This window comes from Triticum urartu, chromosome 7A (genome assembly GCF_056163025.1).
Source record: "Triticum urartu cultivar PI428250 chromosome 7A, HENAU_Tu73, whole genome shotgun sequence".
NCBI lineage: Eukaryota > Viridiplantae > Streptophyta > Magnoliopsida > Poales > Poaceae > Triticum > Triticum urartu.
The window spans coordinates 49,721,006-49,840,073 of record NC_141879.1 but is presented as its reverse complement, the minus strand read 5'-3'; the positions used below and the strand labels follow the sequence as shown (position 1 = coordinate 49,840,073).

General features: G+C 46.9%; 1 protein-coding gene and 1 long non-coding RNA gene across 2 annotated transcripts; one reads left to right on the top strand and one right to left on the bottom strand.

The window, feature by feature from the left end:
- The first annotated feature begins 31,970 nt into the window (after nucleotides 1-31,970).
- Nucleotides 31,971-35,462, top strand: LOC125520637 (transketolase, chloroplastic). Its single transcript, XM_048685601.2, has 7 exons — nucleotides 31,971-32,524; nucleotides 32,977-33,067; nucleotides 33,156-33,261; nucleotides 33,338-33,620; nucleotides 33,728-33,876; nucleotides 33,971-34,124; nucleotides 34,212-35,462. Exons 1-7 carry the CDS (start codon nucleotides 32,021-32,023, stop codon nucleotides 35,166-35,168), a joined length of 2,244 nt encoding a protein of 747 aa, XP_048541558.2. The 5' UTR covers nucleotides 31,971-32,020; the 3' UTR covers nucleotides 35,169-35,462.
- LOC147957593 (uncharacterized) lies at nucleotides 35,142-88,824 on the bottom strand. The gene is made up of 2 exons (XR_015611444.1): nucleotides 87,049-88,824; nucleotides 35,142-35,392 (listed from the first exon to the last, which is right to left on the bottom strand). It is a non-coding gene; the product is annotated as an uncharacterized LOC147957593 (long non-coding RNA).
- Between the last annotated feature and the right edge of the window lie 30,244 nt (nucleotides 88,825-119,068).

The window sequence follows — 119,068 nt, the reverse complement described above, 5'->3', positions numbered from 1 at the left end:
GTGGGTGAAACATACAAAAAAATTAAAAGAATGAAAATACAAAAAAAAAATTTACTTGCCTCTCATACCTAAGAAGTTTTGATTGGAAAGTTATGCATTGAAGAAGTGAGGGTCGACCTTGAGCACTTGTGTTCATGCTCACGGAAACAATGTAGAATTTTTCATGGAAATTTCTCTGTAAATAATTATCCCCTTATATATATCCATTGTACTTATAAAAATAATGTGCCAAACTTTGGTTTTAGGATGATTAGATTGGTTGTTTACTATGTGCAGAACAAAAACAGAAACTTTGGCTGTAGCGCGTGATTTTACATTTTTTACTGGAAAGTTAAATGGGTCTGAAACTTTTTTCACATTACTTATGTATAAATTTTTCAAATTTTCAAATTTATTTAATAATTTTTGTAGTTACATAAGTTTACTAAACCTTCAGATTTCTACAGACTGTCCTGTTTTAGACAGATTCTGTTTTTCGTGTGTTGTTTGCTTATTTTGATGAATCTATGGGTAGTATCGGGGGGTATGAACCATGGTGAAGTTGGAATGCAGTAGATATAGTTCTAATATTAAATTGGATGAGTTTCCAACAGTACCTAAAAGTAGTGATTTGCTTTATTATACTAACGGATCTCACAAAGTTTTTGTTAAAGTTTTTTGTGGATGAAGTGTTCGAAGAACGAGGAGTTACCGATGTGAGAAGAATAAAGAGAGGCAAGAGCTCAAGCTTGGGGATGCCCAAGGCACCCCATCTTTCTTCTTCAACAATTATCGGTATACCTCGGTTTTTGTTTCGTTCACATGATTTGTGTCCTTTGTGTTTTTTGTTCTTCCTTTATGAACCATGCTAGTATGAGATAGCCCTTCATTTATTTATAGAATGCTTCATGTGCTTCACGTATATCTTTTAAGTATGATCTTATAGAATTGCTCTTTGTGTTTCACTTAAATCTTTTGAGTATGGTTTTATAGAATGCTTCGTGTACTTCACTCATACATTTTGAGCTTGGACATTGGTTAGTTTATATTAATTGTAGAAAGCTCCATGAACTTCACTTATATCTTTTTGAGTATGAATAATACTATCATCTAAGGCGGGTTTGGAAGAGTGTCAACTCTAGGAACTAGTGATCCCGCTATTCCGAATGAGAAGAATTTTGCTTATGTGGAGAGTAGAAAAATTTCTATGCTTGTAGATCATGAAAATAATGCTTTATGCGATGGTTATATTGTTTAAATAATTCATGATGCTACTGAAAATTATTATGAGGGAGGAATGCATGCTTGTAGGAGTGCAATAATATCAAGTTTTTCTCTCTATGTGCTTAAAGTTTTGAAGTATACTTGTTTTTCCTTCCTATGCTAGCTGATTCGTGTTCCCATAAATTGTGTGCTCACAAAATCCCTAGGCATAGGAAGTGGGTTAGGTTTAAATGTGCTAGTCATATTCTTCATGATGCTCTCTTTATGTTCAAGTCTTATCTTTCATGTGAGCATCATTGAAATCATCATGCCTAGCTACAAGGCATTAAAAAAAGCGCTTGTTGGGAGACAACCCAATATTTACCCTTACTGTTTTTGTGTGTTTACATGATTAAGCTACTGTAGTAATCATGTTTTATAGCTTTTGTTTCAATAAAGTGCCAAGTAAGACCTTTGGAAAGACTTGGGTGAAAGTTAATGTGATCTTGCTGTAAAAAACAGAAACTTTACGCTCACGAGATTAGCTGCCATTTTTTACATATGTATGATTTGGTGCTGATTATTTTTGCAGAAGATTAATAGACAAATTCCTAACGTCTACCAATTTATTTCATAATTTTTTGAGTAGCATAAGTATGGTTAGTGTTCAGATCATTACAGACTGTTCTGTTTCTGACAGATTCTGTTTTCATTGCATAGTTTGCTTGTTTTCTAGTTTCTATGACTTATATTCCTCAATATAAATTATAGGAATGATATGGTACAGTAGGCATTGTGTGAGAACAATTACGATCTTTGTCTTTGACAGTACCAAGGTGAATGGTTTACTCTTTATCATACTAACCTATCTCACGAAGTTCCGTTAAGTTTTGTGTGATTGAAGTTTTCAAGCTTTGGGTGCGATATCGATATGAGGAGAATAAGGAGTGGAAAGACCCTAATCTTGGGGATCCCCAAGGCACCCCAAGGTAATATTAAAGGAAGACTCAAGCGCCTAAGCTTGGGGATGCCCCAGAAGGCATCCCCTCTTTCGTCTTCAAAACTATCGGTATACCTTACTCGGAGCTATATTTTATTCGTCACATGATATGTGTTTTGCTTGGAGCGTATTTTCAATTTTACTTGCTGTTTGAATAAAATAATTGGATCTGAAATCTTAAATGAAAAAGAATCCTCCCATGGCTAGTTAATTATTTGACTACTTAGTGTCCTTCACTCATATCTTTTTGGAGTAGTTTGTCATTACTCACGTGGTTCACATATATCCTATGAGTAAATGGTTGAATGAATTGAATATCATAAATCTCAATTTATATACGTTTCATATGCTTATACCATGGGGAGTAATGACTTCATATAGAATAAGTATAGTTAGTAAACTTATTGAAAGTTAGCAAACGTAGAATTGGTCACTTGAACAATTCATGAAAGAATATTGAAGGAAGAGAGATTTCACATATAAATATACTATCTTGGACATCTTTTGTAATTGTGAGCACTCATTAAAATATGACATGCTAAAAGGTTGATGTCAGACAAGAAAGACAACGTAATGGGTTATGGTTTCTTATATCCGAAATAAAATATATTATCTTGGATCATCCAACATGTTGAGCTTGCTTTTCCCCCTCATGCTAGCCAAATTCTTTGCACCAAGTAGAGATACTACTTGTGCTTCCAAACATTCCTTAACCAGTTTTGCCATGAGAGTCCACCATACCTACCTATGGATTGAGTAAGATCCTTCAAGTAAGTTGTCATCGGTGCATGCAATAAAAATTGCCCTCTAAATATGTATGATCTATTAATGTGGAGAAAATAAGCTTTATACGATCTTGTGATGTGGAAGAAATAAAAGCGACGGACTGCATAATAAAGGTCCATATCACAAGTGGCAATATAAAGTGATGTTCTTTTGCATTAAGATTTTGTGCATCCAACTATAAAAACGCATGACAGCCTCTGCTTCCCTCTGCGAAGGGCATATCTTTTAATTTTATCTTGTACCTTATGCAAGAGTCATGGTGATCTTCACCTTTCCTTTTTACATTTTATCCTTTGGCAAGCACATTGTGTTGAAAAGATCCTGATATATATATATATATATATATATATATATATATATATATATATCCAATTGGATGTAAGTTATCATGAACTATTATTGTTGACATTACCCTTGAGGTAAAAGGCTGGGAGGCGAATCTATAAGCCCTTATCTTTGTGTCTGATTAAAACTCTGAATCCATAAATATCACATGAGTGTTAGAAATTGTGAAAGATTAAATGATAGTTGAGTATGTGGAGTTTGCTAAACTAAAGCTCTGACATAGACCCTTCCTGAAAATAAGATGAATTGCAATTGTTTGATGACTGAGAATATAGTTTGTTAGTTTCAAGAAAGTTTATGATCTATACTTTAACATGTGAATAGCTTATTACTTGATCATGAAAAGTTTTATGAAGATGAGCTACTGTTATGATATATAATGATGTTATAAAAAGTAATTGAAACTATCATTGATGAAATTTATGCACTTGCTAGCATTCACACTTCATAAATTATTTCTTTTATCATTTACCTACTCGAGGACGAGTAGGAATTAAGCTTGGGGATGCTGATACGTCTCCAATGGATCTATAATTTATGAAGTATTCATGCTATTATATTATAAACCTTGGATGTTTTATATGCATTTATATGCTATTTTATATGATTTTTGAGACTAACCTATTAACCTAGTGCCCAGTGCCAGTTTCTGTTTTTTCCTTGTTTTTGAGTTTTACAGAAAAGGAATATCAAACGGAGTCCAATTGACGTGCCAATTTTTGATGATTTTTTATGGACCAAAAGAAGACCCCGGAGTAAAAGAGTTGGGCTAGGAGAGTCCCAGGGCGTCCATGAGGGTGGGGGGCGCGCCCACCCCCCCAGGCGTGTGGTCCTGCCTCGTGGACGCTTCGGGCACCTCCTTGACATGAGACCGACGCCAAAAATTCCTATAAATACAGAAACCTCGGAAAATTAACCTAGATCGGGAGTTCCGCCGCCAGAAGCCTCCGTAGCCACCGAAGACCAATCTAGGCCCTCTCTGGCACCCTGCCGGAGGGGGCCGTCATCACCGGAGGGCATGGAGGAGGATCCCAGAAGGACCATATTCACCATGAAGGCCAAGGACGAGAGGGATAACCTCTCCCCATCTAGGGGGAGGCCATGGAGGAGGAAGCACAAGGGGAGAACCTCTCCTCCTCTCTCTCAGTGGCACCGGAGTGCCATCGGAAGGGGAATCGTTGCCGCGGTGATCGTCTTCATCAACATCACCATCATCATCATCACCCTCATCTCTTTTACGCGGTCCACTCTCTCGCACCCCGCTGTAATCCCTACTTGAACATGGTGCTTTATGCCACATATTATGATCCAATGATGTGTTGCCATCCTATGATGTTTTGAGTAGATATCTTTTGTCTTTGGGTTGATTGATGATCTAGACTGGTATGAGTTGTATGGTTTACTTTGATGTTTTCCTATGGTGCCCTCCGTGTCGCGCAAGCGTGAGGGGTTCCGCTGTAGGATGTTGCAATACGTTCATGATTCACTTATGGTGGGTTGGTGAGTGACTGAAACACAAACCTGAGTAAGGGGGTTGTTGCGTATGGGAATAAAAAGGACTTGATGCTTTAATGCTATGGTTGGGTTTTACCTTAATGATCTTTAGTAGTTGCGGATGCTTGGTAGAGTTCCAATCATAAGTGCATATGATCCAAGTAGATAAAGTATGTTAGCGTATGCCTCTCCCTCATATGAAACTACAATAGTGATTACCGGTCTTGTTAACGATTGCCTAGGACAATTCCACACACCGATCCACCATTATTCCACACTCACTATTTATAATATTTAGTAATATATTCTAACTTCATGATAAGAGCACCTACTTTTATATTTTAGCTCTCCGATATCATACAAAGTTATCCTCTTCATACCCACAACCTAGTTTTGTTTCTCGTTGCTAGTTGGAAGCAAACGTTCGGTGTACGTAGAGTCGTATCAGTGACAGATAGGGCTTGAGAGAATATTAATCTTACCTTTAGCTCCTTGTGGGTTCGACACTCCATATTTATCACTTCCACCTTTGGAAATTGCTACGATGATTCCTTGCACTTGGGGATTATCACATACATGTCCCAGTTGGGCCTGGTTGAGGGAAAACGGGCGAAAAAAACAAACATATGCACCTCGTTTGGTTGCCCACATCAAGGCTGCCTGCATTAGGGGATCGGTTTCCACACGGTGTTTCGCGTCCTGCATTGTTTTCAACTGTTTTAGTGTTTCGTTAACTAGATTTTTCCTCTCGGAAAAATGAGAAGAGTGATTCTCTCTGCTTTCATCTGTTTTAGTGTTCTATTAACTACATTTTTCCTCTCGCAAAAAAAATAGATTTTCCATACTCTTGTCTTCATTTTTCCGCAAAAAAATGTGATTTTTTCCCGAAAAGGAGGATAACCCTCGGCCTTTGCATCAAGCGATGCACACAACCATAACAAATCATGAATTATGTTGGACACATCATATTTCAACAAAGCACAAACTAAGCCAAAGTGTCACTGTGAAGAGACATCTATGAAGAAGACAACCTTAATAAAAAGAAACAAACAACATAAACAAGGTGAACATTGACTAGCTGGAAACTATGGACGCATCTTCGGTGGCCGGATTACTCCCTTCTAAGGCAACGGTTGATACCTACTGTGTGTCTACTTCTTCGGTTGGCGGTTGGCCTAGCTTTGCAGTTACTTCATGAGACCAATTGTTTTGAGAAAAATATTGTGCTCTTTCATCGTTGAGGCCTTGAGGGTCTCTATCACCTTATGTAGGGAGAATGTGGATAGGGCAAATTGTTTTGTGTTGCATTCGATTGTGTATTGACGTTCTATGTGAAACCAACACTTGGTGTGTGTATTTCACCAGCATGTAACCCTCTCTCCCTTACATTCCCGTCGTCCGCCTATGGTTCTATATGCCCATCCTTCTTGTAATCTTGACAATTCAAGTCACAACTCAACAAATACACCTTAAGGTGACTACCTTACAAAACTATTAATCATCCTTGATGTGTGATCTGGCAGAAGATGTTCAGCCCTACCAATTCATAGTCTGTTACCAATTATGTACTCTTCCTTTTTTGCGAATATACTCTACTTTCTTAAAGTACAAGTCTACCGAGCAACTGTTGGCTTGTCAATTTCTTGGAGTTTTTCTATTCCACTGGGCAGGCATATAAAGGGGTAGGAATCAATGACCTTTACGTGTGACGACATGAGAACGTGCAAGAGTCACTAACTTAGACCCATCGATAGCCTTGTATGTGTTGGTACAAAGTAGGTTTATGAATTAGCCAACATCTGGTATAAATATGGTTTTTGTTGAGAACCAGACTGTGATTGGATGGTTAAAATAATTATTGAAGTTATCTCAACTTTTGGAAATACTCTAATTATTTTCATACAAAACATTCAAGAGCATCAACGTTTCTATTTTACTAGTGCCAGTCACATGTCTTAAATATGCAGGCCAATATATCTATGCCAATATAAAAAGACCCAAAGGGGCCGATTCAATTAATCTCGGCCATCAAATCATATCAATCTAACGACCTAGACTGCTTCAATGTCTAGCGCTCAACACGTTTAGCGTGCAGTTAATTTCATTCCAAATATAGTGTTAATCACATAATAACACGCAGATACCTACTTAACATCTGCACACACTTAATATACTTCCAAATTAACGTGCATTACACGTACACATTGACTAGTACTTTACAGTGGATCAATTTACAGTGGTTTGTTTTCATATATTGCTTAAATATGTATGGTCACATATACATTATAGTTGTTTGTTTTTATATAAGTTTTTTGTATTTTTGAAGTCATGAAATTTTTCATATTTTTAGATATTTCAAAAATCAAGGAACATAATTTAATGTCATGAACATTTTTCAAAACCATTAGCGTTTCCACAACATTGTGAACATTTTTAAAAAAATCATGATTTTTTTATCACGATTCTTTTAAAATTTATGGAATTTTTTAAAATCCGCAAATATTATTTAAAACTTGTGATTTTTTTCAAAAATCATGACAATTTCAGAACTAATGAACATTTTTTAGAATTCATGAATATGTTATTCATATTTGTGAACAATTATTAACTTTACCAACATTGTTGAAATTCGTCAATATTTTTTTAAAATTTGTAAACACTTATGGAAATTCAAAAAATCCAGAATATTTTTTCAAAAAATTGAACATATGAAAAACAAATGAAATTAAATAACTGACTAAAAATCAGTGAAAATCGCTAACGAATACACACATAGCGCTACATGGGTCGTAGCCCTGCACGTTTGCTCACATATCCTAAATAGTTTTTAAAAATTTGGAAAGTATTTTAATAGACACTAACCATAATTAAAAAATCAACTGAAAACCAATCAAGAAAAAAATTGCCAACACAATACGCACATAGTGCTACATGTGTGGTGTCTTAGTGTGTGTTACTGGCTATAATGTGTGTTACACGTGATACTAGAGTTCTCGGACTGTTGGTTATTATGGTTTGTTATTTTAACTTGATGATACCCTGTGCATTGTTGCGGAATCGGTTGCAGTATATTTCAATGAGTGTGGAATATAAATACTTAAACTAATAACACATGAACTAAAATAAAAAATGCATATGACTTATTATATCTGGTTATGTATAGTTGTAAAATATTTATTGAATATGAGTAGAATAATATAATGATTTTTCATGCTTTGTTGCATGTGGTGGTGGGCCTTTTCCATGCATGACTGCATGTTGGGGTGGGTCTTATCCCCTCCATAATTGTATGACGATGTGGCATGGTTGAATATTGAGATAAATAAGTTAGTGATGATGACTCTTAGGTATATAGGATATAGGATAGGATTTGGTTTTTCTTGTGTTGGGCTAGCCTTTAATTATGCAGTGCATGATGGTGTTTTCTTTTATTGGTACCGGCTTGGCTTGTTGTTTAATGTGGTATTTGTTTTGAAAGGAAGGTGTAATTGTTTGGTGTTTGGCTTTAGTATTATTACACATTTTAGTTTCGGCGGTGGTAAATGGTGCTTATATGAGATTGTTTATAGCCCATAATACCAATCGACCACAATCAAATAACACATACACACACACACACACATGCCCAGAAGTAACACAAGTTGCACCATACAACCGCCGCCAGAGCTCATGAATGAGTCCAAACAACAACGTGCAAAATACCTGCTTATAATTGGGCCCACCAGCGACCCCCAAAGATCCGACGCACCAAGGGCCAACATTCTTAGGGAGCTTAGAATTATAGAAAATATTTTAAAAAAATAAAATTTGTAATGTTTTTTAAAATTATGAACATTAAAAGAAAACCGTGAACATTATTGGTTCATATTTCGTAGTCTTGTCACACCAACTATGTACTCTACTTTTTTCCGAAAATACTCTACTTTTTCTAAAGTACAAGTCACCGAGCAACCATTGGCTCAACCACACAAGCAAGCTATTTTTCTGAGTTCTTTTGTTCCACTAAGCAGCCGGAAAGTGGTAGCAATCCATGACCTTTTAAGCGGGTGGTTTGTCTACGTCCATGTGTCTACAGGTTGGATCCTTTTGATTTACGTTTCTCTTCGTTGACGGCGGTTGATAGTATGATGCTCTGGTCTTTTGGGGCCTTAGCACGGCAATTTCTCGGTTATCCAGTACTACTATAAAGTTTGCCCGGCTCCAGTGAGGAGGGGCGATGATGGCAGCTTGCTTCAGTTCTTTATAGAAGGTTTACTTAAATGTTTTTTTAATACAGTACACTTTATATTTTAGACCGCAAGACATGGTCGACTCATTTCTTTTTCTAACATGTTTCTTGAAATAAAATAAAACGGTAGCGTTTGACCCACACGGGCACACGACGTTCTACCTGCGACATCGATCGCCATTGGCCAAGATGCGAAAAGAATCTGGTGCCATCGGTACCAACTGCCGAGCATATCCGTTTTTCTCCGGAGAAAATCTGCCAAGCAATCGAGCATCGCAGTACCTACCGGAGGTGGTGGTGGTCGGTATGCGCCGCCGCCACCAACCCCCCCGGAGTCGGCCGGGCCGGAAGCGACGACTCACGACTCGTCCGTACGGCTGCTGACTGCTGTTGGTGTTGCTTGTTTTTTTTTCTTGAATATACATGAGCGTGCATATTATATATTAAAAAAGTTGCTGCTGCTCGTAACATGCATCAGATTGCATGTGTTAGGGAACTTGGAGTGGGACCCAACACTTGCAGTCGCCAGTAGGCGATTAACGTGCGCGATAACTATGGTTTAGAGCATCTCCAGCCGCGTTCCCAGAAAGACTTTTCCAGATGATTTTTTCGCGCCGGCGCCGAAAAAACGGCCCAGTCGCGCCTTAGGAGCCCGATTTTCGCCGGCCTGAACCGAAATCAGTGCCGGCGGACCCAGGCTGAACCCGGCGCGCTGGGGGCGCTCGGGGACTCTGGGGCAAGCGGTTTTGGCGCGAAAGAGCCGCAGGCCAGCCGCATCAGCGACACCATCCTCATCTTCTCCCGACGCCTCGGTTTCCCGCGGGGAATCAATGGCAAGGCTGCCGCCGGTCAGCCTTGCCATTGATTCCTCACGGGCGGCGCGCCGACGCCTCCCTTCCCTCGCACGCGTACACACGGGCGCGGTGCGGCTATATAAGCCGGTGGCCTCCCTCACCTCTGGCCACACCAGCCCCAATCGACGAGCTCTTTCTCTCCTGTGCGCCGCCGCCGAGCCTCCCTCTCCCTCTCCCGCACGTACGCCGGCGAGCCCTCCCTCTCCCCTCCCGATGGCCAAGCGTTACCCCGGCGACGAGGCAGCGGCCAACGGCTACGACCGCCACTCGCTCCGCGAACAGGAGTCGTGGCTCGTGTTCCAGGCCAACATCCCGGCGCCGCCGGACATGCGCGCCGGGCCGACAGGGTGGAGGCTCAGCAACGGGGGAGTGCCCATTCCCCCATTGCCCGACACCGTGGCGCGCCAGGGCTACTTCGCCGACGAGGTGGAGATCATGCGCGCCTCCCTCACCGACGAGCAGCGCGCCCTCCCCCAGTACACCGCCGACAACCACGCGGCATGGACGGCGTACTTCGAGCGCCGCCAGCAACAGAGGCTGGCGTCCACCAATGGGGCGCTGGTGGTCGGCGGCACGAAGAACAGCGAGGGGAGCCACCTGTGGTGGGGCGTCCCCGGCCGCACGCTCGAGGGCTTGCTGATGCAACTCGAGGGCGGCAACAACCCGCCGCTGGCCTACCCTCCCCCGGCGAGGGCGGCCGCCCCGTCTCACCGCCGACGCGCCGGGCAATGGATGCCCAGGAGGTTCGGCTCCTCCTCGTCGTCCTCCTCCCACTTCTCTTCCCACTCCTCCGGTTCTCCGGCACTGCTCGGCGTCAAGGTTTGATACGTCTCCGTCGTATCTACTTTTCCAAACACTTTTGCCCTTGTTTTGGACTCTAACTTGCATGATTTAAATGGAACTAACCCGGACTGACGCTGTTTTGAGCAGAATTATCATGGTGTTATTTATGTGCAGAAACAAAAGTTCTCGGAATGACCTGAAACTTCACGGAACAACTTTTCGGAAATAATAAAAAATCCTTGCAAAAGATGAAGGCCAGGGGGCCCACCACCTGTCCACGAGGGTGGGGGCGCGCCCCCTACCTCGTGGGCCTCCTGGAGCTCCTCCGACCTCAACTCCAACTCTGTATATTTGGTTTCGGGGAGAAAAAAATCAAACAGAAGGATTCATCGTGTTTTACGATACGGAGCCGCCACCAAGCCCTAAAACCTCTCGGGAGGGCTGATCTGGAGTCCGTTCGGGGCTCCGGAGAGGGGAATCCGTCGCCATCGTCCTCATCAACCATCCTCCATCACCAATTTCATGATGCTCACCACCGTGCGTGAGTAATTCCATCATAGGCTTGCTAGACGGTGATGGGTTGGATGAGATTTTTCATGTAATCGAGTTAGTTTTGTTAGGGTTTGATCCCTAGTATCCACTATGTTCTAAGATTGATGTTGCTATGACTTTGCTATGCTTAATGCTTGTCACTAGGGCCCGAGTGCCATGATTTCAGATCTGAACCTATTATGTTTTCATCAATATATGAGAGTTCTTGATCCTATCTTGCAAGTCTATAGTCACCTATTATGTGTTATGATCCGTTAACTCCGAAGTGACAATAATCGGGATACTTACCGGTGATGACCATAGTTTGAGGAGTTCATGTATTCACTATGTGCTAATGCTTTGTTCTGGTACTCTATTAAAAGGAGGCCTTAATATCCCTTAGTTTCCATTAGGACCCCGCTGCCACAGGAGGGTAGGACAAAACATGTCATGCAAGTTCTTTTCCATAAGCACGTATGACTATATTCGGAATACATGCCTACATTACATTGATGAATTGGAGCTAGTTCTGTGTCACCCTAGGTTATGACTGTTACATGATGAACCGCATCCGGCATAATTCTCCATTACCGATCCATTGCCTACGAGTTTCCCATATATTGTTCTTCGCTTATTTACTTTTCCGTTGCTATTGCTATTATCAATACAAAATACCAAAAACACTACTTTTGCTACCATTTACTTTTGCTACCGTTACCACTACTATCATATTACTTTGCTACTAAATACTTTGCTGCAGATATTAAGTTTCCATGTGTGCTTGAATTGACAACTCAGCTGCTAATACTTGAGAATATTCTTTGGCTCCCCTTGTGTCGAATCAATAGATTTGGGTTGAATACTCTACCCTCGAAAACTATTACGATCCCCTATACTTGTGGGTTATCAAGACTATTTTCTGGCGCCGTTGCCGGGGAGCATAGCTCTATTCTTTGAGTCACTTGGGATTTATATCTGCTTATCATTACGAAGAACTCGAGAGATCCAAAAACCAAGATTTATCCCTCAACTACGAGGGGAGGTAAGGAACTGCCATCTAGCTCTGCACTTGATTCACCTTCTGTTTTGAGTAAGCTTGCGACACCTAAACCTGCTTCTGCTATTCGTTCTGATATGTCGCATGTTATTGATGATGCCACTTCTGCTATACATGATACTTATGATGAAACTACTTCTATTCTTGATACTACTGTGCCACTTGGTGAATTTCTTGATGAACAACTTGCTAGGTCTAGAGAGAATGAAAATATTGAATCTGATAATACTGATGAAAGTGATGATGAAGACTCACCTGCTATTCCTAAGGGTTATGTTTTTGATAAAGAAGCTTCTTTAGCTATTTTAGCTTGCAAAGATAGATATGAACTCAAGAGGTTATTAGCGAAATGGAATAAGCAATCTCTAAATGCTAGGATGAAAACTGACCCTGCTTTTGCTACTTCACCTATCTGTGTTACTGATAAGGATTATGAATTCTCTGTTGATCCTGATATAATTACTTTGGTTGAATCTGATCCTTTTCATGGCTATGAATCTGAAACTGTTGTGGCACATCTTACTAAATTAAATGATATAGCCACCCTGTTCACTAATGATGAGAGAACTCGCTACTTTTATATCCTTAAAATATTTCTGTTCTCATTAAAGGGTGATGCTAATATATGGTTTAATTCTCTTGATCCTGGTTGTGTGCGTAGTCCCCAGGATATGATTTATTACTTCTCTGCTAAATATTTCCCTGCTCATAAGAAACAAGCTGCTTTAAGGGATATATATAATTTTGTGCAAATTGAAGAAGAGAGTCTCCCACAAGCTTGGGGGAGGCTTCTCCAATTACTTAATGCTTTGCCTGATCATCCTCTTAAGAAAAATGAAATACTTGATATCTTTTACAATGGACTAACCGATGCCTCCAGAGATTACCTGGATAGTTGTGCTGGTTCTGTTTTCAGGGAAAGAACACCGGATGAAGCTGAAATTCTATTGAATAATATGTTGGCAAATGAAAATAATTGGACACTTCCTGAACCAGCTCCTGAGCCTATTCCTAAACCAACTCCAAAGAAGAGGGGTATTCTATTTCTTAGTCCTGAAGATATGCAAGAGGCAAAGAAATCTATGAAAGAAAAAGGTATTAAAGTTGAAGATGTTAAGAATTTACCTCCTATTGAATAAATACACGGTCTTAATTTACCGCATGTTGAAGAAACATATGATCAAAATGCATCTCCTATTGAAGAAGTACATGGTCTTGAAAACCCGACACAGGTAGTAAAGGTAAATTCTCTCTATAGATATGATAAAGCTGAAATCCCATTTACTAAGTTTGCTAGCCCATGTTTAGATGAGTTTGATAAATTTATGGCTAAGCAAGAAGACTTCAATGCTTATTTTGGTAGACAATTGAAATACAATTCAAATATGCTTGGACACTTGGGTGATTATATGGATAATGTTAAAGGTGAACTTAAACTTATTAGTAAACATGCTTCTATGGTTACCACTCAAGTAGAACAAGTACTTAAATCTCGAAATGATTTGCTCAATGAATTGAATAGTAAGGATAATGATAATGTTGTTAGAGTTATGACTAGAGGTGGTAAAATGACTCAGGAACCTCTGTACCCTGAAGGACACCCTAAGAGAATTGAGCAAGATTCTCAGAGAAATAATATAGATGCACCTAGTCCTTCTAAAAGGAAGAAAAAGAAAAATGATAGGACTTTGCATGCTTCTAGTGAACCTATTACTGAAACACCTGAGAATCCAAATGATATTTCTATTTCTGATGCTGAAACACAATCTGGTAATGAACCTGAAACTAGTGATAATGCTAATGATAATGCTCATGTTGATGCCCAACCTAGCAATGATAATGATATAGAAATTGAACCTGTTGTTGATCTTGATAACCCATGATACGTCTCCAACGTATCTATAATTTTTGATTGCTCCATGCTATATTATCTACTATTTTGGGCATTATTGGGCTTTATTATCCACTTTTATATTATTTTCGGGACTAACCTATTAACCGGAGGCCCAGTCCAGAATTGCTGGTTTTTGCCTGTTTTAGGGTTTCGAAGAAAAGGAATATCAAATGGAGTCCAAACGGAATGAAACCTTCGGGAACGTGATTTTCTCAACGAACAAGACCCAGGAGACTTGGACCCTACGTCAAGACACAAAAGAGGAGGCCACGAGGTAGGGGGCGCGCCCACCCCCCCCCCCAGGCGTGCCCTCCACCCTCGTGGGCCCCCTGTTGCTCCACCGACATACTCCTTCCTCCTATATATACCCACGTACCCCCAAACGATCAGATACGGAGCCAAAACTCTAATTCCACTGCCGCAACTTTCTGTATCCACGAGATCCCATCTTGGGGCCTGTTCCGGAGCTCCGCCGGAGGGGGCATCGATCACGGAGGGCTTCTACATCAACACCATAGCCCCTCCGATGAAGTGTGAGTAGTTTACCTCAGACCTACGGGTCCATAGTTAGTAGCTAGATGGCTTCTTCTCTCTTTTTGGATCTCAATACAATATTCTCCCCCTCTCTTATGGAGATCTATTCGATGTAATCTTCTTTTTGCGGTGTGTTTGTCGAGACCGATGAATTGTGGGTTTATGATCAAGTCTATCTATGAACAATATTTGAATCTTCTCTGAATTCTTTTATGTATGATTGGTTATCTTTGCAAGTCTCTTCGAATTATCAGTTTGGTTTGGCCTACTAGATTGATTTTTCTTGCAATGGGAGAAGTGCTTAGCTTTGGGTTCAATCTTGCGGTGTCCTTTCCCAGTGACAGTAGGGGCAGCAAGGCGCGTATTGTATTGTTGCCATCGAGGATAACAAGATGGTGTTTTCATCATATTTCATGAGTTTATCCCTCTACATCATGTCATCTTGCTTAAGGCGTTACTCTGTTTTCATTAACTTAATACTCTAGATGCATGCTGGATAGCGGTCGATGAGTGGAGTAATAGTAGTAGATGCAGGCAGGAGTCGGTCTACTTGTCTCGGACGTGATGCCTATATACATGATCATACCTAGATATTCTCATAACTATGCTCAATTCTGTCAATTGCTCAACAGTAATTTGTTCACCCACCGTAGAATGCTTATGCTCTCGAGAGAAGCCACTAGTGAAACCTATGGCCCCCGGGTCTATCTTTATCATATTAATCTACCAATACTTAGTTATTTCCTTTTGCTTTTACTTTGCTTTTATTTTACTTTGCATCTTTATCATATCTATCAGATCTCACTCTCGTAAGTGGCCATGTAGGGATTGACAACCCCTTAACGCGTTGGTTGCGAGGATTTATTTTTTTTGTGTAGGTACGAGGGACTCGCGCGTAGCCTCCTACTGGATTGATACCTTGGTTCTCAAAAACTGAGGGAAATACTTACGCTACTTTGCTGCATCATCCCTTCCTCTTCGGGGAAAACCAACGCAGTGCTCAAGAGGTAGCAAGAAGGATTTCTGGCGCCGTTGCCGGGGAGGTCTACGCAAAAGTCAACATACCAAGTACCCATCACATACCCTTATCTCCCGCATTACATTATTTGCCATTTGCCTCTCGTTTTCCTCTCCCCCACTTCACCCTTGCTATTTTATTCGCCCTCTCTCTCTATCCTCCTTCTCTTTCCCGTTTGCCTCTTCTTTCCCGCTTGCTTTTTGTTTGCTTGTGTGTTAGTTCGTTTGCTTGTCGTTATGGCTAGTCCCTTATCTTCTCCGTTGACCCCTAAGTTCGAAATCTTTCACTTTAAACAAAGACTAGGAGAAAACTTAAAAGATGCCTGGTTGAGAATAATGGAGTCTTATCATAATTGTACCTCTGAAATAAACCTGAGAATTTTTCTTCGCAATTTTTATGTTGGATTAAATATGTCTCATAGACAACTCTTGGATTGTGTTGCCAAAGGCAATTTTATTGAAATCGATCCCCATATTGCGCTTGAAATTATAGAAGGTATAGTGGGAACACTACCTCAACAAAAGGGGCCTCATCCTACCTAGGAAGAGACACAAATTTTTGAAAAAAATTGTGAAGTTACTAAAATTTTACAGAAGTCTCTTGAACCTCTTAAGAACGTTAGCGGAAATATTCACCGCATGAATATGTTGATTACTCTTTGCAATAAGCGGTTGGATTCTTTAGATCTAAAAATTTCAGAATATGATGGGAAACGTAAAGAACCCCCAGGATTCGAGCTTGCTTCCGCTAAAAAGTTGAAAACCAAAGATGGCAATACCTAGATCTATCCTTGCTTGTTATGCCTAGCTAGGGGCGTTAAACGATAGCGCTTGTTGGGAGGCAACCCAATTTTATTTTTATTACTTGCTTTTTGCTCCTGTTTAGTAATAAATAATTTATCTAGCCTCTGTTTTGGTTGTGTTTTTTGTGTTTAATTAGTGTTTGTGCCAAGTAGAATCGTTGGGAAGACTTGGGGAAAGTCTTGTTAAACTTGCTGTAAAAAACAGAAACTTTAGCACTCACGAGAACTGCTGTCATTTTTATTTGGAAAGTGATATTTAATTAATTCTTTTTGCAGATGATTAATAGATAAATTACTCACGTCCACAAATTTATTTTAGAATTTTTGGGGTTCCAGATCTTCCGCTAGCTACAGATTACTACAGACTGTTCTGTTTTTGACAGATTCTGTTTTTCGTGTGTTGTTTGCTTATTTTGATGAATCTATGGCTAGTAAAATAGTTTATAAACCATAGAGAAGTTGAAATACATTAGGTTTAACACCAATATAAATAAAGAATGAGTTCATTACAATACCTTGAAGTGGTCTTGTTTTCTTTCGCTAACGGAGCTCACGAGATTTTCTACTTTGAGTTTTGTATTGTGAAGTTTTCAAGTTTTGGGTAAAGATTTGATGGATTATGGAACAAGGAGTGGCAAGAGCCTAAGATTGGGGATGCCCATGGCACCCCCAAGATAATCTAAGGACACCTAAAAGTCAAAGATTGGGGATGCCCCGGAAGGCATCCCCTCTTTCGTCTACTTCTATCGGTAACTTTACTTGGAGCTATATTTTTATTCACCACATGATATGTGTTTTGCTTGGAGCGTCTTGTATTATTTGAGTCTTTTCTTTTTAGTTTACCACAATCATCCTTGATGTACACACCTTTTGAGAGAGCCATACATGATTTGGAATTTGTTAGAATACTCTATGTGCTTCCCTTATATCTGTTGAGTTATATAGTTTTGCTCTAGTACTTCACTTATATCTTTTAGAGCACGGTGGTGGATTTGTTTTATAGAAACTATTGATCTCTCATGCTTCATTTAGATTATTTTGAGAGTCTTAATAGCATGGTAATTTTCTTAAAATCTTAATATGCTAGGTATTAAAGATTAGTAAAATTTTCTTATGAGTGATTTGAATACTAAGAGAAGTTTGATGCTTGATGATTGTTTTGAGATATGGAGGTAATAATATCAAAGTAGTGCTAGTTGAGTAGTTGTGAAATTGAGAAATACTTGTGTTGAAGTTTGCAAGTCACGTAGCATGCACGTATGGTAAACGTTATGTAACAAATTTGAAACATGAGGTGTTATTTGATTGTCTTCCTTATGAGTGGCGGTCGGGGACGAGCGATGGTCTTTTCCTACCAATCTATCCTCCTAGGAGCATGCGCGTAGTACCGAGGTTTTTGATGACTTGTAGATTTTTGCAATAAGTATGTGAGTTTTTTATGACTAATGTTGAGTCCATGGATTATACGCACTCTCACCCTTCCATCCTTGCTAGCCTCTTCGGTACCGTGCATTGCCCTTGCTCACATTGAGAGTTGGCGCAAACTTCGCCGGTGCATCCAAACCCCATGATATGATACGCTCTTTCACACATAAACCTCCTTATATCTTCCTCAAAACAGCCACCATACCTACCTATTATGGCATTTCCATAGCCATTCCGAGATATATTGCCATGCAACTTTCCACCATTCCGTTCATCATGACACATTCATCATTGTCATATTGCTTAGCATGATCATGTAGTTGACATAGTATTTGTGGCAAAGCCACCATTCATAATTCTTTCATACATGTCACTCTTGGTCCATTGCATATCCCGGTACACCGCCGGAGGAATTCATATAGAGTCATCTTTTGTTCTAGCATCGAGTTGTAATCATTGAGTTGTAAATAAATAGAAGTGTGATGATCATCATTTTCTAGAGCATTGTCCCAAGTGAGGAATTATTAAAAAAAATGCCATAAAAAAAAGAGAAAGGCCAAATAAAAAATGAGAGAAAAATAGAGAAGGGACAATGTTACTATCCTTTGCCACACTTGTGATTCAAAGTAGCACCATAATATTCATGATAGAGAGTCTCTTGTTTTGTCACTTTCATATACTAGTGGGAATTTTTCATTATAGAAATTGGCTTGTATATTCCAACAATGGGCCTCCTCAAGTGCCCTAGGTCTTCATGAGCAAGCAAGTTGGATGCACACCCACTTAGTTTCTTTTGTTGAGCTTTCATACATTTATAGCTCTAGTGCATCCGTTGCATGGCAATCCCTACTCCTTGCATTAACATCAATCGATGGGCATCTCCATACCCATTGATTAGCCTCGTTGATGTGAGACTTTCTCCTTTTTTGTCTTCTCCACATAACCCCCCTCATTATATTCTATTCCACCCATAGTGCTATGTCCATGGCTCGCGCTCATATATTGCATGAAAGTTTATAGGTTTGAGATTACTAAAGTATGAAACAATTGCTTGGCTTGTCATCGGGGTTGTGCATGATGAGAGCATTCTTGTGTGACGAAAATGGAGCATGACTAAACTATATGATTTTGTGGGGATGAACTTTCTTTGGCCATGTTATTTTGAGAAGACATAATTGCTTAGTTAGTATGCTTGAGTATTATTATTTTTATGTCAATATGAACTTTTGTCTTGAATCTTTCGGATCTGAATATTCATACCACAATTAAGAAGAATTACATCAAAATTATGCCAAGTAGCACTCCGCATCAAAAATTCTATTTTTATCATTTACCTACTCGAGGACGAGCAGGAATTAAGCTTGGGATGCTTGATACGTCTCCAACATATCTATAATTTTTGATTGCTCCATGCTATATTATCTACTGTTTTGCACATTATTGGGCTTTATTATCCACTTTTATATTATTTTTGGGACTAATCTATTAACCGGAGGCCCAACCCAGAATTGCTGTTTTTTGCCTGTTTTAGGGTTTCGAAGAAAAGAAATATCAAACGGAGTCCAAACGGAATGAAACCTTCGGGAACGTGATTTTTTCAACGAACAAGACCCAGGAGACTTGGACCCTACGTCAAGACACAAAAGAGGAGGCCACGAGGTAGGGGGCGCGCCTACCCCCCCCCCCCCCCAGGAGCGCCCTCCACCCTCGTGGGCCCCCTGTTGCTGCATCGACGTACTCCTTCCTCCTATATATACCTACGTACCCCCAAACGATCAGATACGGAGCCAAAACCCTAATTCCACCACCGCAACTTTCTGTATCCACGAGATCCCATATTGGGGCCTGTTCCGGAGCTCCGCCGGAGGGGGCATCGATCACGGAGGGCTTCTACATCAACACCATAGCCCCTCCGATGAAGTGTCAGTAGTTTACCTCAGACCTACGGGTCCATAGTTAGTAGCTAGATGGCTTCTTCTCTCTTTTTGGATCTCAATACAATGTTCTCCCCCTTTCTTGTGGAGATCTATTCGATGTAATCTTCTTTTTGCGGTGTGTTTGTTAAGACCGATGAATTTTGGGTTTATGATCAAGTCTATCTATGAACAATATTTGAATCTTCTCTGAATTCTTTTATGTATGATTGGTTATCTTTGCAAGTCTCTTCGAATTATCAGTTTGGTTTGGCCTACTAGATTGATTTTTCTTGCAATGGGAGAAGTGCTTAGCTTTGGGTTCAATCTTGCGGTGTCCTTTCCCAATGACAGTAGGGGCAGCAAGGAATGTATTGTATTGTTGCCATCGAGGATAAAAAGATGGGGTTTTCATCATATTGCATGAGTTTATCCCTCTACATCATGTCATCTTGCTTAAGGCGTTACTCTGTTTTCATTAACTTAATACTCTAGATGCATGCTGGATAGCGGTCGCTGAGTGGAGTAATAGTAGTAAATGCAGGCAGGAGTCGGTCTACTTGTCTCGGATGTGATGCCTATATACATGATCATACCTAGATATTCTCATAACTATGCTCAATTCTGTCAATTGCTCAACAGTAATTTGTTCACCCACCGTAGAATACTTATGCTCTCGAGAGAAGCCACTAGTGAAACATATGGCCCCCAGGTCTATCTTTATCATATTAATCTACCAATACTTAGTTATTTCCTTTTGCTTTTACTTTGCTTTTATTTTACTTTGCATCTTTATCATGAAAATACCAAAAATATTATCTTATCTATCATATCTATCAGATCTCACTCTCGTAAGTGGCCGTGTAGGGATTGACAACCCCTTAACGCGTTGGTTGCGAGGATTTATTTGTTTTGTGCAGGTACAAGGGACTTGCGCGTAGCCTCCTACTGGATTGATACATTGGTTCTCAAAAACTGAGGAAAATACTTACGCTACTTTGCTGCATCATCCCTTCCTCTTCGGGGAAAACCAACGTAGTGCTCAAGAGGTAGCAACCCACAATCAAAGAATCAACGTTATGATAAGAAAGACTTTGTTGCTAGGAAACATGGTAAAAAAAGAGAACCATGGGTTCAGAAACCCATGCCTTTTCCTTCCAAACCATCCAAGAAAAGGATGATGAGGATTTTGAGCGCTTTGCTGAAATTATTAGACCTATCTTTTTGCGTATGCGGTTAACTGATATGCTTAAAATGAATCCTTATGCTAAGTACATGAAAGATATTGTTACAAATAAAAGAAAGATACCGGAAGCTGAAATTTCCACCATGCTTGCTAATTATACTTTTAAAGGTGGAATACCTAAGAAACTAGGAGATCGAGGAGTACCTACTATACCATGCTCCATTAAAAGAAACTATGTTAAAACTGCCTTTTGTGATCTTGGAGCCGGTGTTAGTGTTATGCATCTCTCTTTATATCGTAGACTTGATTTGAATAAGTTGACACCTACTGAAATATCCTTGCAAATGGCTGATAAATCAACTGCTATACCTGTCGGTATTTGTGAGGATGTGCCTGTTGTAGTTGCAAACGTTACTATTTTAACGGACTTTGTTATTCTTGATATTCCCGAGGACGATAGTATATCTATTATTCTTGGAAGACCCTTCTTGAATACTGCAGGGGCTATTATTGATTGCACTAAAGGCAATGTCACTTTTCATGTTAATGGTAATGAGCATACGGTACACTTTCCGAGGAAACAACCTCAAGTTCATAGTATCAACTCTATTGGAAAAATTCCATCGATTATATTTGGAGGTTTTGAATTTCCTCTTCCTACTGTCAAGAAGAAATATGATATTCTTATTATTGGGGATGTGCATATCCCCATTGAGGTAACATAGTGTTATTCGAAATTTCTCCGGTTCCATGTTATTCGGAATGAGTTCGTTAACAAGACTTGATCAACCTTGTTAGTGGATTCCTTTTGATGATCATGAGATGGATGAAACTAGAAGGCACAACTCTCTGTACCCTCCTTTTACTTTCTGTTATTTATATTAAATAAAATAAAAATAGTATTTTTCTGTTTGTTATCTGATTATCCGTGCAATATAAAAATACCCCGAAAATAAAAGTTATCCAAATGCCCTGAAATTTAAATATGATTTTTTTTTGAAATATTTGAGAATATTTGGCACTAAGAATATAGCAGGGGGTCATCTACCTGGCCACGAGGGTGGAGGGCGCGCCCTACCCCCTGGGCGCGCCCCCTGCCTCGTGGGCCCACGGTGGCCCTCCTCCACTTATCCTTTCACCCATACACTCCTTCTTCCTCACACAAACATGAAAATCCAGTTCATACCCGAGTCCAAGCTCGTTTTGTTGCCATTTTCGATCTCCTTGCTCAAAGCACCTCTCACAAAACTGCTTGGGGGGATTGTTCCTTGGTATGTGACTCCTCCATTGGTCCAATTAGCTTTTGTTCTAGTGCTTTATTCATTGCAAATTTATGTTGCTTAGGTGACCCTGTTCTTGAGCTTGCATGTCAAATTTATATGGTCAAAAGTAGTTTTGATGCATGATATAGGCTCTAGGCACTTGTAGGAGTAGTTGCTATCAATATTATTGAGTTTGGCTTACTTTTATTTTGAAGTTACTAAAAATTTCAGAATTTTTCAGAAAATAATGAAGAGACTTTTGAGTGGCTCATCGAGCCGAAGCTCGAAGGAAAAGGCACAGAAGCCTAAATATAATCTGCCTCGCACCGCGGAGGTTCGGTCGTGTGAATGGCCTTCCGATGATTTGTTGAGAGCTGCCGGGATTTATGAAGATTTTTATGAACTGGCTGAGAATGCAGGCCTCACCGCCTTCCTCCACGACCGACGCGATCAGTATCTCTTACTCACAAATATCTTTGTGCAAAACTTTCATTTCCATTCTAGGAGCTCACCACCTACAATGGAGTTTTATTTATATGATGAGCATAAGGAGATGTCACTTTATGATTTTTGTCGGGTTTTTTTGATCCCTTTTGAGGGTAGCGTAGAGGAACCACATCGAGACGATGTGGATGGGTTTATTGATACCATCACTGTAGGGAAAACGAGGAAGGTTTCCGATGCACGAATCACTAGCATACATTTTCCTGTTTTATGCTACTTTGCAATATTTGTTAGTCGTTGCTTAATTGGTCGTGGAAACTGTGGAAACCTTAGTGTCCCTGATATTATTATTTTGTTCTACGGTTTATTCAGTGATAACTCTGTTAGTATGGGCGGTATTATTGCTAAACGGTTAAGTCTGAACCATATCAAAGTGCCCATCTTTGGAGGCATCTATGCTTCACGCCTAGCTGCACATTTTAACATACCTATTAGGCATTATGAGAAGGAAGAAAAATTACTGCCACATGTTTACTTAGATTATAAGAGTATGGTAGCACACGATTTTATTGTTAAGAATAAGGAAGGAAAGCTTAAATACAAATTGTTCTTTGATAAACATCATCCTAAAACTATTAACCTACCTGCTCCTTCCTTATTTGATTTATCTGCAGGCCAGTACCTTGTTCCGTTAGAGGCTATTCACGCCTATCGGAACCCTACATCAGCCACAGAGCCAGAACCGGAACCACAAGTTGAGCCTCCACGACAGTCTAATTACCAGTGGGATCCGGAGATGATTGCCAACCAGTGGCAATCGGAGTCTTCTTCTTCTCAGTACGACCCCAACTATTATTATGGATATCCGCCAGGCCAACCGTGGCCATAGACCAACTTAGGCCAAAAGCCTAAGCTTTGGAGGAGTACGTATTTCTCACCGACATTACATTTATGTTCACACACTCATTGCTAGATGTCGGTGCTCATACTTTTTCATTATATCATCCATGCTAGTTTATTTTCCTTTTTATGCTTTCTTCTTGTGTGTTTAATAAACCTTAAGAAATACCAAAAAAATTAGTTGTAGCTTTTAATTGGTTTAATTTCCATGCTTGTAGTAGTAACTAAAAATAAAATCCAAAAAGATTTCTTGTTCTTCTTTTGCTTGTTGGGAGCTTTCGCGTGTAAATAGGTTTATTTCTTTATTTTCTTTGGGGGTCGATAGGAGAAGACCATAATTAAATTGTTGAAGTGGCTCTTATATGCATTATTGTTGATCTAACAAAAGAGCCCATATTGCATTGTCTTCTCCTGTTTATTGAATGCTTGCAGATTCCAACTTAGTCCAATGCACGTGCACTATTATTATTATTATTATTATTATTATTATTATTATTATTATTATTATTCACATCATTCGGTCGTGTGCAAGTGAAAGGCAATTATGGCGATATGTGATGGACTGATTGAGATGAGAAAAGCTGGTATGAACTCGACCTCTCTTGTTTTTGTAAATATGATTAGTTCATCGTTCCTGATTAAGACTATTATGGATAAACATGTTTGCAATGACAACTAGAGATCATAGTTTCTTGTGCCATGCTTGATTAGCTAGGAGCTTATAATGGTTTGCCTTGCGTGCCAACATGCTATTAAAATGGTTATGATGTGGTATGATAGGATGGTATCCTCCTCTGAATGATTTAAGTGACTTGACTTGGCGCATTTTCACGCATGTAGTTGAAACAAAATCAACATAGCCTTCACGATATTTATGTTCATGGTGGATTATATCCTACTCATGCTTGCATTCGGTGTTGATTAATTTTAATGCATGTTCATGACTTTTGTCGCTCTCTAGCTGGTCGCTTCCCAGTCTTTTGCTAGCCTTCACCTGTACTAAGAGGGAATACTACTTGTGCATCCAACCCCATAAACTCCAAAGTTATTCCATATGAGTCCACTGTACCTACCTATATACGGTATCTACCTGCCGTTCCAAGTAAATTTGTATGTGCCAAACTCTAAACCTTCAAATAATTATCATGTTTTGTATGCTCGAATAGCTCATGTATCAACTAGGGATGTCTATATCTTCCATGTTAGGCGGGTTATTCTCAAGAGGAATGGACTCCGCTCCTCACTCACGAGAAAGTGGGTGGTCACCGGGATGCCCAGTCCCATGCTTTATGCAAATCAAATCAAAATAATTGCAAACAAAACTCCCCCTGGGACTCTTGTTAGTTGGATGCACTCGTTGTTTCGAGCAAGCCATGGATTGATGCTTATTGGTGGAAGGGGGAGTATAAACTTTACCATTATGTTTGGGAACCGCCTATAATGTGTGTAGCATGGAAGATATTGCCATCTCTTGGTTGTTATGTTGACAATGAAAGTATACCGCTCAAAATATTATTCACCTCTATTTCAAAACCGAGCTCTGGCACCTCTACAAATCACTGCTTCCCTCTGCGAAGGGCCTATCTATTTACTTTCATGTTGAGTCATCATCTTCTTATTAAAAAGCACCAGTTGGAGAGCACCGCTGTTATTTGCATTCATTACTATTAGTTTACATTGAGTATGACTTGACTGGATCTCTTTTACCATGAATTACAATGTCCAGTCAATCCTTGATCTTTAAAGGTGCTCTGCATTTATGTTTTGCGGTCTCAGAAAGGGCTAGCGAGATACCATCTTATTATATCATATTATGATTGCTTTGAGAAAGTGTTGTCATCCGAGATTTATTATTATTGCTCGCTAGTTGATTATGCCATTGATATGAGTAAACATGAGACCTATGCGTTATTGTGAATGTGGTTAGTCATAATCTTTGCTAAAAACTTGAATGCTGGCTTTACATATTTACAACAATAAGAGCAAACAGAGTTTGTAAAAGTTTTTTCTTTATCACTTCTAGTTTATCAACTGAATTGCTTAAGGACAAGTAAAGGTTTAAGCTTGGGGGAGTTGATACGTCTCCGTCGTATCTACTTTTCCAAACACTTTTGCCCTTGTTTTGAACTCTAACTTGCATGATTTGAATAGAACTAACCCGGACTGACGCTGTTTTCAGCAGAATTACCATGGTGTTATTTATGTGCAGAAACAAAAATTCTCGGAATGACCTGAAACTTCACGGAACAACTTTTTGGAAATATTAAAAAATCCTTGCAAAAGATGAAGGCCAGGGGGCCCACCACCTGTCCACGAGGGTGGGGGCGCGCCCCCCTACCTCGTGGGCCTCCTGGAGCTCCTCCGACCTTAACTCCAACTCTATATATTTGGTTTCGGGGAGAAAAAAATCAGAGAGAAGGATTCATCGCGTTTTACGATACGGAGCCGCCGCCAAGCCCTAAAACCTCTCGGGATGGCTGATCTGGAGTCCGTTCGGGGCTCCGGAGAGGGGAATCCGTCGCCATCGTCATCATCAACAATCCTCCATCACCAATTTCATGATGCTCACCGTCGTGCGTGAGTAATTCCATCGTAGACTTGTTGGACGGTGATGGGTTGGATGAGATTTATCATGTAATCGAGTTAGTTTTGTTAGAGTTTGATCCCTAGTATCCACTATGTTCTAAGATTGATGTTGCTATGACTTTGCTTGTACACTGATCAATAACAAAATAAATACGCTGGTACACTGGATATAAAATTTGGCCAAATCAAAACAATATCTGGTTGATATGGAAGCAAATTCTCTAGCTGATGGAAACAAAATGAACTTATCCACATATCCAACATGAATATAGTTTCTATTACACACAAAAATGTTTCCAAAGTGTCTAAAAAACGGTACGACAAGGTTGAAAAAAATGCTTCATTGGAAAATAATTTCTATCATATTATCGGGTAATATGTTTCCGCCACACGATGCTTCCACTGACAAAAAATGACGTTTCTACGCCAACTTTGCGCTAAAGAAAAAAGATGTAAATAAAGCTTTATTTGTTGTTGGAAGCATGTCTAATTTCTGGGAAGCATTAATTTTTATATTTGTTTGTTTGGAAGCAATCACGACTTACCAAAAGAGAAAAAACGAAAATGGAGTGTTTAACGTAATTTCTAGGAATCATTAATTTCTATATTCATTATTTGGTGGAAGCAAATCACGGCTTACTAAAAATAACATCACGTTTTCCTTGATCAATCTGGCGCGTCAAAAGATTTCAATCGTACGGTGGGGGACTTGTCTGATGAAACGCTAGTCATCAGAAGTCTGATTGCTAGTGGTTCCCTTTGGTAAGTCGACGTGTCCAAGTTAGCGAAAAAAGCAACCCCTTCCTCGACTACACAAAGAGGCACGGTGTTATTTATTTTTTTGTGTCTCGCTTTAGGATACTATGCTAACATATTAGAAAAATGATATTCCTTATTATCCATGCATCTAGAAATTGTAATATGCCAGCGTTTTTACTCCGCACAAATTTCTGCAGCAACGCGCGGGGCATTCTCCTAGTTCATAGGATTCGAGATATATGTCATCTCAATTCTATATGTTCCCTATTGTTATGATATTTGCAACTTATGAACCAAATGAGGCCTTAGAGAGCACAATTTTCGGCTAACAATTGTTTTTTTAAGGTAAGGCTAACAATTGGTGGATCAACATGCTTATGACATCCCGAAAAAGGGCCACCACCTCCCTAATGGTGGTCCTCGCTTGGGGAATTTGGAATGAAATGAAAGCCCTTCGCTTTGAATAAAATACATATATAATTCGGCCCCATCAATTGCTCATAAAAAAATATAGTAATGGTTTACATGATGACTCATTTGGCCACTCGCACGCAAGTTAATCGATTGGCAAAACTTTACCCACTTGTATCTGAAAAAGAGACTTTGCTCTTTCTTCTTAGAGGCAAAAAAGCATTACTCTTTTTTTTAGGGGCAAAAAAAAAATTCGCTTGCTAAGGACATGTACCATGCATAACCTTAAGGTGATGTCTCACATACCATGCAGAATCGGATATGACGTAAAGTAGGTTCGGATAGGGAAGCGGGATCCTCTTCAGAAGGCGGGTGATTGAAGAGAAAAAGTGTGATCCGATGACAAAAACTGAAAAGGTTGGAGTGAAAAATAGAAATGCATGTGTACTAGAGTCTTTATCTTTCTATTTCTTAATGAGGCCCATTAGTAATAACTTGCATTGGAGAGAAAAAATTAATATAGATGCCTCAAATTATTTTTTATCATAGGACATATGTATCCATATGCCATCATTATACATGCCCTGAGAAAATGCACAAACGACTTAGCAAACGGGCAAAGCAGATGTCGAACCAGGCTCGGCTTAAAGCCTTTGCTCCCTTACCCGGCCCATGTACGCGCCTCTCGCCGTGCATGGCGCCGCTACTGATCTCGTTCTTAAAGAATCCACCAACCGAAACTGCTCTTGTCCTTTAAAAAAAACAAGAATCCCCACACCAACCAAGAAACTCGGGGCGCATTTCAAAAAAAGAAAAGAAAAACACCGCAAGCTTTTTGGCAAGCAACGAAAACTGATTCCACCACGAGCACTGCAAGCCTTTTAATTAATGCCTTTTTTGACCCGAGATGGCCATTGTTTTTTCATTTTTGTTGACAACAAGTCGAGAAAGCTGCTGCTATTACTGCATGATGATGATGATGATGATGATACCGACCGAAACACCCCCCGCGGTTGCACACGCCAAGCAACGCAAGCAAAGTGCAAAGTGCTACTCGTAGTTACATTTGGTGCACACGTCAGAATCTCATGGTCAGCTGCATGCATGGTCCTCGGGGCAGCAAGTAGCCAGCCAAGGATGAGACTCAACTCAGCCGATGCGCTCACGTACTCCCGTACCCAGATGGCCCGTCGCCTGATTGATCCCTTTGTGCTTTCAAAGGGCGAACTTTGCAAATAGTCAAAGGTTGCCAAGCGTAGCAGCTCCCGTGGAGCCGTGCCGCCGTTGGCCTCTTGAACGCGGCAGTGGCCAGGACACATCATGGATGCGTCATGCTCATGCATATGTATGCTGCAGCTCATTGAAAATTTGAAATGATTCCGTTGTGTATGTACAGTATTTGTCCTCGGAATTTTTTTTTTTGCATAGAGGCCTCGTGTCAAGTCTCGAAAACGTCTTATATTTATTTGCGGAGAGAGTATTTATTTAGCTTAGATTTCTAGCCAATTTCATGCTTGCCTATACGAGTGACAACATTGCCAAGTTTTTTCCCCTTCGGTTGCCAAAGCAAAGAGACACCGGCGTGCTAAAAAGTCGTTGAAGACGAATGTCAAGAAATTAAGTAAATACAGAAGTATTTATGGCACAACCCCACGACTTGCGGTTCATGTTCAACCAACGAGTAAGCAGCATAATACAATAAGACACGCCCAATTGATAAAGGTGATTACACGGGAAATCTCATCGATACGAAAGACTAAGAACTACTCCCTTGTTTGGAATTACTTATTGGAGAAATGAATGTATGTAGACGTATTTAAATTCTTGATACATTCATTTTTATCCATTTCTACGACAAGGTACCTACCAACCGCGTCGCTCCAACTTTCAGTGTTGGCAAAAATGGCATAATGAGAACTTCTCTAAAACCCGTAAAGAATCACAACAACATGAGCATAACAATCTCTGTTACAGTTGTAAAAGGGGTACTAGTATGGTAGCTTGGCTGACTAAAAAACGAGTATGGTGGCTTGGCAACACTCCCAACGAAGACCAAAATTCCGTTAGTGTACAAAAATGGTAAATTGAATTTTAGGCATAGTCAAATCAGACCCGAACTTCACAACAAGGAGAACAAGAGATATATTTGTTCATTATTGGCCAAAAACTTGGATTTTGTAACTGGCATGAGAATGGAGCATGGGCCACTATGAGCCTGGAAGATCCGCGGATGCAAACATATAGATTGCCACTTGTGAGTGAGCCAAGGGGATGTGTGGTGCCATGAGAAGTCTAAAAGAATATCTTGAATTAACGTACCCGCAAAAATATGAAGAATATCCTCGCGCATATATCCCTAGGGGTGCATGGATCCCTTTGTTACTCCCGGTTTTGTATTTTTAACCCTTTTGAACTTTTTTGTCGCTTTTTAACCCCATAAAGATATCTGGACAATATAGCACCAATACACGTGGTGGCGACACTAGAAAATTGCCGAGCCCTTCTCGCCGCACCAATGAAAACCAGTACGGAACGGTCTCGGGTTTAGCTCATGCGCCCCAATGTGGTGACGCTAGGAAACTGTCGAGCCCTTCTCGCCGCGCCAATGGAAACCAGTACGGTGCCATTTCAAGTCACCCACACCCCTACCCCTCTAGACAAAAGGTCATAAAAATCTTGAATTATACACACTTATTTCTTTTTGCAAAAATCACCAAGGAATATTCGCATGCACAGATCCATGCTGCCCGTGGATAACATGTCAATCCATCCTATTATCGCTCTGTTGTTATCCTCGTGTGGCTGGGTTTCACGCGCAAGAATAAATTACCAACGACACACACAGCACCAAAAAAGCACCATGCCGCCGGACCTATGAAGCGTTTCTGACTTGAAATTCTCATGGCATGAAACCCATCGCCGTCGAGGCTGGAATGACTCCAGAAAACAACCGTGACGGCGACGCCCCCAACCTGCGCAAAGGGCCAAGCTTTCGCGACCCAAAAAAAAAACACAAAAGGCCGGGAAAATATCTTTTATAATATCCAGTCGTTTCCTACCCCCTTCCGACGGCCGTGATCTGACCGTCTGGTCCAATCCACGGCTGCCGACGAGCCCCTCATCCACCAACCCACCTCACCACACCTTCCCCCGTGCGCCCGGTCCATAGGTGCACGGTGCACCCAAACCTGATGACGCCCAAAGTAGCCAAAACCCATTGTTCTCTGATGAGCAACAAGGTTAGTTCAGTTATTTGTTTATGTATGTATATATGCCCCGGCTGCTATTTTGTACGGCAAGCATAGTATTAAATCTATACATTTTGTTCACTCACTTTAGTGTGGAGTTCATATTTCCCGCAAAAAAAAGAAAGTTCACATCATTGCATGGACTAAGGGCATCTACAACCGAAATGGGTAAATCTGGCCTCCTGTATCTTCGCGGACACGAGCCGGCCACCCTTCATTTGTCCACACCCGCAATCGCTCAACGAGGGCAGGGATGGCCCAAGCTTCCTCTAACACGAGGGTCTGGTCTTGCCGCTTCGCCAGGATCCGCGCATGGGCATCCTCCTCGGCTTTCTTGTTCCTGGCATGCTGCCACTCCATGATGCGGCACGCCTTCTCCCTGTCATCGAGGGCATGCCGTGCCTCGATCATGGACACTCGTCCGTAGCTTTCACATCCGGGACGTCGCGACCTTGAGCATTGCAGCCATTGTCCTTAGACTCCGAGGTTGACATTTGTGGGGAGAAGGACCACCACGTGGATACGTTGAGCCGGGGCACCGAAACTTTCAGCTGGGGGATCCGCTCAACCGCACTCGCCGGCTGCGGCGATGGAGCAAACTCGGATACAGAATGGCGGTGAAGACACCTGGCTAATGGATCTGCGACGGGATGCGCCCATGTCGGATCCATCCTCCTTGTCCGAGCAAGCGGCAAGCTCCGAGTCGATGGATCCGGACTGATCATACTCAGATCCACCGGTGAAGCCCACCATGGTGGAGCTGAAGGGAGGGGAGGCGACGGGAGGAATGGGAACTGGATTGGAGTGGAGTAGAGCGGTAAGAGTGAGGGCTAGGGTTTGGTCTGGTGCGGGGTATATGTGGATCGTACTGAGTCGTACTTGCCAAACTGGGCTGTCGACATGGTGGACATGTCCAGACGTGTCTGCACGACCTACATCGCGGATGACGTCTCGGCCGTCCGGCTAGACGTTTAGGGAAAGTGGTTCCGGTTGTAGATGCTCTATAAAAGGAGATTATTTAAAATCTATTGTGCTACCAACTTATATTTTTCTACTCATTTTATTCAAATCAACATGACACGTCACACTAATCAGGCTGATTATTAATTTTTTTGAGGGTATCAGGCTGATTATTAATTAACAATAATATCTTGCTTACATCAGCCACCGGCGGCTTAGGATTGAGACTACGGTCCACGGCCCATGCACCAAGTCCACAGAAAACCCCACAGCCATCCTCTCCCTCTACCCCACCCCAACGAGCCCCCCAAAACGCACCTGGAAATCTATACATAACCCCTCGGCCATCCCCCCTACCCCCCGTCCCACCCCACCCCACCCACCTCGCCATCTCCGCCGTCCTCCGCCACACACCGCCATGGCAGCGCACTCCGTCGCCGCCGCGCACGCCACCATCGCGGCCCGCGCGGGCGCCGCCCCCTCCTCCCCGGCGGCGGCCCCGGCCGAGCGCCTGGGCTTCCGCCTCAGCTCGCTCGCCGGCCGCGCCCTCCGCTCGCCGCTCCCGGCGCGCCGGGCCGCGGCGGCCGCCGCCGCCTCCTCCTCCCGCAGGAGCGGCACCCAGAGGGTGCGCGCCTCCGCGGCCGTCGAGACCGTCGAGGCGGCCGCCACGGGCGAGCTGCTCGACAAGTCGGTCAACGCGATCCGGTTCCTGGCCATCGACGCCGTCGAGAAGGCCGTGTCCGGCCACCCCGGCCTGCCCATGGGGTGCGCGCCCATGGGCCACATCCTCTACGACGAGGTCATGCGCTACAACCCCAAGAACCCCTACTGGTTCAACCGCGACCGCTTCGTCCTCTCCGCCGGCCACGGCTGCATGCTCCAGTACGCCCTCCTCCACCTCGCCGGCTACGACGCCGTCAAGGTAACCCTCTCCCCGTCCTCTGCTTCGCCTCGCCGCGGCCCGCGATTCTTGCGTCTGTTATTTTTTTCTCCCTTTCCTGTCCTGTCATCTGTGCCGCCGATTTCTGTTAGTTGGGGCGGCGAAATCGGGAGTAGGTTTGTGCAAAGTTGGATCTTTGTTTGGTGAAACAGTCGAAAGGCCAGATCCTGACTGCTACTATTTTTCTTGGGTCGATCCTGTCATAGTAGAAAACGCCCTACCTTTGTCCAGCTGTCAGAGATCTGTTTCGTTAAATTTATAGTTCCTGTCAAAATTTTGTTGGAAGCTCAGATTGTGCACCTTGGATTCATCACTCATGTTTAGTACAGTAGTTTCTTAAACCTGGAGTAATCTGCTTAGGTGTTTAACATGGCTGATTTACCTCTTATGGCGCCACTGATCTTGTTGTAACCGTGTCCCCTGTTCTGCCGCAGGAAGAGGACCTGAAGCAGTTCAGGCAGTGGGGAAGCTCCACCCCGGGCCACCCCGAGAACTTCGAGACTCCTGGAGTTGAAGTCACCACTGGTCTGTCCATCTCAGCTGAGCTCACAGCAACTCTGACCTGCCATGCCGGAGCATGAGACTAATTTTCCCTTTTGCTTGGCTTATGCAGGACCTCTTGGTCAGGGTATCGCGAATGCCGTCGGGTTGGCGCTTGCTGAGAAGCACCTGGCCGCTCGTTTCAACAAGCCTGACAGTGAAATCGTTGACCACTACACGTAATATTCTGACGTTGTTGTCTTCCGTTTAGTTTGAGTGGTGCAGTGCGTTAACCTGGTATGCAATTTTCTATAGGTACTGTATTGTGGGAGATGGGTGCAACATGGAGGGTATCTTGACTGAAGCTTGCTCCTTGGCTGGGCATTGGGGTCTTGGCAAGCTAATTGTTTTCTATGATGACAACCACATCTCCATTGACGGAGACACAGAGATTGCTTTTACAGAGGATGTGAGTGGCCGCTTTGAGGCTCTTGGGTGGCACACACTCTGGGTTAAGAATGGCAACGATGGTTATGACGAGATCCGTAAAGCCATCCAGGAAGCAAAATCAGTTACCGACAAGCCCACAATGATCAAGGTTACTTTCTTTTATTATCTGATGAAGAATCATCTCTGTTTTGTTGTTGTTGTTGTTGTTGTTGTTGTACAGTTCATCATATTTACCCAAGATTTTGCCCTTTTTAGGTGACTACCACAATCGGTTTTGGATCTCCCAACAAGGCCAACTCATACGCTGTGCACGGAGCTGCATTGGGCACCAGCGAGGTCGAAGCGACCAGGGCAAACCTTGGATGGCCATATGAGCCATTCTTTGTGCCTGAGGATGTCAAGAGGTTTGTCTATTGTGTGTATTGGTTATCTGAATGAGGGTGGTGAACCTGCTTGGTGTCCAGCTTATCATTTCTTTTTGCCTGAACTGTTGTGCAGCCACTGGAGCCGCCATATTCCCCAAGGTGCCGCTCTTGAGGCTGACTGGGATGCTAAGTTTGCACAGTACGAGCAGAAGTACCCAGAAGATGCCGCCACCTTGAAAAGTATCATCACAGGAGAGTTGCCCGCTGGCTGGGCCGATGCTCTTCCTGTAAGTGGTTTGCCATGTTTACTTGTGATACTTTAGCTGATATGTAAACAATGAGATCACTGATGGTAGATTGTTTGATTTGTCCAGCAATACACAACCGAGAGCCCTGCAGATGCCACCAGGAATCTCTCCCAGCAATGCTTGAATGCACTTGCTAAAGTTGTGCCTGGTCTTATTGGAGGTAGTGCTGATCTTGCATCCTCCAACATGACATTGCTTAAGATGTTTGGCGACTTCCAGAAGGATACCCCTGAGGAGCGCAATGTCCGCTTTGGAGTCAGGGAGCACGGAATGGGCGCCATTTGCAACGGCATTGCGCTGCACACCCCAGGGCTCATTCCATACTGTGCAACTTTCTTTGTTTTCACCGACTACATGAGAGGTGCCATGAGGATCTCAGCCTTGTCTGAAGCTGGAGTTATCTATGTCATGACCCATGACTCTATTGGTCTGGGAGAAGATGGTCCGACCCATCAACCCATTGAGCACTTGGTGAGCTTCCGTGCGATGCCAAACATGCTGATGTTCCGTCCTGCTGATGGCAAGGAGACTGCCGGGGCATACAAGGTGGCTGTCCTCAACAGGAAGAGGCCATCTATTCTGGCTCTCTCCAGGCAAAAGCTTCCTCATCTGCCTGGTACCTCAATTGAGGGCGTTGCGAAGGGTGGATACACTATCTCTGACAACTCGACCGACAACAAGCCTGACTTCATCATAATGAGCACTGGTTCTGAGGTAGAGATTGCTGTGAAGGCTGCCGAAGAGTTGATGAAGGAGGGGAAGACCGTCCGCGTTGTGTCATTTGTCTGCTGGGAGCTTTTCGACGAGCAGTCAGATGAATACAAGGAGAGCGTGCTCCCTGAGGCTGTCACCGCAAGGATCAGCATTGAGGCTGGCTCTACCCTCGGATGGCAAAAGTACGTCGGATCCAAGGGCAAGACCATCGGCATCGACAAGTTCGGCGCCAGCGCTCCTGCCCCGAAGATCTACAAGGAGTACGGCATCACCGCGGAGAGCGTCATCGCCGCAGCCAAGAGCCTGTAAGATCGCACACTCGTCGAGGTTCTGTCATCGTTGATGGCAAAGAACAAACACCACACTTGAAGGTCTCGTGCCCAGAAGCTTGGAATAACGGAGGGAGAGGAGGATGCCTGCGTCGGAGCGTGAGTGGTATTTTTAGGCCTGTAATAAACAATGCCTTTTCCATTTGCGTTGTCTTACATTCGATACATATCGCCCCCCTTAGATGATTCGCGGAGGGGGCGAGCCTGATCAAATTGGGGACTGTTTTTTTTGTATTTGTTTACATTGAACTGATAGTCGTGCTTGCGATGCTTCTTTCTCTCCCCAAGATCGTCGCCTCCATGGGTTTTATGCTTTGATGCACCCTTTTAGTCCTTGTAGTTTGCTCATCGTCCCCTTCTCCCATACAAACGGTTTGATGCATATAGTATCATCAATTCAATAAAAATAGAGTGTTTGCCATCAGCTCGTTGTGTTCCTTTTAACTTGTGTATAACTATTTTCTGAACTGTCATATGAAATAAGTATCTGTGAAGTGCCTTGTTCTCCAACCGTTCTTACAAGATGTCATATGAAATATGAAATGTGGCTATAACTATTCCAAGCTTGTCATATGAAGCATCTTACAAAGTGGTGATGGCATCTGGTAGCAATCCCCTACTATGACAGATGTTGCATATGGTTGGTTCGTGCATCCTCTTGCCTGATCTGTACAGCAGCTGGTTGGCTGCACTCCATCACCCAACGTATGTGGAAGGCATGAAGGTGATCTCTTGATCCCTTTGTGTGGTTGGCTCCCCTGCACTATGAGCCAGTGAAGCCAGAGGGCCATCCAGTACGGCTAAGGAAGCTTCTCAGGTCGCAGAAACGCTTGTGGCTAGAGAAAGGGAAGTAAGATAGCCTATCCATATCATCATCCTCTTCCATGTGCTCCCAGCCTCAGGTCCAGATGTGCGTGTCCCATGCCAGAAAGTAACTACAGGACATGAGGCGAAGCCCGTACTCGCTTCCCGCTGCTGCTGGACCGCAAAGGTATCAAGTTGCCGAGTATACGCGAGGGACAAGATGGAGTGAAAAGCCTTGTGGTGTCCCAAGATCTTCTTGCCGTGAAATAATTCCCGGTGCCTTCCAAGTCTACGCAACCGATTGCTGTAAAAAAACCCAACGCCACCACTCCATCCCCCGGTGCATTTCAAGCCTATGAAACTGATCATATAGATATGCACGTTTTGCTTTGTGTATATAAGGACAATCACCTTCCGCCGTTGCTAGGATTTGGAACTGAGAGGCACGGAAGAGGCCGATATTTATCGGTTCGGATGGGAACCGGCCGGTGACATGAAGGGTGCCTCGCTGGCCCACCGCATTGCATGGCTTGTGTACTCGTCAATATTGATTTTATCTTCACCTTTATGTGTGATAAAGCTATATATACTTTCCATGTCATAGGTACTCATTGGTTGCACACCGCCCAAACATAAACCAACATATTGCATATAATGGACACATGATGGCTAGCCTGACAGTGTAGTTGAAACCAGGGTACTGTATCATGTTGTGCTGAGTTGGTTGGAGGTCCTCGGTTTCATGGTGTACATCCAGATCCATCTCTCCTTTCAAGTCCCTGTTTCAGCCTGAATGGTTGTCTTATGAAAAGCAAATCACTCTTCTAGTTAAACATGCTAGAACTTGCACAAAACAGACCCAATATATTTCTCAACAGAAAAAAAATGCTCACATGAGAAGATCAGTCGACCGAGGAGCGCAAGTACTCCCTGCTGCTAGGTAGCCACCCTCCCCTCCCTGCGCCGCTGGCCGCTCCGGCCGCGGCGGCCACCACCCCGCGCCCAGCATGGGCGCGCCGCCCCACCGCCCCGCTTCCGCCTTCGATCCGCATGGCCGCCCTGCTCCTGGCGCCGACCCGCGGGTCTCCCCGGCGCCCCCTGCTCCATCCCCGCCCGAGATCCCGGGCCATGACGCGTCTTCAATGCCGGATCCGGCGGCCCCGCCGCGCCTGCTGCTGCGGGGAGGCTGCTCTATGGCGCCTACCTCGGAAGACCCGATGGATCTCAGCCCCCACCCCCCAGCCCGACGCCTTCAATCCATCGTCGTCGTCCCATCCCCAGCGGCCGACCATTCCCCTTTAGGAATGGACGGTGACTGGACCGAGGTCTCCTCGCGCAAAAGCCGCAAGGCAACCCTGGATTCGCCGGTTCCTTCAAAGAAGAGCGCGGCTCTGTGCTCGGACCGGCGGCCGAACTTCAATGCGGTGGGTGGCCGAGAGGCTTTCTTAAGCCGTTTCCGCGGCCGCTGTTTTCGCTGCCTCAGCAAGCACCACCGTAGAAAGGACTGCCACGACCCTCTCCGCTGCGTGATCTGTGAGCTCTGCGGCCATTTTGCCAGAGAGTGCCCCCAAAATCCACGAAACGGCCATGGCGGTCCTGCCTCCAGTAGGTTAGGTCCGCTCCCTCCTCGCTCCTCGGTCCACTCTCGCCTTCGTTTCCCCACCCCACCTCCACCACCGCTGGTACCTCCATCCCCGACGACTGTCGGCATGGCTGAGCTCAGCCTGGTCGACCCGGCCAGGCGTCCCCGCGCAAGCCACAAGGTCAGCGAGTCCACCCCGGCCATCGAGCAGAGCGTCTTCTTCCTTCGACGCCACGCTGTCACGCTGCGCGCGGCCGACGGAATCTGCGCCACCTCGCCCATGGCGGTGGGCCGCGCTTTTGAGGCACAGCTGTGCATCCCACCGCATCACTTGCGGGTGACGGCGCACAACCCAGAAGACTTCTTCATCATCTTCACCCAGGCTGCCCACCATGACAACGCGGTGCGCCGCGGCTCCCTGCGCGTCGACGGCGTCAACTTCAACATCGCGCCCTGGTGCGAAAACGACCATGCTGGCCATCGAGCATCTGCCTCAGCAGTACCGGACCCTGGAGGGCGTCCACGAGGTGTTCGGAGACAAGGTGCGCATCGACAGGCTTGACAGCCGCACGCTGGAGCGCGACCACACCAAAAGCTTCGCTTGCTGGGTGTGGGTCTGGGACATGGCGTTCATCCCCACCCGGCACACCTACTGGAAGCTACCTCAGGGCGCCGGCCGGGTCGAAGAGATGGAGGGCCACTCGCCGCCCGATCGGCGTGTCGCCCTGCCGCCCGGCGCCGAGCGCTACGACCTCCTCATCCACGTCGACAGGGTGGAGGATTGGTCCCCCCGCTCTCCTCGCTCCTCCCACTCAGCTCAAAGCGGCCTACCCTCCTCCGACTCCGACCACGACGACAGCTTGCCGTGCACCTACACGGGCACTTGGGTCATGCATGTGGAGGACGGCCAGATGGAGGAGCGCCATCGTTGCCTGCAGCGCGCGCCGGTGGTGGACACGGGCTGCCGTGGCCTTCCCCGTGGTGGCCCCCGTCGTGATGATGAGGGGACGGGAGGCGGCGGTGGCGGTGGCCGGCGCTCCTGGAAGGACGCGCTGCTTGGGCGCGGGCGCGGCTCCAACGCCTCGTCAGGAGCGGATGGGGCCACCAGCAGAGTGCGCCGGCACAGCCGCTCCCCCCACCCCCACCCGCCGCCCTGGAAGCTCAAGAAACCACGACCAACATGGCGGCCGTGACCGTTCGTCCGGCAAGGCATACCCAAACAAGAAGAAGAGCGGCAGCCAGCGACTGGCAAGTCAGGTGCACGTGCCCACGCCTACTCCTCCCGCACGTGCACCTGCCCCCGACGGCGTCGACGAGTTCTTCGCCACGACTGACAAGGCCATCCCCGCCCCCCTGCTCTCCGGGGACGTCGTCGCGGCCCAGCTCGACGAGATGATCGCGGCATCGACGGCCGTGCCCCTTGACTTCGATGAGGGCGCAAGAAAGAGGAGGGGCATAGAAGCAGTGGAGATGCCGGACGCATTCAGCCCCACGCTCTCTGGAGCGTGCCACAACCCGGCCCTCCTCAGCTGCCAGGCGCCCACGACCGTGGCCACGGTTGCCGTCCAGCTGGGCGAGGTGACGCAACAAGTTCAACACCTGGAGATTGTAGAATCATCTGCTGCACCGCGACGCCTCTTCTGCGACAAGCCGACCCCCTGCTCGCCCAACCGCCATCCAAGCATAGCTCTGCTCCACCCAAGGTCCGAGCTACGTCAGTTCCCCCGCCGCGTCAGAGCGTGCGTCAGGCGGCCCAGAACTGCAAGGTGCCCGTGGCGCAGCGCGGCTCGCTCCGCCTGGTCCAGGGGCTCGGCCTCCTTGGCCCGAAAGAGAAGATGACGAAGAAGGCTGCGGAGGCGCTCGTGCGCAGGTTCGATGAGCCTCTGTCCGATGAAGATATCGCCGTCATCGCCAAGCTCACCAGGCTGGGCAAGGACGCTCTGCGTATCGCTGCTGGCCTCAACGGGCCGGAAGGAGTCACCGAGGAGGCCATGGTTTAGTTATGTTAGGAACCAATCTGTGTTGTAGCTGTAGCAGTAGTTTCCGGCGATGGCCAGCACTCGGCTGGTCGGAGTTAGGTTTGCTTCTTTCATGTAACAGTGCAAGGCTGAGGCCGGTCCGGCGCCGTCGTGGTTTGGGGCCTATTGGTGGTCGACGGCGTCCCCCGGAGAGCTGGATGGTGTACCTGTTCGCCTTTAGTGTTTGTAGTCGCCGGAGAAAACCATCAGTGTCCCGATGAATGACGAACTTCACTCCCCCCCGATCATGAGCTGGAACGTACGTGGTTTGAATTCGCCGGCGAAGAGAGAAGCGGTTAGAGAAGTAGTTGCTGCTCACCGGACCGCCATTCTGTGCTTGCAAGAGACCAAGATAGACGTTTGGTCGCCAGCCCTCGTCCGCGAAATTGGTGGACAAACGCTGCAGGGCTGCGCTGTCATGCCCGCCATCGGCACGCGCGGTGGCATTGCCATCCTATGGAACAAAGATCTTGTAGATGTCGTCACCCATGCTGTTGGCCAATTTGCTGTCACGATCAGGGTCACCGTAGCTAGAGGCCACACACCCTTTTGGCTAACCACGGTCTACGGACCAAACGACGACGCAAGCAAAGAGGTTTTTCTCGCTGAGATCTCGAGCACGGCCCCGCCCATGTCTGAACCTTGGATAATCTGCGGTGATTTCAAACAAATCTACGAGGCAAGGGAGAAGAACAACCTCAACCTCAACAGAAGGCTGATGGGCCGCTTCAGGGGGCCATTGATAGAGCGGGTATTCGACAACTCAAATGCAGCAACCGCAGGTACACCTGGAGCAACGAGCGCGACAATCCAACCTTAGTGGGCATCGACAAATTCTTCTGCAACGTACCATGGGAAACCCGTTTTCCCCTGACCATGCTCATGGCCGCCTCCACTGCCTGCTCCGACCATTGCCCGCTGGTGCTGTCCGATGCGGCGGGACCCCGCTGGCGCAAATGCTTCAAGTTCGAGTCCTTCTGGCCGCGCTTCCCGCGCTTCACGGATACGGTGACCGCGACCTGGGCGCGGCCAGTGGCTGCCTCATGCGCATTCACCCGCCTTCACGTCAAGCTTGCTCGTATGGCCAGAGACCTACGGATTTGGAGCCAGGGCCTCTTCGGTGATGCAAAGCTGCAATTCCATATGGCCTGCGAGGTCATCTTGCGCCTCGACGAGGCCCAGGAAAGGCGCCAGCTCTCGTCGGCTGAACGCGACCTGCGTAGGAGCCTCAAGCTCAGATTACTGGGGCTGGCAGCGATTGAGAGATGCAGGAAGAGGCAGGCCTCCAGGCTCACCTGGCTACGCTCCGGCGACGCCCCAACAAAGTTCTTCATGGCAAAAATCTGCTCGCGGAAGAGAAAAAACTTCATTCACTCTCTGAAGGTCAATGATACAGTAGTCACGGCGCACAGCGACAAAGAAGCAGCAATTCACAACCACTACGACAGCATCCTGGGGGCTACAAAACAGCGCTCGTCTACGATTAACTGGGGCCAAATCCACATGCCCACAATCCAAGGTGGTGGGCTGGATAACCCCTTTTCTGAAGAAGAGGTGTGGGCGGCGATTCAGGCATCTCCGGCAGAGAAATCCCCTGGGCCAGATGGCTTCAACGGCACATTCTTCCGATCGTGCTGGCAGATTATCAAAGTAGACGTCATGCAGGCCTTCAATCAATTCTACAACCTGGCGGGCAACAATTTTGGCTTGCTCAACTCCGCAATCGTAGCCCTAATCCCCAAGAAAGACGGCGCGAACGACATCAACCACTACCGTCCGATTAGCCTGATCCACTCCATCGCTAAGCTAGTCTCCAAAGTGCTGTCGATCAGGCTCGCCCCAATCGTCCAACGCATCATATCGCCGGCCCAGACAGCTTTTCTAAAAACAAGATGTCTTCATGACAGTTTTGTCTACGTCCAAAATTGTGTGAAAGCTCTGCACCGGAAAAAGACGCCGGCTGTGCTCCTCAAGTTAGACATCTCCAGGGCCTTCGATAACGTTTCATGGGAATATCTGCTTGAGCTCATTGTGAACCTAGGTTTTAGTGCGAGATGGCGGGATTGGATCACCATGCTGCTCGCCACCTCATCGTTGGCCTTCCTCCTCAATGGCGTCCATGGCAAATCCATCATGCATCGGCGCGGCCTACGGCAGGGCGACCCCCTGTCGCCGCTCCTGTTCATCCTTGCGATCGATCCCATCCATCGCCTCCTCAAAGCGGATGAAGAAGAACTACATATTACGCTAGTGCCAGGCAGGGAGATCAAATTTAGGGTTAGCTTATATGCAGACGATGTCATCATCTTCGTGAACCCCATTAGAGAGGAGATTGACTACCTTATGGATATGCTTGAGAGCTTCGGCGATGCTACGGGCCTGAAGATAAACAACACCAAGTCTACGGCATCTCCGATTTGCTGTTACGACGTCGACCTCAGCACGATGCTCCAGTCTTTTGGGGGTCCGATCGCGCAATTCCCGACCAGATACCTGGGGCTTCCACTCACAATTGGCCGGCTTAGGCTAGTGCATCTTCACTTCATACTGGATAGAATTCGGGCTAGATTAGCGGGCTGGAAAGGGAAAATGCTCTCCATGGCCGGGCGCAGAGTCCTTGTCAGATGCTTCCTCACCGCCATGCCAACGTTTGCCCTTACGGCCCTCAAAATCCCAGTGAAGCTGCTGAAAGAAATAGACAAATGCAGACGTCGCTTCCTCTAGGGACACGATCAGGAGCTCACCGGCGGCAGCTGCAAAGTGAACTGGGCTCGGGTCTGCTCCCTGATCGAGCACGGAGGCCTTGGCATCCTCGACCTGTCCAAGTTCAGCCGTGCTCTCCGCCTTCGCTGGCTCTGGCACACCTAGAAAAGCCCGGAGCGCCCATGGGCAGGAACAGAACTGCCATGCGATGCCTCCGATCACGCCCTCTTTAGTGCGGCAACAAAGGTGACTATAGGCAATGGCAAGATGGCTAGCTTCTGGCACACGGCTTGGATCGATGCGCTTCCGCTGAAGATCCTCCACCCCAACCTCTTCAAACACTCCAAAAGAAAGAACAGATAGGTGGCGCAGGCACTTCTCGAAGACCGCTGGGTTTCTGACCTAGCGCACGGCGACGTCAGTTCTATAGCACATGACGTGCTCAACTTACACCGCCGGCTGCAATCATACCATCTCCAGGAAGCCAACCAAGACCAGATCGCCTGGAATATTGAAGCATCCGGTCAGTACACGACTCACTCTGCCTACCGCACCTAGTTCCAGGGCTCTGTGCAGACTCAGTGTCGCGAGCTGATCTGGAACACCCGCGCGCCTGCAAAGCTGAAGATCTTTGCCTGGCTGCTCCACCAGAACGGGCTCTGGTGCAATGATAGGCTGCAGCGGCGAGGATGGCCGAATAGCTACTTCTGTCAGTTATGCCTCCGAAACCTGGAAAACTCCGAGCATTTGTTCTGGCTTTGCCCCCTCACGGCGGCAACCTGGAATGCTATTGCTGCATGGAAGTGCTGTCGTGCACTAGGCCAGCAATCCTGGATCAGCAACGCAACCTCTCTTGACAAGTTCAAGGCTATGTCAGATGCAACGCCTCCATCCCACAGGAAAGCGATCAGGTCTCTCGCAATGCTTGTCCTTTGGAAGATCTGGCAAGAGAGGAATCATTGTATATTTAGGGCAAAAGAGGCCAAGGTGGAAGACACTCTCAACGAGATCAGGAGAGAGCTAAGCCTCTGGCAACAAGCCGGCATCAAGTCAATTTAGAGCCCTTTCGGGGACCCGCCAGGAGAGTAGACTAGTGGCCTGTGCCTGGTGGCACCTTGCTTTCTTTTCTCTCTGTTCTTCTTCTTCCTTATTTTCCTTGATCTTCGGATCTCCACCTTATTGCTTTGTCATCTGCTCCCTGCTTATGATCAATGAAACACCAGCCTTCGCTGGTCCTTCAAAAAAAATGCTCACATGATCATACCCGAACTTGGAAATGTTTTTTTGGAAAAAGACTAACAAGGAGGTAATTAAACATGGAAAACTAGTTTGTTGTTCCAACATTAGACATTTGACTTATATATGGAGATTAAACATAGAACTACATGATCCATTACAACCTATTAGTAATTAGGTTTGCGCTGAAAAATCCACCTATTTATTCTACTTTGACCTAGGGGAAATACATCGACTTCTCTGTAACTTCAGAATTATATTATTCTTTGGATGTGGGTACCTCGGGTCAGAGAGTGATCAGGCAACAGGTTGCGGTGCCTGCACTTGTCTTCGAGGCTGCAGGACTACAATGCCACATTGATAGAAGCGAGAGGATATACATGATAAATTGATCCCAAAACATGGTCACCTAGCCATAAAATAGCTCCCGATGCCCTATCAAGCCTATGCAAATTGTATAGAGGCAATAGACGTTTCCTACCCTCTGGATGTAGAGACGATATCCGTTCATTGTTGTTAGGAATTGCAACTAATTAAGAGGTTCGGGAGAGACCGATATTTATGAGTTGAGAAGTTGTGCACACATAAAGGTGCCCTCCCGATCCACCGCATTGCACCGCTTGTGTGCACTTCTACTAGTTTAGCACATGCGGTGCTCTTCTATAGTCAGCTTTTGATTTGATATCTTCGCCTTTATGCAGGCGTCATAAGCATTCATTAGTTGCACGCCTCCCAACTCATAATTCTCACAACGAAATTGCTTCACTTACTGATCTTCTTTTTGAAACGAGGCAAAGATTTTCCATTTTTATTGACTAAGAAGAAGATAGTTGCCCGGTTAATTAGAGGAAAACTAGGTGAAAAACCACACAACTCGCAAAACCTCACAAACCACTACCAAGAAAACATTGACGAGGTCACACCTTGGCGTCATCGTCACCACTTCTCCTCACGTAAGATCCTACGACTTCCCCGCAAGCATCAAACGACAAGGCACACATTGTAGAGGCAGAAGGGGCCACGTGAAGATTCTGTCAAATGAAGAACACACTCGCCTGTAACAAGGCAACATCGGATCTAAGAATATACAAGCAATGGAGCACTATGCAAGGCTAGCGCCGTGAAGGATCATCGAGAAGGGACATCCACCGCTTGTCATTGTTGCCACAAGGATCCATCGTGCAGCTTCAACTCCACCGCAGCAAATGGACCATCATGGGCAAGAGGACACGTCGCAGAGACGACTACCACAACCTCACTGCAGCCCCATCGTCGCACACCCACATAACTGCTGCCACCCGAGCCACACCGATGACCACTATGCAAGCCACGGGTCTCTCCAGCTAGATCCAATTCCAGGACAGTGCCCCAAGAGGGAACATGGCATCAAGATGCCGTCATTGTCCTGGTCTGAGACCTCGGGCCTAGGGTTTCTCCCGAAGCAATGAGGGTAGGTGTCAGGACCCCGATTCCAAGTCACATCGATCTAGCCGGTAACACCTCATATCAATTTGCGGCCTCATGCACGGTATTCCCACGGGTGTCGCCTTACCATGGCCCGGGACCGTTTGCGCCTTTTGGCTCATGTATATGATAGTGTCGCTAGCATCCATATGACAGAGAACCCGGTCCGACATGGCTAGTCGTGAACCCAAAGCGGCACAAACCTATGGGGACATGCATACATGAATCACATCGAGCATGTCGGTCAACAGCATGTGAATTCGGGCTGTAGCACTGGGCTAACAGGACTCCGGATGTCACCGCGTGACATTTCCCCGAAGGGACAGACACAGGAACGAAGTGAAACACATGCCGGCCAGTCAAGTGTCCTGAGCAGTAGTGCTGGGCTAGCAGGACTCCCGTGAACCGGGCTGTAGCGGACTACTATGGCTCAAGGAGGCACTAGACTACATTTCCCCATAAGAGAGGCTGCCAAGGATAAACAACTAGATTGTCGGATCCCACACATACCAAGCATTTCAATCATACACACAATATGCTCGATATGTGTAAATACAACATGGCATCACAACAAAACTCTACAACTCAAGTACTTTATTTAAAGGCTCCGGAGAGCCATACATAACATGTTCATACAGGTAGGAGTCACATGACCTGACACTCAAGTCATACAAGCATACAAGCACATGCGGAAGCAAATAAGTCTGACTACAGACACTAGAAAGAAAGAAGGCTTAACGAAGCCTGTCTATCTACATAGGGCCCTCCATGGCCAGAATCACCACCTGGGTGGCAAGTTACTCATCGACGTCGAGGTCTACGTAAAACCCATCGGAGGGGGCGGTGTTGTCGTCTGAAAACAGTAATTAAAGCAACATGAGTACAAAGGTACTCAGCAAGTCTTACAACAGATCCTACTATACATGCTCATTCTCAAGAAGGTGGTGGGGTTAATGCAGCAAGCCAGCTTTGACTCTTGGCTAAGCTATCCTACGAGACACCACTAGTAAAATAGTTTTCGCACACGAGTCCACCAATCACCAACACAATACTCCACCGTGGATCCTCCCTCGTCATCCTATGAGAGGGCCATCCTCGGTACTCACACTTATCTTGAGTCTTTTAGTAGTAACCATTAACTTGTCTATGAACTGTATAGGCCACCAAGTAGTCCTTTACCGCGGACGCGGCTATTCGAATAGTTTTATACTCTGCAGGGGTGTACTTCATCACACATGTTTCCACCACTTAGCATCAGCACACGACATGTGCTCGGCAGACTTCAAGCGAAAGCCGACGTGGGTGTAGACCACGACCTGACTAACCACACAAGTCTCTAGTCTAGGTTTATCGCCTATTCGGGTTCCATCCGCAAGGAAATCCGGCCGGGGTGTCCTCAACGGCCCCAAACGATGTGTGCAGGGTTCCCGAGACACCAAACGGGCGACTCGGTACATCGTGCCACGGTGTATCTACCGCATCATAGCCCACCCCTGGGGTCAGCGCTACGCACGGCCACCAACACATAACCTATAAACACCAGAAACTAGTTGCAACTCCTGGACAGAGGATGAGAGGGGTCAGTAAGTCGAGCGGGGTCATATTTCAGGGCCCAATGTGTGGTAGTAGCTGAATCTTAAATCACGCATACATATCTCAGTTCTTAGGGACGGCCTCAATGAAACAACCCACCATGTACTCCTACATGGCCTCTCATCGATACCTTTACCAAATCATGTTCAACACATCCCTCACATTACCGACGTAATCATTTCACTCTAGCCCATCATCCAGATGAACCAGACCTGACACAACTCTAAGCATAGCAGGCATAGCAAGGTAGGAAACACATACATGGCTCAATCAACTCCTACACATGCTAGTGGGTTTCATCTAGTTACTATGGCAATGACAGGTCATGCAGAGGATAAGGGTTCAACTACCGCAGCACACAACAGTTTGAAACGTTGTTGTCTTAATGCAGTAAATGAGAGCAGGAGCATGAACATGGGATTGTATCGATATGATCAATGGGGCTGCTTGCCTGATGGAGTAGTAGTAGGGTACTGCCCTTCAGTTGGATACTCGGAAATATCCTCGGAGGCAGAACCTACCACGAAAGACACCACATAACACAATCATCACATGGCAATATGCAACAATATGATGCATGCTATGACATGGAAATATGAGGTGTCCTGGCTAATGCATTGTGAAACAAGTTGGTTTGAGTCCATTTGAATCAAGGATTCAAATGGAAGCTTATGTTCTTAAGCCATATAAGTGCATTAGCTTGTTTCACCTAAACAGCAGGGTTAAAGTGTTTTGTCATGCATAAAACCATTACAGATGGAAAGATTGAATTTTTCTGATCAAATTTCATATATAAATCTTTGCATTTGGAGTTACAGATTAAAAGTTATGAATTTTTGAAGTTTGTAATATTTTCTGGAATTTCCTGTATATGAATAATTCCAGTAATTGAATTATTGCGTCAGGGTGACGTCAGTGGTCAACGGGGCCGGTCCAGGTCAAACCTGACCAGTGGGACCCGCGTGTCAGTAGTTAATTAACTAACTAAATTTAGTTAGTGCTAATCTAAGTTAATTAGCAGAGCGGTTCCACTTGTCATAGACTCAGGGGGAGTCAACCTGGGCCCACACGGGGGCAACCAGGGTCAAACTTGCCGGCGTTTAGCCGCCGGCAAGGCCAGACGCGGCAGAGCGGTGCGGGTTTCGTGCTCCGGCGACCAAAACGACGGCGAAGCACATCTATGTGATGCGGGGAGTGAGCCGTGTCGAGTGGTGGCAGTGGGGTGGACGGAAACATCGCCGACGACGAGCTGTCCGGCTGCCGGAGCTCGGGTGAGGTCGAACCCGAGGCTACGGGGCACGGCGAGGCGCGTGGAGAGGTGCTATGGGCTTCTGTGAGTGCGGTGAGTGCGTTGGTCACGGTGGTGTGGCCGGTGGGTGGCCGGAGTCACGTCGGCGACGAGCTCGACGGCGGCGGGTCCGGGTGAACATGGTGCGGTACATACAATGCAGGAGGGGGTTAACGGAGAGGGGGAGGACGGAGCTGAGCTCACGGCGGTTGCAGCAATCGTCGAAGCGGGCTCGGGGAAGGCCGGAGCTGAGCGGGGTGACGATGGCGATCTTGGCGGCCGGAGTTGGGGGAGACGGGGTCGGGGGCGACTCCAGAGCGGGCGAGCGCTCGGGGCTCGGCCTGCTCGATGTAGTCGACGATGGCGGAGCGAACGGACACGGTGACGCGGTACGGAGACGACGACGGACGCAGTTATCACGGTGGCGCGGGCGCGTCAGCATCGGCCATGGTGGGAGAGGGCGAGGGAGAGAGGCAGAGGAGTGAGCGAGGTGTCTGCGGGGTCAGGGCGACGACGTGGAGCTCGCCCAGGTGTCCAGGGGCGAGGGCGGCAAGCAGCTGACGCGCTGGCGAGCTCACGCACGCCGGCGTCACCTCCCTGCCTGCCTGGTGGGGACGAAGCAACTGGCTGGCACGGGCCAGCACAATGCTGGGCCGCCAGGTGGGCTGGCTGGTGGCTTTGCCAGGTAAGTTTGTTTCCCTTTTATTTTTTTGTTTTCTTTATTTCTGCAAGTTTGTGGTTTTTCTAAAAATACTTAGGCATTTCCAAAAATCACCAAACTGCACATGCCCACTATTTAGAACATATCCAACATGGAACATTTCAGTTTGGGACTATTTGGACATTTAAAATATTTAGTAGCATTTAAATGTCCAAATGCAAATAGCATATGGTTTAATCCAATGACCTTGTGATGTCCTAGAAAAGTGTGCACCATTTTTGTCAAAGGTTCTAGACCAAGGCAAAGATGATGAACATTTTAGAAGGGCATTTAAGGTTCATTGAAAAAGATTTTAGTAAACCCTAGTTGTCTCCAGGGGGTGCTGGGGGTTCTGTCATCCCCATTTCAGTTTTCTGGAAGAGTAGACATGATGCAACACTCTAATTCATGAACTAGCTAGGGTGTGACAACTCACCCCCACTCAAAAGAATCTCGTCCTGAGATTTAGGATCCGTTGGGAAGAAGGTGGGGTACTCAAGTCGAAGTCAATCCTCCCTTTCCCAAGTGGCTTCTTTCTCGGAATGGTGTGACCATTGAACCTTGAGAAACTTGATGTTATGGCGTCGAGTGGTAAGCTCGACTTGATCTAGGATACGAACGGGATATTCCCGGTATGTGAGATTATCTTGGAGATCAAGCGTTTCGTGGTCCACCCCACGGATAGGATCCGCGAAGCAACGCCTGAGTTGAGAAACGTGGAAGACATCGTGAACTCAGGAAAGATGCGGAGGTAGTTCCAATTGGTAGGCAACTTCTCCTTGTTTGGAAAGAATGCGAAAGGGTCCAATGTAACGAGGAGCCAACTTGCCTTTGATACCGAAACGATGGGTTCCCTTTAAAGGAGTAACCCGAAGGTAAGCCTTCTCGCCGACTTCATAAGTCATGAGCTTATGTTTGCGGTCATATTGGCCCTTTTGACGAGATTGGGCTGTTTTCAATTTCTCACGAATAACACGAACCTACTCTTCTGCTTCCTGAATCATATCTAGGCCAAAGAGTTGTCTTTCCCCGGTTTCTGACCAGTTAAGAGGCGTTCGACATTTTCGTCCATAGAGAACTTCGAAAGGAGCTTTGCCCAAGCTGGCTTGATAACTATTGTTATAAGCGAACTCCGCGAATGGAAGGCATTTCTCCCAATCCATTCCGAATGAGATGACAGAAGCTCGGAGCACATCCTCCATAATTTGATTGACTCGCTCTACTTGACCACTTGATTGGGGGTGGAAGGCGGTGCTAAAGGAGAGACGAGTTCCCATAGCATTTTGGAAACTCTCCCAAAATCGAGAGGTGAAGAGACTCCCACGGTCTGAGTTAATTTCCAATGGGACACCATGAAGAGACACTATTTGAGAGATGTATAAGTCAGCTAGCTGGCTAGCGGTAATACTCTCACGAACATGTAGGAAGTGGGCTACTTTGGAAAGACGATCGACACCGACGAAGATAGCATTATTCCCTCTCTTAGTCCTGGGAAACCCAGTAATGAAATCCATGCTGATTTTATCGCATTTCCATTCAGGAATAGCCAAAGGTTGAAGGGTGCCAGCAGGCCGTTGATGCTCTGCTTTAACACGACGACATACGTCGCAACTAGCAATGTATTGAGCAATTTCTCTCTTCATCCTACTCCACCAAAACCTCTGGCGTAGGTCTTGATACATTTTAGTACTACTGGGATGAATGGTGAGTGGGGATTGATGAGCTTCCTTAAGAATCAACTGACATAGATGTTGTTTCTTGGGAACCACCAAGCGGTTCTCGAAGAAGACAACACCTCGCTTATCCATGGAAAAACATTTAGCAACTCCACTAGCGATGTTTTCCTTAATCCGGGATATGCCCATATCACACTTCTGGGCAGCTATAATTTGATCTGTAAGGTTAGGCTTCGCCACCAGGGTGGATAGGAATCCTCGAGGAACTATGTGAAGGTTAATCTTACGAAATTCCTCATGGAGAAGTGGTTGACTTTGTTGTAACATTATGTTGTTACAATAAGATTTACGACTTAGTGCATTAGCCATGACATTGGCTTTGCCCGGGGTGTACGTTATTCCTAGGTCGTAATCTGAGATCAACTCGACCCAACATCTTTGCCTGAGATTCAAATCCGGTTGGGTGAAGATATATTTCAAACTTTGGTGATCGGTGAAGATCTCGCAACGATTACCGAGAAGGTAATGTCGCCAAGTTTTAAGTGCATGGACTACAGCTGCAAGCTCTAGATCATGTGTGTGATAATTTTCCTCATGGGGGTGTAATTGCCGTGAAGCATAGGCAATTACCTGTCGATCTTGCATGAGTATGCAACCTAGTCCTTGTCGCGAGGCGTCGCAATAGATAATAAAGTCCTTGGAGAAATCTGGTGGTACCAGTACGGAAGTAGATGTCAGGCGTCTTTTCAGTTCCTGAAAGCTGAACTCGCACTGTGGGGTCCACTCGAACTTTTTATCTTTCTTGAGGAGTTCAGTTAGAGGTTTAGCAACCTTGGAGAAATTCTCGACGAAGCGGCGACAATAGCTCGCTAAGCCAAGGAAGCTCCGAACTTGCTTGACCGTCTCAGGTGGAGTCCAATCAAGGACGGCTTGAACTCACTCGGGATTGACAGCAATACCCTTACTAGAGATTACATGGCCTAGATAGGTCACTTCTGGCAACCAAAATTCACACTTGGAGAATTTGGCATAAAGGCAATGCTCTCGAAGTTTTGTCAATACCATCCTTAGATGCTCGGCATGTTCTTCCTCACTCTTTGAGTAGATGAGTATATCATCGAGGTATACCACGACGAATTTATCCAAATATTCCATGAAGACCGAGTTCATTAACCGAGAGAAGGTGGCTGGGGCATTGGTTAAACCGAAGGACATAACGGTGTACTCGTATTGGCCATAACGAGTAACAAAGGCCGTTTTGGGAATGTCCCCGTTTTTGATTTTGATTTGATGGTAGCCCAACGTTAAATCCATTTTGGAGAAGACTGAGGATCCAGCGAGCTGATCATACAGATCGTTGATCCTGGGAAGCGGATACTTGTTCTTGATAGTGACCAAGTTGACAGGTCGGTAATCTACAACCATCCGATCCGTTCCATCCTTCTTCTTGACGAAGAGGACGGGGCAAGCCCAAGGAGAGGAACTAGGACGGATGAAACCCTTTTTCAAGGACTCATCGAGTTGATTCTTAAGCTCGGCTAGTTCTAAGGGTGCCATCTTATAGGGTCTTCTAGAAATTGGGACGGTTCCTGGAACAAGGTCTATCACGAACTCGACACCCCTGTCAGGTGGAACACCTGGCAGTTCTTTTGGAAAGACATCCGGGAAGTCTCGGACTACCGGAATATCTTCAAGGTCTGGAAGGGGGTTGGCATTCAGGGAGTAAAGCTGGCGCTTGGCCACTTGAGTTAAGACATTGACTGTCTTGCCCGATGGGTGAGTAAGTTGAACGGTTCTAGTGGCACAATCAATCTTAGCATAATGAGCTGACATCCAGTCCATACCCAAGATGATGTTTATGTCCGAGGACTTGAGAGCTATTAAGGATGCAAGGAAGACAAGTCTATCGACAAGAATTTCATTCCCATGGCTTACTCTAGAGGTTTGCCATTTGGAACCCGGAGTTTGAATTACCATGGAAGTGGGCATTTCATAGAATGTCGTGTTATGCAATCGAGCATAGCTCTCAGATATGAATGAATGAGATGCTCCTGTATCGAAAAGAACAGATGTCGGATGGCAATTAACAAGGAGCGTACCAAGGACGACGTTAGGATCATCATGAGCCTCCTCAGCTGAGACATAGTTGACATGGCCACGTGTAGTGGTGGCTGGCTTGGCATAGAATGTCTTTCCCGCTGGCTTACCACGACCAACGGACTTTCCAGACTGGTTAGGGTTGTTTTTTCTGGGGACACTCTTGACTATAGTGACCCAGCTCTCCACACTTGAAACATGTCACAACATTGGGGCGTGGAGCAGCATTAGCAGCGGGGCCACCATAGGGCTTAGGCGGTGCAAACTGCTGGTTGGGGCGAGGCGCCTCAAAGGATGGCCTCGGAATGAACCTGGGTGGTAGCGCTGTGCTTGGAATTCACACCCGGCGCTTCTGAGATCCAGAGCCGGATGAAGAACCAAAATCACGAGAGTGCTTGCGTGAAGCGTCATAGTCAGTCTGACCTGTCTCAGCACTGATGGCTGTCGGTGTCAAAACTGGCGGATCTCGGGTAGGGGGTCCCGAACTGTGCGTCTAGGCTGGATGGTAACAGGAGGCAGGGGACACGATGTTTTACCCAGGTTCGGGCCCTCTTGATGGAGGTAAAACCCTACGTCCTGCTTGATTAATATTGATGATATGGGTAGTACAAGAGTAGATCTACCACGAGATCAGAGAGGCTAAACCCTAGAAGCTATCCTATGGTATGATTGTATGTTGTAGTTGTTGTGTCCAATGGACTAAAACTCTCCGGTTTATATAGACACCGGAGAGGGTTACGGTTACACAAGGTCGGTTACAAAGGAGGAGATATCCATATCCGTATTGCCTAGCTTGCCTTCCACGCCAAGTAGAGTCCCATCCGGACACGAGACGAAGTCTTCAACATTGCATCTTCATAGTCCAACAGTCCGGCTAAAGGATATAATCCGGCTATCCGGAGACCCCCTAATCCAGGACTCCCGCAGTAGCCCCTGAACCAGGCTTCAATGACGATGAGTCCGGCGTGCAGTATTGTCTTCGGCATTGCAAGGCGGGTTCCTTCTCCGAATACATCACAGAAGAATCTGAATACAAGGATAGTGTCCGACCCTGCAAAATAAGTTCCACATTCCACCGTAGAGAGAATAATATTTTCGCAGATCTAATTTGCTGGCTTGTTTTGGCAGCACGGCGTTATGTCATGGCCCGGTGATTATTCGAACCGTTTCTCCACACATAACGCGAGGCGATTTCTTGACACGTCTTGTCGAAGCGGAGATCGTGTTCCCCCAATTACGGGATTCTCATTAATGCGGTCGTGGGTAACCAAACCGTGTCTAGGACTCCTAGATTATAGGCAAGTCCTAAACGGCTACGGAGAGGACGCTTGATATTCACCCTCTTTATAAAGGGACAAGGTTTTCGCTTTTTCCCTCCCGTGCTCAATCGAACCCTTCCCCCGCTTCGAGTTCTAACACCCAAAGCCCAGGTTAGGTGCTCCGGATCTTCAGTTATGTCTGGATCCAGCCTTCAAGACCGATGGATGCCCTCCTCCGTTACGGAAGAGGACATTAACAAGATGAGGGAGGCCAGATACCTGACCGCCGAGGTTTCGCACCGGCTGCCTGCTCGAGGGCAGATCGTCCCTACTCCCGAACCCAACGAGAACGTCGTGTTCGTCTCCCACTTCCTCCGAGGTCTAGGCCTCACTCTGGATCCCTTCGTCAGGGGTTTAATGTTCTATTACGGGCTAGATTTCCACGATCTAGCTCCGGACTCCTTTCTCCACATCTCGACATTTATTGTCGTGTGTGAGGCCTTCCTCCGCGTTACCCCTCACTTCGGCCTGTGGCTCAAGACCTTTGAAGTAAAGCCGAAGATGATCGAGGGGCAACATGCAGCGTGCGGAGGTGCATCAATAGGCAAGATGGCAGGAGCTCCGTGGCCGAAAGGTTCCTTTCCAGAGGTGTCCGAATTATGGCAACGGGAGTGGTTTTATGTCACGGCTCCCAGAAGTGCCAAGTGGGCGGCTGCCCCCGCTTTCCGCTCGGGCCCCCCACCACAACTGATGTCATGGATTAGCAGAGGCCTGAGCTGGGGTCCAGCCAAGGACGTTCCTATACTGCAAAGCCGCATCCGAGATCTCTTCGAGGGAGATTTTAATTTGGCTGTGGTAATACAAGTTATGCTGGTTCGTCAAGTCCAGCCTTGCAAACGCCGGCCCCTTCGCTTGTGGGACTTCAACCCAGAGGGACCACGTGCCATTCAAAGTTTCCTCGGCCTTACGCACGAGGAGATGTACAAGTCATTCTTCGGACCTCAAGTAGAGTGTCCGGATATTACCGAGGACGTGGGCCTGAGCAGTAACCGCGCCGCCGAACAAGTAAGAAATCCTCTGGCCTAACACACTGCCTTTTATTCGTCGTGAAGTTATTTCTGAGAGTTTGCTTTTTGACCAGGACTGGCTAACAAAGGCGAAGATGATTCGGTGTTTGGCCCCCCTCCCCGAGGGTTTGGAAAATCCGGTATTGGAAAAGATGCTCGAGGTCGCACCTTGCCTGGAGCCCTCGAAGGAAGATACCGGGGGGGATAATACGGGCGGACGCGGGCCCCCATCGCTGCCCGTTCCAACCGAGGGAATGAGCGTCTCCACGAAGGAGGACAACCGGGGGAGGGAAAGTACTGCTTCCGAGGATTCGGAAGCTGAAGCCTCCAAACGGGAGAAGAAGTCTCCCACAGAGGGTCCTGCCTCAGGGGGGTGCTTTTGCCGCACAAAGTCCGCGGGGGGTTCAGCCCTCCAACGAGTCGTAAGTGATCCAAAATACTTTAGTAGTAAAGGTATGCTATCTTTTTTCTGAGAAAATAACCACCGCATATATCTTGCAGTTCGGGCCTTAGCCCCTCTCAGATGAGCTCGTCTTCGGGGGATCTTCTTCCAGAGATGATGGAGAGCGAAACGCCTCCCCTGGACTCCTCCGCTCAAGAAGCGGGCGACCCCGAAGTGTCGTCACAGAGGGCCTCTCCGGATCCGGTGAGGCCAGAAGATAATCCCATAGACCCCCGAAGTCCCCAGCGTCCGGCTCCCGAAGAGAGCAGAAAAAAGAGTCCGGCACCGTCTGGTGTGCGGTCGGACGTTCTGAGGGAGTTGGTGGGGCTAGCGGCCATCTCAGAAGAACACCGTATGCTGATGGGTACGGTGATGGAGAGAATCTCGTCTGCCGAAAGCAGATTACATGAAGCCTTTATGAGTCTACCGACAGGCTTTGAGGTATGTGAGATAATATGTGATAGTATTGCACATGTTAGGTGTGCCCTGTGTAGATAGTAGCCCCTGAGACTCTGGTTGTCGTCGAGAACGGCGGTGAACAGAGGATCATATTCCCAGGCAATAACCAGACTGCCCCTATGTGCAGGTGGTGGAAGCTCCGGTGGCTAGCCGGACTAGTGAGTTTGCCAAATTAAAATGGCAACTGGATGCGGCAGACGCCGACATCGAGCTTGTTAACAAGAGGCTTGACGAGGCATAGGGTAAGTGTTATTATCTGGTGAACGCCACATAGAAAGAGAAGCATGATGCCAATATCTTTAATATGTTGTGACTGCAGATGGAGCTGCCACCGTGGAAACCTTGCGGGCAGAACTTGCCCGAGCCAAGGAACAAGCGAGGATTAGTAATGCCGCTGCTTTGAAGGCGGCCGAAGAGTTGAAAGCCGAGAAGGCCGCACATTGCGAGAGCCAAGAGAAGATGGCCAAGATGGCCGTAGAATTAAAAGACACTGTCGACTGTTGCCGGGTCCTTGAAAAAGAAAACCGAGCGAAGGCAACGGACCTTGAGAAGGCCATGGCGGCGGACAAAGACACCCGTTCTGCTATGAGAGCGAAGAAGGAGGAGCTGCGGGAAGCCGGGGATATTGCGGTTGGGAAACCCTTCATGTTACGGAGGAAGTTTGGAGATCCACGGTGTGCCCCTCTGGATCGGTTGTGGAGTTCGGCAGATGCATATATGGATTTGGTGGCGAGCGCTGCCGATGCGGCCAAGTACTTCCAAGGTCAGATAGATCGTGAAGTGGACAAGCTATTCTGGTCGCAATTCCACGTTCCAGAGCGTTCGCTTTCATTGACTGACCAGCTAGCCGAATGGGCCGAACTGAATAGGTTGTCCGGACTCTCCATGGGGTATGTTGTGGATCTGCTATGGCCGGAAAAGCCAAAGCCGAACAGCTATTTCAACTTAGTGCAGCAGTTCCTTGGTGCGGTGCCACGCATTAGTGCGATGAAGAGGTCGGCGTGCATAGAAGGCTCGCGGATGGCCCTTGCCCGTGTTAAAGCATACTGGGCGGAGATGGATGCTACCACTGTTGCGGCGCAGGGTTCGGCCATAGGCCGAGTGGTTGCCGAGCATTATTTCGAGGAGGTTCTCGAGGGTGCTCGTTTGATAGAGGCCCAGTGCTCAAAGAATATTATGTTTGAGTGATATGTATTCTCATTGTAAACACAATGCTTTTATGAAGTTTTTATAAGGCTATGTTTATACTTTTGCCTGAAAGTAGTATGATGCCTCCTGTGCGGCCGTTTATGTATACAGTTGTATAACCTGAAAGATTGCAGCCGTCGGATTCAACCCCCACGCATATAATGCGGAGGTGCTCGCAAAAAACGCGTGTTCACACTTAACCCAACGTCTTGGTCCTATTAAGGAGGTGATAGTGTAGCGAGCGAGGCAACCGGACTATAATGCTTTAACACTTTCACTTAGCCATAGGAGTTTGACAGTGGGGCTACTAGATAGCCCCTGGTGGCTCCGCACTGTCCCGATCGCGGGGTGCGTACATGCCTGGACAGAAAACGGCCCTTCGTTAAGACGGAGGAATTCTAACATTCCAATAGGTCATCGAGTGGTTGTCCAGTCTCACGCTATATCATGACAGTCAGTTTTCGGCTTTCTCTACTGAGGTGCTCGTCCGGATGAACCAGGGCACAATCGTAGTAGTTCTCCTGGTGCTACCTTAGCCTATAAAGCGGAACGCAAGGCACCAAAACACAGGAGCCGGGCAAACCCAACATTTGACCAAAGACAATGATTCGGAGCTGATGCATATAAGGCCAAACTTGCGACGCCGAACACTCCCTAAGGTATTCGGTCTTTATGGTATAAACCGGGCCTAAATAGTGCCCTTTGTAGGAATCCCCTTGTGTCCAGGTACGTGCATTATTCTGACGTGGCCACATGCCAAGACGTCAGCATCCTTCTCAACTGTGCTGAGAATTCGGTGGATATGTATTAATAAGAGACAGTAAAAAAGGTTTACGCAGGGTCTTAATCTAAAAAGAATCCTTGGAGCGGGTCCCTGCTGCACGTCTGCGCCCATGTCTCCGGTGTGCCGTATCCTGGACGGGTATAGCACGATGATCATCTGTAAAAGGGAGGAACTTAGGTGAAAAAGTTGTCGTGCAAAAAGATAGGTTTTAAAGAAACCATGTATAATTCAAGATGAGTAAAAATTGCCACTTGTCTGCACGCGTTGAGCCCCTTGTATTTGTAATAGGGGTGTGACCATTGATCCGGTATGAATTACATATAGCTGCGCCGGACTCGTCTAACCGTGTCCGAGGTCTTGACGACCTGTTAAATGCTTTAGTTGGTGAGGCCGTTTTTAGTGTGCGGCTGCCAAGGCAGCCGCACTCTCTTCGGCGCGCAAAGATCGCTTAATACTTCCGTTTACTGTAATGATGCCACGTGGGCCGGGCATCTTGAGTGTGAGGGAAGCGTAGTGCGGTATTGCATTAAAGCGAGCGAAAGCTTTGCGTCCGAGTAGTGCTTGGTAGCCACGTTGGAACGGAGCGATGTTGAAGGTTAAATGTTCGCTACAGAAGTTATCGGGGAAGCCGAATATAACCTTTAGTAGCAGGGAGCCCGTGCAATGAGCCCCTGGGCCTGGCGTTACTCCTTTGAAGGTAGTATTGCTATGGCAAATTTTTGTTGGGTCTATCCCCATTTCGCGGATTGTATCCTGATATATCAGGTTTAGACTGCTGCCACCATCCATCAGGACTCGTGTGAAGTCGTATCCGTCAACTTTTGGGTCTAATACCAGGGCAGCCCATCCTGCACGCCGGATACTTGCTGAGTAATCACGATGGTCGAAAGTGATCGGCTGAGACGACCAGTGGCAGGACTCCGCGGTGATAGGCCTTTGGGCATATTTTTCTGGGAATGCCGTTTTGTTTCTTCCCTTGATCACGTGTAACACGTTTACTGTTTTGACTTCTGGTGGAAATTTCTTTTGTTCCCCAGTGTCTTGCTTGAGAGGCTCATCCTCGTCTTTGCTTGGTGTATCCTCCCCCTTGTGTACGACGTTGAGCTTGCCGGATTGCTTGAAGACCCAACATTCTCTGTGGGTATGATTGGCTGGTTTGCCAGGGATGCTATGGATCTGACATATTTGGTCCAGAATTTTGTTTAGGCTGGACAGTTCGTCTCTGGTGCCTTTAGAGGGCGGCTTTTGCTGACCTGGCCGAGAGCTTCTGAATCCGGCGTTTATTGTCGTGCTCTTCGTGTTGTCTTCTTTATTCCGGCGTTTGTTATTGCTGTTGCACCGTGATTTCCCGTTTCCATCTCTAACTTCAGATGTACTTGGGTCGCTGGTGCTACATCTGGCTAGCCAGCTGTCCTCACCCGCGCAAAAGTGGGTCATGAGGCTTGTTAATGCTGCCATTGTTCTCGGCTTTTCTTGGCCAAGGTGTCTGGCAAGCCATTCATCATGGACGCTATGCTTAAAAGCTGCCAAGGCTTCGGCGTCTGGACAGTCGACAATTTGGTTCTTTTTAGTAAGAAACCTGTTCCAAAGTTTTCGGGCTGACTCTTCGGGCTGTTGCGTTATATGACTCAAATCATCCGCGTCCGGAGGTCGGACATAAGTCCCATGAAAATTTGCCCGAAAAGCGTCTTCGAGCTCTTCCCAGCTTCCAATGGAGTTTTCGGGGAGGCCTTTAAGCCAGTGATGAGCTGGCCCTTTGAGCTTGAGGGGTAAGTACTTGATGGCGTGGAGATCATCTCCTCGAGCCATATGGATGTGGAGGATATAGTCCTCGATCCAGACCCCAGGGTCTGTTGTTCCGTCGTATGCCTCTATGTTTACGGGTTTGAATCCCTCTGGAAATTCATGGTCCAGCACCTCATCGGTGAAACATAGGGGGTGTGCGGCACCCCTGTATCTGGGTGTACCGCGTTGTTCGGATGTTTGTTGTGTTACATCATATGCTGGGGCGCGCTTGCGTGGTCCATTGATGGATCTGGTTGCGCCGTCCTTTTGGTGCGAGCCCTCGCGTGGATCGCGTATTGTCTTGTGAGTGGCATTGTTTGCCGCTCTATGTTGGTCGTGAGGTCGTCTATCCGGCCAGGTGGCTGTTTTGATTTTTGGTTGGGGGGGGGTCTGAGGCCTCCTCATCGAATCCAGGTAGCAACTTCCGCTTTGGGTAGCTCTTGGTGGGGCGATTGTCGCCGTACTTCGCTGTTGTGTTGAGTACTTTACTCCATCTGATTTGGAGTGTGTCCTGCGTAGCCTTGAGCCTTTGCTTCTGCTTTTTCAGATTCCTCGCAGTGGCAACAAGCCTTTGACGAGCATTCTGCTGCTCCGGGTGCCTGTCCGGCGTTATGTCGTCTGGACTATTATCTTTGACAGAATTGGTTTGTTCGGTTTGATTCTCCGTATTGCCGTGGTCCGGCACTGGTTCGCCCTGCTCCAACGCTGGGTCTATATGATCATTATTTCTGCCGAGGCAGGATTTGGGGCGGCGCTTGCGCCGCCGCTTTGACTGCTTCTCGAGGGAACAAGCCTTCGGTGCGTCCTTCCGTTCCTCGTCATCGTCTTCTTTTGGTGTGTCCACCATGTATACGTCATATGATGAAGTGGACGTCCAGCGCCCTGTGGGCGGTGGTTCCTCTTTGCCTCCCGCATCGTTGTCCATACCGTCGATGTCTTCGGAGTCGAAGTCGAGCATGTCGGTTGAGTCATCGACAGTGGCTATTAAGTGGGTGGTGGGTGGGCGTCGAATTTCTTTGTTGTTCGCATCCCAATCCTGTTGGCCATAATCCGGCGAGGGCTCTCCTGACAAAGAGAGGGACCTTAGTGAATTCAGAATGTCGCCGAAGGGCCAATGCTGAAAGATATCCGCGGCGGTGAATTCCATGATCGGCGCCCAATCAGATTCGATTGGCAGGGGCGCGGGCGGTTCGGAGTCAGAAAAAGAGTCCGGCACCTTGGAGTCACGGGCTGTGGAGAGGGTTAGGCTGGTGTTTGGCTCGATCGCCGTTGAGACTGCAGCCCCTGAGGCGGTGTCGAACCACCCGTCCTCGATTGGTGCAGTTGGCTCCGAGCTAAAGGTCAGAGCTGATGCGGGCGCGGCCTCTGGGGTACTGTTCGGCGGCAGAGCTAGGTCATACCCATCATGACAGTGCGGCGCGCCCGGCCGTGGCTCGAATCCGTCGAAGATCAAGTCTCCGCGGATGTCGGCCATGTAGTTCAAACTTCCAAATCTCACCTGACGGCCAGGGGCGTAGCTTTCAATCTGCTCCAGATGGCCAAGCGAATTAGCCCGCAGTGCAAAGCCGCCGAATACGAAGATCTGTCTGGGGAGAAAAATCTCACCCTGGACCGCATCGCTATCGATGATAGTAGGAGCCATCAAGCCTAACAGCGACGACACAGAGAAACTCTCAATGAAAGCACCAATGTCGGTGTCAAAACCGGCGGATCTCGGGCAGGGGGTCCCGAACTGTGCGTCTAGGCCGGATGGTAACAAGAGGCAGGGGACACGATGTTTTACCCAGGTTCGGGCCCTCTTGATGGAGGTAAAACCTTACGTCCTGCTTGATTAATATTGATGATATGGGTAGTACAAGAGTAGATCTACCACGAGATCAGAGAGGCTAAACCCTAGAAGCTAGCCTATGGTATGATTGTATGTTGTAGTTGTTGTGTCCTACGGACTAAAACTCTCCGGTTTATATAGACACCGGACAGGGTTAGTGTCAGTGTTAAAACCGGCGGATCTCGGGTAGGGGGTCCCGAACTATGTGTCAAGGCCGGATGGTAACAGGAGACAAGGGACACGATGTTTTTACCCAGGTTCGGGCCCTCTCGATGGAGGTAATACCCTACTCCTGCTTGATTAATATTGATGATATGGGTAGTACAAGAGTAGATCTACCACGAGATCAAGGAGGCTAAACCCTAGAAGCTAGCCTATGGTATGATTGTTGTGTATGGAGTTGATTGCCTATGGACTACAACCCTCCGGTTTATATAGACACCGGATAGGGTTAGGGTTACATAAAGTCGGTTACAATGGTAGGAGATCTCGAATATCCGCATCGCCAAGCTTGTCTTCCACGCCAAGGAAAGTCCTATCCGGACACGGGACGAAGTCTTCAATCTTGTATCTTCATAGTCCAGGAGTCCGGCTGAAGGTATAGTCCGGCTACCCGAACACCCCTAATCCAGGACTCCCTCAGTAGCCCCTGAACCAGGCTTCAATGACGACGAGTCCGGAGCGCAAATTGTCTTCGGCATTACAAGGCGGGTTCCTCCTCCAAGTCCTTCATAGAAGATTGTAAACACCAAGAGTAGTGTCCGGCTCTGCAAAAATAAGCTTCCACATATTGCCATAGAGAGAATAATATTAACACAAATAAAATCTGCTGACGTATTCCGCAGTGTGTCATCACACTACAGCCAAGTCCTTCACTCGAATCGTTTTCACTCTTCCACCTCAGCGTGTTTTGCGAGGCGGTTTCCTTGGCACGTCTTGTCAAAGCAGAGATCGTGTGCCCCCTTTTACGTGATTCTCATTAATACGGACGTGGGTAACCCAATCGTGCCCGTTAGCATGTTTTCTCGATTAAAGGCGAGTTCCAAACGGTTACGGGGAGGGCTCCTGGTATTCAACCTTTTATAAAGGGACCAGGGCCTTACTCCTTTTCTCCAACCCCAAAACAAGTTTGCCCGTCGCCTCGAGTTCCAACACCCTAGGCTTCAAATTCCGGGCGCCTCAGACCTTCGACAATGTCCGGTTCTGACCTTCAAGGCCGATGGATGCCCTCCTCCGTCACGAAGGAGGACGTGCTAAAGTTGAGAGAGGCTAAGTTCTTGACCGCCGAAATTTCGCATAGGTTGCCTGCTCAAAGGCAGGCTATTCCCAGTCCCCAGCCCGGTGAGAGCATAGTGTTCATGTCTCACTTCCTTCGGGGGTTAGGCTTCCCGATGGATCCCTTCGTGAGGGGGCTGCTGTTTTATTACGGGCTGGAATTTCATGACTTAGCTCCGGAGTCCATCCTCCACATTTCCTCATTCATCGTTGTGTGCGAAGCGTTCCTCCGTGTTACTCCTCACTTCGGATTATGGCTCAAGACTTTTGGAGTGGAGCCAAAGATGATCGAGGGATGGCACGCAGAGTGCGGAGGCGCCGTCATAAGTAAGAGTGCTGATGCTCCATGGCCCGAGGGCTCCTTTCAAGAGGAGCTCGGCTTGTGGCAACGAGAATGGTTCTATATCACCGCTCCCAGGAGCGCCAAGTGGGCGGCGCCTCCTGCCTTTCGCTCGGGTCCCCCATCACGGCTAGCGTCATGGGTCAACAAAGGATTAGATTGGGGGTTATCCAAAGACGTGCCCTTGTTGCAGGGCCGCATCAGGGATCTCTTAGAAAGAGACCTCAACCTGGTCAAGGTGACGCAGGTCATGCTGATTCGCCGAACACTGCCCGACAAACGTCGCTCCCTTCGTCTGTGGGAGTTTAATCCGGAGGGACCACGATCTCTCCATCATTTTATGGGCGCAACGCCCGTGGAGATGTATAAACTGTTCTTCGGATCACAAATGATGTGTCCGGATTTAACCGAGGACGCAGGCCTAAGCTGCAATCGCCCGGATACCGAAGTAAGTAACCTTGTGCCCGGACCTACTATCCATATAATCATCATAAACTTGCCCCTAAAGGAGCTGTCCTTTTAAACAAGAGTGGATAGCGAAGGCAAAGATGATCAGGTGTCCGGCTCCCTTTCCCGAAACCAGGCCGGATCCCGTGCTTGTCAGGATGTTGAAGATAATGCCTTTGGAGGGAAGTAAGGGGAAGGACAAGGGAACTATGGCCTCCTCGAAGGAGGTTGCTCCGAAGGGAGGAACCGACAATTCCTCTCCCAAGGGGAAGAAGAGGGCCGCCTCTGACGACCCGGAGACCATGGCCCCGAAGCGGGGGAGAAAATCCTCGTCAGAGGGTCCGACGCCGGGGAGTTCCTCGGCCGAACTACGCCCTCAAAGGGATCAGCCCTCCAGTGAGCCGTAAGTAGAGAGAGGTTTTCCTTTTGAGGGAAGAGAGAAATCCTTGATTTATATCTGAGAAGATTAACCGAAATTTTACCTTGTAGCTCGGACCTCAGCCCTTCTCAGCAGAGCTCGCCTTCGGGGGATCTTCTTCCGGAGATGATGGAGAGCGGGACGCCTCCCCCTGCCGTACCGCCTAGCGAGGCGGGCTACCCTGAGGTGTCATCGCGGAGGGTTTCTTTGAATCCGGTAGGGGCGGAAGATAGCTATGTGGCTCCCCGAGGCTCTCCGCGTCTGGCCTTCGAAAGAGGCCATAGGACAAGTCCGACACCGTCTGGTGCTCGGCCGGAGGAGCTAAAGATTCTGCTGGGGCGAGCTTCTATCTCAGAGGAGCATCGTGCATTGATGGGCACGGTGATTGAAAGGATTTCATCCGCAGAAAGCGGATTGCATGAGGCCATCAAAAGTTTACTGACGGGTTTTGAGGTACGTCAGATAATGTACACTTTTGTCAGTTGCGCATAAGTAAGGTGCGCCCTGTGTAGATAGTAGCCCCTGAGACTCTGCGCGTTGTCAATAAATGACGGCGCGCAGAGGATCATAATCCCAGGTCTAAGATGTCGCCTTTGAATGTAGGTGGCGAGGTGCCCGGAATCAAGCCGAACTGATGATGTGGCCGAACTAAAGCGGCAACTGGACGTGGCGGATGCCGACATCGCGCTTGTCAACAAGCGGCTTGATGAGGCTCAAGATATGTAATTCTTCGGGCGGCATCAGGTAAGAGGAGCTTCACGCTAGTGTCTTACAATGTGTGTGCTCGACGCAGATGGTACGGCCGCCGTGGAGAATCTTAGGGCAGAACTTGCCCGAGCTAAGGAGCAAGCCAGAAAAAGTGATGCGGCTGCCGAGAAGGCCCTTGAAGAGCTGAGAGCCGAACAAGCTGCTCATTGCCGAAGCAAGGAGGAGATGGCCGAGATGGCTGAAAAGTTAAAAAGCGCTACCGACCGTTGCAGACTTCTTGAAAAAGAAGACTAGGTGAAGCAGACGGACTTAGAGAAGGCCGTTGCCAATGCCAAGGACGCGTGCTCTGCGATGAGAGCTGCGAAGGAGGAGCTGCGTCAGGCCGAACAGATTGCGGCTGGAAAGCCCTTTATGCTGTGAAGGAAATTTTGTGATCCGAAGTTTGCTCCGTTGGACCGGATGTGGAGTGTGGAGGATACCTATCTGGACTTGGCAGCGAGTGCTTCTGATGCGACCGAACACTTTCAAGATCAGAAAGATCGCGAAGTGGAAAAGCTTTTCTGGTCGCAGTTTCACAATCCAGAGCGTCCACTGGCAGTGGATGATCGTTTGGCTCAATGGGCCGAACTGAATAGGTTGTCTGGACTTGCCATGAAGTACGTCATGGGTCACCTGTGGCCGGGGAGATCGGAGCCGAAGAGTTATTTTAGCTTGGTGCAGCAATTCCTTGACGCGGTGCCGCGTATAAATGCAATGAAGAGGTCAGCATGCATAGAGGGCTCTAGGATGGCTCTTGCCCGTGTTAAGACATACTGGGCAGAGATGGAGACCACCGTTGTTGCATCCCGAGATTCAGACAAAAGTCGAGTACCCTCCGAGCACTATTTTCAGGAAGTTCTTGAAGGCGCTCGTGTAATAGAGACGCAGTGCCCGAAAGATGCTATGTTATGATAGCATATGTAATTATAAAGTAATATTTTGATAAACCGTAGTGGACTTTTTTATACTTGTGCCTCCAAGTATTGGGAACACCTCCTGTGCGGCCGTTTTAAGATATATGTATATATAGAATCTGAAAGATGGCAGTCGTTGGCTTCAGCCCCCACGCACATAGTGCGGGGGTGCTCGCAGAAGATGCATTTTCACACTTAACCCAACGTCTTGGTCCTACAAAGGAGGTGATAGCGCAGCGGGCCAGGCAACCGGACTATAATGCTTTAACACTTTCACTTAGCCATAGGAGTTTGACAATGCGACTCTTTAGGTAGCTCCTTGGTGGCAACTGCGCTCGTCCGAATTCGTGGCGCGTATGTGCCTGACCGGGAAGCGGCCCTTCGTTAAAGCGGAGGAATCCGATAGATTCCGATAGGTCATCGAGTGGCTGACCAGTCTCACGCTACATCATGATAGTCAGTTTTCGGCTTTCTCTACTGAGGTGCTCGCCCGGCCGAACCGGGGGCACAATCGCAGTAGTTCTCCTGGTGCTACCTTAGCCGATAGAGCGGAACGTAAGGTAGCCGAACTCAGGAGCCGGGCAACCCAACATTTGACCAAAGACATGATTCGGAGCTGATGCATATAATGCCAAAACTCGCGACGCCGAACACTCCCTAAGGTGTTCGGTCTTTATGAGTGCGGGCGAAACAACACTCTTTATTAAAAAAAGCCCCTAGTCTCCAGGTACGTGCAAAAATTCAGATGTGGCCACATGCCAAGACGCCAGCCTCCTCCTTGGTTATATCAGAAAGAAAAAACCAGGGGATGTGTAGCAACAAGAGACAGTAAAAAAGGTTTACGCAGGGTCTTAATCTAAAAGGAATCCTTTAGGACGGGTCCCTACTGCACGTCTGCGCCTGTGTCTCCGTTGTGCCGTATCCTGGACGGGCGCTGCACGACGTTCATCTGTAAAAGAGAGGAACTGAGTTGAAAACGGGTCGTGCCGAAAAAGTTTAAAATAAGCAAAGTATAAAGTAAGATATATAAGATTGAGCTTTATTGTCTCTTATTGTATATGCGTGGAGCCCCTAGTGCGGGGGTATATGGCTTCTAGGCCCGCATCAATGATGATTGTGCACCGAACTCGTCTATCCGCGTTCGTGGTCTTGAATGACCTATTTCGAAGTTTCTTTTGGCCAGTGAGGCCATTTTGCTGTGGGGCTATCAAAGCGGCCGCACAATCCTCTTCTTGGGGAGGCGCACTTTAGTGCTTCCCCTTCAAAGAGATGATGCCTCGTGGACCGGGCATCTTAAGCGTAAGAGATGCATAATGCGGTATTGCGTTAAAGCGGGCGAAAGCTTCACGTCCCAGTAGTGCTTGAAAGCGACTTGAGAACGGAACGATATGGAAGGTCAGCTTTTCGCGGCGGAGGTTATCGGCAGAGCCGAATATGACTTCGAGCCGGAGAAAACCCATACAATGGGTGTCCGGACTAGGTATTACCCCTTGAAAGGAGGTTTTGCTGCGGCAGATTCTTGCTGGGTTTATCCCCATGTGCTGGATTGTATCCTGATATATCAGGTTTAGTCCACTACTGCCGTCCATAAGGACATTTGAAAACCGGAGTCCGCCAATTATTGGATCGAGTATCAAGGCAGTCCAACCTACATTCTTGATATTCCTAGAATAATCTAGCCGATCGAAGATGATCGGTTTTGACAACCAGTGGCAGGACCCTTTGGGCCGTGTGGTGCGTACCTTTACGGGCGCCGCACGTTTTGTTATGTGAAGTGAGTTCACTGTTTTTACTTCTTGTGGGAAGTCCTTTGTTTCCTGGTGCTCTGCTTTTGGGGTTCGTCCTCGTCTTCGCTTGGTGTGTCGAGCCCCTTGTGTTCGGTGTTGAGTCTGCCGGATTGTTTGAAAACCCAACAGTCTCTGTGGGTATGGTTAGCAGGCTTCCCGGGAGTACTGTGTATCTGACATATCCTGTCCAGGATTTTACTTAGGTTGGATGGATCGTCCCTGTTATCCTGGGGGCGATTTTTCCTGATTTTGTCGTGAGACTTTGAATCCGGCATTGACTGCCGTGCTCTTCGGACTTTTGTCCTTAGTCCAGCGACGGTCCTTGTTGCGTCGCGGTTTTCCGTTTCCATCCCTAGTTTCGGATGTACTTGGGTTGCTGGGGCTGCACCTTGCCAACCAGCTGTCCTCCCCTGCACAAAAGCGGGTCATGAGGCTTGTTAGTGCGGCCATTGTTCTTGGCTTTTCTTGACCGAGGTGTCTGGCGAGCCATTCGTCTCGGACGTTATGCCTGAAAGCTGCTAAGGCTTCGCCGTCCGGACAGTCGACTATCTGATTCTTTTTAGTGAGGAATCTATTCCAGAACTGCCGAGCTGATTCTTCGGGTTGTGGAGTTATGTGACTAAGATCGTCTGCATCCGGAGGGCGGACATAGGTCCCTTGAAAGTTTGCTCGGAAAGCATCCTCGAGCTCTTCCCAGCTTCCAATTGTGTTTTCGGGAAGGCTTTTAAGCCAATGCCGGGCTGGCCCTTTAATCTTAAGGGGTAGATATTTTATGGCGTGGAGATCATCTCCTCTAGCCATGTGTATGTGGAGGATATAACCCTCGATCCAGACTCCAGGGTCTGTTGTTCCATCATATGCCTCTATGTTTACGGGTTTGAATCCCTCTGGGAATTCATAGTCCAGGACCTCATCGGTGAAACATAGGGGGTGTGCGGCGCCCTTGTATTTGGGTGTGCCGGATTCTGATGATGGCTTCATAGCGTTGCTTACGAGAGCTTGCTTTCTTGGCCCATAAATGGACCTGACTGGGCCATGATACGAATCCTTAAGTGGGTCGCATGCCAATTTGGGTGCGGCGCCGCTTGCCGCTTTATGGGGTTGTCTATCCGACCGTGTGGCTTTTTCATTTTTTGAATGCGAGGGCTCTAGGGCCTCTTCGTCGAATTCAGGCAGTAGCTTTCTTTTCGGATAGCTTTTAGTGCGGCAACTGTCGCCGTACTTATCTGTGGTATTGATTATTTTGCTCCATCTAATCCGGAGTGCGTCTTCCACTATTTTTAGCTTCCGCTTCTGCTTCTTTAGGCTGCGTGCAGTTGCAACGAGCCTCTCGTGGAGGTTCTTCTGCTTCATAGGTTTATTCGGCGTGAGGTCGTCTGGAATGCCGTTTCGCCGGAGGAGGGATGTTCGGTTTCTCTATCCGTGTTGCCCTGTTCGGACAGTTGCTCTAAGGCCTGCTCGTCGTCTACCGGCTCGTCCTGCTTTATGGCTGGGTTTTTGTTGAGGCGGGGCTTGGGTCGGCGTTTACGCCGACGCTTTGATTGCTTTTCGGGGGGTCGATCTCCCGTCCCATCCCCTTTTTCCTCATTGTCGCTTCCTTTAGGGGTATCCACCATGTACACATCGTGAGATGAGGTGGCTGTCCAATGCCCTATGGGTGTTGGTTCGTCGGTATCTCCTGCATCGTCATCCATGCTGTCGATGTCTCCGGAGTCGAAGTTGAGCACGTCGTTTAAATTGTCGACAGTGGCTACCAAGTGGGTGGTGGGTGGGCTTTGAATTTCTTCATCGTCCGTATCCCATCCTCGCTGACCGTAGTTCGGCCAGGGCTCTCCTGATAAGGAGAGAGTCTTGAGAGAGTTCAGGATATCGCCACAAGGCGAGTGCTGAAAGATGTCTGCGGCGGTGAACTCCATTATCGGCGCCCAATCGGATTCGATTGGCAGGGGAGCGGGGGGTTCGGAGTCCGGGGAGGAGTCCGGATCCTCGGAGTCACGGGTCGTGCAGAGCGCGGGGCTAGCGTTCGGCTCGATCGCTTTCGGGATCGCAGCCCCCGAGGTGATGTCCAACCGTTCATCCTCAATTGGTGCAATAGGCTCTGAGTTAGGGGTCGGAGCCGATGCGTGTGCGGCCTCCAGGACACTGTCCGAGGGCAGAGCTAGATCATGCCCCTCGAGATAGTGCGGTGCGCTTGGCCATGGCTCGAGCCCGTCGAAGATCAAGTCTCCGCGGATGTCAGCCGTGTAGTTTAAGCTTCCAAACCTGACTTGATGGCCAGGGGCGTAGCTTTCGATCTGCTCCAAGTGGCCGAGCGAATTGGCCCGCAGAGCGAAGCCGCCGAAGACGAAGATCTGTCCGGGGAGAAAAGTCTCACCCTGGACCGTATCGTTGTTGATGATAAAAGGAGCCATCGGGCCTAAAGGCGACGACACAGAGGAGCTCTCAATGAAAGCACCAATGTCGGTGTGAAAACCGGCGGATCTCGGGTAGGGGGTCCCGAACTGTGCGTCAAGGCCGGATGGTAACAGGAGACAAGGGACACGATGTTTTTACCCAGGTTCGGGCCCTCTCGATGGAGGTAATACCCTACTCCTGCTTGATTAATATTGATGATATGGGTAGTACAAGAGTAGATCTACCACGAGATCAAGGAGGCTAAACCCTAGAAGCTAGCCTATGGTATGATTGTTGTGTATGGAGTTGATTGCCTACGGACTACAACCCTCCGGTTTATATAGACACCGGATAGGGTTAGGGTTACATAAAGTCGGTTACAATGGTAGGAGATCTCGAATATCCGCATCGCCAAGCTTGTCTTCCACGCCAAGGAAAGTCCCATCCGGACATGGGACGAAGTCTTCAATCTTGTATCTTCATAGTCCAGGAGTCCGGCTGAAGGTATAGTCCGGCTACCCGAACACCCCTAATCCAGGACTCCCTCAGTAGCCCTTGAACCAGGCTTCAATGACGACGAGTCCGGCGCGCAAATTGTCTTCGGCATTGCAAGGCGGGTTCCTCCTCCAAGTCCTTCATAGAAGATTGTAAACACCAAGAGTAGTGTCCGGCTCTGCAAAAATAAGCTTCCGCATATCGCCATAGAGAGAATAATATTAACACAAATCAAATCTGCTGACGTATTCCGCAGTGCGTCATCACACTACAGCCAAGTCCTTCACTCGAATTAGTCCGCAGTGCAAAGCCGCCGAATACGAAGATCTGTCCGGGGAGAAAAGTCTCACCCTGGACCGCATCGGTATCGAGGATAGTAGGAGCCATCAAGCCTAACAGCGACGACACAGAGAAACTCTCAATGAAAGCACCAATGTCGGTGTCAAAACCGGCGGATCTCGGGCAGGGGGTCCCGAACTGTGCGTCTAGGCCGGATGGTAACAAGAGGCAGGGGACACGATGTTTTACCCAGGTTCGGGCCCTCTTGATGGAGGTAAAACCTTACGTCTTGCTTGATTAATATTGATGATATGGGTAGTACAAGAGTAGATCTACCACGAGATCAGAGAGGCTAAACCCTAGAAGCTAGCCTATGGTATGATTGTATGTTGTAGTTGTTGTGTCCTACGGACTAAAACTCTCCGGTTTATATAGACACCGGACAGGGTTAGTGTCAGTGTGAAAACCGGCGGATCTCGGGTAGGGGGTCCCGAACTGTGCGTCAAGGCCGGATGGTAACAGGAGACAAGGGACACGATGTTTTTACCCAGGTTCGGGCCCTCTCGATGGAGGTAATACCCTACTCCTGCTTGATTAATATTGATGATATGGGTAGTACAAGAGTAGATCTACCACGAGATCAAGGAGGCTAAACCCTAGAAGCTAGCCTATGGTATGATTGTTGTGTATGGAGTTGATTGCCTACGGACTACAACCCTCCGGTTTATATAGACACGGGATAGGGTTAGGATTACATAAAGTCGGTTACAATGGTAGGAGATCTCGAATATCCGCATCGCCAAGCTTGTCTTCCACGCCAAGGAAAGTCCCATCCGGACACGAGACGAAGTCTTCAATCTTGTATCTTCATAGTCCAGGAGTCCGGCTGAAGGTGTAGTACGGCTACCCGAACACCCCCTAATCCAGGACTCCCTCAGTTAGGGTTACACAAGGTCGGTTACAAAGGAGGAGATATCCATATCCGTATTGCCTAGCTTTCCTTCCACGCCAAGTAGAGTCCCATCCGGACACGAGACGAAGTCTTCAATATTGCATCTTCATAGTCCAATAGTCCGGCTAAAGGATATAATCCGGCTGTCCGGAGACACCCTAATCCAGGACTCCCGCAGTAGCCCCTGAACTAGGCTTCAATGATGATGAGTCCGGCGCGCAGTATTGTCTTTGGCATTGCAAGGCGGGTTCCTTCTCCGAATACATCACAGAGGAATCTGAATACGGGGATAGTGTCCGACCCTGCAAAATAAGTTCCACATTCCACCGTAGAGAGAATAATATTTTCGCAGATCTAATTTGCTGGCTTGTTTTGGCAGCACGACGTTATGTCATGGCTCGGTGATTATTCGAACCGTTTCTCCACACATAACGCGAGGCGGTTTCTTGACACGTCTTGTCGAAGCGGAGATCTTGTTCCCCCAATTACGGGATTCTCATTAATGCGGTCATGGGTAACCCAACCATGTCTAGGACTCCTAGATTATAGGCAAGTCCTAAACGGCTACGGAGAGGACGCTTGATATTCACCCTCTTTATAAAGGGACAAGGTTTTCGCTTTTCCCTCCCGTGCTCAATCGAACCCTTCCCCCGCCTCGAGTTCTAACACCCAAAGCCCAGGTTAGGTGCTCCGGATCTTCAGTCATGTCCGGATCCAGCCTTCAAGGCCGATGGATGCCCTCCTACGTTACGGAAGAGGACATTAAGAAGTTGAGGGAGGCCATATACCTGACCGCCGAGGTTTCGCATCGGCTGCCTGCTCGAGGGCAGATCGTCCCTACTCCCGAACCCAACGAGAACGTCGTGTTCGTCTCCCACTTCCTCCGAGGTCTAGGCCTCACTCTGGATCCCTTCGCCAGGGGTTTAATGTTCTATTACGGGCTAGATTTCCACGATCTAGCTCCGGACTCCTTTCTCCACATCTCGACATTTATTGTCGTGTGTGAGGCCTTCCTCTGCGTTACCCCTCACTTCGGCCTATGGCTCAAGACCTTTGAAGTAAAGCCGAAGATGATCGAGGGGCAACATGCAGCATGCGGAGGTGCATCAATAGGCAAGATGGCAGGAGCTCCATGGCCGAAAGGTTCCTTTCCAGAGGTGTCCGAATTATGGCAACGGGAGTGGTTTTATGTCATGGCTCCCAGAAGTGCCAAGTGGGCGGCTGCCCCCGCTTTCCGCTCGCCCCCCCCACCACAACTGATGTCATGGATTAGCAGAGGCCTGAGCTGGGATCCAGCCAAGGACGTGCAAAGCCGCATCCGAGATCTCTTCGAGGGAGATTTTAATTTGGCTGTGGTAATACAAGTTATGCTGGTTCGTCAAGTCCAGCCTTGCAAACGCCGACCCCTTCGCTTGTGGGACTTCAACCCAGAGGGACCGCGTGCCATTCAAAGTTTCCTCGGCCTGACGCATGAGGAGATGTACAAGTCATTCTTCGGACCTCAAGTAGAGTGTCCGGATATTCCCGAGACGTGGGCCTAAGTAGTAACCGCGCCGCCGAACAAGTAAGAAATCCTCTGGCCGAACACACTGTCTTTTATTCGTTGCGAAGTTATTTCTGAGAGTTTGCTTTTTGACCAGGACTGGCTAACAAAGGCGAAGATGATTCGGTGTTTGGCCCCCCTCCCTGAAGGTTTGGAAAATCCGGTATTGGAGAAGATGCTCGAGGTCGCACCTTGCCCAGAGCCCTCGAAGGAAGATACCGGGGGGGATAATACGGGCGGACGCGGGCCCGCATCGCTGCCCGTTCCAACCGAGGGAATGAGCGTCTCCATGAAGGAGGACAACTGGGAAGGAAAAGGACTGCTTCCGAGGATCCGGAAGCCGAAGCCTCCAAACGGGAGAAGAAGTCTCCCACAGAGGGTCTTGCCTCGGGGGGGGGGGGGGCGGTGCTTTTGCTGCACAAAGTCCACGGGGTGATCAGCCCTCCAACGAGTCGTAAGTTATACAAAATACTTTAGTAGTAAAGGTATGCTATCTTTTTTCTGAGAAAATAACCACCGCATATATCTTGCAGTTCGGGCCTTAGCCCCTCTCAGATGAGCTCGCCTTCGGGGGATCTTCTTCCAGAGATGATGGAGAGCGAACCGCCTCCCCCGGACTCCTCCGCTCAAGAAGCGGGCGATCCCGAAGTGTCGTCACGGAGGGCCTCTCCGGATCCGGTGAGGCCAGAAGATAATCCCATAGACCCCCGAAGTCCCCAGCGTCCGGCTCCCGAAGAGAGCAGACAGAAGAGTCTGGCACCGTCTGGTGTGCGGTCGGACGTTCTGAGGGAGTTGGTGGGGCGAGCGGCCATCTCAGAAGAACACCGTATGCTGATGGGTACGGTGATGGAGAGAATCTCATCCGCCGAAAGCGGATTACATGAAGCCTTTATGAGTCTACTGACAGGGTTTGAGGTATGTGAGATAATATGTGATAGTACTGCACATGTTAGGTGTCCCCTGTGTAGATAGTAGCCCCTGAGACTCTGGTTGTCATCGAGAACGGCGGCGAACAGAGGATCATATTCCCAGGCAATAACCAGACTGCCCCTATGTGCAGGTGGTGGAAGCTCCGGTGGCTAGCCGGACTAGTGAGTTTGCCAAATTAAAACGGCAACTGGATGCGGCAGACGCCGACATCGAGCTTGTTAACAAGAGGCTTGACGAGGCACAGGGTAAGTGTTATTATCTGGTGAACGCCACATAGTAAGAGAAGCATGATGCCAGTATCTTTAATATGTTGTGACTGCAGATGGAGCTGCCACCGTGGAAACCTTGCGGGCAGAACTTGCCCGAGCCAAGGAACAAGCGAGGATTAGTAATGCTGTTGCTTTGAAGGAGGCCGAAGAGTGGAAAGCCGAGAAGGCCGCACATTGCGAGAGCCAAGAGAAGATGGCCAAGATGGCCGTAGAATTAAAAGACACTGCCGACCATTGCCGGGTCCTTGAAAAAGAAAACCGAGCAAAGGCAACGGACCTTGAGAAGGCCATGGCGGCGGACAAAGACACCCGTTCTGCTATGAGAGCGAAGAAGGAGGAGCTGCGGCAAGCCGAGGATATTGCGGTTGGGAAACCCTTCATGTTACGGAGGAAGTTCAGAGATCCACAGTATGCCCCTCTAGATCGGCTGTGGAGTTCGGCAGATGTGTATATGGATTTGGCGGCGAGCGCTGCCGATGCGGCCAAGTACTTCCAAGGTCAGACATATCGTGAAGTGGACAAGCTGTTCTGGTCGCAATTCCCCGTTCCAGAGCGTCCGCTTTCATTGACTGACCAGCTAGCCGAATGAGCCGAACTGAATAGGTTGTCCGGACTCTCCATGAGGTATGTTGTGGATCTGCTATGGCCGGAAAAGCCAAAGCCGAACAACTATTTCAGCTTAGTGCAGCAGTTCCTTGGTGCGGTGCCACGCATTAATGCGATGAAGAGGTCGGCGTGCATAGAAGGCTCGCGGATGGCCCTTGCCCGTGTTAAAGCATACTGGGCGGAGATGGATGCTACCACTGTTGCGGCGCAGGGTTCGGCCATAGGCCGAGTGGCTGCCGAGCATTATTTCGAGGAGGTTCTCGAGGGTGCTCGTTTGATAGAGGCCCAGTGCTCGAAGAATATTATGTTTGAGTGATATGTATTCTCATTATAAACACAATGCTTTTATGAAGTTTTTATAAGGCTATGTTTATACTTTTGCCTGTAAGTAGTATGATGCCTCCTGTGCGGCCGTTTATGTATACAGTTGTATAACCTGAAAGATTGCAGCCGTTGGCTTCAACCCCCACACATATAATGCGGAGGTTCTCGCAAAAAACGCGTGTTCACACTTAACACAACGTCTTGGTCCTATTAAGGAGGTGATAGCGTAGCGAGCGAGGCAACCGGACGATAATGCTTTAACACTTTCACTTAGCCATAGGAGTTTGACAGTGGGGCTACTAGATAGCCCCTGGTGGCTCCGCACTCTCCCGATCGCGGGGTGCGTACATGCCTGGCCGGAAAACGGCCCTTCGTTAAGATGGAGGAATTCTAACATTCGAATAGGTCATCGAGTGGTTGTCCAGTCTCACGCTATATCATGACAGTCAGTTTTCGGCTTTCACTACTGAGGTGCTCGTCCGGATGAACCAGGGCACAATCGCAGAAGTTCTCCTGGTGCTACCTTAGCCTATAAAGCGTAACGTAAGGCACCAAAACACAGGAGCCGGGCAAACCCAACATTTGACCAAAGACAATGATTCGGAGCTGATGCATATAAGGCCAAACTCGCGACGCCGAACACTCCCTAAGGTATTCGGTCTTTATGGTATAAACCGGGCCTAAATAGTGCCCTTTGTAGGAAGCCCCTTGTGTCCAGGTACGTGCATTATTCTAACGTGGCCACATGCCAAGACGTCAGCATCCTTCTCAACTGTGCTGAGAATTCGGTGGATATGTATTAACAAGAGACAGTAAAAAAGGTTTACGCAGGGTCTTAATCTAAAAAGAATCCTTGGAGCGGGTCCCTGCTGCACGTCTGCGCCTGTGTCTCCGGTGTTCCGTATCCTGGACGGGTGTAGCACGATGATCATCTGTAAAAGGGAGGAACTTAGGTGAAAAAGTTGTCGTGCAAAAAGATAGTTTTTAAAGAAACCATGTATAATTCAAGATGAGTAAAAATTGCCACTTGTCTGCGCGCGTTGAGCCCCTTGTATTTGTAATAGGGGTGTGACCATTGATCCGGTATGAATTACATATAGCTGCGCCGGACTCGTCTAACCGTGTCCGAGGTCTTGACGACCTGTTAAATGCTTTAGTTGGTGAGGCCGTTTTTAGTGTGCGGCTGCCAAGGCAGCCGCACTCTCTTCGGCGCGCAAAGATCGCTTAATACTTCCGTTTACTGTAATGATGCCACGTGGGCCGGGCATCTTGAGTGTGAGGGAAGCGTAGTGTGGTATTGCATTAAAGCGAGCGAAAGCTTTGCGTCCGAGTAGTGCTTGGTAGCCACGTTGGAACGGAGCGATGTTGAAGGTTAAATGTTCGCTACAGAAGTTATCGGGGAAGCCGAATATAACCTTTAGTAGCAGGGAGCCCGTGCAATGAGCCCCTGGGCCTGGCGTTACTCCTTTGAAGGTAGTATTGCTATGGCAAATTTTTGTTGGGTCTATCTCCATTTCGCGGATTGTATCCTGATATATCAGGTTTAGACTGCTGCCACCATCCATCAGGACTCGTGTGAAGTCGTATCCGTCAACTTTTGGGTCTAATACCAGGGCAGCCCATCCTGCACGCCGGATACTTGCTGAGTAATCACGATGGTCGAAAGTGATCGGTTGAGACGACCAGTGGCAGGACTCCGCGGTGATAGGCCTTTGGGCATATTTTTCTGGGAATGCCGTTTTGTTTCTTCCCTTGATCACGTGTAACACGTTTACTGTTTTGACTTCTGGTGGAAATTTCTTTTGTTCCCCAGTGTCTTGCTTGAGAGGCTCATCCTCGTCTTTGCTTGGTGTATCCTCCCCCTTGTGTACGGCGTTGAGCTTGCCGGATTGCTTGAAGACCCAACATTCTCTGTGGGTATGATTGGCTGGTTTGCCAGGGATGCTATGGATCTGACATATTTGGTCCAGAATTTTGTTTAGGCTGGACAGTTCGTCTCTGGCGCCTTTAGAGGGCGGCTTTTGCTGACCTGGCCGAGAGCTTCTGAATCCGGCGTTTACTGTCGTGCTCTTCGTGTTGTCTTCTTTATTCCGGCGTTTGTTATTGCTGTTGCACCGTGATTTCCCGTTTCCATCTCTAACTTCAGATGTACTGGGGTCGCTGGTGCTACATCTGGCTAGCCAGCTGTCCTCACCCGCGCAAAAGCGGGTCATGAGGCTTGTTAATGCTGCCATTGTTCTTGGCTTTTCTTGGCCGAGGTGTCTGGCAAGCCATTCGTCACGGACGCTACGCTTAAAAGCTGCCAAGGCTTCAGCGTCTGGACAGTCGACAATTTGGTTCTTTTTAGTAAGAAACCTATTCCAAAGTTTTCGGGCTGACTCTCCGGGCTGTTGAGTTATATGACTCAAATTGTCCGCGTCCAGAGGTCGGACATAAGTCCCTTGAAAATTTGCCCGAAAAGCGTCTTCGAGCTCTTCCCAGCTTCCAATGGAGTTTTCGGGGAGGCCTTTAAGCCAGTGATGAGCTGGCCCTTTGAGCTTGAGGGGTAAGTACTTGATGGCGTGGAGATCATCTCCTCGAGCCATATGGATGTGGAGGATATAGTCCTCGATCCAGACCCCAGGGTCTGTTGTTCCGTCGTATGCCTCTATGTTTACGGGTTTGAATCCCTCTGGAAATTCATGGTCCAGCACCTCATCGGTGAAACATAGGGGGTGTGCAGCACCCCTGTATCTGGGTGTACCGCATTGTTCGGATGTTTGTTGTGTTACATCATATGCTGGGGCGCGCTTGCGTGGTCCATTGATGGATCTGGTTGCGCCGTCCTTTTGGTGCGAGCCCTCGCGTGGATCGCGTATTGTCTTGTGAGTGGCATTGTTTGCCGCTCTATGTTGGTCGTGAGGTCGTCTATCCGGCCAGGTGGCTGTTTTGATTTTTGGTTGTGGGGGGGGGGGGGGTCTGAGGCCTCCTCATCGAATCCAGGTAGCAACTTCCGCTTTGGGTAGCTCTTGGTGGGGTGATTGTCGCCGTACTTCGCTGTTGTGTTGAGTACTTTACTCCATCTGATTTGGAGTGTGTCCTGCTTAGCCTTGAGCCTTTGCTTCTGCTTTTTCAGATTCCTCGCAGTGGCAACAAGCCTTTGACGAGCATTCTGCTGCTCCGGGTGCCTGTCCGGCGTTATGTCGTCCGGACTATTATCTTTGACAGAATTGGTTTGTTCGGTTTGATTCTCCGTATTGCCGTGGTCCGGCACTGGTTCGCCCTGCTCCAACGCTGGGTCTATATGATCATTATTTCTGCCGAGGCAGGATTTGGGGCGGCGCTTGCGCCGCCGCTTTGACTGCTTCTCGAGGGAACAAGCCTTCGGTGCGTCCTTTCGTTCCTCGTCATCGTCTTGTTTTGGTGTGTCCACCATGTATACGTCATATGATGAAGTGGACGTCCAGCGCCCTGTGGGCGGTGGTTCCTCTTCGCCTCCCGCATCATCGTCCATACCGTCGATGTCTTTGGAGTCGAAGTCGAGCATGTCGGTTGAGTCATCGACAGTGGCTATTAAGTGGGTGGTGGGTGGGCGTTGAATTTCTTCGTCGTCCGCATCCCAATCCTGTTGGCCATAATCCGGCCAGGGCTCTCCTGACAAAGAGAGGGACCTTAGTGAATTCGGAATGTCGCCGAAGGGCGAATGCTGAAAGATATCCGCGGCGGTGAATTCCATGATCGGCGCCCAATCGGATTCGATTGGCAGGGGCACGGGCGGTTCGGAGTCAGAAAAAGAGTCCGGCACCTTGGAGTCACGGGCTGCGCAGAGGGTTAGGCTGGTGTTTGGCTCGACCGCCGTTGAGACTGCAGCCCCTGAGGCGGTGTCTAACCACCCGTCCTCGATTGGCGCAGTTGGCTCCGAGCTAAAGGTCGGAGCTGATGCGGGCGCGGCCTCTGGGGTACTGTTCGGCGGCAGAGCTAGGTCATACCCATCACGACAGTGTGGCACGCCTGGCCGTGGCTCGAATCCATCGAAGATCAAGTCTCCGCGGATGTCGGCCGTGTAGTTCAAACTTCCAAATCTGACCTGACGGCCAGGGGCGTAGCTTTCAATCTGCTCCAGATGGCCAAGCGAATTAGCCCGCAGTGCAAAGCCGCCGAATACGAAGATCTGTCCGGGGAGAAAAGTCTCACCCTGGACCGCATTGCTATCGATGATAGTAGGAGCCATCAAGCCTAACAGCGACGACACGGAGGAACTCTCAATGAAAGCACCAATGTCGGTGTCAAAACCGGCAGATCTTGGGTAGGGGGTCCCGAACTGTGCGTCTAGGCCGGATGGTAACAGGAGGCAGGGGACACGATGTTTTACCCAGGTTCGGGACCTCTTGATGGAGGTAAAACCCTACGTCCTGCTTGATTAATATTGATGATATGGGTAGTACAAGAGTAGATCTACCACGAGATCAGAGAGGCTAAACCCTAGAAGCTAGCCTATGTTATGATTGTATGTTGTAGTTGTTGTGTCCTACGGACTAAAACTCTCCAGTTTATATAGACACCGGAGAGGGTTAGGGTTACACTAGGTCGGTTACAAAGGAGGATATATCCATATCGGTATTTCCTAGCTTGCCTTCCACGCCAAGTAGAGTCCCATCCGGACACGAGACGAAGTCTTCAATATTGCATCTTCATAGTCCAACAGTCCGGCTAAAGGATATAATCCGGCTGTCCGGAGACCCCCTAATCCAAGACTCCCTCAATGGCCTTATTGACCAACTTCTGGAAGGAGGTGCACTCGTGCAGACGAAGATCGTGGCGAAGCTCGGGGCTAAGTCCCTTGCGGAACCTTGCCTGCTTCTTAGCGTCGGTGGATACCTCTTCAGGAGCATAACGTGCCAGATTTCCAAACTCACGACTATATGCATCCATAGTTAGTCTGCCTTTGGTGAAATTGCAGAACTCTTCCCTCTTACGATCCATGAGACCTTTCGGGATGTGATGCTCACGGAAAGCCTCACTGAATTCAGCCCAAGTAGTGATTTGGCCGACCGGGCGCATAGCCTCAAAGTTTTCCCACCAAAGGCTAGCAGGGCCTTCGAGGTGATAGGCAGCATAGGTAACCTTATCAGCTTCAGCTACATTGGCAGAACATAGCTTGTGGGTGATGCTGCGAAGCCAGTCATGCGCGTCGAGGGGCTCGACGGAATGATTAAACTTTGGTGGGTACAACTTGATAAAGTCATTGATTGACACCAAGTCGTTTCGCTGATGACGTGCAGTGTTCTGGTCAATCCGCTCCAGCAAGCGGTTAGTCTCACGCTTGTTTCTTTCTGCCTCCAGCATAACTTCGGCCAGAGAAGGCGGGTGATGTAGATTCTCATCCCTAGCTGCACTGGCTTCCCCCTGCTCCGGGGCAGCAGGGTTGCTGCGGGTGTTGACCATCCTAGGAAAAACAAGACAATGGTTTAGACAAGGATGGCACAATCTTGGCAAGGAAGTGCAGAATGTAATGGATAACATGGAATGCTGAGATGTTCATTGCACGACATGGTAATATAGAAACTTCCATATATATATCATCGGTCATACACACCGTACATAGTTTAGTACAAGCCCAGGCTAGAGTACAACTATGGTGAAAGATGTTACATCTCATCGGAGGCATTCCAAGCTCCTATACATTATTTTCTACACCCCCGGAGCGTGATACACACCAAGTCGTATCCCACGGGTCACGCAGGACTGTGGAGAATACAACTATTACAGTACTAGTGAAACTACTACTAGCTCAGATAGCTCCGTAGTAATCCTCATAAAAGTCACCACCAAAACCTAGAAGCGGAACATGATCATCTGGGAACGGACGGTCTTGTGGAGCTTGCGGTCCATAGGGACTCGGATGTGGCCTTGGTCCCACAAACGGTGGCAGACGAGGACCACGAGGAGGGGTGACGCCTCCTACATCATGCCAGTCCATACAATCTGGCAACCCAGACCGCACGGGGTACATGTCCCTCATGTCCATGTATCCCGCCTGCACATCAGGTGCAAATCGAGTCAAAGTGGCCCAGTGATCAGAACGAGAGTTGAAGAGCTCCATCCGCAAGGCCCGATTTTCACGGTCCTTGTCCTCGAGCATCTCGGCAGTGGTGCGGAGTAGTGACTCCTCATGTGTAGAGTCATAGTACAAAGCCTAATAGTACCCCTGTGCTCCAGGGAGTGAGGCTGGCATGTAGCGGAAATCGGTGTTCTGGAGTAAGGCAGTTCTGGCTCGAATGATAGTCATCATTGAGTAAGCTGCGTCCTGCACGGACATCTCAATAGTAATCCCAAGTCCATAAGAGCAGTGGAGGGGTTCAGTGGCTCCAGGATAAGAGGGATATATCCTGATGGTACAAAGGTACTGGCTCTGGTTGAAGTCTCGGAACTGCTCCTCGACGGTATACTCAAGATACCATCGATAGCCTGTCTCGACCATCACCCGGACCAGCATGGCCGTGTAACCGGGTACATCGAGGCACCGGGTCAGACGAACCACTTGGTTCTGGGAACGGGTGGCCATCTGAAAGCACATAATAATGCAAAGGCATTAGAATTTTCTAGGAGAAATCGGACAGCATAACGGCTGTAAATGCTCAGAAAAAGATTTGAGACATTCACAACAGTTTGCAAAACCACTCAACAACATCATATCAAGGTTCTGGTTCAACTGGCAACATACTAAAAGTAGTAGAAACTGTACTGAGGCTTGTAACAACAATCCTATAAGCTACTACGGATTAGTAACACGTGAACCTGATAGAGAGAAGAAAGCCTAGTCCTTAACCCACGTAGGATGAGAAGAGAATGACTCAGATCAGAGGGCATAAGTTAAAGGAGTAAAAGAGCCTTATGTTCCCTCCCACAATCAATTCCCCTACATATAACTAAAGCATTTCTAGACTCGACATCGACCAGTTTGGCTCAACGAACCTACAGGCAGTCCGGCTCTGATGCCAACGCTGTCCGGACCCTGATTCCAAGTCACATCGATCTAGCCGGTAACACCTCATATCACTTTGTGGCCTCATGCACGGTATTCCCATGGGTGTCGCCTTACCATGGCACGGGACCGTTTGCGCCTTTTGGCTCACGTATATGATAGTGTCGCTAGCATCCATATGACAGAGAACCCGGGCTGACATGGCTAGTCGTGAACCCAAAGCGGCACAAACCTATGGGGACAGGCATACATGAATCACATCGAGCATGTCGGTCAACAGCGTGTGAATCCGGGCTGTAGCACTGGGCTAACAGGACTCCGGATGTCACCGCGTGACATTTCCCCGAAGGGACAGACACAAGAACAAAGTGAAACACATGCCGGCCAGTCAAGTGTCCTGAGCAGTAGTGCTGGGCCAGCAGGACTCCGGTGAACCGGGCTGTAGCTGACTACTATGGCTCAAGGAGGCACTAGACTACATTTCCCCATAAGAGAGGCTGCCAAGGATAAACAACTAGATTGTCGGATCCCACACATACCAAGCATTTCAATCATACACACAATATGCTCGATATCTGTAAATAAAACATGGCATCACAAAAAAACTCTACAACTCAAGTACTTTATTTAAAGGCTCCGGAGAGCCATACATAACATGTTCATACAGGTAGGGGTCACATGACCCGACACTCAAGTCATACAAGCATACAAGCACATGCAGAAGCAAATAAGTCTGAGTACAGACACTAGAAAGAAAGAAGGCTTGACGAAGCCTGTCTATCTACATAGGGCCCTCCATGGCCAGAATCACCACCTGGGTGTCAAGTTACTCATCGACGTCGAGGTCTACGTAAAACCCATCGGAGGGGGCGGTGTTGTTGTCTGAAAACAGTAATTAAAGCAACATGAGTACAAAGGTACTCAGCAAGTCTTACAACAGATCCTACTATACATGCTCATTCTCAAGAAGGTGGTGGGGTTAATGCAGCAAGCCAGCTTTGACTCTTGGCTAAGCTATCCTACGAGACACCACTAGTAAAATAGTTTTCGCATACGAGTCCACTAATCATCAACACAATACTCCACCGTGGATCCTCCCTCGTCATCCTACGAGAGGGCCATCCTCGGTACTCACACTTATCTTGAGTCTTTTAGTAGTAACCATTAACTTGTCTATGAACTGTATAGGCAACCAAGTAGTCCTTTACCGCGGACGCGGCTATTCGAATAGTTTTATACCCTGCAGGGGTGTACTTCGTCACACATGTTTCCACCACTTAGTGTCTGCACACGACATGTGCTCGGCAAACTTCAAGCGAAAGCCGACGTGGGTGTAGACCACGACCTGACTAACCACACAAGTCTCTAGTCCAGGTTTATCGCCTATTCGGGTTCCATCCGCAAGGAAATCCGGCCGGGGTGTCCTCAACGGCCCCAAACGATGTGCAGGGTTCCCGAGACACCAAACGGGCGACTCGGTACACCGTGCCACGGTGTATCTACCGCATCATAGCCCACCCCTGGGGTCAGCGCTACGCACGGCCGCCAACACATAACCTATAAACACCAAAAACTAGTTGCAACTCCTGGATAGAGGACGAGAGGGGTCAGTAAATCGAGCGGGGTCATATTTCAGGGCCCAATGTGTGGTAGTAGCTGAATCTTAAATCACGCATACAGATCTCAGTTCTTAGGGACGGCCTCAATGAAACAACCCACCATGTACTCCTACATGGCCTCTCATCGATACCTTTACCAAATCATGTTCAACACATCCCTCACATTACCGACGTAATCATTTCACTCTAGCCCATCACCCAGATGAACCAGACCTGACACAACTCTAAGCATAGCAGGCATAGCAAGGTAGGAAACACAGACATGGCTCAATCAACTCCTACACATGCTAGTGGGTTTCATCTAGTTACTGTGGCAATGACAGGTCATGCAGAGGATAAGGGTTCAACTACCGCAGCACACAGCAGTTTGAAACGTTGTTGTCTTAATGCAGTAAATGAGAGCAGGAGCGTGAACATGGGATTGTATCATATCATCAATGGGGCTGCTTGCCTGATGGAGTAGTAGTAGGGTACTGCCCTTCAGTTGAATACTCGGAAATATCGTCGGAGGCAGAACCTACCACGAAAGACACCATAGAACACAATCATCACATGGCAATATGCAACAATCGATGGATCCAAACAATTCAAAAAAAAAAAGATGTGTTTGGTTGCCCGCATACAGCCCAACTAGACCCGCATGGGAAGAATTTGGCCCATTCGGTTGCTTGCATTGCCTGCATCCTACGCAGGCCATGCTCACAGCAGAACAAGATGGGCCGGCACACTTCGTCTGTGTTAGCTGTTTTGTTTTCTTCGCTGGCTACTGCTGTTTTTTCCCTTGTGTCTTTTTGTTCTTTTTAAAGTTTTTTATTTTCAGATTTGTTTTTTTTGCAAAAATATATATAAATTTATGACTATAATATAGAGTGAAAATTAGTACATATTTTTTATATATGATTAACATTTTTATAGTACAAATAGAACATTTTTATAAAATAGATGAACATTTTTTTATAATGGCAAACCTTTTTCCAATGTACGGTGTAATTTTTTCAAATAAACACCGAAACCTTTTAATACATTGCTTGTATTTTTAAAATAGGTTTTTTTATGTAGACCCCTCTAAACATTCGACTGTTGTTCTTTTTGGGAAAGAAGCGACTAGAAAACCAAAGAGCAAAAAGCAAAGCAAATACTACTACAGAACAAAGTACCACTGACCCCTCATCACTGACCGGCTAGTGGACATACATCACTGATGAGGTTCAAGACTGACAGACAAGCTTAAAGGCGTCAGTGATGAGCCTGTCACAACCGTCTAAGGTAATTTATACTAGCTGGTCAGAAAATGCTCGGCCTACTTGGCCAGTCTGTGGTATTAATTTATCCGCGACCCTCATAGTTAGTGGCCGATCAATGGTATATGCTCAAAAGTTAATTGACCGTTTTCCTGCGTTGATGAATGAAAATGCGAAACCAAGATGCATTCACATGTCCTTGATTTCCAGTGCATGTGTGAGTTCAGAGTGAGTAGCATTGAACGGATGACACGTCGGTGCCTGCCCATCTACCGACGATGATTCCCACTGCAATGGACGACATTCTTTGGCCGTATAAACAGGACGCTCGCATCCTCGTTGGCTCTCACCTTCTTCGATCATCTCTTCTCTCCACCTCTCCCGATCCATCCGACAACGTCTTCATGTCATCCCAGCACCCCATCAGCGTGCAGGAAGGCAAGGAAGAGGGTGACAACATGAAGCTGATGACCCACAATGTCTGCTCGGACAAAAAGATGATCCTAGTGGTGTATGCCACAAAAGCTGAAGAGGAAGCGGAGAAACGCTACTTCGACCAAGCCAACGCCGATTGGTTGGTGAAGGTGATATGGCTGGTATGGCCATCGCCAGTAAAGACCCTCTCGTGCGGATGTCAGAAATGACCAAGGCCTCCACCTATCCAGGCCGCCCACACACGTAAGACTAGCTAGTAGATTTTTTTTTGAGTTTCATTCAACTGACATCGATTATGTGTCACTAATTGTTGATTGTAAACATGTTATTTACACATTAATTGAACACAGTTCCAAACTATGAAAACTCACAAAAGTAAAAGTGCATTCAATTAATTTATCACTGACCCACCGCACAAATGACCAGCCAGTGACGGTGAGCAGCCATTCAATTTTTCATTTTTTAAATTCGATGATTGTTCAATTTTTTCGAAAGGTCAGGTGGTCTTAACATGATCTGATTAATCTGTCTAACTATATCGTAATTTTCTGATATAATATGATATACCTAACTTGTAAACACACGAGACTTCCTGGGTCATATCCGATATAGCACATATTCTACATATGTGGACGAAGATGCCTAAAATATAATAGAAAAATCTATTATGATTGCACAACTAGCAATTACTAATGCTACAAATTTATTTTGTATCACCAAAAGTAATAATTAGCAAATGACCTAGATGACGAACACTAACCCGTGTTAACTAGAAACCTGTCAGTGTTTACTAGTAATAATTAGCAATGCTAGTTTTTGAAGACTGCCCGTCAATGATGAATGCCTTCTCAAATATAATAGCGCACTCCCTCATCCTCTCAATGCTGAATGCCCTCACCAGGCCCCTTCTGATTTGTGAGTGTTTACTTCCCACTCCATCCCGATCTTCCTCATCCATCTAAAATCCACCAGACCCTCCGGTTCGAATATTTTTTATAGATGAATCAATAAACAAATAATGTCGTTGGGGAGCCTCAAATCGCACACATGCGTGTACACCCACCTCAATCAAACCATCAAGCGACAAACTCACTTTGTTTTGAATGAGAAGTCTTTTAATAAGTAGACGTCAGTACTCCCATGACTCTGCAACTACGTAAGTGCGGTGCCGCTTGCTTGTTTGAGTTTTTCTTTGCAGCGTTGCAAGTCGATTGGCTGTTGTATGCCGCTAATTTAATACAACTTCAATTATTTGTTGTTCCATAGCAAGGCACATGCCTTATGCTAGTCAAGAGATAATTTCTTTTTTTTGCTTTATGGATGGAACAAAGTTGACAATCAAACGATTGTACAAATATTTTATGTTTAGCAAGTCAAGAAAAAAACCATTTGTGATGATATCAGCACGATCAAAGATCTAACTTTAGTACGATGTCATTTGTCCGTAAGATTTAAATCTGCAGTTACTTTCTAGCTGGTTGGACCGCTTCAGCTTATGGTTTGTTCCTCCCTTCTTGTTCTTTGTTTGGCCTTCTTCTCTGTATTGGGCCCATGAGCGGCTTGCTCTAGTGCCGTTCAATACATGACCACCCGGCGTAAACTATAAGAAGACGAACCACCCTCCTCCCGCAGAGCACCAAGATGGTAGCCTTCCTCAAGCGTCAACACCATGCTATGCCACCAGTCAAGTTGGCACAAGTGCTTCTGCCGGGAAGATCTACAAGCATCATTGTGTTGTCTTACGAAGGTCTCATGCCCAGAAGCTTGGAATAACGAAGGGAGAGGAGGATGCCTGTGTCGGAGCGTGAATGGTATTTTTAGGCCTGTAATAAACAATGCCTTTTCCATTTGCATTGTCTTACATTCGATATATATCGCCCCCTTAGATGATTCGTGGAGGGGGCGAGCCTGATCAAATTGGGGACTGGTTTTTTGTATTTGTTTACATTGAACTGATAGTCGTGCTTGCGATGCTTCTTTCTCTCCCCAAGATCGTCGCCTCCATGGGTTTTATGCTTTGATGCACCCTTTTAGTCCTTGTAGTTTGCTCATCGTCCCCTTCTCCCATACAAACGGTTTGATGCATATAGTATCATCAATTCAATAAAAATAGAGTGTTTGCCATCAGCTCGTTGTGTTCCTTTTAACTTGTGTATAACTATTTTCTGAACTGTCATATGAAATAAGTATCTGTGAAGTGCCTTGTTCTCCAACCGTTCTTACAAGATGTCATATGAAATATGAAATGTGGCTATAACTATTCCAAGCTTGTCATATGAAGCATCTTACAAAGTGGTGATGGCATCTGGTAGCAATCCCCTACTATGACAGATGTTGCATATGGTTGGTTCGTGCATCCTCTTGCCTGATCTGTACAGCAGCTGGTTGGCTGCACTCCATCACCCAACGTATGTGGAAGGCATGAAGGTGATCTCTTGATCCCTTTGTGTGGTTGGCTCCCCTGCACTATGAGCCAGTGAAGCCAGAGGGCCATCCAGTACGGCTAAGGAAGCTTCTCAGGTCGCAGAAACGCTTGTGGCTAGAGAAAGGGAAGTAAGATAGCCTATCCATATCATCATCCTCTTCCATGTGCTCCCAGCCTCAGGTCCAGATGTGCGTGTCCCATGCCAGAAAGTAACTACAGGACATGAGGCGAAGCCCGTACTCGCTTCCCGCTGCTGCTGGACCGCAAAGGTCTCTTCCTGTCCAGAGGAGTTGCTCACCAGATACAAGGGACAAGATAAAGACAAAAACCAAGTTGTGAGCCAAGATCTTCTAGCCGTAAAATAATTCCTGGTGCCTTCCAAGTCTATGCAACTGATTGCTGTAAAATAATCACCTTTCGCCATTGCTATGATCTGGAACTAAGAGGCACGGGAGAGGCCGATATTTATCGGTTCGGTTGGGAACCGGTGAGATGAAGGTGCCACGCTGGCCCACCGCATTGCATGGCTTGTGTACTCTTCTCTAGTCAATATTGATTCGTATCTTCACGTTTATGAGTGGTAAAGCTATATATACTTACTTTCTATGTCATAGGCTCTCATCCGTTGCACGCCTCCTAAAAATAAAACCAGCATGTTGCATATAATGGACACATGATGGCTAGCCTCACAGTATACTGTAACCTAAAACCAGTGTACTATATCATGTTGTGTTGAGTTGGTGCGAGGAGTCGGTGTTATGGTGTACATCCATTTCACCTTCCAAGTCCGTGTTTCGGTTTGGATGGCTGTCTTATTAAAAGCAAATCACTCTTCTAGTTAAACATGTTAGAACGTGCACAAAACACACCCAATATTTTCCTCAACAGAAGAAAATGCTCACATGATCGTACCCTAACTTGGAAATGTTATTTTCTGGAAAAAGATTAACAAGGAGGCAATTAATCATGGAAAACTAGTTTGCTGTTCCAGCATTAGACATTTGACTTTTTTTTGCGAAATAGACTTTTGACTTATATATGGAGATTAAACATAGAAATACATGATCCAGTACAACCTATTAGTAATTAGGTTTGCACTACAAAATCCACATATCCATGCTACTTTGAACAAGGGGAAATACATGGGCTTCTCTGTCAGTTTAGAGTTATTTTATTTTTTGGATGTGGGAGTCTTGGGTCAGAGAGTGATCGGGCAACAGTTAGCGGCGCCTGCAATTGTCTCCTGAAGGAAATATGCTCTAGAGGCAATAATAAAGTTATTATTTATTTCCTTATATCATGATAAATGTTTATTATTCATGCTAGAATCGTATTAACCGAAACATAATACATGTGTGAATACATAGACAAACAGAGTGTCACTAGTATGCCTCTACTTGGCTAGCTCGTTGATCAAAGATGGTTATGTGTCCTAACCATAGACATGAGTTGTCATATGATTAACGGGATCACATCATTAGGAGAATGATGTGATTGACTTCACCCATTCCGTTAGCTTAGCACTTGATCGTTTAGTTTGTTGCTATTGCTTTCTTCATGACCTATACATGTTCCTATGACTATGAGATTATGCAACTCCCGTTTACTGGAGGAAGACTTTGTGTGCCACCAAACGTCACAACATAACTGGGTGATTATAAAGGTGCTCTACAGGTGTCTCTGAAGGTACTTGTTGGGTTGGCATATTTCGAGATTAGGATTTGTCACTCCGATTGTCGGAGAGGTATCTCTGGGCCCACTCGGTAATACACATCACTTAAGACGTGCAAGCATTGCAACTAATGAGTTAGTTGCGGAATGATGTATTACGGAACGAGTAAAGAGACTTGCCGGTAACGAGATTGAACTAGGTATTGGAATACCGACGATCGAATCTCGGGCAAGTAACATACCGATGACAAAGGGAACAACGTATGTTGTTATGCGGTTTGACCGATAAAGATCTTCATAGAATATGTAGGAACCAATATGAGCATCCAGGTTCTGCTATTGGTTATTGACCGGAGACGTGTCTCAGTCATGTCTACATAGTTCTCGAACCCGTAGGGTCCGCACGCTTAAAGTTCGGTGACGTTCGTAATTAGGGTTTTTGTGTTTTGATGTACCGAAGGTTGTTCGGAGTCCTGGATGTGATCACGGACATGACGAGGAGTCTCGAAATGGTCGAGACATAAAGATTGATATATTGGAAGCCTATATTTGGATATCGGAATCGTTCTGGGTGAAATCGGGATTTTACCGGAGTACCGGGGGGTTACCGGAACCCCCCCGGGGGTTAATGGGCCTACATGGGCCCTAAGGGAGAAGAGGAGGGCTGGCCAGGGCAGGCCGCGCGCCCCCTCCCCCCTAGTCCGAATAGGACAAGGAAGGGGGGGGGGGGCGCCCCCCTTTCCTCTTTCCCCCTTCCCCTTTCCTTCTCCAACAAGGCAAGAGGGGAGAGTCCTACTCCCGGTGGGAGTAGGACTCTTCCAGGCGCACCCCTAGGGGCCGGCCGCACCTCCCCCTCCCTCCTTTATATACGGGGGCAGGGGGGCACCCCATGACACACAATTTGATCTTCGTGATCGTTCCTTAGCCGTGTGCGGTGGCCCCTTCCACCATATTCCACCTTGGTCATATCGTAGCAGTGCTTAGGCGAAGCCCTGCATCGGTAGAACATCATCACTGTCATCACGCCGTCATGCTGACGAAACTCTCCCTCAACACTCGGCTGGATCGGAGCTCGAGGGACGTCACCGAGTTGAACGTGTGCAGAACTCGGAGGTGCCGTACGTTTGGTACTTGGATCGGTCGGATCGGGAAGACGTATGACTACTTCCTCTACGTTGTGTCAACGCTTCCGTTGCCGGTCTACGAGGGTATGTAGACAACACTCTCCCCTCTTGTTGCTATGCATCACCATGATCTTGCATGTGCATAGGAATTTTTTTGAAATTACTACGTTCCTCAACAGTGGTATCAGAGCCAGGTTTTATGCATTGATGTTATATGCACGAGTAGAACACAAGTGAGTTGTGGGCGATATAAGTCATACTGCTTACCAGCATGTCATACTTTGGTTCGGCGGTATTGTTGGATGAAGCGGCCCGGACCGACATTACGCGTACGCTTACGGGAGACTGGTTTTACCGCTGTGCTATGCACACAGGTGACTAGCGGGTGTCAGTTTCTCCAACTTTAGTCGAACTGAGTGTGGCTACGCCCGGTCCTTGAGAAGGTTAAAACAGCACCAACTTGAAAAACTATCATTTTGGTTTTGATGCGTAGGTAAGAACGGTTCTTGCTAAGCCCGTAGCAGCCACGTAAAACTTGCAACAACAAAGTAGAGGATGTCTAACTTGTTTTTGCAGGGCATGTTGTGATGTGATATGGTCAAGACGTGATGAGATATAAGTTGTTGTATAAGATGATCATGTTTTGTTGAAGTTATCGACAACTGGCAGAAGCCTATGGTTGTCTCTTTATTGCATAAGATGCAAGCGCCAAATAATTGCTTTACTTTATCGCTATGCGATAGCAATAGTTGCAAGAGCAATAGTTGGCGAGACGACCATGTGACGACACATTGATATAGATCAAGATGATGGAGATCATGGTGTCATGCCGGTGACGATGGAGATCATGACAGTACTTTGGAGATGGAGATCAAAGGCGCAAGATGATCATGGCCATATCATGTCACATATTATGATTGCATATGATGTTTATCTTTTATGCATCTTATTTTGCTTAGTTCGATGGTAGCTTTATAAGATGATCCCTTACTAAAATTTCAAGGTATAAGTGTTCTCCCTGAGTATGCACCGCTGCCAAAGTTCATTGTGCCCAGAAACCACGTGATGATCGGGTGTGATAAGCTCTACGTCCATCTACAACGGGTGCAAGCTAGTTTTGCACACGCAGAATACTCAGGTTAAACTTGATGAGCCTAGCATATGCAGATATGGCCTCGGAACACTGGAGACCGAAAGGTCGAGCGTGAATCGTATAGTAGATATGATCAACATAATGATGTTCACCATTGAAAACTACTCCATTCACGTGATGATCCATTATGGTTTAGTTGATTTGGATCACGTGATCACTTAGAGGATTAGAGGGATGTCTATCTAAGTGGGAGTTCTTAAGTAATATGATTAATTGAACTTAAATATATCATGAACTTAGTCCTGATAGTATTTTGCAAATAATGTTATAGATCAATAGCTCGAGTTGTTGCTTCCCTATGTTTTATATATGTTCCTAGAGAAAACTAAGTTGAAAGATGTTAGTAGCAATGATGCAGATTGGATCCGTGATCTGAGGTTTATCCTCATTGCTGCACAGAAGAATTATGTCATTGATGCACCGCTAGGTGACAGACCTATTGCAGGAGCAGATGCAGACGTTATGAATGTTTGGCTAGCTCAATATGATGACTACTCGATAGTTTAGTGCGCCATGCTTAACGGCTTAGAATCGGGACTTCAAAGACGTTTTGAACGTCATGGACCATATGAGATGCTCCAGGAGTTGAAGTTAATATTTCTAGCAAATACCTGAGTTGAGAGATATGAAGTCTCCAACAAGTTCTATAGCTAAAAGATGGAGGAGAATAGCTCAAGCAGTGAGCATGTGCTCAGATTGTCTGGGTACTACAATCGCTTGAATCAAGTGGGAGTTAATCTTCCAGATAATATAGTGATTGATAGAGTTCTCTAGTCACCATCACCATGTTGCTAGAACTTCGTGATGAACTATAATATGCAGGGGATAACGGAAACGATTCCCAAGCTCTTCGTGATGCTGAAATCGACGAAGGTAGAAATCAAGAAAAGCATCAAATGTTGATGATTGACAAGACCACTAGTTTCAAGGAAAGGGCAAAGGGAAGAAGGGGAACTTCAAGAAGAACGGCAAGAAAGTTGCTGCTCAAGTGAAGAAGCCCAAGTCTGGACCTAAGCCTGAGACTAAGTGCTTTTACTACAAAAGGACTGGTCACTAGAAGCGGAACTGCCCCAAGTATTTAGCGGATAAGAAGGATGGCAAAGTGAACAAAGGTATATTGGATATACATGTTATTGATGTGTACTTTACTAGTGTTTATAGCAACCCCTCGGTATTTGATAACTGGTTCAGTTGCTAAGAATAGTAACTCGAAACGGGAGTTGCAGAATGAACAGAGACTAGTTAAGGGTGAAGTGACGATGTGTATTGGAAATGGTCCCAAGATTGATATGATCATCATCGCACACTCCCCATACTTTCGGGATTAGTGTTAAACCTAAAATAAATGTTATTTAGTGTTTGCGTTGAGCATGAATATGATTGGATCATGTTTATTGCAATACAATTATTCATGTAAGTTAGAGAATAATTGTTGTTCTGTTTACATGAATAAAACCTTCTATGGTCATACACCCAATGAAAATGGTTTGTTGGATCTCGATCATGGTGATACACATTTTTATAACATTGAAGCCAAAAGATGCAAAGTTAATAATGATAGTGCAACTTATTTGTGGCACTGCCGGTTAGGTCATATTGGTGTAAAGCGCATGAAGAAAATCCATGCTGATGGGCTTTTTGGAATCACTTGATTATGAATCAGTTGATGCTTGCGAACCATGCCTCATGGGCAAGATGACTAAGACTCCGTTCTATGGAACAATGGAGCGAGCAACAGATTTGTTGGAAATCATACATACTGATGTATGTGGTCCGATGAATATTGAGGCTCGCGGCAGGTATCATTATTTTCTGATCTTCACAGATGATTTGAGCAGATATGAGTATATCTACTTGATGAAACACAAGTCTGAAACATTTGAAAAGTTCAAAGAATTTCAGAGTGTGGAGAATCATCGTAACAAAAAATAAAAGTTTCTACGATATGATCACAGAAGTAAAATATTTGAGTTACGAGTTTGGCCTTTAGTTAAAACAATGTGAAATAGTTTCACTACTCACGCCACCTGGAACACCACAGTGTAATGGTGTGTTCGAACATCGTAACCATACTTTATTAGATATGGTGCGATCTATGACGTCTCTTACCAATTTACCACTATCATTTTGGGGTTATGCATTAGAGACAGCTACATTCACATTAAATAGGGCACCATCTAAATCCGTTGAGACGACACCGTATGAACTATGGTTTGGCAAGAAACCTAAGCTGTCGTTTCTTAAAGTTTGAGGTTGCAATGCTTATGTGAAAAAGTTTCAACCTGATAAGCTCAAACCCAAATAGGAGAAGTGCATATTCATAAGATACCCAAAATAAAATGTTGGGTACACCTTCTATCACAGATCCGAAGGCAAGATATTAATTGCTGAGAATGGATCCTTTATAGAGAAGGAGTTTCTCTCGAAAGAAGTGAGTGGGAGGAAAGTAGAACTTGATGAGGTAACTATACCTGCTCCCTTATTGGAAAGTAGTTCATCACAGAAATCTGTTCCTGTGACCACTACACCAATTAGTGAGGAAGCTAATGATGATGATCATGTAACTTCACATCAAGTTACTACCGAACCTCGTAGGTAAACCAGAGTAAGATCCGCACCAGAGTGGTACGGTAATCCTGTTCTGGAGGTCATGTTACTTGACCATGACGAGCCTACGAACTATGAGGAAGCGATGATGAGCCCAGATTCCGCAAAATGGCTTGAGGCCATGAAATCTGAGATGAGATCCATGTATGAGAACAAAGTATGGACTTTGATTGACTTGCCCAATGATCGGCGAGCCATTGAAATTAAATGGATCTTCAAGAGGAAGACGGACGCTGATAGTAGTGTTACTATCTACAAAGCTAGAATTGTCGCAAAAGGTTTTCGACAAGTTCAAGGTATTGACTACGATGAGAGTTTTTCACTCGTATCTATGCTTAAGTCTGTCCGAATCATGTTAGCAATTGCCGCATTTTATGAAATCTGGCAAATGGATAAACAAAACTGCATTCCTTAATGGATTCATTAAAGAAGAGCTGTATATGATGCAACCAAAAGGTTTTGTCAATCCTAAAGGTGCTAACAAAATATGCAAGCTCCAGCGATCCATCTATGGACTGGTGCAAACATCTCGGACTTGGAATATACACTTTGATAAGTTGATCAAAGCATATAGTTTTATACAGACTTGCAGTGAAGCCTGTATTTACAAGAAAGTGAGTGGGAGCACTACAGCATTTCTGATAAGTATATGTGAATGACAAATTGTTGATCAGAGATAATGTAGAATTATTCTACAAAGCATAAAGGAATGTTTGAAAGGAGTTTTTTCAAAGAAAGACCTCGGTGAAGCTGCTTACATATTGAGCATCAAGATCTATAGAGATAGATCAAGACGCTTGATAAGTTTTTTCAATGAGTACATACCTTGACAAGATTTTGAAGTAGTTCAAAATGGAACAGTCAAAGAAGGAGTTCTTGCCTGTGTTACAAGGTGTGAAGTTGAGTAAGACTCAAAACCCGACCACGGCAGAAGATAGAGAATGAAAGTCATTCCCTATGCCTCAACCATAGGTTCTATAAAGTATGACATGCTGTGTACCAGATCGATTGTATACTCTACACTGTGTTTAGCAAGGGAGTACAATAGTGATCTAGGAGTAGATCACTAGACAACGGTCAAAATTATCCTTAGTGGAATAAGAATATGTTTCTCGATTATGGAGGTGACAAAAGGTTCGTCGTAAAGGGTTACGTCGATACAAGTTTTAACACTGATCCAGATGATTCTAAGTCTCAATCTGGATACATATTGAAGTGGGAGAAATTAGCTAGAGTAGCTCCGTGCAGAGCATTGTTGACATAGAAATTTGCAAAACACGTACGGATCTGAATGTGGCAGACCCGTTGACTAAACTTCTCTCACAAGCAAAACATGATCACACCTTAGTAATCTTCGGGTGTTAATCACATAGCGATGTGAACTAGATTATTGACTCTAGTAAACCCTTTGGGTGTTGGTCACATGTCGATGTGAACTATGGGTGTTAATCACATGATGATGTGAACTATTGGTATTAAATCACATGGCGATGTGAACTAGATTATTGACTCTAGTGCAAGTGGGAGACTGAAGGAAATATGCCCTAGAGGCAATAATAAAGTTATTATTTATTTCCTTATATCATGATAAATGTTTATTATTCATGCTAGAATTGTATTAACCGGAAACATAATACATGTGTGAATACATAGACAAACAGAGTGTCACTAGTATGCCTCTACTTGGCTAGCTCGTTGATCAAAGATGGTTATGTTTCCTAACCATAGACATGAGTTGTCATTTGATTAACGGGATCACATCATTAGGAGAATGATGTGATTGACTTGACCCATTCCGTTAGCTTAGCACTTGATCGTTTAGTTTGTTGCTGTTGCTTTCTTCATGACTTATACATGTTCCTATGACTATGAGATTATGCAACTCCCGTTTACCGGAGGAAGACTTTGTGTGCCACCAAACGTCACAACGTAACTAGGTGATTATAAAGGTTCTCTACAGGTGTCTCCGAAGGTACTTGTTGGGTTGGCATATTTCGAGATTAGGATTTGTCACTCCGATTGTCAGAGAGGTATCTCTGGGCCCACTCGGTAATACACATCACTTAAGCCTTGCAAGCATTGAAACTAATGAGTTAGTTGCGGAATGATGTATTACGGAATGAGTAAAGAGACTTTCTGGTAACGAGATTGAACTAGGTATTGGAATACTGACGATCGAATCTCGGGCAAGTAACATACCGATGACAAAGGGAACAACGTATGTTGTTATGCGGTTTGACCGATAAAGATCTTCGTAGAATATGTAGGAACCAATATGAGCATCCAGGTTCCGCTATTGGTTATTGACCGGAGATGTGTCTCGGTCATGTCTACATAGTTCTCGAACCCGTAGGGTCCGCACGCTTAAAGTTCGGTGACGATTGTAAATAGGGTTTTTGTGTTTTGATGTACCGAAGGTTGTTCGGAGTCCCGGATGTGATCACGGACATGACGAGGAGTCTCGAAATGGTCGAGACATAAAGAATGATATATTGGAAGCCTATATTGGGATATCAGAATCATTCCGGGTGAAATCGGGATTTTACCGGAGTACCGGGGGGTTACTGGAACCCCCCGGGGGGTTAATGGGCCTACATGGGCCCTAAGGGAGAAGAGGAGGGCCAGCCAGGGCAGGCCGCGCGCCCCCTCCCCCCTAGTATGAATAGGACAAGGAAGGGGGGGGGGCGCCCCCTTTCCTCTTTCCCCCTTCCCCATTCCTTCTCCAACAAGGCAAGAGGGGGGAGTCCTACTCCCGATGGGAGTAGGAGTCCTCCAGGCGCACCCCTAGGGGCCGGCCGCCCATCCCCCCTCGCTCCTTTATATACGGGGGCAGGGGGGCACCCCATGACACACAAGTTGATCTTCGTGATCGTTCCTTAGCCGTGTGCGGTGCTCCCTTCCACCATATTCCACCTCGGTCATATCGTAGCGGTGCTTAGGCGAAGCCTTGCGTCGGTAGAACATCATCACCGTCATCACGCTGTCGTGCTGACAAAACTCTCCCTCAACACTCAGCTGGATCGGAGCTCGAGGGACGTCACTGAGTTGAACGCGTGCAGAACTCGGAGGTGCCGTACATTTGGTACTTGGATCGGTCGGATCAGGAAGACGTACGACTACTTCCTATATGTTGTGTCAACACTTCCGTTGCCGGTCTACGAGGGTACGTAGACAACACTCTCCCCTATCGTTGCTATGCATCATCATGATCTTGCGTGTGCGTAGGATTTTTTTTGAAATTACTACGTTCCCCAACATCTCCCATGGCTCAGGACTGCAAAGGTCTCTTTCCATCCGGCCAATTGCCACATTGACACAAGAAATAGGATGTACAAGATAAATTGATCCCAAAACATGGTCACCTAGCCATAAAATAACTCTCGGTGCCTATCAAGCCTATGCAAATTCTATAGATGCAACACACGTTTTCTACTCTCTGGATGTAGAGACGATATCCGTTCATTGTTGTTAGGAATTGCAACTAATTAAGAGGTTCGGGAGAGACCGATATTTATGAGTTGAGAAGTTGTTCACACATGAAGGTGCCCTCCTGACCCACCGCATTGCGCTGCTTGTGTGCACTTCTACTATTTTACCACATGCGGTGCTCTTCCGTAGTCAGCTTTTGATTTGTTATCTTTTCCTTTGTGCGGGGTAAAACCATATGTTTGTCGCATCATAGGCGTTTATTAGTTGCATGTCTCCTAACTCATAATTCTCACAACGAGATTGCTTCACCTATGGATATTTTTTTGAAAGAGGCAAAGATTTTCCATTTTCATTGATTAAGAAGAAGAGAGTTGCCTGCTTAATTAGAGAAAAACCGGGCGAAAACCTGCACAACTCGCTGACCACGCATAAAACTACAAAACCACTACGAAGGAAACATTGATGAGGTTGCACCTTGGCGTCATCGTCACCACTTCTCCTCGTGTAAGAGCCCCCTGTAAGGGCATATTTATCCCTAAGGTGTTTTGGTGATTGATGACAATGCTTTTGCGGACTAATCATGTGCTTTGAGTATTTTAGATATTTCATCACTAGGCACAAGACGGTTTTTGTCCCCCTCGAAGACTATTGAAGATGGCGTTTGTCTACGTTTCTTTTCGGTGGATTTGAGTCGTAGGAAAGCTGTACTATTAAGAGGGGGTCCGCATTGGTGAGGCTAGGGTGGAATCAACACGTACACACCCCCTTTGCACCCTCTCAGCTTTTCCGTTTCGTTGAAGGCTCCCTTGCTGCCTTCTCCCTGTGGTCCGGTCCCAGCGGTAGTACCGCGGACCCCAGCAGTAGTACCGCTCAAGAGGTACAAGCGGCAGTACCGCTCCACAGCGGTAGTACCCGCTGCGGCTCCGTGCTCCTACCGCCTCGATTCGAGGGTTCTCCTCTCGTGTCGGGTTTTGCGACACTAGTTGCGGTAGTGGAGGCGGAAGTACCGCTCGTGGGCGGTAGTACCGCCCTTACCTCCACGGTAGTACCGCCCTGGGTCCATGTCCTGCTCTGCGCCTTACTGCACGGCACTACCGCGAGGTAGAACGGTAGCACCGCTCACCCATGCGGTAGTACCGCCATGTGCGGGGCTGAGCAAGGGTAACGGTTGGATTGTCTTCCCCACTTATAAAAGGAGGTCTTCTTCTCCAATTTGACCTACCTCTTTTCCCCAAGCTCCATTTATTGCTCCAAAGCTCATTTTCGCCCGATCTCTCTCCCTACCCAATCAAACTTGTTGATTTTCTACGGATTGGTTGAGAAGGCCTAGATCTACACTTCCACCAAGAGAAATTTGATTCCCCCCACTCATCCCTTGCGGATCTTATTACTCTTGGGTGTTTGAGCACCCTAGACGGTTGAGGTCACATCGGAGCCATATTCCATTATGGTGAAGCTCCGTGGTTTCGTTGGGAGCCTCCAATTCGGTTGTGGAGAGAGCCCGAACCTTGTTTGTAAAGGTCCGGTCGCCGCCTTCAAGGGCACCAATAATGGAATCACGACATCTCGCATTGTGTGAGGGCGTGAGGAGTGATACGTCTCCAACGTATCTATAATTTTTGATTGCTCCATGCTATATTATCTACTGTTTTGGACTATATTGGGCTTTATTTTCCACTTTTATATTATTTTTGGGACTAACCTATTAACCGGAGGCCCAGCCCAGAATTGTTGTTCTTTTGCCTATTTCAGTGTTTCGGATGAAAAGAATATCAAACGGAGTCCAAACGGAATAAAATCTCCAAGAACGTGATTTTCTCACCAAACGTGATCCAGGTGACTTGGACCCTGCTCCAAGGAACAAAAGAGGCGGTCACGAGGGTGGGGGGCGCCCCCCTAGGGCGTGCCCCCTGCCTCGTGGGCCCCTCGTTGCTCCTCTGGCGTACTTCTTCCTCCTATATATACACACGTACCCCCAAACGATCAGAAGAGGAGCCAAAAACCTAATTCCACCGCCGCAACTTTCTGTATCCACGAGATCCCATCTTGGAGCCTGTTCCGGAGCTCCGCCGGAAGAGGGCCGTCATCACGGAGGGCTTCTACATCATCCTAGCCCCTCCGACAGTGTGAGTAGTTTACCTCAGACCTTCGGGTCCATAGTTAGTAGCTAGATGGCTTCTTCTCTCTCTTTGAATCTCAATACAAAGTTCTCCCCCTCTCTTGTGGAGATCTATTCGATGTAATCTTCTTTTTGCGGTGTGTTTGTTGAGACCGATGAATTGTGGGTTTATGATCAAGTCTATCTATGAATAATATTTGAATCTTCTCTGAATTCTTTTATGTATGATTGGTTATCTTTGCAAGTATCTTCGAATTATCCGTTTGGTTTGGCCAACTAGATTGGTAGTTCTTGCCATGGGAGAAGTGCTTAGCTTTGGGTTCGATCTTGCGGTGTCCTTACCCAGTGACAGAAGGGGCAGCAAGGCATGTATTGTATCGTTGCCATCGAGGATAACAAAATGGGGTTTATTTCATATTGCATGAATTTATCTCTCTACATCATGTCATCTTGCTTAAGGCGTTACTCTGTTTTTAACTTAATACTCTAGATGCATGCTGGATAGCGGTCGATGAGTGGAGTAATAGTAGTAGATGCAGAATCGTTTCGATCTACTTGACACGAACGTGATGCCTATATACATGATCATGCCTAGATATTCTCATAACTATGCTCAATTCTGTCAATTGCTCAACAGTAATTTGTTCACCCACCGTAGAATACTTATGCTCTTGAGAGAAGCCACTAGTGAAACCTATGGCCCCGGGTCTATTTTTATCATATCAATCTCCATTACTTTAATCTTGCTTTGCTTTTACTTTTTACTTTGCATCTTTATACCAAAAATATTATATCTATCAGATCTCACTCTCGTAAGTGACCGTGAAGGGCTTGACAACCCCTAATCGCGTTGGCTGCGAGTAGCTATCGCTTTGTGAAGGTACGAGGGACTTGAGCGTGGGCTCCTACTGGATTGATACCTTGGTTCTCAAAAACTGAGGGAAATACTTACGCTACTCTGCTGCATCATCCCTTCCTCTTCGGGGAAAACCAACGCAAGCTCAAGATGTAGCAAGAAGGATTTCTGGCGCCGTTGCCGGGGAGTCTACGCAAAAAGTCAACATACCAAGTACCCATCACAATCCCGATCTCTCGCATTACATTATTTGCCATTTGCCTCTCGTTTTCCTCTCCCCCCAATTCACCCTTGCCGTTTTATTCGCCCTCTCTCTCTCTATCCTCCCTCTCTATTTGCCTCTTTTTGCCCGTTGCTTTTGTTTGCTCGTGTGTTAGATTGCTTGTTTGTCGCGATGGCTCAAGATACTACTAAATTGTGTGACTTCACCAATACCAATAATAATGATTTCCTTAGCACTCCGATTGCTCCTCTTACCGATGCTGAATCTTGTGAAATTAATACTGCTTTGTTGAATCTTGTTATGAAAGATCAATTCGCCGGCCTTCCTAGTGAAGATGCCGCTACTCATCTGAATAGCTTCGTTGATTTATGTGATATGCAAAAGAAAAAAGATGTCAATAATGATGTCGTTAAATTGAAGCTATTTCCTTTTTCGCTTAGAGATCGTGCTAAAGCTTGGTTTTCATCTTTGCCTAAGAATAGTATTGATTCATGGAACAAGTGCAAAGATGCTTTTATCTCTAAGTATTTTCCTCCCGCTAAGATCATCTCTCTTAGAAACGATATTATGAACTTTAAACAACTTGATCATGAACATGTTGCACAAGCTTGGGAGAGAATGAAATTAATGATACGTAATTGCCCTACTCATGGTTTGAATTTGTGGATGATTATACAAATTTTTTATGCCGGATTGAATTTTGCTTCTAGAAATCTTTTAGATTCGGCCACGGGAGGAACTTTTATGGAAATCACTTTAGGAGATGCTACTAAACTCCTAGACAATATTATGGTTAATTATTCTCAATGGCATACTGAAAGATCTTCTAATAAAAAAGTGCATGCGATAGAAGAAATTAATGTGTTGAGTGGAAAGATGGATGAACTTATGAAATTATTTGCTACTAAGAGTGTTTCTTCTGATCCTAATGATATGCCTTTGTCTACTTTGATTGAGAATAACAATGAATCTATGGATGTGAATTTTGTTGGTAGGAGTAATTTTGGTAACAACGCTTATAGAGGGAATTTTAATCCTAGGCCATATCCTAGTAATCCTTCTAATAATTATGAGAATTCCTACAATAACTCTTATGGAAATTATAATAAGATACCCTCTGATTTTGAATCTAATATTAAAGAATTTATTTCTTCGCAAAAGAATTTTAATGCTATGATTGAAGAAAAAATGCTTAAGATTGATGATTTGGCTAGGAACGTTGATAGAATTGCTCTTGATGTTGATTCTTTGAAACTTAGATCTATTACACCTAAGCATGATATCAATGAGTCTCTAAAAGCCATGATAATTTCAATTGATGAGTGTAAGGAAAGAACCGCTAGGATGCGTGCTTCCAAAGATGCCTTTATTAAAGCATGTTCTTCCAATACCTATGAAAATCAAGATGAAGATCTAAAAGTTATTGATGTGTCTCCTATTAAATCTTTATTTTGCAATATGAATCTTGATGAAACTGAATATGATCTTCCTTTACCTAGAAGGCATTCTAAAAATTTGGAGTGTTTAGATCTTAATGATGAAATTGATGAAAGTGGGATTGAAAGAAATAAAAATCTAGATGTTGCTAAACCCACTATATTGGATTTTAGGGAATTTAATTATGAAAGTTTCTCTTTAATTTATTGTATTTCATTGTTGCAATTCGTGCTAAATTCTCCACATGCTTATAGTCAAAATAAAGCCTTTGCCGAACATATTGTTGATGCCTTGATGCAATCTTATGAAGAAAAACTTGAATTGAAAGTTTCTATCCCTAGAAAACTCTATGATGAGTGGGAACCAACTATTAAAATTAAAATTAAAAATCATGAGTTTTATGCTTTGTGTGATTTTGGTGCTAGTGTCTCTACTATTCCCAAGACTTTGTGTGATTTACTAGATTTCCGTAACTTTGATGATTGCTCTCTAAACTTGCATCTTGCGGATTCCACTATTAAGAAACCTATGGGAAGGATTAATGATCTTCTTATTGTTGCAAATAGGAATTATGTGCCCGTAGATTTCATTGTTCTTGATATAGATTGCAATCCTTCTTGCCCTATTATTCTTGGTAGACCTTTCCTTAGAACGGTTGGTGCGATTATTGATATGAAGGAAGGGAATATTAGATTTCAATTTCCATTAAAAAAGGGCATGGAACACTTTCCTATAAATAAAATAAAATTACCATATGAAACTATCATGAGAGCCACTTATGGATTGCCTACCAAAGATGGCAATACCTAGATCTATCCTCGCTTTTATGCCTAGCTAGGGGCGTTAAATGTTAGCGCTTGTTGGGAGGCAACCCAATTTTATTTTTATTGCTTGCCTTTTTCTACTGTTTAGTAATAAATAAATTATTTAGCCTCTGTTTTTTTGTGTTTTTTGTGTTTAATTAGTGTTTGTGCCAAGTAGAACCGTTGGGAAGACTTGGGGAAAGTCTTGTTGAACTTGCTGTAAAAAACAGAAACTTTAGCGCTCACGAGAACTGCTGTCATTTTTATTTGAAGAGTGCTATTTAGTTAATTATTTTAATATGATTAATAGATAAATTAATCACGTCCAGCAGTTTATTTTAGAATTTTTGGGGTTCCATATCTTGCGCTAGCTACAGATTACTACAGACTGTTCTGTTTTTGACAGATTCTGTTTTTCCTGTGTTGTTTGCTTATTTTGATGAATCTATGGCTAGTAAAATAGTTTATAATCCATAGAGAAGTTGGAATACAGTAGGTTTAACACCAATATAAATAAATAATGAGTTCATTACAGTACCTTGAAGGGGTCTTTAGTTTTCTTTCGCTAACGGAGCTCACGAGTTTTTTATTTTGAGTTTTGTGTTGTGAAGTTTTCAAGTTTTGGGTGAATTCTTTTGATGGATCATGGAACAAGGAGTGACAAGAGCCTAAGCTTGGGGATGCCCATGGCACCCCCAAGATAATCCAAGGACACCAAAAAGTCAAAGCTTGGGGATGCCCCGGAAGGCATCCCCTCTTTCGTCCACTTCCATCGGTAATTTACTTGGAGCTATATTTTTATTCACCAACATGATATGTGTTTTGCTTGGAGCGTCTTGTATTATTTGTGTCTTTGTGTCTTAGTATGCCACAATCATCCTTGCTGTACACACCTTTTGAGCGAGCCATATATGAATTAAAATTTGATAGAATACTCTATGTGCTTCACTTATATCTTTTGAGCTAAGTAGTTTTGCTCTATGTGCTTCACTTATATCTTTTGAGCGTTATAATTTTGCTCTATGTGCTTCACTTAGATCTTTTAGAGCACGGTGGTGGATTTGTTTTAAAGAAACTATTGATCTCTCATGCTTCACTTAAATTATTTTGAGAGTCCCTTAATAGCATGGTAATTTGCTTAATAATAATATGCTTGGTATTCAAGATTTGTGAAACTTTCTTTTGAGTGTGTTGAATACTAAGAAAATATTGAAGCATGATAATTGTTTTGAGATATGGAGGTGATAATATTAAAGTCATGCTAGTTGAGTAGTTGTGAATTTAAAGAATACTTGTGTTAAGGTTTGTGATTCCCGTAGCATGCACGTATGGTGAACCGTTACGTGATGAAGTCGGAGCATGATTTATTTATTGATTGTCTTCCTTATGAGTGGCGGTCAGGGACGAGCGATGGTCTTTTCCTACCAATCTATACCCCTAGGAGCATGCGCGTAATAATTTGCTTTGATAACTTCTAGATTTTTGCAATAAGTATATGAGTTCTTTATGACTAATGTCGAGTCCATGGATTATAAGCACTCTCACCCTTCCACCTTTGCTAGCCTCTCTAATACAGCGCACCTTTCGCCGGTATCATACACCTACCATATACCTTCCTCAAAACAGCCACCATACCTACCTATTATGGCATTTCCATAGCCATTCCGAGATATATTGCCATGCAACTTTCCACCGTTCCGTTCATGACACACTCCATCATTGTCATATTGCATATCCCGGTACACCGCCGGATGCATTCACATAGAGTCATATTTTGTTCTAAGTATCGAGTTGTAATTGTTGAGTTATAAGAAAAATAAAAGTGTGATCATCATCATTATTAGAGCATTGTCCCAGTGAGGAAAGAATGATGGAGACTATGATTCCCCCATAAGTCGGGATGAGACTCCGGACGAAAAAAAGAGGCCAAAGAAGCCCAAATAAAAAGAGGCCAAAAAAGAGAAAAGGCCCAAACAAAAAAAATAAAAAAATAAAAAAATGAGAGAAAGAGAGAGAAGGGACAATGTTACTATCCTTTTACCACACTTGTGCTTCAAAGTAGCACCATGATCTTCTTAGTAGAGAGTCTCTCATGTTATCTCTTTCATATACTAGTGGGAATTTTTCATTATAGAACTTGGCTTGTATATTCCAATGATGGGCTTCCTCAAAAATTGCCCTAGGTCTTCATGAGCAAGCAAGTTGGATGCACACCCACTTAGTTTCTTATTGAGCTTTCATATACTTATAGCTCTAGTGCATCCGTTGCATGGCAATCCCTACTCACTCACATTGATATCTATTGATGAGCATCTCCATAGCCCGTTGATACGCCTAGTTGATGTGAGACCATCTTCTCCTTTTTGTCTTCTCCACAACCACCATTCTATTCCACCTATAGTGCTATATCCATGGCTCACGCTCATGTATTGCATGAAGATTGAAAAAGTTTTGAAAAAGTTAGAGTATGAAACAATTGCTTGTCTTGTCATCGGGGTTGTGCATGATTTAAATACTTTGTGTGGTGAAGATGGAGCATAGCCAGACTATATGGTTTTGTAGGGATAACTTTCTTTGGCCATGTTATTTTGAGAAGACATAATTGCTTTATTAGTATGCTTGAAGTATTATTATTTTTTATGTCAATATAAACTTTTGTCTTGAATCATCCTAATCTGAATATTCATACCACAATTAAGAAGATTTGCATTGAAATTATGCCAAGTAGCACTCCGCATCAAAAATTCTCTTTTTTCGAGGATGAGCAGGAATTAAGCTTGGGGATGCCTGCTACGTCTCCAACGTATCTATAATTTTTGATTGCTCCATGCTATATTATCTACTGTTTTGGACTATATTGGGCTTTATTTTCCACTTTTATATTATTTTTGGGACTAACCTATTAACCGGAGGCCCAACCCAGAATTGCTGTTTTTTGCCTATTTCAGTGTTTCGGATAAACAGAATATCAAACGGAGTCCAAACGGAATAAAATCTTCGGGAACGTGATTTTCTCACTGAATGTGATCCAAGAGACTTGGACCCTGCTCCAAGGAACAAAAGAGGCGGTCACGAGGGTGGGGGCGCGCCCCCTGCCTCGTGGGCCCCTCGTTGCTCCTCCGGCGTACTTCTTCCTCCTATATATACACACGTACCCCCAAACGATCAGAAGAGGAGCCAAAAACCTAATTCCACCGCCGCAACTTTCTCTATCCACGAGATCCCATCTTGGGGCCTGTTTCGGAGCTCCACCGGAAGAGGGCCGTCATCATGGAGGGCTTCTACATCATCCTAGCCCCTCCGACAGTGTGAGTAGTTTACCTCAGACCTTCGGGTCCATAGTTAGTAGCTAGATGGCTTCTTCTCTCTCTTTGAATCTCAATACAAAGTTCTCCCCCTCTCTTGTGGAGATCTATTCGATGTAATCTTCTTTTTGCGGTGTGTTTGTTGAGACTGATGAATTGTGGGTTTATGATCAAGTCTATCTATGAATAATATTTGAATCTTCTCTGAATTCTTTTATGTATGATTGGTTATCTTTCCAAGTCTCTTCGAATTATCCGTTTGGTTTGGCCAACTAGATTGGTAGTTCTTGCCATGGGAGAAGTGCTTAGCTTTGGGTTCGATCTTGCGGTGTCCTTACCCAGTGACAGAAGGGGCAGCAAGGCACGTATTGTATCGTTGCCATCGAGGATAACAAGATGGGGTTTATTTCAAATTGCATGAATTTATCTCTCTACATCGTGTCATCTTGCTTAAGGCGTTACTCTGTTTTTAACTTAATACTCTAGATGCATGCTGGATAGCGGTTGATGTGTGGAGTAATAGTATTTGATGCAGAATCGTTTTGATCTACTTGACACGGATGTGATGCCGATATACATGATCATGCCTATATATTCTCATAACTATGCTCAATTCTGTCAATTGCTCAACAGTAATTTGTTCACCCACTGTAGAATACTTATGCTCTTGAGAGAAGCCACTAGCGAAACCTATGGCCCCCGGGTCTATTCTTATCATATCAATCTCCATTACTTTAATCTTGCTTTGCTTTTACTTTTTACTTTGCATCTTTATACCAAAAATACCAAAAATATTATATCTATCAGATCTCACTCTCGTAAGTGACCGTGATGGGCCTGACAACCCCTAATCGCGTTGGTTGCGAGTAGCTATCGCTTTGTGCAGGTACGAGGGACTTGAGTGTGGGCTCCTACTGGATCGATACCTTGGTTCTCAAAAACTGAGGGAAATACTTACGCTACTCTGCTGCATCATCCCTTCCTCTTCGGGGAAAACCAACGTAAGCTCAAGACGTAGCAAGGAGAATAGGGTGGCCCTAGTGGCTTCTTGGGGAGCATTGTGCCTCCACACCACTCCAACGGAGACGTACTTCCCCTCAAAAGGAAGGAACTTCGGTAACACATCCTCGTCTTCACCGGCTCCACTCTTGGTTATCTCGTGCCTTTACTTGTGCAAGCTTTTGTGTTGTATCCTTAGCTTGCTTGTGTACTTTTTGTTGTTGCATCATATAGGTTGCTCACCTCGTTGCATATCTAGACAACCTACTTTGATGCAAAGTTTAAATTGGTAAAGAAAAGCTAAAATTTTTTAGTTGCATATTCACCCCCCTCTAGTCAACTATACCGATCCTTTCAATTGGTATCAGAGCCTCCGCTCTTTACTAAGGACTTTGCCGTCCAAAGTGTATGGTTGACACCGTAGACGGTGCGGAGGAGCACTCCAGTGTGAATCCAATCTCGTCTTCGGCCGATGGGGGAACCGCGGTCTCTCGTGAGGAATTCAATGTGGCCTTGGACACATTGAAGACCTCCATGACGACCGAGGTTGAAAGCACGTTTGACAAATTCATAGAAGGGCTTAAACTATCCACCACACCGTTGAGAGTGGGTGATCCCACTAACAAGCTAACTCCGACAAGGGGGGAGCTACTAGTGATCAAGTTCCTTCTTCTAGTGGTAAAAATGGCACCGACATCTTTGCCCATGTGGAGCCTCCACTTGTTTATGGTGGACCGATTCCTTCCACTCATTTGAATCATGCCGGTCCTCCCGCCAAGATTGTGAAAAATGATGACTTTGATTCTTGGGTCTATCGCTTTAAGCGTCATTTAAATCATGTGAATACTAATCTTTGGAGAATCATTGAAGAAGGTTTCTATCCGCATGACCGAAGCAACTTCACTCCTAGAGAAGCCGCGGATAATCAATTCAACGAGAATGCTCTCTTCATCATCCAAGATGCAATTCCACCCGAAGATCTTCCTCATCTCCGGCCCTTCTCCATGGCCAAAGATGCATGGCTTCAAGTTGTTTCCCTCTACAAGGGAAGCGTAATCATACAACGCTCCAACTATGAAGTGGTGCAAGATGAAGCCGATGAGTTTGCAATGAGAGAAGATGAAGGACCTCATGAGCTTTATCGGAGGGTAACCAAACTCGCGGTCTCACTCCGAGATCATGGGAGCAAGGATGCGGATGACAATTGGATCAAGTGTAAATTCCTCAAGGCAATGATGCCTTACCACAAGGCCATGTTCTCCGTCATTCGTCAAAGGCCGGACTTCCACACCTTGTCCTCAAGTGAAGTGTTGGATGAGTTTGTGGCCATGAGCATCTAAGACAAGACCGCTGTTGGTGTCAAAACCGGCGGATCTCGGGTAGGGGGTCCCGAACTGTGCGTCTAGGCCGGATGGTAATAGGAGGCAGGGGACACGATGTTTTACCCAAGTTCGGGCCCTCTTGATGGAGGTAAAACCCTACGTCCTGCTCGATTAATATTGAAGATATGTGTAGTACAAGAGTAGATCTACCACGAGATCAGAGAGGCTAAACCCTAGAAGCTAGCCTATGGTATGATTGTATGTTGTGATTGTTGTCCTACGGACTAAAACCCTTCGGTTTATATAGACACCGGAGAGGGTTAGGGTTACACAAGGTCGGTTACAAAGGAGGAGATATCCATATACGTATTGCCTAGCTTGCCTTCCACGCCAAGTAGAGTCCCATCCGGACACGAGACGAGGTCTTCAATCTTGTATCTTCATAGTCTATCAATCCGGCCAATGGAGATAGTCCGGCTGTCCGGAGACCCCCTAATCCAGGACTCCCACAGTAGCCCCTGAACCAGGCTTCAATGATGACGAGTCCGGCGCGCGGTATTGTCTTCGACATTGCAAGGCGGGTTCCTTCTTCGAATACATGACAGAAGAAGTTGAATACGAGGATAGTGTCTGACCCTGCAAAATAAATTCCACATTCCACCACAGAGAGAATAACGTTTTCACAGATCTAATTTGCTGGCTTGTTTTGGCAGCACGACGTTACGTCACGACCCGGTGATTATTCGAACCGTTTCTTTTAACCAGCTCCACACATAACGCGAGGCTGTTTCGTGACACGTCTTGCCGAAGCGGAGATCGTGTTCCACCAATTATGGGATTCTCATTAATGCGGTCGTGGGTAACCCAACCGTGTCTAGGACCCCTAGATTATAGGCAAGTCCTAAACGACTACGGAGAGGACGCTTGATATTCACCCTCTTTATAAAGGGACGAGGTTTTTGCTTTTTCTCTCTCGTGCTCAATCGAATCCTTCCTCCGCCTCGAGTTCTAACACCCAAAGCCCATGTTAGGTGCTCCGGATCTTCAATCATGTCCGGATCCATCCTTCAAGGCCGATGGATGCCCTCCTCCGTTACGGAAGAGGACATTAAGAAGTTGAGGGAGGCCAGATACCTGACCACCGAGGTTTGGCATCGGCTGCCTGCTCGAGGGCAGGTCGTCCCTACTCCCGAACCCAACGAAAACATTGTGTTCGTCTCCCACTTCCTCCGAGGTCTAGGCCTCACTCTGGATCCTTTCGTCAGGGGTTTGATGTTCTATTACGGGCTAGATTTTCACGATCTAGCTCCGGACTCCTTTCTCCACATCTCGACGTTTATTGTCGTGTGTGAGGCCTTCCTCCGCGTTACCCCTCACTTCGGCCTGTGGCTCAAAACCTTTGAAGTAAAGCCGAAGATGATCGAGGGGCAACAGGCAGCGTGCGGAGGTGCATCAATAGGCAAGATGGCAGGAGCTCCATGGCCGGAAGGTTCCTTTCCAGAGGTGTCCGAATTATGGCAACGGGAGTGGTTTTATGTCACGGCTCCCCAAAGTGCCAAGTGGGCGGCTGCCCCCGCTTTCCGCTCGGGCCCCCCACCACAACTGATGTCATGGGTTAGCAGAGGCCTGAACTAGGGTCCAGCCAAGGACGTGCCTATACTGCAAAGCCGCATTCGAGATCTCTTCGAGGGAGATTTTAATTTGGCTGTGGTAATACAAGTTATGCTGGTTCCTCAAGTCCAGCCTTGCAGACGCCGGCCCCTTCGCTTGTGGGAGTTCAACCCAGAGTAACCGCGTGCCATTCAAAGTTTCCTCAGCCTGACGCACGAGGAGATGTACAAGTCATTCTTCGGATCTCAAGTGGAGTGTCCGGATATTACCGAGGACGTGGGCCTGAGCAATAACCGCGCCGCCGAACAAGTAAGAAATCCTCTGGCCGAACACACTGTCTTTTATTCGAAGTTGTTTCTGAGAGTTCGCTTTTTGACCAGGACTGGCTAACGAAGGCGAAGATGATTCGGTGTTTGGCCCCCTTCCCTGAGGGTTTGGAAAATCCGGTATTGGAAAAGATGCTCGAGTTCGCACCTTTCCCGGAGCCCTCAAAGGGAGATACCGGGGGGGGGGGGATAATACGGGCGGACGCAGGCCCCCGTCGCTGCTCGTTCCAACCGAGGGAATGAGCGTCGCCATGAAGGAGGACAACCGGGGGAGGAAAAGGACTGCTTCCGAGGATCCGGAAGCCGAAGCCTCCAAACGGGAGAAGAAATCTCCCACAGAGGGTCCCGCCTTGGGGGGTGCTCCTGCCGCACACAGTCTGCGGGGGGATCTGCCCTCCAATGAGTCGTAAGTGATCCCAAAATACTTTAAGGTATGCAATGTTTCTTCTGAGAAAATAACCACCGCATATATCTTGCAGTTCGAGCCTTAGCCCCTCTCAGATGAGCTCGTCTTCGGGGGATCTTCTTCCAGAGATGATGGAGAGCGAAACGCCTCCCCCGGACTCCTCCGCGCCAGAAGCGGGTGACCCCGAAGTGTCGTCACGGAGGGCCTCTCCGAATCCGGTGAGGCCAGAAGATAATCCCATAGACCCCTGAAGTCCCCAGCGTCCGGCTCCTGACGAGAGCAGACAAAAGAGTCCGGCACCGTCTGGTGTGCGTCGGACGTTCTGAGGGAGTTGGTGGGGCGAGCGGCCATCTCAGAAGAACACCGTATGCTGATGGGTATGGTGATGGAGAGAATCTCGTCCGCCGAAAGCGGATTACATGAAGCCTTTATGAGTCTACTGACAGGTTTTGAGGTACGTAAGATAATATGTGATAGTACTGCACATGTTAGGTGTGCCCTGTGTAGATAGTAGCCCCTAAGACTCTGGTTGCCGTCGAGAACGGCGGCGAACAGAGGATCATATTCTCAGGCAATGACCAGACTGCCCTTATGTGCAGGTGGTGGAGGCTCCACTGGCTAGCCGGACTAGTGAGTTTGCCAAATTAAAACGGCAACTGAATGCGGCAGAGCCGACCTCGAGCTTGTTAACAAGAGGCTTGACGAGGCACAGGGTAAGTGTTATGATCTGGTGAACGCCACATAGTAAGAGCAGCATAATGCCAGTATCTTTAATATGTTGTGACTGCAGATGGAGCTGCCTCCGTGGAAGCCTTGCGGGCAGAACTTGCCCGAGACAAGGAGCAAGCGAGGATTAGTAATGCCGCTGCTTTGAAGGCGGCCGAAGAGTTGAAGGCCGAGAAGGCCGCACATTGCGAGAGCCAAGAGAAGATGGCCAAGATGGCCGTGGAATTAAAAGACACTGCCGACCGTTGCCGGGTCCTTGAAAAGGAAAACCGAGCAAAGGCAGCGGACCTTGAGAAGGCCACGGCAGCGGAGAAGGACACCCGTTCTGCTATGAGAGCGAAGAAGGAGGAGCTGCGGGAAGCCGGGGATATTGCGGTTGGGAAACCCTTCATGTTACGGAGGAAGTTCGGAGATCCACGGTATGCCCCTCTGGATCGGCTGTGGACTTCGGCAGATGCGTATATGGATTTGGCGGCGAGTGCTGCCGATGCTGCCAAGTACTTCCAAGGTCAGACAGATCATGAAGTGGACAAGCTGTTCTGGTCGCAGTTCAACGTTCCAGAGCGTCCGCTTTCATTGACTGACCAGCTAGCCGAATGGGCCGAACTGAATAGGTTGTCCGGACTGGCCATGAGGGCTATTGTGGACCATCTGTGGCCGGAGAAGCAAAAGCTGGATAGCTATTTCAGCTTAGTGCAGCAGTTCCTTGGTGTGGTGCCGCGCATTAATGCGATGAAGAGGTCGGCATGCATAGAAGGCTCGCGGATGGCCCTTGCCCGTGTTAAAGCATACTGGGCGGAGATGGACGCTTCCGTAGTCGCGACGCAGGGTTCAGCCATAGGCCGAGTGGCAGCCGAGCATTATTTCGAGGAGGTTCTCGAGGATGCTCGTTTGATAGAGGCCTAGTGCTCGAAGAATATTATGTTTGAGTGATATGTATTCTCATTGTAAACACAATGCTTTTATGAAGTTTTTATAAGGCTATGTTTATACTTTTGCCTGAAAGTAGTATGATGCCTCCTGTGCGGCCGTTTATGTATACATGTGTATAACCTGAAAGATTGCAGCCGTCGGCTTCAACCCCCATGCATATAATGCGGAGGTGCTCACAAAAAACGCGTGTTCACACTTAACCCAACGTCTTGGTCCTAATAAGGAGGTGATAGCGCAGCGAGCGAGGCAACCGGACTATAATGCTTTAACACATTCACTTAGCCATAGGAGTTTGACAATGGGGCTACTAGATAGCCCCTGGTGGCTCCGCACTCTCCCGATTGCGGGGTGCGTACATGCCTGGCCGGAAAATGGCACTTCGTTAAGGCGGAGGAATTCTAACATCCCGATAGGTCATCGAGTAGTTGACCAGTCTCACGCTGTATCATGTCAGTCAGTTTTCGGCTTTCTCTACTGAGGTGCTCGTCCGGATGAACGAGGGCACAATCGCAGTAGTTCTCCTGGTGCTACCTTAGCCGGTAAAGCGGAACGTAAGGCACCAAAACACAGGAGCCGGGCAAACCCAACATTTGACCAAAGACAATGATTCGGAGCTGATGCATATAAGGCCAAACTCGCGACGCCGAACACTCCCTAAGGTATTCGGTCTTTATGGTATAAACCGGGCCGAAATAGCGCCGTTTGTAAGAAGCCCCTTGTGTCCAGGTACGTGCATTATTCTGACGTTGCCACATGCCAAGACATCAGCCTCCTTCTCAACTGTGCTGAGAATTCAGTGGATATGTATCAACAAGAGACAGTAAAAAAGGTTTACGCAGGGTCTTAATCTAAAAAGAATCCTTGGAGCGGGTCGCTGCTGCACGTCTGCGCCTGTGTCTCCGTTGTGCCGTATCCTGGACGGGTGTAGCACGATGATTATCTGTAAAAGAGAGGAACTTAGGTGAAAAAGCTGTCGTGCAAAAAGATAGTTTTTAAAGAAACCATGTATAATTCAAGGTGAGTAAGAATTGCCACTTGTCTGCGCACGTTGAGCCCCTTGTATTTGTAATAGGGGTGTGATCATTGATGCGGTATAAATTGCATATAGCTGCGCTGGACTCGTCTAACCGTGTCCGAGGTCGTGACGACTTGCTAAACGCTTTAGTTGGTGAGGCCATTTTTAGTGTGCGGCTGCCAGGGCAGCCGCACGCTCTTCGGCGCACAAAGATCGCTTAATACTTCCGTTCACTGTAATGATGCCACGTCGACCGGGCATCTTGAGTGTGAGGGAAGCATAGTGTGGTATTGCATTAAAGCGAGCGAAAGCTTCGCGTCCGAGTAGTGCTTGATAGCCACTTTGGAACGGAGCGATGTGGAAGGTTAAATGTTCGCTATGGAAGTTATCGGGGAAGCCGAATATAACTTTTAGTAGCAGGGAGCCCGTGCAATGAGCCCTTGGGCCTGGCGTTACTCCTTTAAAGGTAGTATTGCTATGGCAAATTTTTGTTGGGTCTATCCCCATTTTGCGGATTGTATCCTGGTATATCAGGTTTAGACTGCTGCCACCGTCCATCAGGACTCGTGTGAAGTGGTATCCATCAATTATTGGGTCTAATACCAGGGCAGCCCATCCTGCACGCCGGATACTTGCTGAGTAATCACGATGGTCGAAAGTGATCGGTTGAGACGACCAGTGGCAGGACTCCGCGGTGATAGGCCTTCGGGCGTATTTTTCTGGGAGTGCCGTTTTGTTTCTTCCATTGATCCCGTGTAACACGTTTACTGTTTTGACTTCTGGTGGAAATTTCTTTTGTTCCCCAGTGTCCTGCTTGAGAGGCTCATCCTCATCTTCGCTTGGTGTATCCTCCCCCTTGTGTACGACGTTGAGCTTGCCGGACTGCTTGAAGACCCAACATTCTCTGTGGCTATGATTGGCTGGTTTGCCAGGGGTGCTATGGACCTGACATATTTGGTCCAGAATTTTGTTTAGGCTGGACAGTTTGTCTCTGGCGCCTTTAGAGGGCGGCTTTTGCTGACTTGGCCGAGAGCTTTTGAATCCGACGTTTACTGTCTTGCTCTTCGTGCTGTCTCCTTTATTCGGGCGTTTGTTATTGCTGTTGCGCCATGATTTCCCGTTTCCATCTCTAACTTCAGATGTACTAGGGTCGCTGGTGCTGCATCGGGCTAGCCAGCTGTCCTCACCCGCGCAAAAGCGGGTCATGAGGCTTGTTAATGCTGCCATTGTTCTCGGTTTTTCTTGGCCGAGGTGTCGGGCAAGCCATTCATCACGGACGCTGTGCTTAAAAGCTGCCAAGGCTTCGGCGTCCGGACAGTCGACAATTTGGTTCTTTTTAGTAAGAAACCTGTTCCAGAGCTTTGGGGTTGACTCTCCTGGCTGTTGAGTTATATGACTCAAATCATCCGCGTCCGGAGGTCGGACATAAGTCCCTTGAAAGTTTGCCCGAAAAGCGTCTTCGAGCTCTGCCCAGCTTCCAATGGAGTTTTCGGGGAGGCCTTTAAGCCAGTGCCGAGCTGGCCCTTTGAGTTTGAGTGGTAAGTACTTGATGGCGTGGAGATCATCTCCTCGAGCCATATGGATGTGGAGGATATAGTCCTCGATCCAGACCCCAGGGTCTGTTGTTCCGTCGTATGCCTCTATGTTTACAGGTTTGAATCCCTCTGGAAATTCATGATCCAGCACCCCATCGGTGAAACATAGGGGGTGTGCGGCACCCCTGTATCTGGGTGTACCGCGTTGTTCGGATGTTTGTTGTGTTATACCGTATGCTGGGGCGTGCTTGCGTGGTTCATAGATGGATCTGGTTGCGCTGTCCTTTTGGTGCAAGCCCTCGCGTGAATCGCGTATTGTCTTGTGAGTGGCATTGTTTGCCGCTCTATGTTGGCCGTTAGGTCGTCTATCCGGCCAGGTGGCTATTTTGATTTTTGGTTGTGAGGGGTCTGAGGCCTCCTCATCGAATTCAGGTAGCAACTTCCGCTTTGGGTAGCTCTTGGTGGGGCGATTGTCGCCATACTTTGCTGCTGTGTTGAGTACTTTACTCCATCTGATTTGGAGTGTGTCCTGCGCAGCCTTGAGCCTTTGCTTCTGCCTTTTCAGACTCCTCGCGGTGTCAACAAGCCTTTGACGGGCATTCTGCTCCTACGGGTGCCTGTCCGGCGTTGTGTCGTCCGGACTATTATCAGAATTGGTTTGTTCGGTTTGATTCTCCATATTGCCGTGGTCCGGCAGTGGTTCGCCCGGCTCCAACGCTAGGTCTATGTGATCGTTATTTCTGGCGAGGCGGGATTTGGGGCGGCGCTTGCACCACCGCTTTGACTGCTTCTCGAGGGAACAAGCCTTCGGTGCGTCCTTCCGTTCCTCGTCGTCGTCTTCTTTTGGTGTGTCCACCATGTATACGTTATATGATGAAGTGGACGTCCAGCGCCCTGTGGGCGGTGGTTCCTCTTCGCCTCCCGCATCGTTGTCCATACCGTCGATGTCTTCGTAGTCGAAGTCGAGCATGTCGGTTGATTCATCGACAGTGGCTATTAAGTGGGTGGTGGGTGGGCGTCGAATTTCTTCGTCGTCCGCATCCCAATCCTGTTGGCCATAATACGGCCAGGGCTCTCCTGACAAAGAGAGAGAACTTAGTGAATTCAGAATGTCGCCGAAGGGCGAGTGCTGAAAGATACTCGCGGCAGTGAATTCCATGACTAGCGCCCAATCGGATTCGATCGGCAGGGGCGCGGATGGTTCGGAGTCCGGCACCTTAGAGTCACGGGCTGCGCAGAGGATTATGCCGGTGTTTGGCTCGATCGCTGTCGAGACTGCAGCCCCTGAGGCGGTGTCTAGCCACCCATCCTCGATTGGCGCAGTTGGCTCCGAGCTAAGGGTCGGAGCTGATGCGGGCGCGGCCTCTGGGGTACCATCCGGTGGCAAAGCTAGGTCATACCCATCACGACAGTGCGGCGCGCCCGGCTGTGGCTCGAATCCGTAGAAGATCAAGTCAGGGGAGAAAATTCTCACCCTGGACCGCATCACTATCGATGATAGTAGGAGCCATCAAGCCTAACGACGACGACACAGAGGGACTCTCAATGAAAGCACCAATGTCGGTGTCAAAACCGGCAGATCTCGAGTAGGGGGTCCCGAACTGTGCGTCTAGGCCGGATGGTAATAGGAGGCATGGGACACGATGTTTTACCCAGGTTCGGGCCCTCTTTATGGAGGTAAAACCCTACGTCCTGCTCGATTAATATTGAAGATATGTGTAGTAAAAGAGTAGATCTACCACGAGATCAGAGAGGCTAAACCCTAGAAGCTAGCCTATGGTATGATTGTATGTTGTGATTGTTGTCCTACGGACTAAAACCCTTCGGTTTATATAGACACCGGAGAGGGTTAGGGTTACACAAGGTCGGTTACAAAGGAGGAGATATCCATATACGTATTGCCTAGCTTGCCTTCCACGCCAAGTAGAGTCCCATCCGGACACGAGACGAGGTCTTCAATCTTGTATCTTCATAGTCTAACAATCCGGCCAATGGAGATAGTCCGGCTGTTCGGAGACCCCCTAATCCAGGACTCCCACAGTAGCCCCTGAACCAGGCTTCAATGACGACGAGTCCGGCGCGCGGTATTGTCTTCGACATTGCAAGGCGGGTTCCTTCTTCGAATACATGACAGAAGAAGTTGAATACGAGGATAGTGTCTGACCCTGCAAAATAAATTCCACATTCCACCACAGAGAGAATAACGTTTTCACAGATCTAATTTGCTGGCTTGTTTTGGCAGCATGACGTTACGTCACGACCCGGTGATTATTCGAACCGTTTCTTTTAACCAGCTCCACACATAACGCGAGGCTGTTTCGTGACACGTCTTGCCGAAGCGGAGATCGTGTTCCACCAATTATGGGATTCTCATTAATGCGGTCGTGGGTAACCCAACCGTGTCTAGGACCCCTAGTTTATAGGCAAGTCCTAAACGACTACGGAGAGGACGCTTGATATTCACCCTCTTTATAAAGGGACGAGGTTTTTGCTTTTTCTCTCTCGTGCTCAATCGAATCCTTCCTCCGCCTCGAGTTCTAACACCCAAAGCCCATGTTAGGTGCTCCGGATCTTCAATCATGTCCGGATCCATCCTTCAAGGCCGATGGATGCCCTCCTCCGTTACGGAAGAGGACATTAAGAAGTTGAGGGAGGCCAGATACCTGACCACCGAGGTTTGGCATCGGCTGCCTGCTCGAGGGCAGGTCGTCCCTACTCCCGAACCCAACGAAAACATTGTGTTCGTCTCCCACTTCCTCCGAGGTCTAGGCCTCACTCTGGATCCTTTCGTCAGGGGTTTGATGTTCTATTACGGGCTAGATTTTCACGATCTAGCTCCGGACTCCTTTCTCCACATCTCGACATTTATTGTCGTGTGTGAGGCCTTCCTCCGCGTTACCCCTCACTTCGGCCTGTGGCTCAAAACCTTTGAAGTAAAGCCGAAGATGATCGAGGGGCAACAGGCAGCGTGCGAAGGTGCATCAATAGGCAAGATGGCAGGAGCTCCATGGCCGGAAGGTTCCTTTCCAGAGGTGTCCGAATTATGGCAACGGGAGTGGTTTTATGTCACGGCTCCCCAAAGTGCCAAGTGGGCGGCTGCCCCCGCTTTCCGCTCGGGCCCCCCACCACAACTGATGTCATGGGTTAGCAGAGGCCTGAACTAGGGTCCAGCCAAGGACGTGCCTATACTGCAAAGCCGCATTCGAGATCTCTTCGAGGGAGATTTTAATTTGGCTGTGGTAATACAAGTTATGCTGGTTCCTCAAGTCCAGCCTTGCAGACGCCGGCCCCTTCGCTTGTGGGAGTTCAACCCAGAGTAACCGCGTGCCATTCAAAGTTTCCTCAGCCTGACGCACGAGGAGATGTACAAGTCATTCTTCGGATCTCAAGTGGAGTGTCCGGATATTACCGAGGACGTGGGCCTGAGCAATAACCGCGCCGCCGAACAAGTAAGAAATCCTCTGGCCGAACACACTGTCTTTTATTCGAAGTTGTTTCTGAGAGTTCGCTTTTTGACCAGGACTGGCTAACGAAGGCGAAGATGATTCGGTGTTTGCCCCCCCTCCCTGAGGGTTTGGAAAATCCGGTATTGGAAAAGATGCTCGAGTTCGCACCTTTCCCGGAGCCCTCAAAGGGAGATACCGGGGGGGGGGGATAATACAGGCGGACGCAGGCCCCCGTCGCTGCTCGTTCCAACCGAGGGAATGAGCGTCGCCATGAAGGAGGACAACCGGGGGAGGAAAAGGACTGCTTCCGAGGATCCGGAAGCCGAAGCCTCCAAACGGGAGAAGAAATCTCCCACAGAGGGTCCCGCCTTGGGGGGTGCTCCTGCCGCACACAGTCCGCGGGGGGATCTTCCCTCCAACGAGTCGTAAGTGATCCCAAAATACTTTAAGGTATGCT

Excerpts from the sequence above, each read along its gene's own strand:
- LOC125520637 (XM_048685601.2), top strand. The coding sequence starts at position 32,021 with ATGGCAGCGCACTCCGTCGCCGCCGCGCACGCCACCATCGCGGCCCGC. Across the intron at positions 33,621-33,727 it reads ACAAGCCCACAATGATCAAG|GTGACTACCACAATCGGTTT; the intron begins GTTACTTTCTTT and ends TGCCCTTTTTAG. Across the intron at positions 33,877-33,970 it reads GTGCCTGAGGATGTCAAGAG|CCACTGGAGCCGCCATATTC; the intron begins GTTTGTCTATTG and ends ACTGTTGTGCAG.